We start from the raw sequence: 144,179 nt of genomic DNA, 5'->3' as shown, positions 1-144,179 counted from the left end.
ACTCTGAGGTAACTAACTTGGGTCCTTGTCGTTTGCTGCCACAGCAGTAAATAACCAAAACAATTGTGATCAGAGGGTGCCCCGATGTGATGCATTATAGGGGAGTGTTTGCTGTTGGTTTTGACATGGGACGCTGTGTTAAGAACTCCTGCCTCTGGATTTCTGTGGCAGGAAGGAGGAGTCCCCACTTCTCATTCTCCCCGCAGCCTTCCTCTGGCGTGATGTCCCAGCCTCCCTGGCTGAAGCCGTAAATGCCGCCCCGCCTCTAACAACCTCGGAGTTAATCCCCTCCTCTGTCCGCTCTCTCTCACTTGCCAAAAATGACACTGCTGAGGTTTAAGCCATCAGGTCCTGGGGGCTCTCAGAAGCATTCTTCAACCTGATCTCAACCTCGACAACTCACTAGTGTTTTGGGGATGTTTTGGCGAGGACACCGAAGGACCACAACACAGGGGACTTGCTGACGGCCAGCAAGCAGCCAAACGGGGCTCATCCTCCCAAGCAGCTAGGCAGCTCTGGCTGGACCCCTTATTTAACAATCCTCATAACACGCACGGCACGCTGCAAAGAGGCAAACTGTAAAATGACACCTGTACCTGAACTTAGTTTTCCTGTTCTCTTACCCCAAAGCCAGGGATTTTTCTCTTCCTCTCCTAAACGCTCTTGGAGCTTCAGAATTTTTTCACTTCTCCCCATGTACCAAAGCAGCTATAGAGGCAAGAAGAACTTACCATCTGAAATGAAATAACTACAAACAGACAGAGCCCTCCACCCCGGGGCATTCACCAGCTAAGACATGGACAAGATAGGAAGTGTTTAACCTAAACAGTAAATGCTGAATCATTAAGAAAAGAATGTACCCATGCAGGTCAAGGGTAAGTGCATGAAGAGCTACAACCACACTTCCAAGCCCGGGCAGGAAGAAGTGAGAAGTTAGTATCTCTGTTCCAGTGGTCAGTCCTTAGGAAAGGGCGCCATGTCATGAACGTCAATGAACCTCCTTGCATGGGGTAGTGCGTAAGGGAAGCGGTACCCCAGACACCTGCAGTGTAATGGGTCCCCAGGAGATCAGCCTTTGGGTGGGGGTGGATGCTGGCCTGAAAAGTTTCAGAGCAGAGTGAATCAGCAGACGCGATTTGCTCCTAATAAGAGCCCTGCAGACAGACCTCTCTAAGAGAAACAAAATCAAGTTGCAGCTGTATCAGCTATTATGGTTGATTTTCAGCCAATTGCACCTAGAGTGAGCTGCAAAAGGTACCAATTAGCTGTTTTGATTTAGCAGCAGTCAGGAAAACAGCCCTGAGCTCAGCCTATCTCCAATCTTCACTTGTCATTTTCCCCAGCTAGACAAGTGGAGAGACAGCGCGGCCTGAAACCCCGCTGCCCCAGGCCTGTGAATCGCGCACGCCCACCCCAAGCAAACAGCAGGACTCTGCCTGCACCCGAGCTAAGTCATCGGAAATTGCCAGACTGTTCTCCTTCCTACCTTTTAAGAGGGGAGATCCTTTTAGGAGGGGAGATGTTTCCACGCTTGGGAAGTCTTAGGAGAGGAAGGCTAATGATAAAATATTAGTGAAACAAACCTGTTTTTGAGCAGGTTTGTTTCACTAACATTAACCAGGAAGTTTCATTCTCTCTCTCACACACATGCTCTCAAGCACGTGGGCGTGCAAAAGCGCACATACATGCACACGCACGTGAGTACACACACGCAGAGTTTCTTCTTCCCTCCCTGTCAGCCCACAGGAACCCCAGCCTAGCTCCTTTTTCTGGCATCATGAACCAGGATGCAGTCTCCAGGATGCGGTGGATAGAAGCCCAAAGTCCCTTGTTAGAAATCTGTTTGCCTTACCTGCTTCTAAAAATTTTTTCTTTCTTATCAAAATAGTGCATGAATGTAAGTTAAAAAGTGAAATGATAATGGATAGGATGTGTTGATTGCCAAAATCATACCAGGTATTCTACAAGTATTATCTCATTTCATTCTCAGTAGCCCCCGCCCCGAGCCAAATTATGCCCATTATACTGATGTTAAAACTGAGGCACATGGGTCGTAAGTAACTTCTTCTAGGCCACAATGCTATTTAGTAGTGGCATTAAAATCTGACCTTTGACAGTTTTCCTCCAGAATCAGTATGTATAATATTACAGCATTCTGCTTCAAGAAAGTTTATAATAAAAGTTTAGAGTTTAGTCTTAGGAAAAAAGCAGCAGATTCCTAACACTCTCTCTCTCTCTCTCTCTCTCTCTCTCTCTCCTAAGTGTCCCATTTCTCAGAAGCACCGACTTTTAACTCTCCGAGGCTATGACTTTGGATATTTACCCTTAGAGTTCTAAATAATATTCATATACTTCTATCTCTTGGTTTTTAATTTTGGCAAATCTATTTAATTCTTACGATGGTAGATGAGCACTTTCACTCTCCTATTCCTTCAATATAAGTGTAATCATAATTTTTAGTTAAATTCATATTCAGGGTTTTCATTTTTTTTATGGCTATCTACTTTTAAGCCAATAAATGTATACTATTTACATTTCCTATACTGTATAACTTTTTGGTTTTCCTGAAGTTAATTATTACCTAATTTTTTACTTGCTCCTTTTATTTAAAATCAAGGGCAACATCTTTCCATGTGTTCCTATTGCTATGTACCATGGCTTCCAATACAGTTTTTCATATCTTCAAACCCATCAGATAACTGTAAGTGTTTCTCTCTCTCTTTGGAGGCATTGCTCCCGGAGTCTTCCGTTCTCCTGCTCCCCTTTGGATTGCTTGTCTCTATTCTTGCTACACAGCTACACAGCTGTTGTTCAGGGACTTCCCTGTGTCAGTATCCAGGGAATTCCCTTCACCTCCTTCCTGTGTGGGTCTCTTGTTTCCTAAAATCCTTGTCTTCCTCTTTCTTAGTTTATACCCTATTTGGTCAGTACATCCTTCAGCAGTTTCCCGGAAAACTGGGTTGGGTAGTTATTTGGAATCCGGGCGGGGGGGGGGGGGTGTCCTGAAAAGGAGGCAAAATGGCTTGTAGCTCCTGTGAGCTGAGAGGGCAGGAGGAAGGAACTACGTGTGGGCATGTGCGTGTGCGTGTGTGAGAGAGAGTTGAGCTTCCTGGTTAATGTAGCTATTTAAAAGCAGGTTTGTTTTGCCAATATTTTTGTTATTAGCCCCCTCATCTTTTTTCAGCATCATCCACCCAATCTTTTCCCATTTTTAAAAAAGATTTTATTTATTTATTTGAGAGAGAGACAGTGAGAGAGAGCATGAGCGAGGAGAAGGTCAGAGAGAAGCAGACTCCCATGGAGCTGGGAGCCCGATGCGGGACTCGATCCTGGGACTCCAGGATCATGACCTGAGCCGAAGGCAGTCGTCCAACCAACTGAGCCACCCAGGCGCCCCTCTTTTCCCATTTTTTATAATAACTTGGTGCCTGCAATTTTGATCCCTTTTCAGAGTAGCATAGGTGAACTGACTTGACTTAGCTCTTCCTCTGCGGAACCTGAGTTCTGACCTTGTACTGTTTTACTAAGTCGTTTACCAAGCTTCCGTCTTCTGTTTGTCCCCGTAGTTCATGTTTCTGGGCTTTATTTGGCCTCTAGTAATGTGGATGGCTGTGTTGGTGTTGCTGTTGCTTGTATTTCCTGTTATTAAGGGGATGAGTTTTGAGAGGAGATTAGGCCATTGTTACATTGCTATTGTTAAGCCCGGAGTCCCTTGATCACTGGGTGTCCTATAGAGCTGGTATCAGGCAAGGCTGGATCTTAAAATGATCAATGCTCTTTACTCAGTAAATGTCCCGCGGGGCCAGTTTGTTATTATCACTCTGGTCAATTGATGTCCTAAAGGCCTAGGAATTGGGATCATTTGTCAACTTCAAGGCTCAGGCTTGCTTTTGCCCAGCTGTATGTCTACTCTGATCCCGGTGAGATGCTGTTTCTTAATCCTTGGATGAATGGTAACCAAACTTTCAAGTGCCTAACGATCAGCTAAGATACTCGTGTAAAAGAGAGAGAAAGAGGCAGACAGAGAGAGAAGGAAGAAATTCCCATGGCTTCTGAATCAGTAGGCGTTTGCCTGTTTAAACGTAACCAGGCAAGAGACTTCACTTTGATCAGCATTTACGACAACCTTCAGCACATGCAAATCAAAGGTGCTAGGCTCTCCTTGCAATGCTGTCTGTCCTCCCTTTGGTTCTACCTTCTAATTGGTAAAGAAATTTCAGTGACAGCCCAATGTACATGTAGAATAGTTACTTGTCCACCTTGTCCTGTAACCATGTTACAACTTCTTCTTACATATAATTATTTACAATTCCTAAGTCATGATTTGGTTCTAGTGCCTGCATCCATACAATATCCCCAGTGACCACTGGAGAAGCTCAGGAAATAATAATGAACAAAGACTGACCGAACACTGACTCTGAGCCAGGCATCAGTCTGAGTGCTTTACAGCTACTCAACCACACGACACTGAGCGGGAGGTACTATCTTCGTCCTCATATTAAAGATGGAGAAACTGATGGTGGCAGAATCGCAAACCTTGTCTGGATCACACAGCGACTGAAGTGTAATGAGCTGCCAGCCTTTTCAACAAAGACCAAGGGGCCAACGAAACACACAACCCAACCAGACCCCAGATGCCTCAGCCACTTCCCCATCAGTGTCCCAACAAGCACACAGTGTCCCAACAAGAGCAGGTGACCCGGCCTGGGAGTCCTGCAGGGGATAGCTGGTGGCAGTGGCAGTTAGAAGTGCTCACACAACACCGGTAGCCCTGAATCCAGGACAGGTGTGATGGGGTGACCCCGCCAAGAGTGAATGCACGGATTTGCCTCAGCTAGAGCTTCAGGGTCCCCACAGTCGAAGCTGCCCAAACATAAGGTTATCAGTCTCAAAAGACCGGTAGAGATGGTGACAAAAATGAGGCCGTGATGGGTCAGAGTCTAATCAGCAAATCTGAAAAGTAAATCTTTTAGAGAGTGAAATAGACTCTTTCCAAGCACCCCATTCCCCATTTGCAAAATGAATACAATAATAGTAGACCTAGGGGCACCTAGGTGGTTAAGTCAGTTGAGTGTCTGACTCTTGGTTTCAGCTCGGGTCATGATATCAAGGTCGTGACATTGAGCCCTGTGTCAGACTCCGCACGCAGTGTGAAGACTGCTTGGGATTCTCTCTCTCCCTCTCCCACTCCCCCTGCCCACCACCAAATATATAAATCTTCAAAAAAAAAAAAAAATAGTGGACCTCTTCAGGAAAATTTGGGAGGATTAATGAACTGGTGTAATTGGTGTCACATGGTACCCGACACAAATCAGTGCTCAGTAAATGTTAGCTATTACCGTTAAATCTCTTTGCTAGTTCAAGTTTATGAGCTGGACGGAATTCTTCGTAAGAGTAAAAAGATGAGAGACATTGTCGAGTTTTACTTTGTTTTTCTAATTTACTCTCCACTCTACCTAAATGCAAATTTTTTTTTTTTTTTTTTTGTCTCTGAAATTAGAAGTATCTCAATTTATAACAAATCATCAAATCAGCCTTCTATAACTACCGTGGCTGTCGTAATCTCCTGGGACTTTGAGTGGCCCACTTTACTCACATTACTCCCTTGATTCTGGAACAAACAGACGCCATGAATCTGGTCTTCTTCTGAAGAAATGCCTCTCTAAATCCCTCCTCTCCCTTCCTCTACCCTGGTTATCAGATCCTTTGGGATCTTAGAGAACTGGTTTGCATATGGCTTCTGAATGTTATCTGACATTGTTTTACGATAAATGAGAATGGTTACTCTGAGGATATTCTTGTCCAACACCAAAAACAAAATACAAGGACCAGTCATTTTCTTAAGACCTCTCCTTTCTGGCAACCTGGGCTGGATTGTGACCGTAGGCCTGGCCCCCAGCACCACCAGAACCTTGGGGTCAGTCCTCACCGGGTGAAGCAGAGGCCGCTCCTGTCTAGCTGAATCCACAGGAGACTTCTTTTTTCAGCCACCTGCCCCCGTTCCAGGCCCTCACACCTGACTCTTTCCCTGCAAAAGCTTCAGGGCAGCTGATCCGCACCCGGAGGGACGTCTATCCTTCAGGCCCAGCAAGCCAGTCTCAATGGATGATACTTCCAACCTCATCAGTTCCACCAAGGCGAGACCTTGTCGGAAAGCCTTTTTGGCTAAAACCCAAGATTCTCCCAAACTAACCCAAACCACATCTGCCACTTTTCTTCTCCTGTCTCCTCTGAAGGATTCCTCAACTCCAGCCAGAATGACCTGTTTATTGCGTTTCTGCCCCCGCTGGCACAGGGGGCATGTGGTGGCTGCACCTTGGGAGGGACATGAGATGACCTCCTCCACCTGCCGCTAACATCAGGACTAGGGTAAGACCCACTTCCTCCAGGAGGAATTCACAAATTCACAAAGATCTGCCCCCTCTTAAGTCACTGTGGTTACCACTGCCTACTGGTTACATGCTGTCTTCTTTTGGCATGGGTATTTTTGTCTACAGATATTTTATTTCCCCTAAATGAAACATTTGAAAGCTTGCTCTGGGCCACTTACTTTACAAATGACGAATTATAATTTATAAATGCCTCAAACTGTTTGTTTTCACAACAAATACGCAAGGCAGGTCCTGTTATTAACCCCACATTGAATTGGAGAGCAGGGACAGAGAGAGGGAAGGCAAGTCACCAGGGCTTAGTAAGCCGTGGGGCAGGCAGAGCTAATGGTCATGTATTTAACCACCAGGCTATGCCCTGCACACAATAGTCACTCAATAAATATTTGCTCATCAGTTAATTGTTGATTTTCCCACCCCTCCTCTGCCCTGTCCTGCCTACGCTACCTTCTCAAAGAAAGCCGGCTTGGGAAAAATGATCAAACGTCTTCATTGTGTTGACCTCCTTGGGAGAAAAGGGTTCCAAAAATAGTTGAAACTGTTATTTTGATTCTGTATTTCATCACTATGGTTTGTGATTCCACTCTGAAATTCTTTGTTGCCAGAACCCTTAGATATATAGTCTGTTGCAAAGTTGTTATTTCTGATATCAGAAGGTTGGGGATGTTTCTATTTGAAACATTGTCTATTTACATTCCTTGGCCCAAAATAGTCTGAAGTGTCAGTATTATGTCTTCATGTTTCTAATGGAATTTTATGATGTTACAGCAATAATCCCCAGTCCCCAGGAGGTATTTTTGCCTTTCTCCAGCTTACTGGAAAGCGTATTATGATAATGACTAAGGTCGTATTTATGGAGGGATGCCAGTATATCCCTCCCCAGAATGGAAGGAGATAGAGCGGGTATGGAATTAAGTTGTTGGCAATGCAGGGGAATAAGCTGCTTGCATTAAGAGGAATGTTCTCACAGCTCCTGTGTTATGGTGTCAGGGATCAGCCTACTCCTCCTGGTTTTATCCTGGACCCAAAAAGAAACTCAGACTTTCAAGGCCATTCCTGTGGGACTGAAGGTCTCGGGACATTACACTAAATGAGCTCCTTCATTTTCTCCTAACGTTATTACTGAAATAAATTCTACTTACAGAAAATAACATCAAGGACCATCCATGGGGGGAGAGTCCTACAAATTCATCCTGACGGTGTGTGAAAGAGGAGGGGGGAGGCTTGCTGCCTATCACCATCACCACGCCTCACCTCTGTTTGCCTACTATCTGCACGCTCACGATTTTACCAAAAGAAGCCAAGAAAAATGTACAGGGGGTTTATTTGTTTCTGGTTTTTTTTTTTCCCCCAAAGCAAACACATCAGAACTTGTACATTTATATCAATGTGTTCTTAAAAGTAGCCATATTAGGAAGCTGAGCACTCAATCCTGAAATCTTGACACTACTTACATGTTTGTGACTTATTTTTTTTTAATTGTTTTCAGGACAGGATATCACAATTTATCGCACACACTGGAGCCCTTTGAGAATGACAGTGGGTGCTATTAATAATTTGGTTGGGATAACCAGCAAAAACCTAGCCTTGGACAACTAGGATGGGTGCTTTGCTCTAGACCCACATCAGAAAAATCAATTTTAGTCATTGTTTGACCAAAAATGTTCTTGCTCAGCTGATAATTTTTTTTTTTTTACAAGATTTGATTTTGATTATCTGCAGAAGTAAGACTTTCCCCCAAAGATAAGGATTTGCCTTCTGTGATGATAGTCAAAAGAATGTGCTTCTGGTGTTAGTGAAATTCTAGAAGTATTTTGATTAACAGCAGTAACTTCATAATGTAACAACTGTGAAGGGGAAAAGATCCCTGGAAGCAGAGGTGTTGTACATCTCATAGATACTCACACGTGCTTGAACTCTCTGGTGTAGTGCATACTGACCACATTTGGAGTAAAGAGGCTTTGGAAACTGGGTTTCCAAATATGTTCACAGAAGAGTGGAAGGGGCATGGGCTAGTAGAAGCCTGCAATCACAGTCTTTTTCCCTGTATTCCTTGTTGCATACAATCTGCTAGTTGGTGATCCACAAATCTCCATTGTAGTCTCAATCTTTGATTTGTATCACTTCCTTGAAACTTCCTCTCTATACTTGCACAGTAAATCTGTACGTAGTGGTAGGCCCTGTCTCAAAAGGAGGCTGGGTATTCTCAGTAGAACATGTACAGAAACAAACTCAGGTTGTCAGATGGGTAGATGTTGTATTTTGATATTTATGACCCTCCTTTTATAAAGAAAATAATTCATATTGAACACTACATCAAAAACTAATGATGTACTGTATGTTGGCTAATTGAATTTAAAGAAAAGAATTCAAAGTTTTTGAAAATTATTGGATTAAATAGCATTTCATTAGAATTTTTGTAACAACTGCCATTCATTTCCAGATTTATTAAAATAATGTATTTGTCTCACTGCGGTAGAATTTTTTTTGTTCGTTTTTAATGGCCTGAGAGCCTAGGACAAAGCCAGCCCCAGAGAAATGACTTACAAGTGACCTGGGAATCTCCAGTAACCTCAACTCATTTCCCCATCCCCCACACTTCTAACCAACTAAGCGGCTGTGACCTGAAGCTCTTGGCCATCATTGTCTGGAGGATGAAATTCACAGGGTGATGATCCACCTCACACTAGGGAAAAGCCCTTAAACCACAGCTGCTATTTATGCGCCCACAAACCAACATAGGGGGCAGTGCTCATGAAGCATTTACGATGAGCAGGACAATCCTTTAAGTGCTTTTACAATATTTGATTTTCAAAATCATCATAGGATATAGGTGATATTATTACCCTGATTTTACAGGTAAAAAAACCCAAGGCATAGAGGTTAAGAAACTTGCCCAGGGTCACATAGCTGGTGTCAGGCAGTATATTTCCAAAGTTCATATTCTTATCCATTACAATGCAATAGACTGCGATTTAGTTTGCTTTCCCTCCTATTTAGAGCCTGAGATAAGGGCTTGAAGGCAAGCCATTTCTTTGGGAGATGATCCCAGGTAATAAAAAAGAGAATGGATTGGAGGAGTGAGTTAGGAAAGGAAGAGGAGTCAATAGAAGAGAGCATTACCCAGAGCTCTGAGAATTGGGCAGAAACCACACCCCCCAATCATTCACCTAGAGGAGGGCAGGCAGTGAGAATGACCCAGGGCCCACCTCCATCCCCTTCTTATTGAGGGTTGCCTCCAAGGCTGAAGCACTCTTCTACTTCAGGCAGCACTAGTCCAGTAGGTAGCCTGGGAGAAGCTCATGAGCAGATGTGGAAATCTGTGGGGCACCCAACAGAGGTGAGATACCATCAGCTGAAAGAGTCTGGTCTGGGCTACTGCTAAGATCAGAGGTTGGCCAGAGTGATGTACAGGGCTCCAACAATGCTACTATAGATTGCTTCTAGAAGCAGTGGCATGCTAGGGTGAAGTGGGGAATGTTGCAGAGAAGATCTGAGCATGTAGGCTAGATAATCCCTTCACATACGAAATTCTAAATTCGCATAGCAAAAGTTCGCACTTGTCAACAAATAAATGTGTTATGTTGCTAACATTATAATTATCAAGAGAAATGAGAAGTATAACTTAACAAAATACTGTCAATAGCATCTAACTCCTTTTCATCCAATTAGGTACTATCTAGACTTGATCCCAAGATGGTAGTAGTTAAAATGGATAAGTAGATCGTTTTGAAATATGTGTTCACATATTCTGGCTTTGGTCAGCTGTGGGGGAAAGCACCTGAAGACTCTCCATCAGAGGCCATCGTGACTAAGAAAATAAGTTTCCCAATCTTCTAATGATAACATCTGGGTCTGTAATACACACATATACACAGGAATTTACAAATATGTTTCCTCGCTAAATAAAAGCTATAAGGCGGGGGTGCCTGGGTGGTTCAGTGGGTTAAAGCCTCTGCCTTGGGCTCAGGTCATGATCCCAGGATCCTGGGATCAAGCCCCCACATTGGGCTCTCTGCTCAGCAGGGAACCTGCTTCCCTTCCTCTCTCTGCCTGCCTCTCTGTCTACTTGTAACCTCTGTCTGCCAAATAAATAAGATCTTAAAAAAAAAAAAAAGCTATAGGGCAATAATGAGTATTTTTTGAAAACTTGAACCTGACTTCTTGCACTCCATAAAATGCCATCTCTCCTCTGGATCTGGCTGAATTCCCAAGTCAGTACCAGAAGAACACTTGGTGAAGACTCAGTTTTACCCCCTGACTCACAGCTGTGGCCAAGGTTGAAGCAATGCTGACTCTGTAGCCTCCAGGCCACTGGCCATTTCTAAGCCAGGAGTTTCCATTTGGTCAATTCAGGATGCTTTGTGAGGAATCATGTGTTTGGATTGTGGAGACTGGGGGTCAGCTCAGGTCACATCAAAGTGTGTTTCAGCCCAGCCTAGGCAGCTGGTCAGGATTCAACACTGTTGGTCAAAGTGTGGAGCGGAGGTCAGCTCTGTTGGTTTGACCCCTCAGTGGACCTGCTAGCTTGGTGCAATCCCATGGCCACAGAGTGTAACCTCATTCCTAACATTCACCTCCTACGTGCCTCCTTCCTGGCTCCTACAGAGAACAAAAGAGAGACTGGGGGTGGGTCTGTGCACAGTCATCATTTCTACAAGGGAAAAACCCTCAAAACCTCTAGTCACTCTCCCAAAGGCCCCAACTATCAGGAAACATGTGAAGGCAAAACAATGCCTAGAGAAAATATTACAGTAGAATAAAGGCAGCACCATTTTCTGTCCATTGTTTTTGTAAGATGAGATCAATCAATATTCACTTTCCCTTTGTTTCAATTTTGATCACTGGTGAATTCTTCCCTTTCGTGATTTGATGATGATGTTGCCTTGCTACTCCTGACTATAAACACATCCTTCTCAGGAAATGGAAAAGAGGTATGTAATTATACTTCAGTGGGGGACATCCATATAGAATACAGGAGAATCATACTCTCTAAGGGCAACAAAATGTGCTGAGAGCCGCACTCCAATATCCAGGAATCTTGTTTTCTATGGGAAGGATAATTCCATGTTGCTATGTGGGCCAGTCAAAAGAAAGGGGTTGGAAGGACTCTTGCTACTGAAAAGGACAGAAACACAATTCAAATTAGCTTAAGCAAAAATGGCAACATCTTTCTCTCATAGCTGAGAGATTCAAAGAGTCAAGAAGCCTTTGTGCCCAAATGTATCAAAGAATTCAGATGAGGTTGACAAGAATCTTTTCCTTCATCTCATGGCTCTGCTTGCTTCTGAGTGACTTCCTTTTTTGATAGGCCCTCTCTTCATGATGGCAAGACGGCAGTTGGAAGTTCAAGATTAAGACATTTCAAAATGAGCTTGCAGTGCTAGAGCAAGAGAGAGAGGCAGGGCTTTTCCTGGGAGCTCTGGGCTGGTCCATCAGTCAGCAGCATGGGCTGGTTAAGCTGTGGTAATAATCAATCTCAAATCTGAGGCTCAGCACCCATGTTTCCATTCACATTACATGTCTGATGTGCATCATTGAACCTCAGACACGCACAATATTGAATGTTCCCCCATTTTATAGCTATGCCATCTGGAACTTAAGATTTCCTTTATTGCTGCAGCAGGAGAAAACTAGAAAATTGTTGATGGGTTCTTCATTGCTTCGGCCCTGAAGTGACCAATATTACTCTTTGCTCAGAGCTAGCTCAATGACCCTGCCTAACTGCAAGGTGACTAGGAATATGAGGGAGAATTTAGAATGCTTGACGAATATCACCATCCCTGCCATGCCTGGCTTCAGTCACATGCCCATCTTTAGGTCAGGACTGAGGCCAGAGGATGACATACTTCTACTGCTGTGCCTGGGCCATATGTCAACCAGGGGCTGGTGGAAGAAAATCAACATGAACTTTTGCAGAGATCCAGCAGCCCCAGGCCAAGGTCAAGTGTTGACACTCTGCGCGGAGCAGATCTTAGCAATCAGAAAGCATAGCTTCAGCCAAGTTTTCCCAAAGTGAAATTTCCATCCAAGGTGAAGTGTGGTGAACTCCAAAGGACACGGAGCTTGTGTCAGTTGAAAGGGAGAGGATACTGGGATTCCTGATAGTTGACTCAGACCACATGCCTGGGAAGGCTGCCAAGGGAGGTTGATCACAAACATTTACCAGTGGCCAGGAACAGACAGTTCAGTGGGTGAGACCAGCCTGTTTTTAGCAATGGTCCTGTGCATCATCTACTTTGTGGAAAAAAGTGATAGTGTGTGTGGTAGGCAGAATAATGGTCCCCAATGGTGTCTACAACCTAATACCCAAGAACTGTGACTATGTTAGTTTTCATGATGAAGAGGAATGAAGGTTACTGATGGAATTGGGTTTGCTGATCATCTGATTTTGAGATGAGGAGATTAACCTGGACTATGCAGATAGGCCCAATGTAATCACAGGAGTCCTTGTAAGTGGAAGAAAGAAGCCAAAGAGAGAACCAAAGAGATGGCATCAGCCTTCAGCCTTCAGTGAGATCTTGCTGGCTTTGAAGGTGAAGGACAAAGACCATGAGCCAAACAATGAATGTGGATAGCCTCTAGAAGCTTGAAAAAGCAAGGTTCTTCTTGACACCCCCAAAAGGAAGGCCCCTCGTTCCAATACTGATTTTAGTCCAGTGAGACCTCTATGACACTTCTAATCTCCAGAACTATAAAATAATACATTTGTGTTATTTTAAGCCACTAAGTTTGTTTTAATTTGTCACAGCAGTAATGGGAAAATACCATACTATGGCCTGAGGTTTTCTCAGCCTCTGCCCAGAAAGTGCATAGGATAGAGGGGTCTTGATGTGATTAGACTCTCAGGACCAGGGCAGATTGGTGGAAACCTCCCACGTTGACCTCAGGAAAGGAAAGGGACCACAGGCTAGACAAGGAGGGTAGATACTCATAGTTCCCATGATTGGGAAGTAGACTAAAACCAAAGAAGATACCAGAGAACAAGGTCCTTCTTGGCCTGCGGTCTGCTTCCTGGGGTCAAAGCAGTCCAGAGTTTGGTTGACATTTTACTGCCATTTTCACCTGAAATATGGCCATCAAATTAGAACATACTAAAAAAGAAAACAAAACACAAAAAAATCACTGGATATTTTCCCACCAAGACAAGGCAGATGGAGAATTCCAAGAACTCTGATTGGACCAGCCAAGAAGCCAGGGCCAAACCCAAAGACCTTGACGTAGATGAGTCCAAGTTGAGAGTCACAGACCCGGCCTGACCTTTAGAAAGGTGACTTTGTTAATAAACCTCACATAAATTAACCCTTAATCTATATCATGGTCATATGGGAGACAACTGTGAAAACAATATTGATTTATGGACAGCTGATACGCTTATATACATGCCAATGCACACCTATGTACACACCCATACAGACAGACAGCTCAAACTTCAGTTGCTCCAATTACCTTGTCTGCTCAGAAGAATGAAGAATCAAATGGATTTCCCCCTCCCACCTTTGAGAATTGCCCCTGGGCCCAGGTAGACCACAAACAGGGCCAGAGGAATGAGGCTTCAATAGTTGGTAAAGGGAATCAGAACTCATCGTTGCTCTGAGAGGAATAAAAAGTGAGTGCTGTAATCATTTCACAGAGGCTGGGTAACCTTCGTGCTATGAGCTAATGGTGCCAGTCTGGTTCGTAGGCAAGCATGTATTCACATTAAGCTTGAACTTGAGTGCCTGTCTATCTATTAGTTACCAGCATCTAAGTCACCCAAGGCAGACAAACCAGTCTGACATGTGAATTGCGTTTAGCAACCTGACTGGCAGTTACCCTTACCCAGCAAAGGGATGGAATCAACCTACTCATAGAGGCCAAAGTATTTTCAGTGCCTCTCCCAGAAACCGCTCTGCTTCAGGATGGCTGAAGCTGACAACTGATGAAATGACTGACCACCCCTGCCAAATACCCACTATACCTGGTTTGTAGCCAGGAGAAGGCTTCATGACTCCAGGACTTTTGCGACCAGATTTTGCTAAGTAGACATTTGTAAACGTAATGCATAAGATAGAGGAAACCCATGTCTACTGAGCATCGGTTTGCCAGGTGCACATCTATAATCTAATTTCATCACCACAGCAACACTCTGAAGCTGATGCTGTTCTTAGAACTCAGAAAAGCAGCCTACTAAGGTTAAGTAAGTTGCACAAATTGCACAGCAAGCAAGTAGCAGAGCCCACACAGATCTCCTTGGGTCATCTTCACTAGGTACTGAAGTCTCCTTTTAAAGGAAGACCCACTCAAAGGGAGGAAAAATTGAATGGGAAGCAATCAGAGAGGGAGACAAACCAGAAGAGACTCCTAACTATGGGAAAGACACTGAGGGTTGTTGGAAGATGGGTGGCGGGGGGATGGGGTAGCTGGGTAATGGGCATTAAGGAGGGCACATGATGTGATATGCAACCAATGAATTACTGAACTCTACCTCTGAAACAAATGATGTTCTGTATGTTGGCTGGTTGAATTTAAGTTAAAAAAAAATTTTAAATAAAAAAAACCCACTCCTTTTGCTGATTTTTCTGTATGATCTGAATAAACTTTCTTTTCTTTCCATCTCTGGAATACAATTTTCCAGTAACTGAATATGAAAGAGGATAGAGTAAAAAAAAAAAAAAAAAAAAAGGGTAGAGCATGTATTTTCATTCACACTTCAAAGATAAGTTACATAAATTCTAGTGTGGTCAGGTAGCAGGAGTTCAGAATTCTGTTTCAGAAGTCTGATGTGTCGGGGTCAGCTCTTAATCAATTATGAGGGTAAACTATTCAATATTGCTAATCCTTAACACGGTCATTTGTAAAATAAAAATAACACTTACTATACATCACTGGATGGTTATGAGGACTGAATGGAATAATAGATGCAAAATTTCCATGTATTTCTAAAGTGTTTTGAGCTCACAGAAGGAGGAATATACCAGTTAAAGCTCTATATTGTTATTTTCAAAACCATAACAACCAGAAGTCTACACCTTTCGTACAATTAGGTTCATGTTCGGATACTCCATTAACTTTGGAAATGAGTTCTAGAGTAGTAATCATAATATTAGCTACATTTATTGAGAGCCTCCCCTGCATACATTATTTCTAGTCCCCAGAGCTCACTCATTCAAGCAGATATTATTGTCCATAATTATAACTTGAAAAACGAAGACCCAGAGGTTAAGTAACTTACTCAAGTGATGGAAGCAGGGCGGGAATTCAGGTATGTCTAATCCAAAATCTAGGCTCTGTGCCTTGAATTTCTTAGGAAAGCAGTAACACGATGTTATAATTTATAATATAATTTTTATTTTTAAAATACTTATTTAAATAGAACTAATATATAGCCTGGGGGGTAGGGTCTGTCGTAAAGAGTCTGCACCAGTTTCTAATTCCTGCTGTATTTTCTGCTGATCCTTCATCCCTGCTCTCTCCCTTTTTACACTTGGATACACAGACGAATGTTCTGTACGAGATAAAATGGGTCAGATCCTGCCAAAACCAACACATCCAGGTTGTGAGGTGGTCCGAGCTTGTGTTCCCACTGACCCTTGTCCTGGTTGGCCCTGGTGAGGGGCTGCCCGCGCTCCCCAAGGTCAGGTCGGTGTGTAGGGCAAAGGGGAAATTGCATGGTACACAGGCAAGGCCCATCGAGTCCTACACATAAATGCTCCCACTCCCCTTCACCGTGCTGGACTTTCTACTTAGCTTTTATTTTAGCTTTTTAAGTGAACATCCAAAGTAGAAAAAGAGTCCAGCTAGATCACAGGATGGAAATGCAGTATCAGTGTGGGATGGAATGTCTTCAGCCAGAAAGAAGCTCCACTGAGCCATCTTCCTCTCCAGTCCCAGACCTGTCTGACTTCGATGGAAAAGAGCATAGCATCATGGAAGGAAGATAGATGGGCTGTGGTCTGTGCTTGGATGCATATTCCAACAGTCTTCTTAATGTTGGTTAGACAAATGTCACAACCTCTTTGGACTTCCGTTTTATCATCTCTAGTAGAGGAATAACTCTCAGAGTCATTGTGAGGCTTAGCTGACTCATGTGAGAGACGATGTGGTAACCGACACAGAGAAAGCGCTTCTTAAATCGGTGGGGTGAAGGAGAAGGTGAGTAAATTCTCACCTCAGCTGGAGAAGGCCTGGTATGTCCCACAGACTGTGACTCTGGATGGACCAGAAACATCGTATCCCCATAGAATGGTCCTCATATGACTCAGAAATGCCTTTCTTGATTGCCTGCCAAGGTGTGACAAGACTGGGCATGACTCAGACCCTGAGGTTCTCCAAGGAATGGTACCCATTCCTCTATGGTACCCAATGCCCTCTATGTGACCTCTGTTTACTAGTGTTTTCTCTGTTTAGTAGTGTGTGGGGGCCACGTGAGTCGCCATCACATGGAGTGCCTTTCAAAACACTTACGGTTGGGCTCCACCGAGATCTGCAGACAGCACCTCTTAGGTGGATGTGAGGTGGGAATTTGCATCCTTGATCCTCTCTGTGTTCAGAGCCTCATAGAACTGACCAAGTTTAGACTGGGTGAGAGGACTGAAGAAATGAGACTCTGGGGAGGTGGTGCCGCTCAGCATTCCTCCGAGAGCCTTCTCTGCTGAATTCCCCAGGGTAAACAGTCCAGGCCCTGCAAGTTTCTTCTCCCCACCAAAGAGAAAAGACTTTTGGACAAAGAGAAGAGTTTTCCAGGCTTTTCTTTAATAACCAGGCTTTTCCCTGTTTTTTTCTACTAATTATAGTTGTATACAAAGCTCTGTTAGGAGCTAGAGCCATGAAGAAGAATACAACACAGTCCATATCAGGAATGCTTACATAAAAGTGATTCATTGGCCAGATGAGTGGCCCTTAATAAAATTATTTAGGAGAGCACAGATTATGACAAAGTTGTGGCTGGTTAAAAATGGCTCCAGTGCAAGGTTTCATGTAGTCTCTGCCTTGGATGGCTCATTCCCTACACACCGGGAACTCTGCTTCTTTATCCTTCCAGCAAGGGACGTGAGTATGGCTAAGCCAAGATGGAAGTCCTGAGGGGACCAGGGGTATGTTTGGGGGAAGGACACACTGTCAAGTGTCATGAGCTTTGCCCTAGAGGACTCTGTGCCCTTTGGAGAATGAGGGGTCATGGAAGGAAGAGGAAAAGGCACAGGGATGGCTTACATCCAAGCAGAGGCACACACTCAGGACTCTTCTAAGTGAGGGTAAACATTCTGACAAGCAGCATTCATTCTCCCTCTCCTTCCCGATTCCAGAAGGGCCGACGTGGCTCTGGCACTGTGATGAGGAGAACAAAATCCCAATGTTTCTGCCTCATCCCAAAGCCACAATCTAGACTTCTATTTAATTTTGAAAATCATCTTAGCTTCTCTGAGGTTCATTTTTTTAATCTACGAAATGCAGAAGACACATTTTTACCTCACAGGTTGCTCGTAACAGATAGTATAATTTATATGAAAGTGCTGTAGAAACTGGAATGTGCCATCCACGGTTTTTTCTTAAATCCACAACTCCTGTTTCACGTCAGATAATAAAAATTTGAGGTGTAACTTTTGTTATTTCTCACAGCTCCTGACACAGTGTCATACCCAGAGCAGATCCACAGAATATGTTAGAAGCCAACACAGATAATTCTTTCCTATGCTACTCCTCTCAACAAGGCAAAGAAACAGTTCTGCTCTGTCATATTCTAGGCTAGGAGCTTGGTGTCTTAGGAATACTTCACAGAGAAGTCAACATTTCAGAAGACCTGATGTCATTGGAATCCATACTTCATTTCCTACTCTTAGTTTCTTCAGTCATCAAGAGTATTGGAAGAAACAGGTCTGTGACTCAGAATGGTGAAGGAAAGGCAAAGAAGCATGGGCCGCTCAGGGGGGGACATTTTCCTGCTAGTGGCACTTTCAGCTAAAAAAAGCTTTCAAGGCCGTTGCTCCCCACAGAGACCTGGTGCGTGGGGCCAGCCCAGGGGTGCTTGGAGGAGCTATGGGTCCTCATTCACTTGACCAACCAGCCAAGCCTCCCAGGAAAAATACATCCTCACCACTCACAATCTTCAGTGCACGGGACTTAGACCAGAAGGGGTTGGGTGACCCCCATGGTGACCCGTCCTGGTTCTTGTGCCCTCAGGAAGTCCATCCCAGAGGCTGCAGCATAGTCGATCTGGCCTCCAGATTGACAGGCCCAAACTGCTCCTGCCTCATATCTGGAACGTCCTCAAGAAAAAGCTTGTAGGGGTGAGGGGGTGGAGGGTTGGGGGGGGTGCCCCAACCTGGCAGAAACCGGCTGCCTGTCTAGAGCTAGAGCTAACGGCTGGCAACGGTGGAGGCTGATGAGTCACCAGAGAGGTTTCTAACCCCTTCTTAACATCCTGAGAATGGCCGTGGTTACTCATTTGCATCGGCACACCTCTATTTTGGGCAGGTCTTTTTGGAGTTGGGGTTTCCTGAAGTGTGCGTTAACTATTCGGTGTCCCTGGAGGCCCCCTCCATTCGGATCTGATCTGGCACCTTGGCCTGCCGGGTTGCCTTGGCAACGCTAGCTACTCATCACATCAGAAAGGGGTGGGACTCCCAAAACAAGCCTTATTTCATCACTTTCTTTTTCAAGTTGCTCAGATTCTCTTCAACTGAGATAATATAATTGAATGTTGGCCGCTGGGCTCCATGCCTGGCGTGTGGAAGCAGCCACATCATTGACAGTTCCATTTCCTTCCCCCTTTGTGGAGGTCACAAAGGTTGGCAAACTCCAAAGGCACATGTGATTCTGTTTTCGCCTCTTCTCACGGAGGCAGGCTGTTACAAAATGCTCAGGGAAGCTTACCATCGGGGAAGCTCGTGCTACTCAAGGTGGGGTCCCTGGAGCGGCAGCATCTGGGAGATGTGCAGAGCCATCAGCCCACCCCCCACCCACTGAATCCGAACCCGCATTTTAACAAGATCCCCACTGATGCGTGTGCGCATTCACATGGGGGAAGCACCAAGCCACACCAGGCACAGAGGCTCGGCTGAGCCTGGCCACACAGCACCCGAAGGAACACCCCAGGGTTACAGGAGTAAAAGCTCTGATGAGTAAGGTGGTCAATGCTGTCCCACCAGCGTCCCACCATGCAGGAATGAAAGGCCCTCTGGGACAACCTGTGGGCAGTCATGACGGCCCTCAGACACGTCATTCGAGGCCATGCCCCTTGCCTGACAGCCTTGACATGTCTGTCCAATACATTCCTGGGTGCCCACACAGAGCCCACTGTGCATCCCAGACCTCCCGCAGGCTCCGTGCGGCAAGACAAGGTGGATCCCCTTCGCGAACTTGGCGGACAGAGCCTGAATTCAGCGAGGTGTCGGAGGCCAGAAGCCATGTCGTCCTTTTCATGACCCACCTACGGCAGCCACACCGCCCCCCAGAGCAGAATCAACTCAGCTCAGAGAATCTGAATGAGGGCCCAAGGAAAGATAGCCAGGAGCACGGACTGGGAGGAAGGCAAGAGAAAAACGGTCCAAGGGTTGGTGGGTTTGTCGGTGAGATTGCTTCTCCATTTGGAACACTGAAGATTTCATTGTCTTTGACATTTCAACTTTCTTTCATTTGCAGGATGTCTCTCCCATTTTCTCAATGGTTTTTCTAATTATCATCCAGCTCATAAGATACTCGCTCACCCGTGCACAGAAGCTGGGGGGTGACATCCTGGGGGGTGGGCGCAGACTGTGCTGCGGATGTCATCAAGCTCTCTCCAGGCGACACTACGGAAAAGGACTTGCCAGTGTTCGTGGGTGCTAAGATTTCCCAATTTCTTCCAACTGCCTACCTCGCAGGAAGCCCCAGAATAGCTCCTGCGCAGAGCGAAGCCCTTGCCACCCTTGGAAGACAAGGGCAAAACTATGAAGAAGCAGAACAATGTCATTGTCCTAAGACCAGGTTTATATCTCGGTCTTCCTGTTAATCCACCTGCAGCCCATGCAGCGGTTTAGGGGCCGGGGGGACGGTGGCGCTCAGCAGCAGGCGAACCTGGGATTGCCGGCGCACACCAGGCACTGCAGCTCACACTCACAGAGCACACAACTGTACGGGGAATAGACTGGCGTGACATCCAGGAAAAGACCAAGGGGGGAAATGTCATTTTAGAGGTGATGAATCTGGTGTAAGATTTACTGAACAACTTCCTCCTTTATCATTATTATCACCCTGACCATCACTGTTATCACAGACAACACATGATTTTGGAGGGCTGACTCTGCAGATAGAATTCGCATCCTCGAGGAGTTTACATTACGGAGATCTGAATTAAAATCTTTCCTTATTACGAGACCAGATGGGGCAAAATCCCCAAGGAAACAACTTATGGTCTTTCAAGGGGAGCAAAATCTATTCTCTGATAACACAGTTGTTGGCTGGGCGTTTTTTTTTTCCCTTTAAATAAAATTACAAACCCATCTACACTGAAAAAGACCAAAGCTCTCTTTTGAGTCTCATAGGCCCACCTGGAGTGAAGTGTTCTCTGCTAGCACAATCCACCTGCAGCCAGGGTGGCAGCTGGGGAAAGACAGAGGCTCACACCCACCAAAGAGGCCTGTGACTCAGGAAGGAAGTGGCTCCCAAGATGTGCGAACTAGGAACACAGCTGTTCCACCTCGAGATCCAAGGAAGATGCGGCCGAGGGCCAGACCTGCTTGGCCCTTTTCATTTCTTTCCCTTCCTGTTCGAACAAGAGAGCTTATCTCTTCCCTAGTCTCATCCTTCCATCTCCCAACCATTTCTTCCTTCCTTCCTCCTTCCCTCCCTTCTCTTTTCTCTTTCCTTTCCTTTCTTCCCTCCACCTGCCCTCCCTTTCCCTTGCTTCCTGGGATAAACTTTATTTTTTAGAGTTACAGAAAAATTGAGCAGAAAATACAGAGTTCCCATATACTTCTGATCCGTCCCCTCCCTGCACAGGGTTTCCGCTATTATCAACATCTTGCATTAGTGTGGTATACTTGCTATAATTGATGAACCAGTATCGATGCACCATTACCTGAAGCCCATAATTTATATTAGGGTGCACTCTTTGTGCTGTACAGTTCTATGAGCTTTGACGATTGTGCAATGTCATCCCTCTGTCATTATATACTGAAGAGTTTCATTGCCCTCAGAATCCCCATGCTCCACATATTTATCCCTCTTTGCTCTCAAGTTCTTGGTGACCACTGGTCTTGTTATTGTCTCTATAGGTTTGTGTTTTCCAGACTATCAAACAGTTGGAATCATATGGTATGTAGTCTTTTCAGACTGGCTCCTTTCACTGAGCAACATGCATTTAAGTTTTTTCCATGAGAAGACATGGAGGAAACTTAAGTGCTTGTCGCTAAGTGAAAGAAGCCATTCTTTACTTTTCATTGCTGAATAATATTCCATTGTAGCAATACAGCAAAGTTTGTTTATCCATGCATGTACCATAATTTATTTTTTGCTTCTCTGTTCTTGAATTAGTTCTCAAGAGTATTTTTTACTTCCATATCATGTCTTTAATGAGTCGCTGTGAATTTCGTATCTCTCTCTAGTAGCGTATATGACAACTGTTCCTACCTCCATGAATATGACAGTCAGGCTCCTAGTGTTTCTGGTTGGCAGTTTTAGTGCCAGTGGTGTACTTGGCAAATGGTATTTGAACACACACTTGCAGCCAGTGGAATATGTTTAAGATGGCATGTCCACAATTACACAATGCATTGGCCACTTGGGCTAAGAGGGAGTTCCTGGATGTTCCAAGCAGTGAAACCTCCACTCTAGAATTTGAAATAAAATATCTTCCAGAATGGAGTGGAAGCCTTGTCACCATCCATGAAATGGAAACAGGAAATATTATAGCAACTTAAGGGAATATTGCCCAGTAACAGCCTGATGGTATTGGCCACATTTCCTTAGCACCGAGAAAGTTTCAATGGGGTCAGAGATACCATGTTTAGGGAATATGCTAATCTAGACGCAAATACAGTCTCATTTAAACTTAAAACGTATAAAAATGCCCCTATCAAGAAAGTCTATGAATATTACTTTGGTCTATAAACATTTTTGTGATACCTGGGTGGCTTAGTCGGGTAAGCAATCTGCCTTCCGCTCAGGTCATGATCCCATGAGCTGGGAGAGAGGCAGATGGAGAGGGAGACTCCCTGCTGAGCAGGAAGCCTGATGTGGGGCTTGATCCCAGGACCCTGAGAGATCAAGGAGAGATCGGGGGCTCAAGTTGGGTCAATCAGATGCAAAGAAAAGATTCAGTCTCTTTGACTGTGGCTAGATTTGGAAGAATTAAACTTTCATGCCATATTTTATGCCCTGGAAATTAAGTTCTCCTTAGAATGAGAACAATGAAACAGATGTATATGGGGGAGAAACAGTCTTCTTATCTTCTCTGGCTCCTGTTTCCAAGAATTTTCTTGAAGTGAACATTATGATTATCTCCTCAACTTTTATTTTTTCCTTCATTTGGTAACCCCTCAGTTTTTTACTTTGATATCCACAGCTATTTCAAACCTCCCTTGGAAATGGTTTAAGTCCATAGCTAAATGATTCTGGCCTAAGTTTATCAGAATACTATTCCCTGGGCAATGGTGTTGGTTTAGAGATGGGTGGAAACACTAAGGGGATAGAGGAATGAACAGAGGAAAGTAATTATTAAGGGATTCAAGGAGCCAGGCTTCCTTGTTTTTTTGGAGCAGCTTCTGGAAGAAAGCCCTACCCCAGTTGGGGAGGATGTATTGGACTCGGTGTTTACAGTTCATCAAGGCCGGCCCCGAGACTATGGGGACAGTCACTCTTGCAGCCATTACTATCTCTAGAGATGGAGAACCCACACAGCAGTGCTACCTGGAACAGAAAGATTTCCGAGTCTGTCCCCTGGCCCCACTTTGTTCTGTGGGGGTTGCAGCTTTCCCCGGAATTGCCTGAAGAAGCCTGGGAACAGAGTAGGAAGGAAAGGGAAGTTAAGTCCCATAGAAACGACTCTGGTCAGAGGAAGAACAGGGACCAGGAAGTTGCTGATGGATAAATGCTTCTCGGTTCCACCCACATAGCTCGTCCTGAGATCCAGGAGCTTGTGCAAACTTTCTGAAGGCTCCCCTCCCCGTTGCACTTGCTCTTTGCCCCTTTCCTAGTTAATTGCCCCTCTTTCTTCTCCTGCTTCCCCAAATCTCACTCCAATAAAAACTGGCCCACTGGTTTTTCTGGGAACCCAGGCTAAGACAAGGAGGATGTAAGCTCGTAGGTTGCTGGTAGCTCTCTCATTGCCACGTGAATCAGGCCAAGGATGAAGCCAGCAGCATGAACGGCAGCAGAGAGCTGAAAGAAATGTGGTAACATCACTGACCAGCCTGGGAACCTTTCCTACCTCTGACTTTCAGTTACCCGAGTCAGGAAAAGGGCGATTATATCTAGTTTTCTGTAACTGGCAGGTGAATCCATGGTAATTGATAACCCTCTTTAGTTTCACATGTATTTGCAGATTCTGGGAGCCCCCCCCCCATCATAGCCTTTTAATAAATTCCTCTTTTGATCTTAAATTATCGCAAGTTGATTTCCTGTACCTCCCATCAATTGAATCTTCACTGATATGTCTGCTTTCCTTTTGAAAGTACTGATGAAAATCCCTTAGAATGCCTTGTTTGAATTCTGATCCTTTTCACCATTGAAAAAATTCAAAATCAGTTAAAATGTATAAAGTACATCTATAATCATGTGTAAAATGCAGATTATTTCTGTTTTAAGTAAAAACAAACACATATAATGTTTCTTAACAATTCTGGAAGTTCTCCCAAATAAAAACCAAACAATACCCCCAAGGAAGAATAGTTTAGGAATTAATCTCTGCCAAGCCAGCTTTCCCCCAGATGATAGATTTGTTAGTTAATCATTCTGAAGCCAGGATTAGAGCACAGTCAACAGTTTAATAAACCATTCATTTCCTACAGTGCTGAGTAGTTTCATGGGCTTTTACTCTTATGCCATAAACAGGACGATAAATTGTATTCGTAATTGTTTTTGAAAAGGATGTCAAGACTTCCGTTCTAAAATGGCGAGTGAAGCCTACACACGGAACTACTCCCTTTCTTAAGTTCCTATGGAAAAGGTCCAATACATATTTTAGAATATGTTACAAAAAAACCCTTTCAACATGAAAAAGTGAAAAGTGCTATCAACAGGAGAGCAATTAGGAAGAATTTTGCAAAAGGACATAAAGAGGAACAGGCAAATGGGAGAACCAACACAATGGAGGAAAAGGTAATCTCAAACCATCCTACAACAGCAGGAGCTGGGGCAAGCCCAGGCAGGGGAGTGTCGACGCCTGTCATGCAAGGTCTGTGCTAACGCAGATTTCCCATGGGGTCTCCCTGTCCCTTAGAGAAGGAGTTAGAGGCCCAGGTAGCTTCAAGTCACTACCGCAAACACAGGAAAAATAAAAGCAATAAAACAGGAAAACGAAGCAAAGAACCACGGGGGTTTGCAGAGACGCGGAGAGCCTGGCCTTCTCCAACGGCGCATGCTTTCCGAGGTCGTTGTTACAAACTGGAAAACATGTTCCCATCATTTGCCAGGAGCTGCTGAGCAATTTTCTTCAATCAGGAAGCAGTTTGAGCTTTGCTGATTATATGAAAAAGGCAAAACTATGCTAGACCTGAAGGTTAGGTTAACGTGCGCGGATCTAGGGAACCGATTGAAGTGTATCGGTTTTCAATTGATGAGACATTGACAATGGCATCAGGTGGTGAAATTACACCCCTCAGCTCAGAGAATATTGTTTCTCATCCCAGACTCATTGTTGACGTTGACAAGTAAATGGGATTGCTGGTAAACATTTATTTCATTTTCAATCTGGACACTAAATTGATGTGGAGCAATCATGTGAGGGTAATTACAGGAGTCTGAAGGACCTGAACTCTTGCAAAAGCCTAAATGTTTTAGAAAGCAGGCTGTTTCCTGACTTTTGAATTGGCAGTAGATTGTTCAAGAGGAAAATGCATACCAAAGAATTGGACTCAATTCAATTCAATTCAAAAAATATGTATGTAGGTTTTCTGTGAAGCAAAGTACAGAGCTTAAGGTCAAACTGATGGTATTCAAGTCTCATTATCTCTCTATCCTCTCATTTAAATACCTTTCCATTAATTCTATAAATTCCAAGAGAGTTCTCTGGTCCCAGGGGGCCAGCCTTTCTCACTTGAGTTGAAAACAGCTTTTCATGACAGATGATTAAGTTTTATTTCCCCCTTGCTGAAAGGGTAGAGGTAAGGAGGTAAGGAATGATTCCTCGAAGATTTCTCAGCATCCCACATTGTCTTCCTCCTTCAAGTTCACGAACTGCTCCGATCCACGTTCTACAGCAAAACTCAAATTACAATGCACCTTACAAAGAAGAGTAAGACTTCAACCTCTGAGGTTCAGTGTCTTTTTCTGTAGAATGGGGTTAATAATTCATCCCCAGTGGGGTTATGTGAGAAGTTACTATGATAGTGAATTTTTTTTTTTAAGATTTTATTTATTTATTTGACAGAGAGCACAAGTAGGCAGAGAGGCAGGCAGAGAGAGAGGAGGAAGCAGGCTCCCTGCTGAGCAGAGAGCCCAATGCGGGGCTCGATACCAGGACCCTGGGATCATGACCTGAGCCAAAGGCAGAGGCTTTAACCCACTGAACCACCCAGGCGCCCCATATGATAGTAAATTTGAAAACATGTTTTAAAGAAACAGCACCCGAGGCGGTCCAGGGGCAGAACGAACGAGGGATGAAGAGCTCAGACCAGGAACCCAGCAGCCACACTCACTAGGTGGTATGGTTTATTATTCAACCTCGACATTCCTCAGCTTACCTACCTGTAAATGGGGTTATGAGTGTCCACTTCAGATAGTTTGGTGAGAATCAATTAGTTACTCTATGTCAAGTTCTTCATGAACACAGGCTAATATGAAAACAAAGGGCATTGTTAGGAGCCTTTCAGAATTATCTTGTCATATACAAGAGGTTTTCTGTGTTCTCCATGAAGTGGTAACTTTGAATACATATTTGCTGGCCTTCTTGGGGGTGTGTGGTGTAGGGGAGGGAGCACAGAGCCAGATCCAGAGTGAAGTCTCTGCATTCAGTTGGGGTCCACATTTTACACGGAAGTACGGGGAGAGTTCTTGGGTGGATTTCACAGAATTAAAGAAAAGGTGTTTAAACTGGAGGATGGAAGTGACTAAGTTCAACTATGGACAATGGAAATTGGCATGCCCTTTACAGCCTCATTTTAGGACTTTTCCCATCCTGAGCTCCTGATGGCCCCAGGTCCTCATCTTGCTTGAAAATACTGGTGTTTACTATAATCCCCTAAACTGGGGTAACTACTGAGAGACTATTTTCATCCTAGAGGTAGTGGCAAAGAGTTCTTACTCTTACCAAGAAGGGGGCTATATTTGTGGGATTTTTGGCACAAGGAAGGTCCAGGAAGGGCTTTTGCATGAGGCGGATGGGGGATGGGAGAGAACGTGCTGCCAAACGCTCAGGGCCAGATTAGGACAATTGGAGGCATGAAGCAGAGATGAGATTTTGATACCCTCCCTATCCTATATAATTCATGCTAAACATCATATAACACCATAAACTATAGGGGTGCCTGGGTGGCTCAGTCAGTTAAGTGTCTGCCTTCGGCTCAGGTCATGATCCCACGGTCCTGGGATGGAGTCCCGCATCAGGCTCCTCGCTCACTGGGGAGTCTGCTTCTCCCTCTGCCTGCCATTGCCCCTGCTTATGCGCTCTCATCCCTTACTCTCTCTCTCTCAAATAAATAAATAAAATCTTTTTTAAAACCCCATAAGCTATAAACATAATATCCACATGTATGGTGAAATGGAAGTAAATTCATGTTCTGATTTCAAAAGTTTGGGTAAGCTCATGAAAGCTGAAGAACACATTTAATCTCTCTCCCTCCCACGCTCCCTCCCTCTCTTAGCCTCTTTGGTCAGGCTTTATGCTGCTCTGGGCACATGGCAAGGCCCTCCATGGGGCCTGTGAACACTGCCATCTCCACATCCTTCTGCCGGTGGTAAGCAGCCAGCTCCCCTTCCCAGCTCTCTGAGGAGGCTACTTGGGAGCCATCACCAGCCTCAGCCATCAGGGCCGCCGCTCTCCTTCCAGCGCTCTGTACCTTTAGTAGTGCTCGACTTCGCAGATGACAGCAGCTAACACCTCTCTCTTCAGTGGCCCACCTGGAGGGTGTTCTTCTTCAGGAAAGACAACAACGGAACAGTGTCCTGGCAATTGCCTTCCTGCCCCTTTGGGAACTGAGCTGGGGCCCCTTCCCAGTGTGTGCAATGTAACCCCTGCCCTCCAGATGCGCCAACAGGGATGGCAGACAGAACCGGGCTGTGGAAAAGAGCAGGGGCCCGAGAGGCCCAGACACCGGGGCTCACATCCAGCTTTGGGCGTGCACGGGCTGCATATGGCTTCTTCACTTTGCTGAGCCTGTCTCCCACCCTGGCCTGTCCCCTTTCCCTACCTCCCCACGCCCCTGAGAAGGTAGACGATGGGAGTATGTGTTCACGGCAGCTGCAGTGACGTCGTCTGCACAACACCGGACAAAGCCCTCAGTAAATGGTGGCATTTATGTCTAACAAGACCAGGTCAGGTGATCATCAGACAGTGGCAGTTCAACCGTTGAGCCTTCCCTTGTGATTCTCATGTCCCTGGAGGCGGAACCCCTGAGGAAGCCAGGACTGGCTTGTTAGTGCAAAAAGGGTGCCGGCAGCATCATCATATCCACCCATTCTACAATTTGTCACCAAGTCAGGCCTCCATCAGAAGACACACCTGGTTTACAGATGAGGAGGCCGCAGAGCCCTGCTCCTCCCTCAGCTCCTGGAGACCACCTAGCGGTCCACCACCCAGTAGCTGAGCCAAGGAGACGCCCATCAAGACTTTCAAGGAGGATTTTCCAACTGAATCTTTTTTTTTTTTTTTTAAAGATTTTATTTATTTATTTGACAGAGAGAGATCACAAGTAGACAGAGAGGCAGGCAGAGAGAGAGGGGGAAGTAGGCTCCCCGCCAAGCAGAGAGCCCCACAGGACCCTGGGATCATGACCCGAGCCGAAGGCAGTGGCTTAACCCACCGAGCCACCCAGGCGCCCCCAACTGAATCTATTTTATAGAAGAATTGCCTGACAGGCAAGAAAGGCGAATTTGGCTGTTTGGCTGCGAGCGGAATGAGCGCCTCTGGCGGTTTTGGGTCTGTGGCTTTTGTTAAACAGTTAAAAGGATAAAAAGGTAGAGACTCAAGTCACACCCATCATCATTTACATTCCCTCAGTTGTAAAGTGTCAGCTCCTTAGCTGAGAGGGTGCTTTAAAAATCTGCATAAATGGATTCTAGAACATTTTGCACCCCTCCTAGAGACTAGCCTGGTTCTCACTTACTTGCTTCCTTGAAGTCAGGGACATTACAACCTTACTGGCCCCAGTCAGGGGCCTGCTTCTCAGGCTCGTGACCTGTGCAGTCACGCGGGGCCCAGAGCTTAGAATTGCTCTGCACTTGGTCCAACATTGTGCTGTTAGATTACTAAATTCTTCATAATTATTACTAAATTCTCAATAATTTTCAAGGAAGAAATCCTCCATTTTTATTTTGCACTGGTCCTGGCCACCGTGCCTAGCCCATTCTGCCTCTATTATAGATGTTTATTTATTACCTGAAGAAAAGGAATTGTCAATAACAGAATACACATTGGGGCGCCTGGGTGGCTCAGTGGGTTAAAGCCTCTGCCTTTGGCTCAGGTCATGATCTCAGGGTCTTGGGATTGTTGTCAAATAAATAAATAAAATATTTTAAAAAAAATGAATAACGGAATACACTCTAACTCTTTGCTAGTGGTATATTCAAGTCGTGGTCCATAAAGCCTTTGAAACCCTCTTTTGTTAGATTACCTGCACAAAGGCAACATTAAGCCTGAAGATTATCGTTAAGACTTAGAAACTGAATTTGATACGTGAGATGCCAGCTACCAGCAGATTCCCTCGCAAACAGGAACAGTTTCCAAATTCTCCATTTGCCTGATAGTGAGAGTCTCCACTATGAAAAACCTCAAAGGAATAAGAAGTCAAGGAGCTGGGTAGCAACTCTGCCATGGCGGTGTGCTGAAGGTATCAAGGTGATGCCATTAAAACCTGAGAAGTGAATATTCAGATCTCATGCAAATGAGGTTCTCAGGGGGAATTGCCCTTTATACAACAATTGATTTTTCCAAAGTGAATTACCAGTTACAGGATATTTACTCTGCCTTGTTGTTTGGGGACTTGGGGATGTGTCTGAACTACATTTAAAGAAAGCCAAAAAGCAGGGCAGCATGCAGAATTGTAATCAGGAAGCTGATGACAAAAATCATTAAAAGAAATCAAGCAGAATCCAGCAAAAAACCCAAAACAAACCAAAACAAACAACAAGAACAACAACAACAAACAAAAACACACACAACACAATAAAAGGCCCAAAAAGGAAGTGGGATCCCAGAAGACAGAGCAGAGTAGGATTTGATGCTGAGGTGATGTCATGATTTGTATCTCATCTCCACTCTAAAGCGTTCTATTGACAAGGACACTATTGGTGACCTTCTAGTTTGAAAACCAGGTGATGGGAAAGGGAATGATTATGATATCTTACAACAATGGATAATGGAAAAAATATGTAACATGAAAGTCACAGCATTGGGAATATTGTCAATGGTTTGGCCACAATGTTGCGGGTGACAGACGGTAGCTGCACTTGAGGGAAGCACCATGGAACCTATGAACTTGTCCAATCACTAAGTTGTCCACCTGAAACCAATGTAACACTGTATATCAGCTCTACTTCAACAAATAAAATTGATTACTGGTTAATTAAAAATCATATAAATTAAACCTTTTTCCATCAAAAAAAAAAAAATTAGGTTACATGCCTCCTCTGTGTCTCTTCTTGTGTCTACCTAAAGACATTTATTGCTGCCAGGTTCCAAACTTCTTTCAGGCCCAGCAGCAGCTGGAAATTTCCAGAACAAGGGCAACAGCCCAAGGAGTGACTACCGCCTAAGTACAAGCGGCCACAGGGAAGGCCTAAGAGAAAAGGAAGCAAGGGCAGGAAGACTCTAAGATTCTTTAAGGGCTACTTCAAGAATCAGTTTGGATCACAATGTGCCCTGTGCTCAGGAGACCTACACGAAGGATTGCAGCCAGGGGAATCCATGATGGTGCTCCGCCGGAAGTATAGAATATGTAAGTCCTGAAGCAGTCTTTTTCCAGATGGATTTAACTTGGAGGCTGTTTCCAGCCTCCCAGCCAAAAGTCAGAGCACAGGATAGAGTTCCCTCTATGAACATGAACACAAGCAAGAGACAAAAACAAAACAAAACAAAACAAAGAAAAAGTAAAAGGAGATATCATACACAGGCAGGATACTCCATTTTATGGAACTTGAGTGACTGTGGATAGAAAGACAAACATCTCTGAAGTTGGTGTGAAAGCTCAGAGCCAGGAAATTGCATGTGGCCGGAAAGGATACAGATGGAAAGGCAAGACGGGGAGCACATAATGAGAAGGAGGAAAGAAAAGGATGCCGGCCAGGCAAGGGCTGAGACAACTTAACAGCCACACCTTGCTTTCCTCGGGTTCTCTCCAGGCCCACAGTGAAGAGAGAGTGTGAGGGTTACCATGAGAAGCATGTTCTTTCATTTGTCGTTTGTTGGGGAGCCTTGGGTTAACAAGTGAATAAAGGACATGTGCTTCTCATCCCACCACAGAAAGCTATGTAAGATTTAGTAAGAGCGATTTGTGTCCCAAATTTCCTTGGCCACCACTATCCCATGAGAACATTCACGCTGACCAACGTATTCCCCGGGGCCCCACCTGCTCGCGTGCGGTAGATTCTCCCCAGTCCCACTCCCCTCTTCCTGTGTTCACGGACTCCCCTCCTACGGCTGCTCAGAAGCTGCCCAAGGTCCACTCCCAAATTACTTTGCTATTTAAAGCAGTGGGATAGAACTCTTCTTTGGAGGCACCTGGGTGGCTCAGTGTGAAGTGTGAAGTGTCTGCCTTCGGCTCCGGTCATGATCCCAGGGTCCTGGGATCGAGCCCGCATTGGGCCCTTCCTTGGTGGGCAGCCTGCTTCTGCCTCTCCCACTCCCCTTGCTTGTGTTCCTTCTCTTGCTGTGTCTCTCTCTGTCAAATAAATAAATAAAAATCTTAAAAAGCAAAACAAAGCCCTTCTTTGTCTATAGGTTTTCTATCTAGATTACGTGGGAGGGTGAGGGGGTAAGGTCGGGCTGGGGGCACAACTTTCAAACTGAGGCAAACACTTTCAGGCATTTTCCTAAACCAGTAGTGAAATACCACTCTGAAAGGAATTCTACCCTTCTCCTGAACCATCGATTCAACCTCCAGGGAGCCCTTTAAAAATGATTGTCCCCCTACTTTACGAATTGCTATATCACTAAATAGTCCCCTAAAATATTTTTAAGTAGTGGCATATAATTCAGTCCCACAGATGTAACACTTTGAAAACACAATGTCCTGTTGTTGGGTATTTTATTTTGTTTTCTTTACTATTGTTGCCAATATTTTGCTATTATAAATAAGGCTAAAAAATAGAGTTCTCTCCATATATATTTATGCATCTATGATTGTTTCCTTATTATAAATACATTGAGGTAAAATCATTATACAAATCATTATATAAAAATTATAAATTTGAAACATATAATTCTGCAGTCTCTTGTATTTTAAATAACTTGCCAGAAGCTTTACAAATGCATGAAAGGCCTCTGTTGCTGTACCCTTAGCTACTCAGTGACTATTTTTAAAAGTTATGGCATTAGAATTATTAAAGATTATCATAAAAATAATTGAATTACCAGATAGGTAATGGTCATAAATAGCCTATCTATTGCTTGAGGTTAAAGAAATATGAAAAATTAAAATTTGACAAAAGGAGTTTCTTAAGGCTTTCATGAATAAATCATTCCAAGTTCACTCCTTGCTGTTGATACCTGTGGCTGACATCAGCCTCAAGGTGACTATGATTTGACATATTTTATAGAGTTGGGTAGAATGGTCCCAAACTTTTAAAAATAAAGGCGCTAAAAGGGTTTATTATCAAACAAGCTTCAGTTTAGCTAATAGTCTCACCCATTGACATTAATGCAAGATTATTTTGAAGGACAATGAGTCAACACTGCAAATATATACAGGCATATATTGTATTTTTTTTAAAGATTTTATTTATTTATTTGACAGAGATCACAAGTAGGCAGAGAGGCAGACAGAGAGAGAGAGGGAAGCAGGCTCCCCGCTGAGCAGAGAGCCCGATGTGGGGCTTGAATCCCAGGACCCTGGGACTATGACCTGAGCTGAAGGCGGAGGCTTCCTGAAGGTGCAGGCACCCCGCATATACTGTATTTAAAAACATACTTTTGTGACAACCATTGTATGGCTGGTCAAATCATGATTTTTAAAGTGTTTTTTAATCTCATAATATTGTATGAATATTTTCATTTAAAGACATTAAATGTTACAGACAGGAGAATTTCACTTCCAGAAATTACAAAGTAACATGTATCAGACCAATCTTATACTTAAGCCTGATCTTTCTTAGCAATTTTCAAGTATACAATAAAGGCTATTTAAGCCTGATATTTCTTAGCAAATTTCAAGTATACAATAAAGGCTATTTATTAAAGTTGACTACTTGTTAGGCTGTAATGCAAATCTCAACAAATCTGAAAGGACTAAAAAGACTACAGATGACATTCTCTGGCCTTAAGAGGAATTAAGCTAGAAAACAATGACAAAAATATCACTAATAAAGTCTCTAACATTTGAAAATTAAACAATAAACTTCTAACTATTTCATTGATCTTAATAAGAAATCACCATGGAAATTAGAAAATGTTTTGAACTAAATGATAGTGGGAACATACCTCATATCAATACTCTTGGGTCAAGTTATAGTGTGTTTTGGCTAGTTTTTGCTGTGTAACAAATCATTCCAAAATTTAGTGACTTAAAGACAAATATTTTATTTATGTCAAGATTCAGTGGGTTGGCTCAGTGGTTCTTCTGTTCTGGCTCAACTGACATTGTTGGGCTGCCTTATATCTATGATCAGACAGAGGCTGGGAAAGATGGAAGATCTAGAATGACCTTGCTCACATTATTTGGCCATTGGTAGGCTTTCAGCCAGGATGCCTCAGTTCTTTTCCATGGGGCCTCCAGCAAACTAGCCTGCTCTCATTCTCATGGTATTCTCAAGTTTCCAAGCACAACAAGAAAGACAAACTCAAATGTTAAAAGCTTTCCAAGTCTCTGTTTGTTTTATATTTGCTAACATCTCTTGACTAAAGCAAGTCACATGGCCAAACCTAGACTCAAGGGTGGAGATACATCTTGATGGAAAAAACTGCTAAATTATATTACAATAGGTCATGCTGACAGCAATAGGAAAAAAAAATTGTGGTAGTTTTTTCAATCTATCACATAGTTTAGGTAGTGCTCAGAAAAAGGCAAATTCTATCTTTAAATACATTAGCAAAGACAAAAATTTGGGTTTTTAACTCAAGAAGCTAGACAAACACCAGCAAATTAAACCCAAAGAAAATAGAAAGCAGGCAATTATAAAAAGTAAAAATCAATAATACAGAAAACAAACATGCAACAGGGAAATTCAACAAAGCCAAAGTTTGTTCTTTAAAAATATTGATAAAATTGATCGACTCTGTTTAGCAAGAAAAATGAGAGGAAACACATCAATAAAAAGAGTAAAATAGGGAACATCAGTACAGATTGTGCAGATGTTACAAAGATGAAAATATCTGTGAAGAAGTGTTTGCCAATACATTTGAAAACTTGGATAAGTGGAAATATTCATTGAAAAATACAACATTAAAATGGACACCACAAGAAATAGAAAGTCCTATATTTATTAAAGAAACTATGTTTATATTCAAAGACTTTTCCATAAAGAAAAGTCTAGATTCACATGGCTTCCACAGTGTATTCTTCCATATATCTAAGGAATAGTACCAATCACACATAAACATTTCCAAACAATAGCAAAATAACTGACGATTCCCACCTAGTTTTATGAGACCAGCAAATCCTCATTCCCAAAATTCAGGAGAATACTACAGGGAAAAACTAATGTGCTCTTGTAAGTTTGAAAAAATTAGAAAATTAATCAATAAAATTAGCCACATTAATGGACTAAAGGAGAAAAATCATGTGATTATATAGTTAGCTACAAAACAGAATTTGATAAAATTTAATATCCAATCATGATAAAAAAATTTTCTTGGCAAACCAAGAATAGAGGGACTTCTTAACTTTAAAGTATGTATTTTTAAAAACTACATAAAACTTCATATATAATAGTACAATTACTTTTTAAAAAGCCTTCCTGAGATCAGGAATGAGGCAAAGATGACCATTTTTACTAGGTACATTTAATGCTGTACTTGAGGTTTCAGCCAGTGCAATAATTTAAGGGGGAAAAAAAAGATGTAAAAATTGGAAAGGACAAGATAAAACTGTCATTTTTCACAATGACATAATTGTGTGTATAGAAAATTCAAAGGATAAAATATTAGAATAAATAAGTAAATCTCACAAGTTCCCTGGATACAAGATCAACATTAAGAAAACTCAAATATATTTCTGTATCTTAGGAAGATACAACTGGGAAATGAAAATTTAAAATTGTACAAGTGAAAATAGAATTAAAAACTTCAAATATCTAGGAAAAAATCAAATTTTTAAAATGTGTAAGACAATAGCAGAGAAAACTACAAAACATTACTGAAAGAAATAAAAGAATATCTAAGCAAATGGAAAGATATGGCAGTTCAGGATTAGACCACTGCATATACTAAAACTGTTGATTTCCCCTGAATTAATCTTTACTGTCAATAAAATCCCAATCAAAATCCCAGAAGACCATCTTGTAGAAACTGACACATAAATTCTAAAAATTTAGAATGGAAACACAAAGGTCCAAGAAGAGCAAAAGACAAACTTAAAAATATCAAGTTAGAGGATTTAAGCTAGTAAATATCAAGGTATTACAAAGCTAGTTATCTAAAAACCAAACAAGCAAAATATAAAAACCCGTGTGGTATTGACACAAGGATAGAAAAATGTACGATGGAACAGAGTCAAAAAATCCACTTATACACACTCGACAATCATTTTCACAATAAAGGTACACAGTACCGCGGTAAGGGGAAGGAGGGCTTTTTTCAATAAGTGATACTTGGTTAATTATGCAATTCCACACAGAAAAAAAAATCCACACAGCAAGTGATGAGCCTTGATCTCTACTGTTCACAAAATTCCACCCTAGATGGATTTTAGATCTAAATGTGAAAAGTAATAAAGCTTTTAGAAGGTAACCTGAGAAAAATCTTCATGACCTTGCCAGTAGAAAACGGAAACACCTCCTTTACTATCTGGCTTGGATGTGTCGGATATTTCTGATCTGCTCTGTATAGTCTTCTGCATTTTTCTTGCTCACTCTGTGCTCTTTTCTTAACTTGTTATTTATTTGATGTTCCCTTATTTCTCTATCTTATTTCTCACATAGTTTAGCACTCACATTGGAGAGTGTTCTCAGTTTTTCTCACGTGTGTTGGTTTTGCCAATTTTCTCACGACAGAGCTCATCATTTTTTACTCTTATTCTCAGGAGTGCCCAATGAGTGCCAAAAACATAATAGGCCCTCATGAAACAACTGAGAACTTCAGGGGGTCCCAAATCTCTCTGAACCCCTGCTTTGCTCTCTGCCCTTCCAATGACACCGGGTGAATCCCTCTCTTCATCTCAATGCTCAGAAATCTGACCTTAGTGTCACCTAAAAGCAAAGCACTATACCGGGCATCATAGGTCCTTATTGTGTACCTCTCATCTTATGTTCTAAAAGAGTTGATGATCTCATAGTTGAGAGAGGTGACAACATAATTATTTTATATTTCAGGCAAGTATGGGTTAAGCGTCATGGCTCCGGCCATGCTCTAAGTTTAGAGATGAATGGTTCTTTTGGCCAAGGCTCACTAGGAAGGGCATTTTGATTAAGCGACATCTGAGATAGGTCTTGAAGATTATAATAGGGCCTTCCAGGCAGAGCGAAAACCTAATGAGCATTTTTTGAACTGAGGCACTAGGTTTACTGCATAACTGTCTGAACAGATTTCTCCCAGATTGACTCTCCATAACCAGGGAAGAGAGCTCGCTGTTCCTGGAAGAACAGAATAGATGGAGTGGTTGCTTCTGCGCGGATGCTACAGCTTTTAAATCTGAGCTGTCAAAGGATTATGTTAGCAGGATCTCCTATCTTCTGTACACATAAGATGTCTTTTTTCTGCTTGTCCCTTCCAGCTCAGGGGAAGAAGCTCTACTGCAACACACCAGTTTGGGGGCCATTCATGAAATCTTCTACTGCCTTCGTGAAACGAAATAAAGAAGCTGTATCATGTTTTTAAAGGAGTTGAAAGAGGAGGTTAGAACAACAGGAAGTCCAGATGAGATTTAAGATTTCTGTCAGAGATTAGTGGAAATTTAAGAACAGAAGAGAGGGCCCTGATGCCTTAGTGTTCATGAAATGGAGTTCCTGAGATATAGACTCAAATGCCCCCGGGGAGCTCGGAGGTGAAAGAAGCAGGTGGGTGGGTAGGTCCATAAAAATAGCAACAGCACTGAAGGGATGAGAAATGGCAACCAGCACCTGGGTTGTAGTAAGGCGAATTCTCAGACCCTCCCCCCACCTACCGAATCAAACACTTGCGTGTGGCCCAGCCATCTCTAGATGGTTCTGATGGGTAGGAACGTCTGAGCAGTCCTGCCATAAGAAAGAGTTACAGGGTAAGCTCCCACTCCAAGTGCAGGACAGACTTTTCCCAGCTGTATTTGATTTTGCTTTGTAGGACATGGAACCTCTGTTTCCAGACCTTCCAGTTTGGTAAAGAGGAGTCCTACCTCTGAATTTTTAATGGGATGTCTCCTGATTTTTTAAGTATTGGCTATGAGTAAACAAGCAAACAAAAACTCTGCGGTGACCAAACATAACCATGGGCGACATTCTCCCATGAGCTACTAGTCTGCAATCTCTAGCACAGTGACTGAAAGCATAAGCTTTAGATTTGGACAGTTGTACTTTCAAACTCTCACCCTTATTTCCGGTTTCGTAGGTCCTTGTGAAGGTGCAGTGAGGTAATATGTACAAAGCACTTATTCAAACGCTTGGCACATAACAAGTACTAAATGAATGACACTTTTGTATTCTGTTTAAGCACGGGAGAGGCTGGGGTTGCTGGGTAAAGGAAGGCACTGAACGGGGCAAGCAGGGAACTTGTCGGCTTCCCTAGGCTGAGTATCCAGAGGATGTGGCAGTCTTGTCCAGGGACCACGCTGTACTAATGGTAGGAAGGGCATAGATGGTTTGATGGGTTTGCCCTAGTAATAGAGGATTCCCACAATTCCCTATGTCATTCTGGACCACTTGCTCACCTATGACCAGAACCTAGCCTGGGCTTGGAGTAGAAAATCTGGCAAGTCTTGAATTCCTGGGAGCCTACATAAGCAGGCTATGTTGAAAGCAAAATGTAGAACAACCCAGTAACCTGTGGCAGAAGCTCAGAACCACTCTTGGACCAGTACCTCTGAGGGTGTGGGGAAATGGGAAGTGGAAAAAAGATAAAAAATGGTGTGACCTGGAGGCTAGGTTGGCACCCAGGGCTGATGCTAGGTGGGGCAGATACCAGGTCTGTGGGCAGCCACGATTAACTCCAGGCTCCGTATCTGGAGGGACTGAGGCAGCTGATATACTTCCTGTCTTAATCTAGACCAGCTCAGCTCCCAGGCATGAATGAGCCTGTAGGTGGACGGCATTTGAGACTCTTGTGAGTGCCTGGGAAGCTTGACAGATGGCGTGGGCAATGAAATATCATTTCTTTAGGAAGTGAGAATCCATAGTACCAATGAAACGAGTCAACTTGGGGTCAAGGTGTAGGAAGCACTGAATTAAGACACAAGGGACAAAGAAGACTATCATACTCATCTTGGCCAGAGATGACAGAATCTCAGCACTTGGACCACAATTCCCCTCAACTATACTCAGTACAGAGATCTTTAATTGATTAAAATACTATATTCCCTTCTGTTGATGCAGACAAAGCATCAACATCTTCTCAGAACCCTGCTCCATCTGGACGGTGACTCCAATGGATGGAAACTGGCATATATAGTCCTTGGCTCAGGTGCCAATTGCTTCAGTGTGATGACAATGAGGGTGAAGTAGGAGAGGTGGTGGTTATCCAGAAAATGTTGTAAAACATAATCAATAGGAGTCAGTGCCTGCAGTTTTGATTGCGGGGAGGGGCCAGGCATGAAGAAAGTCAGGCCAAAGAGCCCAGGGAAGGTTTCAAGCCTTAAGAGTGGGAGAATGTTTGGTACCATGAAGAAAAGTACCTTCTCTCAAAACAATTATATATTAATTAATTAATATGATTAAATATATTAGCAACCACCCTTCAAGGAATTCAGAAAAATGAGCAGGTGCAGAAAAGATGACGAATCACCTATGGAGATCTGGGCAGAACATGGCGGTGGAGGTGTCCATCATATTAACATGTCGGGCTCTTCTCAAACACACAGGGCCCTTTAACTTGGTATCTTGGTGTGTGATGCTTTGGAAAGATGCAGACAATGTGTTGGCTACTCTGTCCCTGAGAAGTTCAGGAGGTAATGAGGTGTAGGAACACCCACACATGACTACTAAGGACATGTATAACCCAAAGAAGTTAAACAGAAACCACACACGCATATTTAGGGAGGAGGTGGATGATGGAATAATGAAGTAAGTCAGGAACCTGAAGGTGGAGCCCGAAGAGGTTCTGGGCAGGATCATAATGCTGAGGCCAGAATAGGATCCGAATTAAACTGTCTACATGGTCAGGTGTCCAAAAAGGATATCCTCGTGACCTGTATTCCGAGAATATGGAACAATCACCAATGTCATCACTATACAACATTTATTTATTAAGCATCTCCAGGACTCTAGGCATTGTGCTAGTAGTAGTCAAAAATCCTTCACTGGTATGAAACCCACAAGCTCCCTGGTGAGAGAGCACAGGAAGTGCTCAGATACCCGGATGCACACACACACAAAGCCACCTGCAGTAGGGTCGAGTGCACGTGAGTGGGGGAGCAGGGAAGGGGCCCTTGAGAGGAGGAATTTGGAGCTGCAATGAAAACAAACTAGAAAGATCTATTCACTTATACATTATTGTCCCTTCCCATGTTAAGTTTCCCAGGCCTCTGAGGTATCACCCAGCAGAAGCAGAGAAGCGTGTAGGTGTGGAGAACGACTCAGGGTGGGCTCCTGAAAGCAGTTCCTCAAGCTTAATCCTGGAAACAGGCCAGAGAGTTTTGGATCACCTTTTATTTATTTAGACATTCATTCATTTTTTTTTTTTTTTGAGGGAAGCATAACAGCATTTGTAGCTAAACTATTATAATTCTCACATGCTGGCTGGCTTCCAGACATAAGCTGACTGAATAGACTCACGACCTTTCAGGGCAGACACTGCAAGGAATCCCTATGTACTGATCTCCGCAAAAGTCCTCTGCCCCAGGAAAACGAAAGGGAAGTGCATCTCAGAGAGTTGTTAAGACTGCGGGTTTTTTGCTTGCGGATACTTATCACTGTTAAGTCTCTCATCTGTTTTAACCTAAATTTTGCCTCATTTTTAGTCATTTTTATTTTCAATTGCAGTAAAAAACACATAACATAAATTTAATGGTCTTGACAATTTTTAAAAAAAATTTTTTTTTAAAGATTATTTATTTATTTATTTGACAGAGAGAGATCACAAAGTAGGCAGAGAGGCAGGCAGAGAGAGAGAGAGGAGGAAGCAGGCTCCCTGCTGAGCAGAGAGCCCAATACGGGACTCGATCCCAGGACCCCGAGATCTTGACCTGAGCCGAAGGCAGTGGCTTAACCCACTGAGCCACCCAGGCGCCCCAACTATTTTGTTTTTTTAGAGAGAGACAGAGAGAGCATGCACACACAGTGGGGGAGAGGCAGAGGGAGAGAGGGAATCTTAAGCCAGCTCCATGCTCAGCACGGAGCCTGAGGTGGGGCTCCGTCTCACCACGCTGAGATCATGACCTGAGCTGAATTCAAGAGTTGGTTGCTTAACCAACCGAGCCACTCCTGACAAAGCTAAGGACTTCCCCTCTGGCGATCCTTTGTGGACAAGGAGCCTGCTATCTTCACACTGACAGAGAAAAGAGAAGAAACCATCGATGGTGGGGGAGCAATCCTGCCAAGTAACTGAATCAATGTGTGAGGCCCAAGCATAGGAGGAGTTTACCCACCAGGCACCATCTCCTCTGCCAAACTGCCAGTTGACCTCTGCTTCTGCCAGAGAATAGTCCATCCATGTGTCTAGGAACCCTGTACCATTTGAAAGCCTACTCAAGCTGATGTGATATCCTTAGCATCTGATGACACCCAGACACCTGATTTTTCAGTAGTATACAATTAAATTCCCTTTTTTCCCTGACTCTCCAAGTGTTGATCCCTACCTATCTCGGCCCCTACTGCCATAGTCTTTGTGATACTATCAGTGTCCTTAAAGGGAGGTTCATCTAGAAGCCTGTGAATTCTCCCCTTAAAAGGAGAAGTGACTTTTGCCACCAGGATGAATTAGACCTACCTCTGGGATGAGGAGGTGAGAGAATTAGAACCTGGAGAAATATAAAATACTCATCCTTACACGGAAGAAGTTTACATCCTTCAAAATAATGAGAATTTCGTAATGACTAACATTCTTGAATGGGACAGAAGATGAAATCAAACATAAATGCTCAGACCTGACAACACCATTTGTGTATTAGAGGCTTTAGAGAACTAGTCAAGGCTTGGGACCCTTGAAAAAACTACACATTTGTCCACATAATAATTTGTCTGATAAAGGCAAAAAAGGAGGTGTTCTTCTTGTTGTGCTAAATCACCAGAGAATTTTGGACCTGCTCAAAGAAAGATATTCTTCTTCCTACTTTGGTTTACCTTCCAGAGAAGTCTGACCTAACAGTTCTCAAGAAATCTAGTTCTTTGCTTAGGGCCCCAGAGACTGGATAAGAAATCGGTCCTATCTGCACAATGTTTGAGAACCCACAGCAGCAAATATGAAAGAGACAAACTGTTCCATTTTCCCTGACCCCAAGGGCTATGTACACTATAACTTACAGTAACTTAAATTCCTTCCAGAACGTGGCCTTCTGCTCAGGAAAGGTGGAGACCCTAACATAGGTGTGAGGTAGGGATGCACTTCTACTAGTCCTGCTTCAGGGTTCATTCCCAAGGGCCTCTGACAGAGTGGGCATCTTCCTCAGTGAAATGTACTTTTCACCTTTAAAGACACATATTTTTCGTTTCAGCTGGCTCCTGAAATGCACTGAAGAAAGGGTCTTCTCTTGCAGTACTGGATGAAAAGCTGCTTGTGCTAGATATTTCAAGAGATCACACATCAGTCTCCAGTTGGGAGCTCTCCTAAGGGGATGTTGGTCTAATTTTCATGTGACATCTGTGGCTTTTTGGACTTCGGAACCTATGTCCAATGTTTCACACCTTTCTACTGGAATCAACTGTGGACTGTGTTATTTCGTCTTCCTGCTGCTCAGTTTTCTCGTCTGTATATGGAGAGGTAGACCAGAAGGTCATAAATATCCCTGCACTATTCAGGGAGTCCAGTTGAGTAGGAAGGGCTGTAGGAAACACCTGTCAGCAGAGAACTACAAAGGAGCTTCTGGCCTTCTTTGCTTTTATTCCCTCCTTGCATGTGTCTTTTAGAGAAGCAAGTGGCAGGAGTCCTAAATGAGAAAGCACACTAAAAAGTTTAACATGGTGCTGTCTAGGGTTCCTCCAGCATCAGTTCAATAGTTCCCAGGGCAAAGAGTCTCACTGTGGGGTAGCTTATTGTTCTTCCTCTTAGCAAAAGTCTTCTTGACATTACTCTTGACTTGTCTCCCTATACCTTTCACCCAGTAATTCAAATCCTTTCCATTAGGATTATATGGAACAAGTCTACTTGCTTAAATTTGCATTTTGGTGTGGTGTAAGTGTGTACATACATTAACACCTTCATACTGGATCCCTAGAAGTGTGTGTGGTCTATTGTGGGGTGGGTCTCAATGCATCGGTGTGTTTTATGATACCAGTAAGACCAGTGTTATGACTGAGGCTGATGTAATTTGGTGAACTATGATTTATGGAAACTCTTTCCAGGTTAAATGGGGGAATAAAGGAGGTAGTTAACAAAAGCAAATTGTCCACTCACACATTCCTCTTGTTAAACTGACTTATAACCAATACTGCATTTTTTGACAAAACTCAGTTTCCTCTGTAATAGAAAAGTTTCCTCTCAACTTTCTTTCCCTCTTTCTTTGTTTCTCTTCCTGTTCCCAGTTCAGGCTTTGGGCTGCTACCAACTGGCTGTGTGACCCAACATAAGTGTCCTAACCCCTCTGATCCTCACTTTTTCTACGTGTGGAGCTCCCCAAAGATGGCTACCTCCTAACCCCTGGAGACTGTGACCATGGGAGGTTATGCAGGAAAGAGAAATTAAGGTTGCTGATGGACCTAAGTTGCCAGCCAACTGACTCCGATATGGGGAGATTATCCAAGATTATCCATACGGGCCCACAGTACTCACAAAGGAAAAGGAAGGCGGAGAAGGTCAGAGTGATGTGATGTGATTTCAAAAAAAATCTCAGTAGTCTTTGCTGGCTTTGAAGATAGAGAAAGGGCACCATGTGCTAAGGAATGTGAGTGGCCTCTAGAAGCTGAAGAATTTGAGAAAATGATTCTTCCCTATAGCCTTCAAAAAGGACTACATCCCTTTTGACACACCTCGATTTTAGCTCGGTGAAACCTGCATACGACTTCTACAGAACCATGAGATAATAAATGTGAGTTGTTTTAAGCCACTACATCTGGCGTTCTTTGTTATAGCTGCAGTAGAAAACTAATGCACTGTCTATAAAATCCAGTTAATGACCGCATCCATCTTAAAATGACTGCCGAGACCATTCAAGTAACATATACTGTCTGACACTTACCAAGGACTCAGTATGCAGAAGCTGTTATTTTTAAGATTCCTCCTAACTTTCCCCAAAGCTAAGGGTGATGGTCCATTGGAGGCTCCCCTGCAAATCCAACTATGAATGGGCCTGCCAGCAGCAACTCTCCCAGAGCCAGCTGACAGCAGGAGAAATCACAATCCTTTCAAACCCATTTGGCCAGGGCTGACTGTCTGCCAACTTTCTAAAGGGATTTTCATTTTTAAATTAAAGTGATAGATCTACCTGTCTGCATCTTTATGACTGTGGGAGCGAGCTTCACGCCCAAGAGCCAACTTTGCTTTTCCTATGTATTCATTCCTGTTTTAATTTGTACATTTTAAAAAGAAACTGTGGATATCTCAGCTTCAAAGCAGCGCCCTGTCTCTAAGCTTTTAAAACCTGACTTGGGGAGAACAGCAGCTCATATCATAGACAAGTTCAATGAAGAGAGATGCTATTTCCGGCAGGATAGAGAATAGATCCAACACTTTCTGGGAAACCTCTCTTGGCCCTTTGCCTGACCACCACACTCTCTACAGTCACCACCACTACTTCCCCCCCACCTCATTTTGCAGTTACCCCAATTTTATTCCAAGAAATTACCCAATTCTAAGGGCTTTCAAAACCTTAATTCAATGTCTGGTTCCATTTGCCTTAGGTAGAAACAACAAAAGGGCAAGGTTCTTACAGGAGGGCTTTTCCCCCTTTGGTTATACAAAACAATGTTAATGTCACATTTCTGGTGGAGATTTTACATGCTAAGTCATAAAAGTTTATTTATGGCCTACATGGCTGTTGTAAAATACCTGCCTCTCTGACTGTTGGGGGATTATCCCGTAGGCCCAACCTTCATGCTGTGCTCACCTTTATTTGGACTCTTTTAATCCTAAATCCACCCCACCATTTGCATGTGTTGTCTTTGGCATAGAAAATTTAAAAAGAAAGGGAACCATTGTTGATTGCACATTCAAATAAACATCGTGTTCACATAGACTGGGGTGTGGTGGCAGGTGCGCATCAAGAAGTCTGGTTTGGTAATGGGGTAGGGGTAGCAAGGGGAGGGCTTCTGGCTGGTCTGTGTGGGGTTTTTCTTTTTTGTTTTTGGATGGGTCAAACGTTTCAATTCCTTCCGTGCTGCTGGTACATGTATGTGCAAGTTCGTGGAAGATCAACATTTCAGAGAATGGTAAGATTTTTACACGCATTTCTATTTTTTCCAGTAAGAAGGAGCAAAGAAAAAGTCTCTCGAGGTCATTTGGTTCCCCTCCCACTCCCACCAGCAGCCTACTTAGAGGGTTCTCAGAGTCCCAAGGGACTTCTCATCTCTTCCCAGTCGGGGGAAACTTTATTTGCTTACTGCACTTCATATCTGGGCCCCACAGAGACAGTGGGCCAGAGCCAACTGGGGTGAGCCAGGGAAATAGATAGCAAAAGTGAGGAAAGATTTTGGAAGTGAGCCATACCTGGAAGGAAAATGGGAATGGGATGTAATTGTATAGCAAAGAGAAGGGCTTTTGTGAAGAGAGCCTAATTAAAGAGTGAGGGATGAAAAGTGTTCAGTGTATATTGTCTGAACGACAGAGCACAGTCCCTGCCTCCTTCAGGGGACCTGGCTCTAAGGAAAGGACCTGAGTGGCAAGAGGTACATGGAGTTGAGACATGACAAATCTTCTGACCATAAAGAGAGGGAGGGATGGTTCCATTTATTTTTTTCCCAAAATAATCCATATATGTGTGTGTGTGTGTGTGTGTGTGTGTGTGTGTGTGTGTGTATTTTTCAGATGAGTGGTTTTCTTTCTGTTATAGTGTAATTCAAACTAGATATGGGGGAATGAATCTCTCATGAACTCCTCCAAACTTCTCAGCCAGAAGCCTAAATTCCAGAAGAAATTTAAACTTAACAAATACTTATGTGAAAACATTTTTTTTTTTTTTTAACTAAAGGAAAGCAAGGCATTTTAGCAACACAACAGGCTGGGATAGTTCATTATCTTCACTTTGAGAAGAGGGAAACTCAAACCTGAATAGCACTAGTATTCTCGTTTTCCTCCACATATATGCTGAATAAAACCATGCTTTTCTGTTTTTGTTGTTGTTGTGTTTGTGTGTGTGTGTGTTGATTTGTTTTTTGTTTTTTTTTTTGCTAGTTTTCCAACACTGACTCTGGATTTGATCTCTGGTAGTGCAGCAAAACCTAAAATACATTAAACAATTGCCAACCCCTGAGTTTTCTTTGGTTATAGTCATCTCAGTGTTGAATAACTTGCTTTTCCTAAGAATGAGTAATATTCAAGGCAATCTTACAGATCACTATTTCTTCTTTACCAAGGCAAACCACACTGCCTGCATGACAAAATCATTGGTGTTCATTTCTATTACATTACTAACTCTGGGGGGATGGAGGACAGAAAGGTGTGTTCTGAAATTGTGCAAAGGCTGCGAAAAATTGCAAAAACTGGGGTGCTCAGAAGAATGCTGTACTTATTGTGAGATAATTTGAAGTGTTTGCTTTAAAAAGTGGCCACACCTCACAATCAAAATTGCAAAATCAAATCCACATTGACTTATTAAGTTCCTATCATGTGTCTTCAAAAGGAAACCAATATATCTGCTGCTATCAGAGAGCTCACTCCTGTGGAACAACTGGAGGCCAACTCAGGACAGGATTCAATCCCTTTTCTTTCCCCACACTCTAACTACAATGTTACAACATGATATAGATTTGTCTCCCTGCCATGAAATTGGAACGCAGTGGACCTTTGCTTCCAAAATAAATAAGAGTTAGGTTTCCCAGCATTTCCCGTCTTTTCCAGGTTCATTCCAGGAGCTGGGTTTTAAACAAGATTAAACATGCACACAGCTGAAATCCAACTGGGTACTCTGGAAATGCTGAAAGAGTGGACTTAAATCTTAACTCCTCAAGACAGTCTAGATTCTTCCCACAGCAAATGTTACTCACAGCTGCTGCTCTTTTGGTAAACAGAAGAGAAAAGAAGAAATAAGTTATCACCTGCTTATTAAAATTATCCCAAATTGTGTAGCCAATAGGTAGTATGGTCACCACGCAGCATGATTTATTCTTTCTTTCATTTCCTTCCTTCCTTCCTTTTTCTTTTTCTTTCCTCCTTCCTTCCTCCTCCTCCTCCTCCACCCCCTCTTCTCTTTCTCCTCCCTTCCTCCCTCCCTCCCCTCCCCCTCCTCCTCCTCCTTCTTCTAGTTGTACTTGACTAGAAAGGCTGCCTACGAATGTCTCTAAGTTCTAAATGAAGAGGAAAACAACTTACTTATTAAACACTTGGTTTTGTTCTACCCTGGACATCTCTATAGCAGAGTAAGACTGGAATCAGAGTCTGTTTCTCCAACCTAAATTCACCATCCGTTACGTTCCCTTATATTATTGGCAACTGTGATGCAGAACACTTACTGTGCTTTGCAAGACCTTTGTCATCTTTAGGGATGAAACTGGTTTAAGAAATGAGAGAACGAGGCAATGTGCATTTGGACAATTATCATTACCCTCAAAGGTCACCTTGTCTAGGCTCATGAAAGCAGGCAATGCTCTGATCTCAACTCAAAATACACACATTGGGAGGGAGACACCTCAGAGATTGGCTGACTCTAGCCTTTTAATTCCCTATGAATGAGGAAGCTGTGTACCAGAGGGGGCATTGTAACTTTCCAGCATTTTCCTGGAGGAGTTTACTTTTCTTTCCCTCCACATGACTTAAATAGCTCAAGAAGTCCTGCAAACAGACATTTCCAAGTAGGAATTTCACAAATATCATGTGCTATCAGCACTTGGCACAGAGCCAGAGAGAGGATGGTTTGGGTGGTCAATGTTGAACTCAGTTAAGAGGTCAGAATAAAGGGAATCTTGGTATAAACTGTTGTAGGAAGTTGACCAGGCCACAAAATCATAATTCACTATTCCCTCATTGCCTATTTATAAAGGTCCCACCAAGAATGGCTCCTGATGGGGCTCCTGGGTGGCTCGGTTGGTTAAGCATCCAACTCTTGATCTTGGCTCAGGTCTCGATCTGAGGGTTGTGAGTTCAAGTCCAGTACTGGGCCCCATGCAGGACATGAAACCTACTTTAAAAAACAAAAAAAAGAATGGTCCAAGATTTAGAAATGAGCGCAGATTGAGAATTGCTCCCATTTTAAGATGTCCCCAGGCATTTGGTGGTAGTTTATTCCTGACCTCTAAATCCTGGACTCTAGATGAATTTCCTAAGCAAAGACATTTGGTTTGCCTATGTATGTGAGTCACTTTCTCTGCTACTGGTCATATCTTTCTCTGCCACTGGTCATATCTTCTGTTGTTGTGGTACCTGGGAGTCAGGCCCAATTAAGATCTACTCTTAGGTGACCAAGGAGGACCAGAAGGAGTAATCAAGAGATATTATATGACTGAGTTAGGAGAAACCCAATGGGCAGTGAGGGGTGTCTAGCCTGGCCCTGCCACCCAAAGTGGTCTCTAGACCAGCAGAATTGCCTCTTTGGGATCTTGTTGGAAAAGTAGAACTTGCAGTTCCACAAGATCTTCAGGTAATTCTCCTATGCCCAGAGATTCTGATTTAATTGGTCTATGTGTGACTTGGCAAGGGGCTTTGTGATGGCTCGCCAGGTGATTCTAAAGTGCAGCCATGGCTGAGAATTACTATAGAGCTCCAGGAAGTGGCCATGAGCTCTGGCTGAAAAGATGGCTCTGGGTAAATGCTCTTGCTACACACTGTAATTGTTTATTATTAGGTGCTGTTTGTATTCCACGCAGAAACCTCCATGGACAATTAGAGAAAAGACTTTTTGGAAGAAAATGGGGAAGAGGCAAACCCAAGAAGAGCTGGGAAAAGAGGGAAAGAAAGATAACTGGAGAACACAGTAACTGAGATAAAATGAATTAATATACACAAAGCACTCAGAACAGTGGATTATATGTAATCAGGTCTTTGTAAAGGTTACTGCTTTTGTTACTACTATTGTTACTCATGAAAAATGTGGACTCAAATAGAGGGAGGATACTACAATAGTTACCTTTCATTTTGTGTCTCTTTAAAGTCCATCCCTTTATATTTGTTACTGCATGTAATCCTGATAACAACAATTTCAAGAAGATGTTATTAACCCATTTCACATGTGAGGAAACTGAGGCTTAGAGATGTCTGCCCAGGCTGTTCTCACAGAATACCAGAGACTGCGTGCCTTCAACAACACGCAGGGTTGGCTGAGACTGGGAAGTCCAAGATGAAGGGTGCTGGCCAGTTCATTTCTTGCTGAGGGCCCTCTTTCTGGTTTGTAGGTGGCTGTCTTATTTCTGTATCCTCACAGGTGGAGAGGGAACTCAGGTCCCACGTACATGACTGTATCTAACTTAATTACCTCTCATGGTCCCACCTTCCAATACCATCAGATTTGGTATCAAAGCTTCAACACATGAACTTGGAAGGACACATTTGGTTCCTAACAAGAGACAAAGTATACTACCCAAGGTTAGAATTTAAACCCAGACCTACTTGACTCTAAAGCACCACTTTGTCTCAACCAGGCTGGGGATCATTGTTGTATGACGGGGGCATAGAGAATGGAAGCAGGCAAGCAGAGGCTGAGAAAAAGGGAAAGAGAAATAGGAATGATCCCAATAGATTCTAAATGGTATTGACTGACTGGTCCTGCCTGTTCCCAGTTCCCAGACTTACACTGCCTAAAGAGCAGAGAGAGGTTATTGCTTTTGGAATAAAGTAAAATGTCATTGTAGCAAAGCTCATCTCCACATTCAAGAGAGACATCCTGCCCCTGGCCAGGTTCCCACTAAAGTACCAACCCAGCAGTCACAAAGGAGGGTGGAAAGGCTACCAGTCATAAAAGGATGAGTGCCAAGCCCAACCTGTTTTATTACCAAACTGTTAGAATCAGAAGAGAGTGTCTACCAGATCACCTAAAGAAACACTAGCAGCCACGTGGACAGTGGAGGTACAAAGGATTCGCAGTCCCAGAGCCCGCTCACACACAGCTAATGTGCATTTGTGAGGGCAGGCCTCACTTTAAAGAACTCATTGGACTTGTTTGTTTGTTTTGGTTTTTTTGGGGAGGGGTGTTTAGAGGAATTACTTGGATAGACCAAAGAAAACTGAAAGCCTAGGATTATATTTACCTAAATCCAAAAAGCATTTGATAAGGTTGCGTGGTAAAGTCAATTGCCCCAGGCAAGAAATCATGATAGGGGGTAAAAGAGCTCAAAGTGAAGATAAAATGCTTCCCAAAGAGGAAACAAAATTGGGTAACAAGAGGTAATATCTTTGGTTGAAAAGGGGTTACTTGTAGGTCTGGTTTGATCAGGAGACAAAGACTTTGGTGGCTCTTCATGACTATTTTTTTTTTCAGATGGAAAAAAAATTGAACCACACTATTCCCAGGCTACCAGAATAAAAATTTACCATTGAGCGCTCCCCTCCCTAATTCTTCCTTCAATAACTACAGTACACCACTGCTGTGTCAGGAACTGTTGTAGGCTTTTGGGCTAATTGGCAAACCAAAGATGTGAAAATCCCTGTCTTCCTAGGGTTTGCCTTACAGCACACATACAGTAACTGCACACACAGTGCTTTCACTTGGGCATAAAGACCCATGTCCTAAATGTCATCAAACCCCAGGAGAGTTGCCCTAGTTCAAAGAGTTCAAAAATGAAAGAGTTGAACAAACTCTTGGGTGATTTGTTACAAACGTCTCCTATCCTCAAGGCTCCCAAAAGTCCTTCACTTCCAGGTTAGGATAAAGGGGTACCTGTGAGCATTCTGTTCTTGAAGTGAATATATATACACACAGACCCCTTTGCCCTGTGGGACTTGAAGCTCCTTGAAGGCAGGAATCATGGCACCACTTTTGTCTCCCACATCTGTCTGGCTCATGCGAAACAGCGGGCTCTTAACTTGCAAATGTCACTGACGTAGTCACCAGTTTTCATCAACTACAGGAGACCACAGAAACAGCCACAATAACATGTCTGAGCATATGAAAGATTAGTACTAAGAAGACTGTGGCAAACAGTTCTCCAACCCTCAAAGGCCAGGGAAAAAGTGAGGAAGTGGATGGAAAGGCTGCTCAGTGCCAAAACAGGTTGATCAAGTCAGCTATAGAACTTTCTTTCTCAGAAAGTCCTTAAAATGAAAAAGATTCTTCTGAGCCTCAGGACATTTGGGGATGGAGGTTTCTGAAAACAGACAGTGGTAAAAACCTCTTACGTCAGTTGTAACTTGTGGTAGCAGCTTAAAAAACATGATGCTGACACTGGGGAGTAGAGTTCACACCAGGAAGTTTGGGGAGAGAGTCCCCCAAAAGGACCTTTGTTGATGGGGCACAAAGGCTCTCTGGAAGATGGAGCTTTGGCACCTAAGAAACCCACTGCTTGAGTTCCACTCTCAGGTGGACTCAGTGAGCTTTGATAAACTCTGGTGGCCCTGAAGCCGTAACTGGCTAATTAAGGATGGCAACAGTCACAGGGGACTAAAATCATCTTAGAGGTCAGTTCTTGAAGAAGTCTTCACTTTGTCTGAAAGAATGTGGATAGGATCTCCTCTTGCTCTAGGGATATGGGCAACAGCCACCATCTGTCAGCTTCAAGCAGTGAGATGAGCGCACCCAAGGACAGAGAAGGATTACCTCCCAGGGTTTACGAAAAAATTTTTTCAACCTCATATTGGCAAGCCACTTTCTTGCCTTCAGGTCCTGTAATCCCACGGATTTGGCTTCCAAAAGACCTTGCTCATGCTGATCTTTCAGACCAGGAACAACCATCACTTGGGACATTTCTGTGTGTAAAACCGTGGACTGCCTGGCCTGGGGAGGCTCTCGAACCTCAAACATCACCATGCCAAATGCCCCCATCTCAGGGGGGTAGAAACTGATTACAAGGGAAGCCACTGACTATATTGGGTTCATAACTCACAACTCTGACTTTTCTACTTTACCAGGCTATACTCTACAACCCCAGCCTCAGCTCAGAATTGCCCAGAGCCCATTCTCTGAGCTCCCTGCTCTCAGCTGGCCAGGACAGAGGTCAAGCAAGCACTCAGAGAAATGTTTTAATTGACCCATTTTCTGAGTAAACATTGCTACTCTGAAGTCTTTTTTTTTTTAATATATTTTTTTAATTTTATTTATTTATTTGACAGAGAGAGATCACAAGCAGGCAGAGAGGCAGGCAGAGAGAGAGAAGGAAGCAGGCTCCCCGCCGAGCAGAGAGACCGATGCGGGGCTCGATCCCAGGACCCCGAGATCACGACCCGAGCCGAAGGCAGAGGCCTTAACCCCCCGAGCCACCCAGGCGCCCCGCTACTCTGAGGTCTTAACCCAGTACAATTCACTGTTCCACAGATGAACACTGTGATACATGAACAGTAGGAATTCTGGGTATTGAGGCAGAGAAAGAGAGACCATGGGTTGAGTGGTTCTCTTAGATCCTTGAATCACACCCTTGGAACTTGAAGAGGATTGACATGTCTCTGAAACCCAAGGTTCCCACACTATTTCTTTCAGACTATAGGGAAAGCATGTTGCCCTGAGGAAGGGTGTTGACTCCCGGAACCCCAGCTTCTCTTCTGCCACAAATGTTCTGCAAACCTTAGACACATCTTTAATCTCTCTGGGATTAGCTTCCTGGACGACTTAATCCTATGGCCTCCCCCAGTTTTAAGAGGCTATGGTTTGTGACAAAAGTCCAATAACTTCCAGTCAGGATTTGCAAACTCAGGTACTTAGTGGGCCAGGGGATTAACATAAAAAAGTAGGTGCTAGCTCAATGTTGTCGGAACCTCCAGTTTTTATCAAGAAAAGCCCCAAATCCAAATATACATGTGAAAAATTTGTAATTTTTAAGGCTGATGATTCCAATAAACAACAACAACAACAACGATGACAGATTTGTGGGCTCAGAAAAGAACCCCCCACCCCCAGGTCCTGAGAAGCACTGGCTGGCTGCCAGGAGGCCACTAGGAAACTCAGGTGGTCTTGGCCTCTGTGCCCAAAGGATGCTAGCAGATGCTTGGGAGTACTGTAAAGAAAATTTGCGTGCACCTTGGAAGTACATTTCTGGGCAGAAACAAAGGATTGCTGTGTCGTGATTTTCCCTGCAGTGGAAGGTTCAGAGAACTCCCTAGCTGGGTGGTCCAAAGAGCTCAGACAGGTTGAGCTCTGCTCTGCCCCAAGGCTCCGGGTGCCCACAGTTCAGGGAGCGCCTATTGTTAGATTACAGCTCTGTTTCGAGGAATGTGAAAGTGCCTGGAGGTTATCACGTTACCATCCCAAGAAAGGAAAAGGACGCCATTCCCTCAGTGCTCTTTAGGGGAGAAGCTGGAAGTGATCCAGCAGGGAAGCCTGGGTACAGAGAGAAGGCCATTCAGAGAGGTAGACAGACAGGGAGCGGGTGGAGCCCACAGGTGATTAAGGAACCAGGGACCAAGCCTGGTAGTAACAATGACACTGATAGAACTCTTACTTTCTGACCTCTAGCTCTGAGTGAGAAGCACTTTTTATTTTTTTTTAATTAATTTTTTTTTAAGATTTTATTTATTTATTTGAGAGAGAGACAGTGAGAGAGAGCATGAACGAGAAGAAGGTCAGAGAGAGAAGCAGACTCCCCATGGAGCTGGGAGCCCGATGCGGGACTCGATCCTGGCACTCCAGGATCATGACCTGAGCCGAAGGCAGTCGTCCAACCAACTGAGCCACCCAGGCGTCCCAAGAAGCACTTTTTAAGCACAATCTCACTTCAATCCTACAGCGAGGCAACGGAGATGAAGTCACTTGCCCAAGATCACCCAGTAAATGGAAGAGCTCAGATATAAAATCAAGTGTGCCCGATTTCAAGCCCACGTCAAGAGCTGGTGGTCAGTGTAATTTTAAGGGAAAGAGATGGATCGTGTACAAGGGCCTGGTCTCTCAATGAAGGGAGCAGGCTGCAGATTCACATGAGAAAATTTGGTTTTTCTTTTTTCCAAGAGACCACTTGTGGCTTCAACTACCTTTCTGGCCAAGCTGAGGCCACTTTCTTCCCAAAGCTCCCACAGTTCTGTTGTGTCAGGGAAGTAATAATTAATGAAAGTTTTGAAAACTTAACTTTCTTGCCTGTCTTCCCAGACCTATGAGGCCCCATTTTATTATGTGTGTAGCTAGTCACGTGATTCTAATCCTAATAAAAGGGCCGTGGACCACAGAATGACCTGATTTTTCTGAAAAGCTTTTTCTGATACAGTAACTGATTTTATTTTCCCATTAACAATGAAATTGGAAGGCTCTTTTAGCAGCTTGCTGCATGGACGACCACCACTTCAGTCCCACTCAACAGTCGTATTGTTCAGAGGAAAACAGTACCAGCAATGACTGCAAACAAACCCAATGGATGGGCCCGGCACCTCGTGGCATATTAAATTATTTAACTTTGCCAAGGTCACCACTCCCTGCCACGGAATCAATTTTTCTCTTATCAGAAAACATATAAAAAGGGTCACAAGTTCCATTTGAGACCATGGCTAAGGGTGAAAAGAAGGGAAAGGGCCAGATGACTTATCTTTATGGGCATTTAGTCCATGAAAATTTCCATGTGTCTTGCCATTATCAATCCACAGGGAAGACTGAGGAAGGGGAGGCTGTGGGAAAAGTGGGAAATGAGGTGAAGAGGGACTCATCTGGTACAAACAGCTTAGCCACAGAGGGCAGCGAAATTAATACAAGGAGTCCAGAAACATCAATCGTCAACCGCACTGTTACTCTCCAGTGTTCTGGCTCTGATTGCTTAAACGAGGACCCCCCGGGACCTCAGAACTTGTCCACAATCAGAGCACCTGCATCATAGTTTGGATGGGCTTATCTTGTGGACTTGTTGGATTCCTTGAAAGGAACATGCTCACACTGGTCAATACTGCAAAAGTAGGTCTTTGCTTGGTGACCACTTTGGATGGGTCTAGGCTCTGCTTGGCAATGCACTTGGAAGGCAAGAAGTTACAAAAGCTCTATATCTCATCCCTGCTCTCAAGGAGCTTATAACTGACATGTGAAGCAGCCATAGGAGGCCTGAGGATACGGACCAAATACAGTAAACAAACAGTTAATACTGCTAATAGAGAAAGAATAGTGAGAGGGTGGAGAGCCTATTCCTGGCTCAAGAACTCAATGCTTAGAGAAAAGTTCCAAATTCCAGTTTTCTTGCCTGTTCCCCAGGCCTGCGATGAGCTTTTCTAGGACATGTGAAAGAGTTGAAAATGAAAGAGGCTATAAAAATGAACTAGATCTTATTTTTCTATTGTGAATTAAGAAGTCAACAGTTAGTTACTCATCTGTTGTTGCTTGTACTCATAGTGGTTGTTTGAGGTGAAGAATGAAAATGCAGGATCCATACAATATATGATTCTTTGGGGCTTCTACCTTCCATTATTTTTTTTTAAGGACTTTATTTTCAAAATCTTTTAAGAAAGTTCTGCCTTGGGACGCCTGGGTGGCTCAGTTGATTAAGCAGCTGCCTTCGGCTCAGGTCATGATCCCAGGGTCCTGGGATCGAGTCCCACATCGGGATCCTTGCTCGGCAGGGTGCCTGCTTCTCCCTCTGCCTCTGCCTGGCTCTTTGTCTGCCTGTGCTCGCTCGCTTTCTCTCCCTCTGTCTCTGGCAAATAAATAAATAAAATCTTTAAAAAAAAAAAAAAAAAGAAAGTTCTGCCTTAGTAGGCAAAGTTAAATATCACCCTTTATATAGATCATATAATCCAGGAGCTGCGTTTCCAAGAGCCAGACAACTAATGTGACTAAGTCACGGGGGCAGGGGCAGACAAGACATTAGGTGGGGATCCTGGGGTACTCAGGAAGAGGGCAGGCTGTGTCACAAGCAGCCCTCATTAGATAGCAATGCTGCGTAGCTGCCATGTGGGGATAAGGCCCCATGTAGCCAGCACCGCCAATTTTGGGGGAGAAGATGAAATGGTAGTTTGTATGTGAAATTTACCGAGATTTCCATCACTGTTTAGCTCACAAACACAGTCACCAAGGCAAAACCAAACAAAACCCACATCTGGATCTAATCCATGGATCCCAGGTTTGGAATGCCTGATATGGAGCCATCTGCTCAGTTTATAGATGGAGAAAGAAGGCGCCTAAAGGTGAGATTACTATAATCAGCTCAACAGCCAGGACTCTTTTGTTTTCCTGACTCTGAAATCTCAGTTACTTTTACCATACCATATCGACTTACAGGAAACAAGTCTTTGAGAGCTTATAGGAAGATACAGACTATCAAAGGCCTGAGAAGGAAACTTCTCATCCTCCCTACCCCTCATCCTCAGTTTGTGATTAACCACAAGTGATCTTTGTGGACAGCTGGGGACCTCCTTGTGGCAGGATCTCAAGCCTCTCCCAGGTGAGTCTTCCTTTAGGATCTGTTTTGACACGTGGAACACGTGAGCAATTGAAGCCGTCTACCCAGAAAGGCAGAGTACAAGGCCTGGACTTATCTCACTGGCAAGTTTCAAAAGAAAAATTCCCAGTGCTTCGGCTTAAAGGTGTCTACAGATTGGGTTTTGGTGCTATTAGTACCAGGACCAGCAAAATCTTCCCAGTTTATGCTTTGGAGTACGGATAGCAAACCCTAGTTTCATCTTCTCCCAGGAACAAAACCTCCGAAGAAAATCATCACTTGATGGCGGATAAAAATAGAACTGCAATTTATGCCTGTCTCCTCTCTCTCTCTTTAGACTCTTAAGGTATATTTTCCGTCATAATGGCTGATTTAGATGGATTCCCGGGGTGCTGCATCACTGCTGATGACATTAATGGTCTTGGGCTCCCTGAATTTTGATTGATTGCTATAATCTGCAAAACTATTTCAGGCATAGATTTATTATTATTAAGCCTATAAAATGGTGTCAGGGTCAAAGCAAGCCGATGATGTGTGTTGTGATGCAAACATGACCAAGGGGTGGATGCCACCATTTAACAGACGTGAGTGGCAGGAGCAAACAGTGTTTCATCTTCCGCTCCTGCCCAGCCTCTCGGCCTTCTCCCAAAGGGGCACCGGACTGAAGTTCCAACTGGGTGGGGAGAAAAGGGGGTGTCGGGGAAGGTGGAGAAGGAAGACAAAATGCGCACTATTAGTTACTCTCCTGTATGGTTTAATTCCATAAAGAGATTTTGAAAGCGTTTTCCTTTCAGTTATTTATTTTTTTTAAAGATTTAATTTATTTATCTGAGATGAAGAGCATGAGGGGATGGGGAGGGAGGGAGAAAAAGAGAATGAGCAACGGGAGGGGCAGAGGGAGAGGGAGAAGACAACTTCCTGCTGAGCAGGGAGCCTGCTGTGGGGCTCAATCCCAGGACCCGGAGATCATGACCTGAGCCAAAGGCAGACGCTTAATTGACTGAGCCACCCAGGCGCCCCTCATTTCAGTTCATTTAGAAGTAGCTAAACATTTGCTCTCTTTTTTTCCTCTGGCCTCCAGAGACTGCCTAGCCTTCCAAGCTCAAACCCTTTGTTTCGGGATGGAAGAACAATACTAATGCTATCCCACTCCACCTCCATCAATGAGAAAAGAAAAGCCCAAGCAGGGAATTCTTCTCCTGGGCATTTTATCCTTTCTTCCTTCCCCCCTTCAGAAAGTCTGGCTCCAGTATCAAGGGCAAGGAAATGGATCTCATATTAGGCTGGGTTCCAGAAAGATATTCTCAAGATTGCCATTTCAAATTCTTTTTGAGAAAGGATGGGGGTATTCAATAAAATAATAATCCATACTTTCCGTTGACACATGAGACATAGAAAGCGAAAAAGAGCTGCATTCTTGCTCTTCAAACAATAAAAAGGCAGACTTGCATATTCACAACCTTCTGTAAATTCATTAGAGAGCTGAGGTCATGAGACAACCAGCTAACTAACCAACTAACCAACTAAAACTAAGTAAACCAAAGGAAGACAGATGAAACAGGATGTGAGCTCCCTCCATCCCCAGGGCTGATGCAGCTAGACATGCTCTAGAGAGAAAGAGTCAGCTGAAACCACTAGAGAATTCACTGGCAGGGGGCACGTATGGGCAAGGGAGAGAGGAGAACCCTGGGAGCCATGGATAGGAGGGCAGGTCATGCAGGCCCTTCTGCACTGACCTAGAGGGCACTTGGGGAAGGACTGGCAAGAGGCACGGGAAAGTATCTCCAGGGGACCGGCTGGGTGAGGGGAAGGGCAGCCACTGCCAGAAAGGGTTGAAATTTTGCCTGGATTCTTCCCCAGCATCTCCTCCGCAAAACAAAAGCTGTGGGAGGAGGAGGAGGCAACCAACACTGACCCCACAGTGCAACTGGGGTGAGGAAAAAACCCTCTGTCTCTGGGATAAAGAGGAACACTGTATAATGACAATGGGGTTAGTTATCCAGAAAGACAATGATCCAAAATTTGGATGCACCTGACAGTAGAGCATTAAAAATATTTGAATCGGGGCGCCTGGGTGGCTCAGTCTGTTAAGCGGCTGCCTTTGGCTCAGGTCATGATCCCAGAGGCCTGGGATTGAGCCCCACATTGGGCTCTCTGCTCAGGGGAGAGCCTGCTTCTCTCTCTCCCTCTGCCTTGCTCTTTGCCTACTTGTGCTCTCAATCTCTGTCAAATAAATAAATAAAATCTTGAAAAAAAAAATACTTGGATCAAAAAGAGGCAGAAATGAAGGAGAAAAAATGAGCATTATACACACAAACCTCAGCACTCTTCTCTCAGTTAATACAAAGGATAAAGACCTGAAAAACATTATCAACCAACTTGTCCTAACTGACGTGTATAGAATACTCCAACTAACAAGCCAAGTACACATTGTTTCTAAGTGTACATGGACAACTCACCAAGATATGGCCATATTCCAGCCCATAGAATATACCTTAACAAATTAAAAAGACTAGGAAATCATGCAAAATATGTTCTCTGGCCATAGCCAGAATTAAACCAGAAGCGAGTAACGGAAAGATATCTGGAAAATCCACAAATATTTGCAAATTAAGCAATGCCCTTCTAAACTACCCAGGGCTCCAAGAGAAATTCTCAAGGGCAATTAATAATATTTTAGCTGAATGGAAATAAAAATAAAACATACCAAAATGTAGGGATACAAGTTAAAGTAGAACTTAGAAGGAAATTTATGGCACTGAACACTTTTACTAGAAAAGGAGAAAGTTTTCAAATTGGTTACCAAAGCTCCTACCTTAAGAAATCAGAGAAAGAAGAGCAAATTAAATCCAAAGTGAGAAAATGGCAAGAAATAACAAGGCATAGCAATCAATGAAATTTGAAATAGAAAAACAACAGGAGAGTATTTTCTCTATCTTCGCAATTACTGTGCTGTGGAGATCCCAGCATTCTAAAATACCATGAAGAATTCAAGGCTAACATTTCTTTGGAGTGACCAATAGGTTCCTCGAAGACTGATCTTCCCTAGGAGTCAGCCAGGAAAGAAGAATCTGGAGGTCAGTGCCTGGGATTGGCACGGCCCTCTCTGAGCCAGCAATGCAGGTCTTAGCCAGGACAGCTGAAGAGGACTCCCTCAACAACCCCCCACATCCCTGGGGAGCTGCCAGTCAACTACAGGGGACAGATAGACAATGCCGTGATGACAGGGCCATGGGTTATGATGGATATCAACACAGACTGTGAGTCCTGAGGGAGCATCTCAGTTGGACTAGAGATAGTGCAGTTAAATTCTGAGATGGAGGGTGCCTGGGTGGCTCAATGGGTGGAGGCCTCTGCCTTCGGCTCAGGTCATGGTCCCAGGGTCCTGGGATCAAGTCCTTCATCGGGCTCTCTGCTCAGCATGGAGCCTGCTTCCACCTCTCTCTGACTTCTTGTGATCTCTGTCTGTCAAATAAATAAATACAAATCTTAAAAAAAAAAAAATTCTGAGATGGACAAGGCATCGCATGAAAAAGAAGTAGAAGGATCTACACAGAACAACCGAGGTTATTTTCATGTTCAACATAGAAAGGTCAGTTTACTGGAACATAACATGCAAAACTGAAAAATCTAACTGAAAAGTCTCTTAGTTTATATCAAAGTCCTGCTCCAAATTCTGTAAGTAGCATACTGCATTATTCACTTAAGCTACTGCTAGGGTTCTATGCTTTAGAATTTTGTGAATGCTGGCTTTTTAGCAGCTGATTCAAATCTCTTTAATTGTTCTATTCTTTTTTTCTCTTTTGGTAATTGTGTAAGGAAGAGAGAGATACAAGTAAGTAACAAGAATTAACCAATTCTAAGGAAGAGGACTAGTGAGGATGAGGACTCAGAAGCCCAGTTAAGGTGATAAATCATCACATTTCAGTAGAATGATGAATGGAAACTTGCATAATTTACACATTAGTAAACAAAGAAGCTATGCACTTCCACTACAATTCAGTGCAAAAAGACACCTAAGACCCCTGGAAAGTATGTTGTTAGATAGTATATATAAATATATGTATATGTATGTGCATGTGTGTATATATATAGCAAACCAGATCCTGACACGACAAATGAGTTCAAATTTCTGTATATCCAAGCTTCTTGAGGAGATGCAGTTATATTCAGATTTCCATCAATGTTGAAAGCATTGTGCAGAAATAAAAAAGTCAGCTTTGATAATAAGCCCATATAAATGGGAGTTCTACGGGGCACTGCGTGTATGAAGTCTTCCCTTGAAAGGCTTCCTTAAGCAGATGGTCTGCCTCCAGCTAAACTGGAGGCCAGTGATGGGCGGTGAGACGTGGGGAGGCCAAACCCCTACCAGGAGCTAGAATAGGAACTTGCTCTATCTCAAGTAAAGCCAGGGACTACAAGTGTGCTCTGACAAATTATCTCAGAGCCTCATGAGAGAATCATGTGTGAACAGTAAGGAGCTCACAGGAGGAAGAGGGAAGTTGGGGCCAGGCTTGAAATTCGGAGCCCAGGCTATGGTTCAAAAAGGAAAGTTAAAATGTCTTCTGGAAATGACTAAGTGGTCTACTCCATTTCAGCACACCAACATGTTCTGGGCTTTATTCTGGTCCCTTGGAAAGCAGGGATTGTTGCTCCCTGGTGAGCCCCTAGCTTCCAAGTGGCTTTTCTCCTTGGGCCTCTTAGGGGCATAAGCGAAGCCCAGACTTGCTGGCCTTGGCAGACAAAAGAGAGAACTCAACGAAGCTGTCTAATTCCAAGTGTGGTATGCTTCCTGAAGAGTCGGGGGCATTGTCTCAAACCTCAGCTTTGTCTATAGAACACTATATCCCCATCTTTTTTTTTTTTTTTTTTTAAATTTGACAGACAGGGATCAAAATTAGGAGAGAAGCAGGCAGAGAGAGAGAGAGGAGGAAACAGACTCCCTGCTGAGCAGAGAGCCTGATGTGGGGCTCAATCCCAGGACCCTGGGATCATGACCTGAGCCGAAGGCAGAGGCTTTAACCCACTGAGCCACCCAGGCGCCTCTCTCCCCATCTTTTTACACCATTTCTAGCTGTGGGGACCAGACACCTATATCTTAAAAAACTTCCTCCCATGATTCTGCTCTGCAGTCCTATGAGGACCATTGTATTAGACAGGAAGTTCTCAAAGGACAAAGATTTTTTTTTTTCTATGTATTCAAGTAATAATTATTGAGTGTCTATAATGGGCCAGGAACTCTTAGGGGCTGGCCACATGATAGTGAGTAAAAGGGGTAACATCCTTGCCTTTATGAATTTTTTATTGGGGGAGTCAGACACTAAACAAATAATTATAGTTAATTAAATATTTACAACTGCTTTAAGAACTACAAAGGACAAACCTCTATATCCCGAGCACCTGGCCCAGCACTATATATATGTATAATAAATATTTGTCCATTGTCTGCTTATGCTACACGTTATCTGCATTGGCGGTAAATGCCCAAGTACATTCTGGTAATAGATACTGGGCAAGGAAAAGACTGTCCGATAATGTGAAGGAACCCTGGTTTAAACAAAGTCCAACAGGTCTCCTTAATGCAGGATCCCTCTGGATTTAAACATGCTCATGTATCCCGTGGCTCCCTAAGATAGGTCACTGATATATCAGACGCACATCTGCAGCAGGCCACAAGCTGAATCCGGGGACACTTTCTGAGTGTTTCTGAGTGTTTCAGGTGGAACATCAATGCTCACCTGCAGAAGGCAAACGCCCTACTTTCCCAGGGCTGGCAGCTTGGCTCTGGAGAGTCTGGGGCTGACCTGGATTTTCTCTGGTAACACAATCCTGCCCCTTGCCTGGGGAACACTCTCTGTGCCCCCCAGATACAGAGAACAAGGGGAGCAGCCCAGCCAAAGGATGACTTCGTCGGTGAAAATGAATGGGCCTGATGCATTCAAGATATGAGGGTGCAGAAAAAGGAACTGTAATTTGAGGGCCTGGTGACTTTGCGTGGCACCACATGGGGTTCAAGATCAGGGTAAGGGCACAGAGTCTGTGGGACACCTTTCTATCAGAGCTTTCGGCTGCCAGCGTGCTCGGCAGCAGCACCAGGAAGTAGCTGTGCCAAACGTCATGCAACGTGGCAGCAGAAGGCGATCCTAGGAATGATCTAAACTGAGACTGCAGACCCACACTTTCCATTTAGGGTTGTGTGAGACCTCCTTATACTAAAAGACTACTTGTTGTTTATTGGAAAGTCAAATATCCCTGGGCATCCCATGTTTTTGTCTTTATTTAAAATCTGGCAGCCCCCAGTTTTGCCCCTAGGATGCTGGGCTTCGAATATGAGGGACTGAGGGTGCCAGGCCAGAAGAAGCCCGCTCTAGCTGTGCTGGGAGGCACTCCTCCTCCTGCTGCCCTGCTTGGTCAAGGTCTGCTGTGGGGAGCAGGTCAAGACCACACTTCTCATTTCAAAAACCAGGAGAAAGAGGAGTTTTGTCAGCAATGTTCTGGGGAGTGGAATAGACCCGAAGAGTGATTCTTACCCAGGGGCAAGCTGGCAGTGTCTGGAGACAGTTCTGGTTATCACAGCTGGGGGCGAGGGCCGGCATTACTGGCATCTAGTGGGTAGAGGCCAGGATAAACATCCTACAATGCCCAGCACGGCTCTCACATCTGAGAACGACCTGGGCCAAAATGTCAGTAGTGTTCAGACACCCTGACCAGAGGAAACGTAACCACATCCCAGAAGCAAGGCCGACCCTAAGCAGATGTACAACGAGGACACAGCTGTCATCTTTCTGGTCCTAACCTTTTTCTTTTCAACAACCCCACGTCACAGAGTCCAGTGTCCCTAGACAGCCCTTGGTTCTTTCAGTGGAAGGAAAAGAGTAACAGGCTACCATACCCCAATTTTTTTTAGCTTAGTAATGGCTTAATATGCTAACGTTTCAAAACACATTTCCGTTCAAGAGGAGGTGTGGTGGTCTTTGCCAGGGCCCTATGGCAGAGGCAATCTCCCCTTTTGTCTTACTGAAGAAACTCCTGAATTTGCCCAAAGAAGCAAGTGCCCAGTGAAAACCAATAACCACTCTCCCCCACCCCAAACATCTTCTCAGACAGAGGTGAATCAGTAAGTCTAGAGGGTGGAGGTTTGGAAGGAGACCGCTTGCCTAATAAAAGTGGGCGGACTTACCTGGCACTGAGCTTTGTTCCTTTTGTTCTTCCTCCTGGTTCATTCTGACTTGGAATGCGGATAGAACAGGTAGCAGAGGCACAGCAGCCATCTTACCACTGTGAAGACAAAAGACACACACAGAAGGTACTGGAGCAGGAGGCCAAGGCACAGGGGTGGGAGCCCTAGGCAGCCCTCTGGCATGTGCCATTCTGCATTAGTGATTCCAGACTTCATACGTGAGAAGACAAATTATTTGGTGAAACAACGAAAGTTGGGTTCCCATTACATGAAGACCAACTCAGTCTTTTTTTTTTTTTCTTTCAAAGATTTTATCCATTTACTTGACAGACAGAGACTACAAGTAGGCAGAGAGGCAGTCAGAGAGAGGAGGAAGCATGCTTCCCGCCGAGCAGAGAGCCCAACGCGGGGCTCGATCCCAGGACCCCGGGATCACGACCTGAGCCGAAGGCAGAGGCTTTAACCCACTGAGCCACCCAGGCACCCCAGCCCAACTCAGTCTTGACTGGCACAAAGGCCTGAAGGCAAAAATGTCTAAGGCAAGCGTGGAAACTAATGGTGAAATATCAGAGCCTTGGCACTCCTGAGGAGTGAAGGAGTCTTTTAGGCACAGGGAATGTCCCCCCTCCCTCCCTCACATGATCTAGGTTCTTCTGCACATATGGAGCTGCCCTAGTTCCAACCCAAGGAATTGATTAGATAAGCACTTGGCTGACTAAAAATGGTGTCAGTCAATGCCACAAACAGTGGATAAAATTCCAAGGAGACAAATGATGACAGGAAGGGCACTTGGGAGTGCCCCAGGAGGCCCAGTGCAAAGAATAATTGAACAACTTTTACTGGGATCGTGTCTCTTCAAACATAGAACCAGAAGATGCTTTTGTTTATCTTGACTTGAACGAATATGGCCAACAAGGCTCGGAAAAGAGGTGTTCCTGGATCCTCCTTAAAACTGACACAGGGTGCAAACGACATATCAGATAAAGGACTAGTGTCCAGAATCTATAAAGAACTTAGCAAACTCAACACCCAAAGAACAAATAATCCAATCAAGAAATGGGCAGAGGACATGAACAGACATTTCTGCAAAGAAGACATCCAGATGGCCAACAGACACATGAAAAAGTGCTCCATACCACTCGGCATCAGGGAAATACAAATCAAAAGCACAATGAGATATCTCCTCACACCAGTCAGAATGGCTAAAATCAACAAGTCAGGAAATGACAGATGCTGGCGAGGATGCGGAGAAAGGGGAACTCTCCTACACTGTTGGTGGGAATGCAAGCTGGTGCAGCCACTCTGGAAAACAGCATGGAGGTTCCTCAAAATGTTGAAAATAGAACTGCCCTATGACCCAGCAATTGCACTATTGGGTATTTACCCTAAAGATACAAACGTAGTGATCCAAAGGGGCACGTGCACCCGAATGTTTATAGCAGCAATGTCCACAATAGCCAAACTATGGAAAGAACCTAGATGTCCATCAACAGATGAATGGATCAAGAAGATGTGGTATATATACACAATGGAATACTATGCAGCCATCAAAAGAAATGAAATCTTGCCATTTGCAACAACATGGATGGAACTAGAGCGTATCATGCTTAGCGAAATAAGTCAAGCAGAGAAAGACAACTATCATATGATCTCCCTGATATGAGGAAGTGGTGATGCAACATGGGGGCTTAAGTGGGTAGGAGAAGAATAAATGAAACAAGATGGGATTGGGAGGGAGACAAACCATAAGTGACTCTTAATCTCACAAAACAAACTGAGGGTTGCTGTGGGGAGGGGGTTTGGGAGAAGGGGGTGGGATTATGGACATTGGGGAGGGTATGTGCTTTGGTGAGTGATGTGAAGTGTGTAAACCTGGTGATTCACAGACCTGTACCCCTGGGGATAAAAACATATGTTTATAAAAATAAAAAATTTTAAAAAAAAACCTGACACAGGGTGTTTACTGTCTTTTCATTTCTACTCCAGGGGGAGACGATGATCAAGAAAAGGCCATCCTTAATATATGGCATGTTTATAAAAAGAATAGGAGCAATTACTCCTACCTTTGGTAGAACTTGCCAGGCTATTGAATGTAATGGAAATGGAGCCTGTGATGAGGTCTTATGTCATCCTTACATTATAGACAATTAAAGAAATGGCCCCTCCCCACCAGTGCACACCCACCTTCTTTGTCAGTGTGCCCCAAACAGGACTAGGCTGGGCCAGTGACAGCCCACTCTCACTGGCCCAGCCTGGTACTTGTGGTGGGGTCCTCTTCCCAGTGAGCGAAAGAGCCCTGAAGCAGCTCCTTTTCAAGACATGACCTTGGCCACTCATCTCTCTGTGCTTTAAGTTTCCCCATCTGCATAAATGGTGTCAGTCATAAAGCCCACCTCCCAGGTTTCCTGTGAAGACTGATAGGAATCATCTCGAAAGGGCTGACCATATACTGAGCACTCAGTGAGTGTTAGCAGGCATTATATTCGTATTAGCTCTATTTGAGCTCCATGCTGTGGCAGAGAGGTGAGAGGGTTTCTTCCTCTGCTGAGGAAGACAGATGGCTCGTCTCCTCCTGAGGGCAGCATGGAGAAATGGACATTGTGTGCTTGTTTAATTGTCTGATTGAGTAATCTAGGGAGAACCAACAACCATCCATCCTGACTCACAAAGAGCAAGAGAGTCACATCTAACAACATTGAAGCAGTTACTTCCTTAGAGGGCGGGAGAGGGTGCTGCTCTGTCCTGTCAGGTTTGGGATGCCTACTGGGCCCGCTTCAGGCCTCCTGAGCCTGGCTAGAACTGAGTCCCAGAGAGGGCCCTGAGGGCTTGGAGTCACATGCGAGGCTAGCAGCGGCTGGGGGTGGTGGGGGAGGGGGCAGAGGGTGCAATCATGAGGAAAGCTGGAGGAAAGGAGAGGGGAGGAGAGGAGGTCTCTTGGCACCCCGGGTGTTCAGGTCTCCCTCCAATGCAGTCAGTCTGCACAAGTGTTAGTCCTCAGGTTGCTCCTGCCAAATAGGACATACATGTTTAAACTGGAGGACCCAGTGCATGTCAGCCATTAACAGGACTCCCAACAAAGTGACAGGGACACAATATGCCCTTGTTTGGAGCCCTCCCTGAATCGTGCCTTTGTGTAACACAGTCTGTGCAAACTGTCTCTGGGCTGGAGGCCACTGGAACCGGGCAGCGCCTCACCTCAGGCTTTATCTAAAAGCCTTACTTGAGAAACACAACAGCCCAAGTTTACCTGTCGGGGTGTGTGTGCTTATGTGTGTGTGTGTGTGTGTGTGTATGTGCGTGCGTATTGAGGGGGAAGTGTTGTGGGTAGATGCACCAAAATGCAGCTCACACGTGAAATTCTCACTGCACAATCTATGGGAAATGAAGACAGGACACAAAACGCAGCATTAGAAATCACACAGAGAGGGTGATTTAACCAGATACTGCCACCCAGTTACAGACTGTGCATTGTGTGTGGGCAGGACATCTGTCCTACTGGCAAACACTTGGTTAAACAGTAAACAGCTTCCAGGACATTCGCTCTCCCCAGAGGAATAAAGGCTGCTCCCGAATGCTGGCCTGCCTGGCTGCTTGCTCGCCTCTCTCCAAGGCTCCTCAAGCAGTCTATAAACATGCGCTCATTGTGGAAGCAAGCCCACTGCGCCCTGGAAGGGCAAGGAATGCTGGGAAGGAACCAACAAGGGCCCTGTCATACTCCCTGGTCACAATGACCCCAGGTCCCTTCACAAACCTGAAATATTTCAGCAGGATTCCAGTACCTCCTTCAGTATAAAATAACCTCCAAGTTCAACAGCCGTGGGCACAGCTAATACCCTCTTTCAAGTTCCTTTGCTAAATTCTGCTCCCTGCACAATTCCACAAGACAGTCTACATCATCTTTTCTGTCTCTTAAAGTTCACACCTTTATGAAAACTTACAGGCCATTTCAAAATATTTTGACAACTAATTTAAAAGGAAAGCCATAAATAGAACAATATAATCGTCCATCATTAGGACACTTGTTTAAGCATCATCTTACCATGAAATCCCATGCAGTTGCTTCAAGAATAATGTGAGGCTACAGACAGGATGTGGACTGATCTCGGCAGGAGGGTGAAAGATGGTGTCCCAAAAGATATGCCCATGTCCTCAGGCCCAGAATCTGTGAATGGGAACTTACTTGGGAAAAGGACTTTATAGATGTCATTAAGTTAGGATCTAAAATGAGATCGTCTAGATTATCTGGGTGGGCCCTCCATCTAATGACAGTTTCTTTCTAAAAGATAGATGAAGACACGCAGAGAGAAGGCCAGGAAGCTATACGAAGGAGGAGGCAGAGACTGGGATGATGTAGCTGTCAGTTAAGGAACATCTGGCTGCATGAGAGGCTGCAAGAAGCAAAGAAGAGCTTCTACCCTGGATCCTCTGGAGGGCCTCCCACGTGGCCCACACCTTGATTTTACACCTCTGTCCTCCAGAGTTGGGAGAGAAGACATTTCTGTTGTTTTAAGTCACCTAGTCGGCGGTGATTTGTTATGGCAGTCCGAGGAAATAACTACAAACTCTAGACTAGAAAACCAAAACCCAAAAACAACGCCAAAGACAGTATACACAGTTTATAGTGTAGTGTATCCACAGCGAATGACATTAAAAAAATGTATATGTTTGCATATGCATAGACTATGACTTAGGAATATAAGAGATACTAGTAACAGGGCTGCCTCTGGGGAGAGAGTTTCTTGTGTTCTGCTGTAAATGGTATCTCCTGAAGTTTGGCACTTGGATAGGCAGAATAATGGAACCCCCACATCCTAATCCCTGGAGCTGGTAAATATGTGTGTTAAATAGCAAGAGGAAATTAAGATTGCAGAAGGGACAAAGGTTGCTGAACAATTGAATTTGGATAGAAAGATTATCCTGGACTGTCTGAGAAGACCAGGAATCAAAGGGTCTTCAAAAGTGGAAAAGGAGTGGAATGCTGTATAATCTGGCAATAAAAACAAATGAAGTGCTGATCCACTCTACAACATGGATGAATCTAGAACACATCATGCTAAGTGAAAGCAGCGTCACCAACGACCATATTTTGTATTTCTATGTGTACGAAAAGTCCAGAAGAGGCAAATCTGGAGAGACGGAAACTCTATGAGTGGTTTCCAGGAGCTTGGGAGGATGAGGGATTGGAAGGTCGTTGAAGGCTACAGGATACAGGATTTCTTCTGGGGGTGATGAAATTGTTCTAGAACTGTCATTGAGGATACACAACTCTATGAATACACTAAAAGCCACTGAGTTATACATTTAAAGGGTGAATTGTTTGCTATGTGATATATAAACTCAACAAAGTTTGACTCTCAACAAAGCTGAAAACTCTCACCAAAGCTGAAAACAGTGGAAAGGAGAAACAGAAAGGGAGCCAGAGTCAGATTAGGAGATATGACCCATGAAGTTGGCCATGAAGATGGTAAAGGACCATGAACCAAGGAATGGAGGCAACTTCTAAAAATGGGCAAAGGCAAGTCTACAAAAAGAACTTCTTGTATTTAGGTCAGCGAGACCTGGTTTAGACTTCCAAACTCCATAACTTTAAGAGAACAAATGTGTGTTGTTTTAAGCCACCAAGTTTGGGGTAATTTGTTATAGCAGCAATAGAGGAATATTATAAGCACTTCTTATACCCTTTATCCCTTTTGAATTTTGGGCTGTATACATGTATTACCTATTCAAAATTTAAATAAAAACAAAGCAAAAAACTTCTTCAGGACAATACCTGGAGCCATCTGGGAAAAAAATTTATATATCTGTAACATTCCTCTTCAGAGAAATATAATACAATCCACAAATGTGAGCCATATATGGAATTTTTTTTCATATATGGAATTTTTAAATTTTAATAAACAAACATATAATGTATTATTTGTTTCAGGGGTACAGATCTGTGAATCATCAGTCTTACACAATTCATAGAACTCACCATAGCACACACCCTCCCCAATAGTAACATTTAAAAGAGGAAAAGCAAACACATTTAATTAATTTTAGTAATATTATTTAGCAATAGATAGTATTATTTCCACGTGTAAACAATAAAAAATTATTAGAGATATTTTCATTTTTCTCTCATACTAAGTCTTTGAAATCTGGTGTATATTTTAAAATTATAGCATGTTTTGGGGTGCCTGGGTGGTTCAGTTGGTTAAACATCCAGCTCTTGAATTTGGCTCAGGTCACAATCTCAGGATTGGGAGACAGAGCCCTCCACGCTGGACGTGGAGCCTGCTTAAGATTCTCTCTCCCTGGGGTGCCTGGGTGGCTCAGTGGGTTAAAGCCTCTGCCTTCGGCTCAGGTCATGATCTCAGGACCCTGAGATCGAGCCCCGCATCGGGCTCTCTGCTCAGCAAGGACCCTGCTTCCCCCTCTCTCTCTGCCTGCCTCTCTGCCTCCTTGTGATCTCTCTCTCTCTGTTAAATGGATAAATAAAATCTTAAAAAAAAAAAAAAAGATTCTCTCTCCCTCTTCCTCTGCCCCTCCCCACCTCTCTCTCCCTCCCTCTTAAAAAAAAAAAATTATAGCTCATTTTCACTCAGATCAGCCATGTTTCTGTTTAATGGCTACTGGGTTGGATACGGATCTATAAAATCCAATAGAAGTGAGGAGTAAGGGTTTTTTTAATTATTTAATTTCTGGTTAGTTAACACAGTATCATACTAGTTTCAGGGGTACAATATAGAGATTCAGCACTTCCATACATCACCTAGTGCTCATCACAAGTGCCCTTTTAATCTCCATCACCTATTTCACCCATCTCCCACCCACCTCCCTTCTAGTAACCATCAGTTTGTTCTCTTTAGTTGAAAGTTTGTTTCTTGGTTAGCCTCTTTTCCCTGCCCCCGCCCCATTGCTCATTTGTTTATTCCTTAGATTCCACATATGAGTGAAATCATATGGTATTTGCCTTTCTCTGATTTTTTCACTTAGAATAATACTTTCTAGTCTATCCATGTTGTTGCAAATGGCAAGATTTCATTCTTTTTTGTGACTGAGTAATATTCCATGTTACACACACACACTATATCTTCTTTATCCATTCATCTATAGATAGAACTTGGGCTGTTTCCATAATTTTGTTATTGTGGATAATGTTGCTATGAACATCAAAGTGCATGTATCCCTCTAAATTAGTGTTTTTGTATTCTCTGGGTAAATACCTAGTAGTCTGACTGCTGGGTCATATGGTAGCTCTATTTTTAACTTTGTGAGGACCCTCCACACTGTTTTCCACAGTAGCTGCACCAGGTTGCATTCCTGCCAAAAGCACAAAAGGGTTCCCCTTTAGGAGTAGGTTTTTTACCCTTTAAGTATCCATGCGTAAGGATGTAGCTACAAAAACATTTACAGAAGCATTGCTCAAGTAGTTAAAAAAAAATGAGAACATGACAGCTTCAAATGTAGTATAAGTATACTGTGGATATGGATATTAAAAAGAATGAGTTGAAGCTGCATGGATTGACATAGAGTATTGACCATAATATTGTATATTGTTAAATGAGACCAACCAAGTTAAGAGTGCTTTTTTGGTAAAATTCGTTAGGAAAACTAATTAATGTACAGACATATACGGAATTACTCATACTCTATTATTAATATTTTACTTCATGCTTTGTGAAGCCGTATGGAGCTATCACAAATAGGATTGTTAGCTTTCTCCTTGCACACATCATTTTGTTGTATATTGCTTCATAACTTTAAAAAAATCAAGAGATAGATCATCCCAAGAATAAGTCGCTAATCAACAACTTTAGGACCTACCTCAGTGGTTATAGCATTGCCAAAGCATCAGCAACCACATCAAAGACCTCTCTCTCCACCAATAACCTTATTTAAGACTTACTTTCCTTTTACCAGTCACCTTTTTATAACTAGATGGAACACCTCCAAAAATCCTCTATGAAACACTATTTCTTAATATGTATATTACATTACCATGCCTATATTGTTGAACAATCTGTGGTAGAAATCAGTATCCAAAAAAAAAAAAAAAAGAAAAGAAAAAGAAAAGAAAATTGGTTTATAAAAATTAAGATTCAAGAAGAAAGAGGTAAGTGCTATGAAGTAAATAAAGTAAGGATTGGTATGGAAGTGTAAAAAAAAAAAAAGAAAAAAAAGAAAAAGAAATCAGTATCCATTTCACCATTCAGAAAAAGAGCTTTCATTTTTCTAAGCTCACACATCCTCAAACCCATCTGATATTCAGACAATAGAGGTATTTTTTAAAAGCTACAATTTGCAGGAAAAAAGTACAGGAGTGGGAGCCACCATGGAGTGCATAATAAATAGAAATCAAGAGGTGCCATGCATGGATTAAGGGAAAATGCTGGAAGGTTTCTAACATTTCAGACACTAGGGTGTTCTCCACATTTAGCATCGGTCTGTATAATTTGTTAGATGGGGCCTCCAGTTCAGTACTGGTCCATTGCCCCTACAGTAGCAGCATGTCCTGGGCAACCCTGGTCCCACAGCAGCCCACCAGGTCCAAGAAACGAGACCCTTGTCACTTGGGTAATCCAAACATAAGCTTAATCCTACAGCATACTGCCCACAGGAGCTGGGCCACCACCTGTGGCCCTGAGAGTCTGTCACTCAAAAAGCCCAGTCAGGAAGTGAAATAAATGTGTTCCTTCGTTTGGCCTGTGTGACCTAGTCCCTCAGAGTATTCTCCCAGGCAAGGGATAACCTGGCAGAGAGATTGGCCAAGCGCCAAAAGGTTGTCATAACATTTATGCTCTATATCCTCTTTTTCCTACGGGAGGTAACATTCAAAATGTTAAGATCGACCTTCTTTGGCATCCCTCCTTCTCCTGCATTTTAAATATTTGCATGAGTGAACATGGTGGGGGTAGTGGGCAGGGGATCCCTTTGGAGCAAGCACTCAGAAGTGGTTGCTGGATTCCATTCCTCTTCCTCCCCTTGGCCTTACAGACTAATTACAAAATGGCAGAGGGGAGCTAAGAGATCCATTCACTTCAAGGAACATTCACCAGGGGCCCAGTACATCCCAGGCACTGGAACGAAGAGATCATGATGTTGGTTGAAACCCAGATTTGGTTGTTCTTAATCTATTTGGAATATTTTAAATCACTTGACTAACTGAACACAGTCAAGAAGAGAAAAATAACCCTAATAAACTAAAAATGAGAATACTTCAGAAATTCATTTACTTTAATACTGTTCTAAAAATAATTTGAAAGTAAAAACTCTGCATGGAAACAGGAAGCAAATATTTATAGAACAATGGAGCTGATAGTCAGCTGTTTATGAATTTATGAATTTTTTAACAGCTTTTTCAACTATAAATTGTATAAAATAATCTTAACTTAGAAGCAGTATTTTTCCTTACTCATTTCATGGAATTATTTTACTCCAATTTTGTATCTCCACCTTTGCCATCACTGAATTTATCATCACTTAAGCCAATTCTGATGATCTTATATAGTTTCTAAAAAATACCATTTTCAATTCTGTCCAAATTGAGACAAACGTGTATAATGTTGGCACAGGAAATTTTATCCCAAGCCACAGGTGAAGAGAGTAGTCCCCCCCCAACCAACACATTTATTCTGTGGGTATATAACTACAACTTACTGTCTCACTTTTTATTTATTTTTTTTAAGATTTTATTTATTTATTTGTCAGAGAGAGAGAGAGAGAGAGATCACAAGTAGGCAGAGAGGCAGGCAGAGAGAGAGGGGGAAGCAGGCTTCCTGCGAAGCTGAGAGCCTGATGCGGGGCTCGATCATAGGACCCTGAGACCATGACATGAGCTGAAGGCAGAGGCTCAACCCACTGACCCACCCAGGCACCCTGTCTCACATTTTAAACTGATGTATAAAATACCTATTTTCAATGATCTAGAACACTCACCTGTGAAGTCCTATATCCAGAATGACTAAAACTTCTCAAAATTTCTTCCCTTCTCTCTCACAGATCTTAGCACACGACCTTTAAAACCATCTCCAAACAAGCAAGCACTGAATTTGTTTCAGGTTATCTTCCTTACACAAACAGTACTTAGTTGTGCAAAATAAATTACCCCACTATAGAAGATACTCAAATATGAGGCTAGCCCCTATTTCCGGCAGGATAATTATAGGGAAAAATGCTTTTTATGCTCAGGCACATACAGTACAGAACTTCAGACTGTATTTGGCATGCAGGATATGTAACTGATTTGCACTGTTCTTAAAGCTAAAACACCACCTTCACAGAACATATGTTAGTAGATTTTATGTTCCAGAGATGGCTCTACGAGTATATCCCATTCCACTTACTCTTAGGATGGGATACTGATACCACTCCATAGAGAAGTGGGGGGGGGGGTATATTCTCTTGAGTTGAGGTGGGCCTGTGACTGGAGGAAATGACACTAGATGATTTCTAAGGCTTAGTCATCACAGCCATGGAACCTCAACCTGGACTATGTGATGACCTTTGCCCTTAGAAGCCAGCCATTGTACTGTATATGAGGAAACCAGTCAACCAAGGAAAGGGCACATGTGGGTGTTCTGAGTGACAGCCTCACCTGGAGTCCCACCACCAACAGCCAGCATCAACACTAGCTGAGGCTAAGTAGAACACAGATGAAGGGACTGCACTGAGGCCCGCCCAAATCGCAGATCCAGATGTGTTAACAAAATAAATGACATCGCTGCTCAAAGCCTCGAGGTTTTGAAGTGGTTTGTTAGGCAGCAAAAGACGATCAGCACAATGCAGGTTTTTCACAGCCAGTAATATATACACACACACACAAAAATTATAAACTAAAATGAAAGAACTTTTATTTATTTCTGTCAATGCTCATCCTGTTTAAAGGTGAAACCATTGAGATTTTTGTAAATTTTTGCTGTTACGTAATTAACATATGACTTCTCTCAGTTTGTGTTTTCTGCAAATGGTGCACATTTAGAAAGCATGTTAGGCACTCAGACTTTGTTAGCAGAAGTACAAATTGGGACCTGCTTCCTGGAAGACAATTTGTACCAACCCAGCCCCCAAAAAAGAGGACAAGGTTTTTTAAAAAATGTGCATTTCTGTGTTCCAGAAATTCCACTACAGGAATTTATCTTGAGGAAATGATAATGGATATATGCTAAGAATAGATGCAAAGATGTTTACATTGTTTATGTTAAAATATTAAACACAATCTAAATATCAACACAGCATTGGTGGTAAGTTCTAGAATATCATTTGGCTTTAAAAGATCCAGAGGATGAAGATTTACTGACATGAAAAGAGGTTGAAATATATCATTATCTAAAAAAAAAAACTTTAAAAAAGTATATAATTCCATTTTCACTATACTAAATATACATGTGTATAAACATTCACAGACCTGGAAGTATATATACCAAGGTTCTAAGAGGGATTAACTAAAACTAGTAGGATTATGGATTTTGTCACTTTCTTCCTTCCTTCCGTTCCTTCTCTTTCCCTCCCCTCCTTCTCCAGCTCTTCTTCTTCTTCTTTTTTTTTTTTTTTTTGCATATCTTTTTCACTTAAAGCTACATTGCTTTTATAATAAAAAGAACATTGAAGTAACTTGAACATTTTTTTTACAACTATTAGGATTCTCCAGAGAAAAAGAACCAATACAAAGAACCAACAGGACATGTGTGTATGTGAAGAGATGTATTTTAAAGAACTGACTCATGGATTATGGAAGCGGACACATTCCAAGACCTACAGGGTGACTGGTTAAGCTGGAGACCAGGAGAGCCGATGTTGTAGTGCTGAAGCCATGAGAGGTGGAAGAACCAATGGCATGGATTTGGCCCAAAGGCTGGTTTGCTTGAGGCTTAAGAAAAGCAGATGTTTCAGTTCCAGTCAGAAGGCAGGAAAAATCTGATATCCCAGCTGGAAAGCAGCGGGGCAGGAGAAATTCTTCCTCACTGAGAAGAAGGCAGCTTTTTGTTCTCTTCAGGTCCTCGAATGGCTGGATATAGCCCATTCGTGTTAAGGAGGGCAATCAGATTAACTCAGTCTGCAGAGTCACATGCTAAACTCATCCAGAAACAATCACAGCCACGCCCACAATACTGCTTCACCAAATACCCAGGAACCCCCATGGCCCAGTCAAACTGACACATAAAATGGGCCATCCCAGGAAAAAAAAAAGTTCTATGGAAATCTCAGTTGAAATCAAGAAAGATTGAGAATTTAGTCTTTCCTTAGCCTCTTAATTAAATCTTTTGTGAAAAAGTTTTAAAACATTCTTGCTTTAGAACATTCTTTTACTTGATGGGCATTTTGGTCTTTATGTGTTGGAGAGAAGTAAAAGCATGTGAAATCTACTTTTCCCCAATTTCTTATTTTATCTATAATTCACATGCTGGGGGATGGTACTCAAAGATACCAAGACGGTGCCTGACTGGCCCACACTCTAGGAGTGGACTCCTTCCTGTCTGTGTGCTCCTGTATCCCTGGGTGGTGACATCCATCATGGTGCTCTGTCTTCCCATGCTGATTCATATGCATGGGTCCCATGCATGCAGAGCCCCAAAGTTGCACTCCCTGTGTTGAATGGGACCACAGGCTGTTTCATCCAAGCCACAGATGAAAACGTTCAACTGGGCAGGGCGGAGTATCAAGAGACGCAGCTCATCACCAAATACTCGCCTCCACTTTACAACCATTCCTTTCATGAACTGCCTTTGAGCATGATTCTCCAGTGGGTTCATCTACTTTACTGCAAAGCTTTCAGATGTATAATTGCGAACTGTCATCATGGCCAGACTACTACTGACTTGCACCACCAACCCCCCCAGCGTTTCTCAAACTGCAGGTCACAACTGATACCGGTTGGGAAATCCACTGAGTGGGCTGTCTGTGCTTAAAAGTTCAACAGAAGTTATCAGAGGGCCTCTCCTATTAATGTTAAGTATTACTGCAGGAAACTTCTGCCTCAGATATATATAGGTATGTGTGTAATCTGAGTCACAGTGTAAATGTCCTTCTTATGATGTTTGCGATCAAAAACATCTCAGTGCCACTGAACTAGGCCTTATTTTTCCACAGTCGACAGATGTCTTGCTAAAATTAAGATAAAACCAGGGTTGACTTCTTGGGTGTGAGACCCGTTCAGTCGATCATTTTGTTGAGCTCGGCTGTCACCATCGGAAGATTCCTAGCTGTTGACTGGTGTGAGCAGAGATGTACCAAACAGCAGGGAGCCCACATGGCTCCGGTCCAGCAGCAACGGTGCGGGCACCTCGAGCACCCAGCTGCAGACCAGGTCGCCAGGCACACAGGACCAGCCTCAGGACAGTCTGGGTCACCACAGAGTCCTGAAGGCTGGGCTGGGGCACAACCGAGATGTAGATCTGTGGCAGCAGCAGCAAAGAGGTGGTTGCGAGCCCAGGACAAAAAGGGATGCAAGGTCCGCTTGCCTATTGGTCAGAGCCTGACCTGGCTGCAGGGAACAGGCACAGTGGTGTTGGAGGCAGTAAACTGTGGCAGTTTATTATTACAGAACCAAAGCATGTACAGGGACATCGAAATAAAGCCTATCAGGGGGTTCTGAGAATTCTTCAAAGAGCCTGGAATCTCCAGCTTTGAACAATGCTGCCATATTGCAAATGAAATATCCAAAGGCTTATAAACGGATACTAATGGAAATACTGTAGCACTGAATTAAAAAATAAATGAAAACTTTTTTCATATGAAACTTGAGATGAAGTGATTAATGACAAAAACAGTTTTAAAATTCAAATTTCACTGTAACTGAATAGATGGCAATAGAAGGCATAAACATGTTTTGATTTACATGCACATCATGAAGTCACTTGTAGTTTCTTGTACACCCTCTGTAAATTTATAAGAATTGTCAGAGGAAACATTAAAGGGCCATTGCATAAATTCACATGTAAAATTAAATTCAGACAGACTCAAAACTGATTTTTATGAAAAATCACATCTTCTTAGAACAATTGTTCCACAAGAATCAGTTCTAGATGTACTAAAAACTTCTGTATAATTTTGCTAGCAGAAATTTATCCTAATGTTGTCATGGTTTATGAAATACTCATAACTCCAATAACAGCTATATCAGATTTTTCTCAAAATTACAAATTACAGAAAAATATTTTTAATCTTGAGTTTAAGAATGACCAATGGCCACTGTCACTTTCAACATTGCTGTTAAAATATACATATTTTGGGGCTCCTGGGTGGCTCAGTCATTTCTTGACTCGGGTCATGATCTCAGGGTCCTGGGATCCAGCCCCATGTGGGGCTCCCTGCTCACCAGGCAGTCTGCTTCTCCCTCTCCCTCTGCCTCCTTCTCCCTGCTCATGTTCTCTCTCACACAAATAAATAAAATCTTTAAAATATATATGTAGGGGCGCCTGGGTGGCTCAGTGGGTTAAGCCGCTGCCTTTGGTTCAGGTCATGATCCCAGGGCCCCGCATCGGGCTCTCTGCTCAGTCGGGAGCCTGCTTCCTTCTCTCTCTCTGCCTGCTTGTGATCTCTCTCTGTCAAATAAATAAATAAACCTTAAAAAAAAAGAAAAGAAAAAAATATATATATGTAAATATTTCAGTATTGCTCAAAGTTTAAGATTATTGATCTAATAAAGGAATTTGGAGAAGGGGGCCAATAAATTATTTTTGAACAATTAAGATCACATCTATTTATTTACAGTATTGTTTAAAATGACAGCATCAGAAATATTTTTTGTAATTTATAAGGTTGTGTTATTACTCCATTATTATTCATATTATGTTTTATAACAAAATATTTTTTTTAAAAAAAACTTTATGTTTTAGTACACTTAGGGTACTTTTTTTGCCCAAGATTTATTTATTTATTTTAAAGAAGGAGAGAGAGAGAGCTCCGGACAGAGCCCAACGCAGGGTTCAATCTCATCACCCTGAGATCACAGCCTGAACCAAGAGTCGGTCACCCAAAAAATTACACCATTCAGGCAACCCAGCACTTTCTCATTTTTGAACATAGACCCTGCATTTTCATTTTGCACTGACACCTGCATATTTTATGTAACTGGCCTTGAATACAACATTGCTTTCAGGTCAACAGATGTATATGGAGTTGTTGATTATATGCACTAATAAAAGGATGGATCAAGATGAAAAAAGAGATATACCTTCAATGAATTGAATTCTAGGATTCTGAGTCACATAACATTCATCTGTGGTACAATGTAAGTGTCATATAAAGAACAACAGAAGTATTATGAGAGTATAATCGAAGGAGATTGAATTAATCCTTTTATTTATGACCCTCTAGGATTGTCAGACTGACACCCTTCCACTCAAGGGCATCAGAAGTTTTCAAAGCAAGTCTCTCCCTCTAATTTAGGCATCCTCTCAGGTCTGTCTTCTTCTCTTAATTTGGGCCATAATCAACACCTGTACTAACAGAACCGGGTCACTGCTGCCTCAGCCACCACCACTGACTGAAGAGCCCGCTTCAGTGGCCACTTACTCTGACCTTTAAACCACTCACAGGCGTAGCTCAATGGCACCTTGTCACAGTCCGTACCACAGCCTTCCAACCTCGTGTCACAGGATTTTCTGTGGCTGGTGAAACAGGAGACATCATAGGACCCACCTGGCATCCCTGTATGGACAACCCAAAAAAGTACAGGTGAGTTAACATCCCTTGGGATGAATTTCTCTTTCCATCTGCAGAATGGAAGACATCCTCTGAGATCACATAATAGCTTTCCCAGGGGCTGTGGGCAGCATTCCCTTCAATGTGCTTTTCCTCTGTCCTGATTTCCCCTCTTTTCCCATCACTGCTGCTGCCTTACAATTTCACTTCGAAATGAACTGTTACTGTACATGTAAGTTTTTGACTCGGGCCTAATGTCTTAGGTGATATGGGCTGAGATATTAATGTGCGGCAGGTATATTTCTTTTTTTTTTAAATTAACGTATAATGTACTATTTGCCCAAGGGGTACAGGTCTGTGAATCATCAGGCTTACACATGCTACAGGTATATTTCTGACATGAACCTGGAAGAAGCAGTAGGAACTGGTTAAGAGAACAGACTCAAGCCAGATGCTGGAGTTCCAATCCCAGCTCCTGCATTTAGCGACTGGGTGACACTGGACAAAGCAGTCCATCTCTGTGTTTTTGCTGCATCTGTAAAAGCGGGTAATAATAGTAGCTGTCTTGTAAGTTTTTTGAGATTTCATCTATAACCGTTACCATATGCTTAATACGTAAGTATTAAATAATTAAAGGATAAAGGAGACACAGGCTATCTTTGAATTTCTTTGCTGAAGAAACTGCCTCATCAACAAACAGAACCCATAGGCAGACTTCATCCTGTGACCAAAGTGAATACCAGGGCTCAAACACAGAGGCATCTTTAGAGGTAAAACTTGGAATGAGAAAAAAATGAAGCCGAGTGCCACCTACTATTTATAGTTGTGTGCTGGAGACCTGATTGTTAAATATTCAGGAATTTGTGGGCCAGCTGTTAAAATGTTATTAGCTTAAAATTGGCCATAGTAGGAGTATTTATACCATGAAAATCGGCAAATGTTACAAATTAAGACTTTAAATTTTTTTCTGATTCTCACAAATGCTGTGAAGTCTAAGTGGAAATATTTGTTAAACCATAAAGTACTACAAAAATTAGTAATAATATTTGCCTCTCGAACTACTTGATAATGCCTTTGATCTCTGCACTATTTGCCTCCACCAAAATAACGAGTCCTTGATGCTTCTAGTCATCACTCATTTCTTCTCCAAGGGCTCAAGGAAAATAAAGTGGTGATCCCTACAAGACACCATGGGCTTGCTAAGAGTTGCGTTATTACCTCAGTTTCAATCACCTTGCACAACATACATTATAAATTTCTTCAATTTGCATCAAAGTTAAAAAAAAGTTTCAAATATAAATTTTATCTCACATTTAAAAATTAGGGGCACCTGGTTGGCTCAGTTGGTAGAGCATGTGATTCTTCATCTTAGGGTTGTATGTTTGAGATTTGTAGAGATTCCTCAAATAAAAATAGATAAATAATTTTTTTAAAAGTAGAATTACATATATAATTTTGAGAGACTTGAACTACATTCAGTTCCTTGCTCTCCGTCCCTATCCTCACCCCTGCTCACTAAATTTGCCCAGGTCTCTTCTATCTGGAGTGCTGTCTCCTCCAACATGCTGGCTTCCCCCTTCCCCAGCCTCCCACCCTGCCTATCATTTTTACCTCACAGATCTCTGTTCATGCATCAATTGGGAACTCCTTCCTAATCTCCAGAATCAGGGGGGATATCCCTTTCTACATGTTCCCGTTGTAGCCTCCTCGGACCCATAAGAAAATGATTTATTTCTGTCAGTTCACAACCATTTAAAAAGAGCTGATTGCTGAGTATTCCCACAAAAAGATGTTCAAGATGAAGACAAATAGAAAAAGACATATGTAATGTGTCTTTCATAACATTTACACAGAGAGATACATCTGCAAATATGTAGAAGAAATTCCAAAAAACAATTGCAAATGGTCATCTCTGAGGAAGGAGTTTTAGTTTTCATTATATGCGATATTTTACTGCCATTTTTTTCATAAAAAAAGAGAGAAAGGCTAGTTTACTTTCTGGTCTCAATTAATAAGCTATGTATTTCTTGTTCCTTGTTGTATCCCCAACACTTAGTGCAATGCCCATAGTAGGTGCTCATTAAAAACTGATAAATTACTTTATAGGTCCCCCCCAATAATTCCTACACGGACATATTTTTATAGAAGAGCAGTTTTTCTATAGACAAGCTTACTGGTGTGAGTAGAAAGTTAGCAAATGATTCCTGAATAATTCATATATTTACTAGCTAATGTCTAACAGATAACTGAGATATGTGCACACAATCTCACTAACATAAATCACGGATTCTTAAACTACCGAATGTTTATTTTCTAATAAATCATAGAAGGGAAAGAAGGCAGAGAACAAAGGGAACATTTCTGAAGTCTCTGATCACATCCAAGTACACATGGATCCTCAGGTTTCACCATGCATTCTGGATTCACTCCATGGCAAAGATACTCACCATGACCACTTAGGTCCTCTGGTCCTCTGTCTCAGTATATTTAAAGAATATTTTACTTAAAAGGTTTCTAGCATCTATGAGTTGCCTGCACATACTAGAAATTTAATTCAAGCAGACCTAACTTTCATGTCGTCTGTGACTTTGAACCAAGGAGTATGTTACCAATGGAAGCGACACCCAAAAAGCTACCTTTAGTTTTGAAAATATATTTATATATTTGAAAATATTAGTATTATATTATATTATATACATTTATATACATAATTTTCCCCTCAGTAAGAAAACCCAGCTTCTTACTAAGTCTATGAGGGTCTCTGTAGACTGCCATGGTCTGACTCCTGCCCGTCTCTCTGGCCTTATTTCCTTCCATTCACTACCTGTCCCAGGACTTCCAGTCATACTGCATTTGCTGCTCCTTAAATACACCAAGCTTATTCTTGCTTCAGATTCATCATACTTATTGACCCTCCAACTGGAAAGATCTACCTGGCTGACTTCTTTTGAGTTGTATCTCAGTTCACACAAGTCCTGTTTGCCACTGAGGTCTTCCATGGCACCAGATGGAAACAGTGCCCTCCTCTGTCCCCACTACTTACTCTAACACAATATCATGCTTCTTAAAAAATAACACTTATCATCATTTGAACTCATCTTGTACATTATTATCTCTTTGCCCCTTGGTTTCCATAAGACGGAAACCAAGGATAAGAGCCGGAACTTTGTCCTTCTTATTCACATTACCCTGAGCCACGAAAACACATAGGAGGAGCATAAGAAATACAAATGAATGTCTCAATCAAGTCACGGAGGTCTTTCTAATCATGCGATCCCCTCCTCTTTTCATAGAGAAAGAAGCAAGTAATGTAGCTTCAGGAGGCCACAAATTTGCTTGAGCAGAAGGCACCCCACACACTCTCAAGAGGACTGCTATACTGGAAAATGTTCCCAATGCCCTAGGGGTTTGGGAACTGGAGAACTGAGCAGGTTGGCACTTGAAGGCATGAAAAACTCCCCTCAGTATATTGGGTAGGCCATTGCTTTGGTTCCAGAAACTATTTTCAGAAATCTTATATGGGGTCAAGATTCAGAATATTCACCAGTGAACCATAGTGTTTCATGAATACTTTATATTTTTGGATGTATCTGTGAATGCGATCGAGAAAAAAAAATCTCTTTCTTAAAAAGAACTTATGCATGTTTTGGGGGAGACAACATAAAATAAATAATCAGAGGAAAGTGACATGTTTTATATCTACATCTTTTTTTATAGGAGTTAACAGTTTTGTCCCATAAGCATCATTAGCCCCAATTTGAGAAAGCTATTAAGAAAGTTAAGAAAGGCCATATGGAACTGAATTAAACCCCCAGTTTGTCGATCAGGACAGTCTTCAAGACTCCGAAGCCCTCTTTTCTGCCTCGCAAAGTCTCTCATGAGGTCCTTGAATAGCAACAATCAAGAGTTTAAGAGAAGAACACAATTATACCACAGATCCCTTGGCTCTTGAATCAGCTCCAATACACATTATACAGTTTCAAGGGTTCCATTACTATTAACTTATGTCACCATTTTATTTAATAGGTTTTCAACCAAAACCTGTTGCCCCAATGGTTTGAATATTCTACGAAGACAACCTCACTGTTCACAATCGCATGTTCTATTAATGTAAAAATCTTGGATCTGGCATCCTGTTTTCATGTATAGTAAGACTAGCTTTTAAATTTTTATGTACATGTTACTATATCACTATATTGATTTTTAAAATAAGCCATGTCAAAGTCATTAAGATAAGTATAAAGAATAAATTATACAGTATATACTTACTGTGGCAGACTATAAAAATGTCCATACATTTTCAGCTTCCTTTTATTCCTGGCCTTTGTCATATGCCTTCCACTCTTCCCAGGAGGAGGTGGAATCTGTTTTCCCATCCCTTAAATCTGAGCTACTTTTGTTACTTGCTTTAGCCAAGAGAATATGGCAAAAATGATAGTATGCCAGTTCTGAAAACTCTTCTTCGTCTTGAATCCCTGAGATCACCACATGAATAAGCCCAGGCTATCTTTCTGGATGAAAAAAACATATGGACCATTGGTTCCACTATCCCAAGTGACAGCCAGCCACATCCCAGAAGCAGAAACACCTAGATGATCTGTCACTCACATATAAGTGTAAGTGACATAAGGCTCATAAGGGTGCCCAGCTAACACTAGAAGAACTATCCAGCTGAGCCCAGCCTAACTAAGCTAAATGGTTGTTTTCTTAAATGGCTAAAGAAGCCATATTACTTGATAAACTTGTATTTGTAATAGCCATTAGCACATACTTGCTATTACTATAATAAGTCATTTGGTTACATAATGCCTTGTTTTTTGAGGTTGATATAGTCTTCATTTTACAGCTGATCCTTACAGAGGTTTAGTGAGTCACCTTTCTTCTTCTCCTATGGTAAAGTAGATCAACTTACTGAATTGCAACTACAGGAAAAGTTAGTTAAAGCTCCTTAGGTTTTGATTTTCTAGTATCTCACTTATCTACCTTCCCATTTGGCCTCCAAAGAAAAAAATACATGAAGACTGAAAAACTTTTACAAATCATGCATCTTATTTTTGCTTCAAAGGTTACCTTACAACATTGAAAGTGAGAAGCAAACTCAAGTTACAAAGAAAAGCTAACTGAACAGGGGAGGTTTTGCCCATCTCCTGACAGACTTTGATTAAGTACTGAGGAAGCCATGTGCCCTCTGAAGAATCCAGCCTGGTCTTGGTTGCCTGAACATCCCTGAAGGTTACTCTGTAGATCACTCCTCAGAGGGCCTTTGAGAATACAAATTACTCACTCAGAAATTTATGGGATGATATGTCTTGAGAATGTCTTTGAAGGTACACAAATGAGCATTCTGTTTTCCTGACTACAAAACTCAGACAGTACCAAATCACAGGCCAAATTCCGTTTATTCTCCTTGTCTTTGTCCACTAAGCATCCCTCCCCAATATACAGACATAAATCAGCCTCCCAGGGTCAGAGTCTAACAACTTCATGAGAGGTTAGGGGGAAAAAAAAACAGTGTCCTTTCATGTTGGCTCTGCAGTATATAACCTGTAAGACTCAAGATCTCCTCCAGTAAAAGAGAGAGTTTAGGCATTCTAGCTGTTGGCTGAAGGTTATATTATGGGAGGATGAAATAAGGTGCAAGAGAACAAAATATCGCTCAATAATCACATCTGTGCTCAGAAGGGTAAATACAAATTCATAAACTAAAATCAGCAATATTCAAATATTTCTACTTGATGCATTCCATTTTTCTTACACTCATTCTCCTCCAGTTCTTACTTTGTTTCTTGCCATTGTTTCTGGTATTTTATCTACTTTATCAATCCTTTCCTTCCCCCAAGGACACCATGCGTGTGTGTGTATGTGTGTCTGAGTGCACACAATTAGGGGTGATGGGATTTGTGCACAGTAGAGGTGGGAATGGATGGACCCGGAAAATGAGAATGAGGGGGATGAACTCATGTAAGTCTAAGAAAGGTAAAAGCCATCTGATATAAAAATATATCCAACTAAATAACAAATTCAATTTACGAGCCTTAGGAAGGACTTGGTTATAATCGCCCATGTTCAATTTCATTCTCACAGATTTTCAGGACTCTCCTTCTGCCTCACTTCCTGCAATGACAGTTCTAAGTCAATTTATTAATCAAATAGCTCTATGGGGTTGGCCCTCTGCCAACTAATGCTCCCTATCAACCTTGCTTTTTAGTATAGAATATAAATTCATATTCTTCACTTGGTATACCTTGTTTATTAGACTAACCTTCTGACATTTTACTAATGCTCATTAGGGTAAAAGTGTGTCAGCCTCCTAGGCAGACAAGGTATCTGAGTGCTTCAACGGATGGTCCGCCTGTGGTGCTCCTGACCAATGCGGAAAGGGCAAGTGAGCTAGAAATTCAGGCAAGAGATGGTGCTAAAATGTGGACAAGGACAGACACTACAAACTAGCTTCCTAGTTTTGTATTCTGCAAACTTGTTATATGGCCTCTTGTTAAAGGAAAAAAAATTCTCAAAATCTTTAGTGCTAAGAAATAGTTTATTATTTTACTTAATTATAAAAAGAAATACTGAACAGATGTATCACGCCATAATAATATCCTAAAATCCAAAGAAAGTCATTGAATTTTATTGTTACACATTTAAGTTTATTTATTTTTACAATTTAATGAAATGGAAGATTTTGGTTTTGGTCAAACAAAATCATCCCTATTGGAGCTAATAATACAAAGATGCATGTGCATGCTTAATGAGTCATTTTTTTTTTTAACTTGGATCTTTTACTTTTGAAAGCTGTTGAGTCATTATTTTTATTTTTTGTTAACCAATTTAATTTCTAGTCATCAATTTATTAGGCTGATGAGCCATTTAAAACTGTGTATCCATAGTGTGCCTGGGTGGCTCAGTTGGTTAAGCATCTGCCTTCAGCTCAGGTCATGATCCCAGGGTTCTGAGATCGACCCCACATTGGGCTCCCTGCTCAGCAGGGAGTCTGCTTCTCCTTCTCCCTCTGCTGCTCTACATGCTCATTCTCTCTTTCTTTGCCACTCTCTCTCAAATAAATAAATAAATAAATAAAATCTTTCTAAAAAATAAAACAAAACTACCTAAATGCAATACTGAGAAAAAACATTAAATTCCATTTAATAAGGGGCACCTGGGTGGCTCAGTCAGTTAAGAGTCTGCCTTCAGTTCAGATCATGAATTCATGGTCCTGGGATCAAGCCCCATGTTGGGCTCCCTGCACATCGGGGAGTCTGCTTCTGTCTCTCCCTCTGCTGCTCTCCCGGGCTCATGCTCTCTGCTTCTCTCTCTCTCTCTCTTTTTCTCTGTCAAATAAATAAAATCTTAAAAAATGTTTCATTTAATAAAAGTTTTGCCTGCATTTTTGTGACTCCCCATTCTGCCACCTATGAACTGCCCCACCTGCATGACTAAAGAAGGGCACCCACCACCATGCTTGCTAGGAACATCATCATGGCGGTGACTGCTATGGCAGAGGCCTTGTGGAACTCGGCCTGTCTTGGGTGTCATTGGCTGAGAGTCTTCAATTTGGGCAGACACAAAAGCCAACTCAGACATGGAAACTGGAGTAGCAAGCAATTACAAGGTGATTGTTCAATGTCCAGGATGGTTTATAGTAACATGTGTCAACACACAGAACAAAAATGATCACAGAAATCCTATACCTCAGAAGACAGACAATGAGTGCAGAAAACTCACTCATGTAGTGGGACTGGGGAGGGAGGAGTTATACAAAGGCAGCTGCTAATTGAAGGTAAAAAGATCTTTTTGTTCAAAAGTCCTCCTGATTTTGATTTACTCTTCTCTCTTAGATAGCACAAATGACAAAATTAAAAATGTCATTCCCTTAAGAAACAGTAGCTTAAAATCTTTGTATGTGCAGACCACCATTCAAAGACTATTTTCAAGTTCATCAAGGTAAATCCTGCTCCCTCATGGAATTTTACTCTCTTGGGGAGAGGGGAATCCTTTGTTTCAATTTAAAAACTAACAATAAAATTAAGCAAAAATATATTCTGTCCTCTTTAAAAAGTTCACCTAAAAACCCAAAAGATTATTTTAAGTTCTCTTAGATGGCCACTGTCATGTAAGGGATATGTTTGTCCCCCAGGACACTCAAAATTCTTGATTAAGCACCTTATTTCATCTGGCATTCCATGCATTTTCCCACAAATGTCCAGCCTATATACGTCCCCCATGCATAAACATATATACACCTTCCCCACACCTTGCTTTAACTCAAGTGTCATTGTCTCCCCCAGTATCCTGCTTCTCTATAATGAAATATGCAGACGTGATAGCCATGGGATATTGTTTCCTGGCACTAAGTTGAAATAATTCTGGCAACTGGGACCCCAGAGAGATTTCAGAGATTTCACCATCTGAGTGGCTGGCTGAGTTGCTTAAGATCACAGACCAACATAATAGCTCCAAGGATTATTGCAATATTGGGGGAAACATTCCAGAACAAGTCATCTCTATTTACAGTAATAGCTTAAAAACGTTCCCAGTATATAACTTTGTCTACTTGACTTAAACTCTAACTCTATTATGTATGTAAGTACTGACCTACATAAATTGGTGTGTTTGTACATGTATCAGGGTAGGTAATGATGTGCACTCCAAAACAAATCATTTGGTTTACTTTGTAGAAAGACATATTTTTCTTTTTACCAAGAACACCCCCAATCTATTTTTAGAATAGAGTTTTGCAGCGGAGGCTGCTAGTTATTCTCTACTATCCGTTTTCATCTTCTTTTCTAGTAATGCAATTTTTAACACACACGGCTGCTCTAAATAGATGCCATGTTACCCAGCATCCTTTGCAGCAGAGCATGGTCCTGGGAGGAAGGTCTGGTCAACGAGAAGTATTCCAAAATGTCAGAGAGCTGCTCCTGGGAACCTTGTGGGAGCGTTGGCTGACACATGCCCTTTGCCTTTCTTTTTCATCACCTCACCCCTCCTGCCGTCTGGGAACAGATGCCACCTTGCACTATGAACATGAGGTTGCACTACACAGGAAAAAGCCCAGTGGACTGTTTTCTAAGGATTTCCTGGAGCAGAGCCACACTACCCGCCCTACACAATTTTATTCTACCCTTTCACATGAGAGAAATCTGCGTATGTTTCTTGAGCTCTTTTGAGTTTCGGTAATTTGGGATTTTTCTGTTGCTTGTACACAAACCTCAAGTTACAGGATGTGATTTGGTATGAAGCAGATTGCTAAGTCCCCATCTGACAGCCCTGAGAGAGCACAAAGATAAAGGAAAATGCAAGAAAAGGCATTAAGTCTACCAGAAACAATAAAGAATTTTGAACTGATACCTATTAAGGTGAGGGTGACCCTTTAGAGAGAAAACAGAGGCTCTGTGCCAAGTCCACACAGGATAGGATGAGGGTGAGTCCCCAATCAAGAGCTATTTGAACAGCTTGGTGGATGAAAATGAGGTAATTAAAGCTCCTGGTCTGTCGGCCGGAAGCTCAGAGGTTGGAAAGGAAGACTAGATGGAAGGGACTTTATGAAGGTATGTGGGCTAGGCTGACACCAGCTCAGCTCCCGATCCTTGAAGCTGACGCAGCACAGTCTAACCTGTGACCCCCTGCACAGTCTCATATGGAGGACAGCCTTGGGCAACTGCGCTCTTGTTCCTCTAACGCCCCCACTGCAAAAATAACCCCCAGCTGTTCCAGTCGTGCTGGAGGCCATGGGGACCAGCCCGGCCCTACGCTCCACACACGGAGTTCTGAGAGGGAAGGGCTGCCCACTCAAGCAAGCATCAGATGCCTGAAGATTCCCCTTCCTTCTCCAAGCGCGGCAGCTGCAGCAAGAAAGGAGACCCAGATAACGCTCGCCATCCCACATGCTCCATAAGCGCACAGGAATTGCAGCAGAGGAGGTAGCCATTCCTGGGTGCCCAGGCGCCCCTCGAGAGGGAGTGAAAAGTACAGGGGTGCAGAGTTTTCAAGAGTCCACAGAAAGCCTCCACACAGCTTAAGTCAGGGCAAACGGAACAGGCTCTCATTTTCTCCAGCATCAACACCAGGCAGGGACGGCTGGAGGGACCTGGGCGGGATAACAAGAAAACAAGTGGGAAGTGGAGCTGCAGGAACTGGAGCCCAGCAATGTCCATAGACATGGAAAGGCACGTGGCCCCCCTGGAGAAGGGAGCAGGGCCAGGAGAGAGGAAGAAATCGCCCGGATCATCCAGGAAAGATGCAGGTGTTTCAGTTCCACGCTCTTTCAAGGCAACGGAGTTTATTTTTAAATACTTCCTCATTTTCTCAATGGGGCTCAGACATATTCCTCTCTGAAGGGATGACACACTTGGGTGCTCCGGTGACTCCTTTTGATGTGGAGACTTCCCCTGTTGCAGTTCTGGAGACACTCAGGCTAGGAAGATAAATACCTCCTACATAGGCAGCCCTCGCCATTCCTCAGCCTGACAGTCTCCCACTCAGCCATTTGTACAGCCAGCGCTTCGGTGAAAGTGACCAGAGATTCTCTGCCTGGCAGGCAGCATCCTAACTAGAACAAGTAGACGGAAGCACAAGGGCACCCACAGAAGGACTGGCGAGGTGCCCGACTCAGGCTGCCTGTGTCAGCTTGATAAGTCCTCCAAAGCCCCCTACTATCGCTGCAGCCTGAGGACTGGTCGGGGGAGAGGTAGGCATGATGCTGATGAGGCAAAATGCTATTACCCTTGACTCACCCAGTTTTTAGATTAATTAGTTTGAGTATCAAGAGACTTGCTTTTCTTGTGTCTCTCTCCCCACTCTTTCCCTCTGGTCAGCTCCTGGCTTTTATGGAGGAGCTTTTTTTTAAGCAGTATGCCACACGAAAGCATGCTCGTAGATTCTCACCAACCAAGGTACCGAGCTGATCCTTCATTCGAGGATACATTAGATCATTTCCCATGACCGAGATAATCTCTGCTCACTCCCCATCCCAAACTAAACACTCTTAAATTTTCTAAGGTGAAATCACCAAGTATTGATTGAGTACCTATCCTAGATGTCCTGAGTGTAATAATGACATAATCAACAAGACACAATGACTGTTGTGGAAGAGCTCATGCTCTTTTTCGGAAGGATGGATACACAGACACACACAAAGTTAAGTTTTCGAAGACAACTGAGAAGGCAAATTCAAGGTTTAGTTTGTTATTTTTTCCAAATGCATGGACAAAAACTATTCTATTACTTAGATGGAGGAGGGACCTTTCACCTAAGACAAAGGAGGCTAAAGACATCAGAAACCAAAAAGGACTGTTGAAAGCCTATGTTATAGGCTGAATTGTGACCCCTTCTAAAAATTCCTTTGTTGAGATCCTAACCCCCAATGCCTCAGGATGTACTCTTATTTGGGGAGAGGGTATTTATAGAGGTAATTAAGTTAAAATGACGTCATTAGTATGGGTCCGAATTTACCAGGACTAGCATTTTTTTAAGGAGAAATTTGCAGAGACATACCCAGAGAGAGAAGACAATACAGATAGACACAAAAAGATGCCCCTCTGCAAGTCACAGAGAGAGGCCGCAAACAGACTACCTCTCTCACAGCCTTCAGGACACAACCCTGCTCACACCTTGACTTTGGACTTCTAATCTCCAGAAATGTGAGACAATGCACTTCTAGGTCACTTTTTAAGCCACCCAGGCTATAGTCCTCTCTTATGGAAGACTGTGGAAAAGAACACATCTTGCCACATGGTTTAAGATCTGAGTAAGCACAGGATGGGGAAGAAAGCCTTACATGTGAATGAAACAGCAAAAACAAAATAACTAAGCCAATCAGAATGCCAGGGGCTGTCTGAGAAAAGCAGTTTACCTAAAGCAAAACATTCATGTACAGGAATAGTAGAATACTCCTGCTTCGGTGAGGAATCTTTGGTCTGCATGTACTGGTTTGTGTTCTCCACTAAGGAATTTGGGATGTATTCTAAGAGAGCAGAGGAGGAGTTTGGTGGCATATCACCAGGGCCATGTGATAATAGGGATGGTGTATTAGGAGAATGGTGAATAAGATAGATTAGAAAAAGAAGCCTAGAAGAAGGTTGGTCAGTTTTAAAAATGGTTCTTAAGTTTGACTGCAAATTATAATTACCTAGTGTGATTGACGGACTGACCAACAGACGGACGGATGGACCCCAAGGATATCCATAGCTTCATCCTGGAAACCTGTGATGTTACTTCACAAGGCAAAAATAAATAAATAAATAAATAAATAAATAAATAAATAAATAAATTTAAATTTAAATTTGCTGACTTACTCCAGCGTCGTGACTGGGGAGATTATCCTGGCCTACCTAGGTGGCCCTAACTGTAATCACCAGTATCCCTGTGGGAGAGAGGGGAGGGAATAGGACTTACAGAAGAAGAATAAAGCAATGTAACACCTGAGGCAGGGTAAGAAAAGACACATAATGTGACCACTTATGAAGGAATGGGATGCCTTCTAGAAGATGGGAAACCAAGGAAACAGATTCTCCCCTAGTGCTTCCAGAGAGTGAGAGAACTTAAATTTGGCCCTGTGAAACTCATTTTAGACTTCTGGCGTCCAGAACTGTAGGAGCATAAACTTGTGTTCTTTCAAACCACTCAGTTTGTGGTAGTTTGTTATAGCAGCCATAGAAAACGAATATACCTGGGTAAGATTTACCCAAGTTTGTTATCTGGGCCTTGTCCCAGAACCACTAAATCTGGAGGGGGTGGGGGGGTGGTTCCCAGACATCAGTAAAACCTCCCTGGCAGGCTGCTAAGTTGAGGGCCTCTGAGGCAACAGTAGGCAGTATCAAGACCTGGGGCACAAACTGTCCCACATGCTACAGAGAAGAAGAAAGGAATGCTGAAGTTACCGTGAAGAACAAAGCACTTGCGATACATGGACTATTCAGCGACCTCATTGAGGGAAAGAGGCAAGACTCAAAAATACATCAGCCCAGAACCTGTGTGTGCAGAGCACCCATGCCTTTCACAGACTGGGGAAGAAGGGCAGGTGGACCATGGGGGCGGTGAGCTTGGGCAGCAGGTACTTGTATAAATGTGCAGTGAGAACTGGAGACAGGATTTGGGAATGGTCATTAGAGGTGGAAGTTGAAGCCAGGATAGTGAGATATCCAAGGGAGCTCTGAATAGAAGAAAAAAATGGGAGTGTGGGAGAACAGAACCAAGCCTCTTTCATACCATCATAAAAGATGAGAAGAGTAAGAAGACAGAAGTGTATTCATCAGGTTCTCTACAGAAAGCAAACCAATAGGATACATACAAGTTATAGATTTACTATGTAGGACTGGCTCACACAATTAATAGAGGCTGAAAAGTCACCAAAGGCTGGTGGTATAGTTCCAGTCCAAGCCCAAAGGCCTGAGCACCAGATGAGCCAATGTCTAAGAGCAGAAGATGACAGACATCCTGGCCCAACAGAAAGCAAATTTACCCTTCCTCTATCTTTTTGTTCTATTCAGGGAACCAACAGTTTGGACAATGTCCACCTGCATCACTGAGGGCTATCTACCTGCTTTCCTCCATCTACAGATTCAAATGCTCCTCTCTTCCACAAATATCCTCCCAGATACACCTAGAAATCATGGGTTGACCAGATATCTGGGCATCCTCTAGTCTAGTCAAGCTGACACATAACAGTAGCCATCACTAGCAAGTAAATCAGAGTGGCAGAAGGTTCTTCAATATTATAACATAAAAGCTTGGTCGGGGGCATGGAGGTAGAGGAGGCCTGCTTGGGAGACAGAGGGGAACACAGCATGGTTACATGGTGCACAGATAGCAAAAAGGAGGACTAAGAAGTGTGGCTGATTAAAGGTTATCAGTGACCTTTGAGAAGGCAGTTTCAATGGTACAGAGGAGGTGGCAGCAGAAGTTGGATTCCTGGGCTGCAGGAAGGAGTGGGTGGGAGGATGTGGAGGAGATAGTAGAGGCTGTCTTTGGGGGCTCTAGAGATGACAGCAAGATGAAAAAATGGTGTCACGGCCTAGCAAAGCAGATGGAGAGAGCTTAGGCTAAAGGGTTCTGGGGTCACATAGACCTGCCAAACCCCACCCCAGCTCCTTCATGGTCTACGACTTGCATTAAGCAAATTGCTTAATATTCTATGTATACTCAGTTACCTCATTTAAAAATAGCCACAGTAATACCTACACCAAAGTCTTGCAACGATCATACAAAAACAGAATAGGTAACTCACTTATTTTAAGTGTCTGGCACATAGTAAGTGCCAAAATTTGACATATGTGCCAAAGATTGATATTGTGAAGGAGCTCTGGAACCCCGCCTTCTTATAAATATGGTTGCCAGGTAAGACAAAGACTCACAGTTAAATTTTAATTTAAAAAAAACCACCCCTTTTTAATATAAGCACGTCTTAATTATTTCAAGGCTATACTTACACTAAAACACGACCTGTTTTTGGTTATCAATTTTCTATTGCTGCTGCAGCAAATCATCACAGTGAGTGGATTAAGACAACCAATTTATTATCTTACAGGTACAGAGGGCAGCACTCTGACACGGTCCTCACTGGGATAAAATCTATATCAGCAGGACTGCATTCCTACCAGAAGCTCCAGGGAACAATCCACTTTCTTACCTTTTCCAGCTCCTGAGGCCCACCCACATTCCTTGGCACAGTGCCTTCTTTCTCCATCTTGAAAGGCAGAAACATTGCACCTCTCCAGGCTTCCTTAGTCATACCGCCCGCCCTCTGACTATAATTGGCAGAGGTTCTCCACTTTTAAGGACTCTGATTAATTGGGCCCAGCTACATGACGGAGACGACCCGTCTTTTCAGGCTCCAACGCTTAATCACACCTGAATGTCTTTTGACATGTAACACATTCATGGGTCACAAGGATTAGGAGATGAATTGATCTGGGGGTGGACATTATCCTGCCTACCACACTGTTTATCTAAAATTCTAATTTAAGGAGCTGTTTTGTCATTTGCTAAATCTGATGATCATGACCCTACCTCTGAAACCTTAACTGGGGAAACAAATTGCTTACTTCCCCCATCCTTAGAACCCCAACTATACCTTCTAGTACTTCTTGCCATTTTACAATCTTCCACATGCATTTCACTTCACGCTATTATTATGTACACAGGTTTGCGTTCAAAATTTCATGAAAGAAATCTGTAGCTATTTAGGGAAAAAATATAAAACTATATAATAAAGAGAAATTCTACTTTATTTTGGTTTTCATTATGAAATGAGATTTTGATTTACAGAATAGGATTTAGTAAAGAAAAACACTCTAGATATTTTAAGCAGGAAAAAAAATTAATACAGGGAACTGGATGCATACAAAATGCCCAGGAGGGCTGAAGGAGCTAGGGAAAGCCACAAGCTTTCAAATATGCTGCTGGTTTTAAGAGACCGGAAGTTTCAGGGACTAAAGGAAACTGCTAGTAGTGATGTCATCTACTTCCAGCTCTGAGGTGGATGATTCACAGGAGAATGTCTGGGATTCTGTGCAAACTCTGATATCTGCTGACACCCACACATCTGCCCACTTCTGACAGAAGGGCCATAATGTGGCTTCTGTTTCTCTTCTGCCTTCAAAATCTCATGCTGGTACCTCTGGTCATCAGCGGAAGTCTTGAAACTACTGGCTGGGGATTCTGGGAAATGTAGTTCCCAGGCTTCCAGCCATAACAATAAGAAGGAAGTGCACAACAGATGAGCTGGCCTATATAGCAAAAGAAACAAAGAACCCCAAAGAATGGAAAGCAGAGAGCTTTTGCCAAAGGAAAAGGCAAATAATAATTTATTTTATTATTGTAAAATACCAGAATCCTTAAGTACCCAGCTGCAATTTTTTCTTTTAAAACAATGCTTCGTTGGGGTGCCCGGGTGGCTCAGTTGGTTAAGCCTCTGCCTTCGGGTCAGGCCATGATCTTTGGGTCTGGGACCGAGCCCCGAATTGGGGGTCCCTGCTAAACTGGGGATCCACTTCTCCCTCTCCCTCTGCTCCTCACCCTCCCCGCCCCTACTCATGCTTGCTCTCTTTCTCTCAAACAAATAAATAAAATCTTTGTTCATTTACTGTGGCCCTCCCCTTGTCTTCTGGGTTGTTCTACCCCTAGGATTTCACTGACTGTATATTCTTGGCCATCAGAATTTTGCTTCTCCCATCTAAGGTGGCAACAGATAAAAAGAGGAATATTGGTAAATATGTTTGTTCCCACCCAGGACTAACTCATGACATCTCATCCTTCCATTTTGGTCTCATGATGGCTTTCTTGAGTTTTCTCATTAGTTCCTTATCCAAGCTCCATCTACCTACCCATCTACCTACCTACCTACCTATCCACCTACCTACCTAACTGATGAAGTTCTAGAACCTAGGTGAGGTTCGGTGGGCTGAGGTCCGGAGCTGATGACCAAGAAAGAATTCTTGAGACATCTTTGGTGCAAAATGGTGGTTTATTAAAGCACAAAATGGTGGTTTATTAAAGCACGGGGACAGGACCCGTGGGCAGGAAGAGCTGCTGCCCCGGGTTGTGAGGGATGGCAGGTTATGTACCCTGCGGTTGGGGGAAGGTGAGGGGAAGGAAGGTTTCAATGGAGTTTTCATATGCTAAAGAGGGCCTACAAGGTGCCGGGATGTCCGATGTCAGGATGTCTGGATGTCCGAGGCCTAACAGAGGCCTTGCCCTTGGGGCTTGATCAATGTTGTCTTTAGACCAGCCATTAACATTAAGATAGTTGGGAGACTTTTAGGTGGGATGTCACAATCCTGCTATCAATCGTCTTTGTTAGTGAGATTTAGGACATTTGTAAGCCAAGGGAGACTTCTGTCTAGCAGGATTGTGAGCTCTGCAAGTTAACTATTTGCTTATTGTTCAGGGCAGTCAGGGCTGCCTGAGGGATGCTACACATATGACTGAGGGGGAGTGGATGGAGAAGGGGGTGTAAGGCGGCAGCTTTTGCTTTGTCTTCAGCCAGCCTCGTGCTCCCTCATCATACCACCTCCATCTACCTACCCAAGATGACTTGGAGATCTGGTTTCTCTTTTTTATCCCCTTCCTTTGCCAGGATATATCAAACACCTAATAGAGCTTGGTCCCACATTTCACAGTAGGTATCTAAGATATAGATAGATGGCTATGGCTCTAGATATACAGACATGTAGATATCTATATATGTATATATATCAAGTTCTCAAACCTGAGCATTGCCAAAACTTAAGGCTTATAGTTGGGTAAAGTAGATTTGCTCTTCTTTTCTCCATGTTCAGATCCTTAATACTTGTATAGATTTATACAGGTACTCAGGTTCTCAAATCCCTCCTTTAAAAAAAAAAAAAGCCATTTGGGAATTAAACACTGATTAGAACTCTTTGTGTTCGCTCACAGAGAGCAGAAGACAGAATAATCTAAGCCTATCAGCAGCAGGTGCGTGCTTTTCAGCTCCACGGCCTCAGAGTTCTATCACAGATGTCAGTAAATAGTAGGTGCCGAATAAATGTTTGTTATCCTAAATGCTGGCCCCTTACCTTTTTTTTTTTTAAATATTTATTATTTATTTGACAGATCACAAGTAGGCAGAGAGGCAGGCAGAGAGAGAGAGGAGGAAGCAGACTCCCCACCCAGCAGAGAGCCCGATGCGGGGCTCGATCCCAGGACCCTGGGATCACGACCTGAGCCGAAGGCAGAGGCTTTAACCCACTGAGCCACCCAGGCGCCCCTGGCCCCTTACTTTTAACTCTGCAAGCGGAAATGTACAATTTGCTTCACAAGTACTTATCAAGAGATTCTGAGACACACAAATACATGCTCTTTATGATACAAAAACAAAACTAAAATCATCCCATAAAGTATCAGATAGAAGGTGATGCAGAAAAAAATAGACTGGACAACACCCTTGTAAGGGCTTTCTCTTCTTAGTTACGACCACATATGAATTTCCTTCCAGTCTTTCCAAACTAGCGTGTGGGGTGTGGAAAGAGAAAGGGGTGAGTCTTCAGGCAATGAGCAAGGATTCAAAGTGATGTGTTGTGTTTAGTAGTGCAATTCTGGCCAGGATCACCTCCAAGCAGGCCTCTGTAGAAAAGGAAAGAAGGAGGCCAGTTTCCTTTTCAATCACACAGGAAGCAGCACGTGCATGGCCCCCACGTCTAAGCTGCAGTAGACTCTGATAGCTTCGGTAGGAACAAGGGAGACACTGTGAAGGGGGCAGGAGTCCCCAGCCAGCAGGAAAGCCTGTGGGCTGCCCAGGGCCTCCCTCGGGGCAGTTCCTGTGCTCTGGCTGCCAGATGTGAGGCATACCTCAGGGGCCTGAGCGAAGGCCCAGGGGGCCTCTTCCTCTCTTGTCTGGTCTAATTTAACATGGTTTCTTTCTGGCTCCCCTCAGTTTCAAAAGGGGGACTAGAGTGCTTGCCTACATGACAGAGTCCTATGGAACTTTCTCAGTTGGTATTTTGAAATAAATACTGCAGGCAGCCTGTCAGGCAAGAGCAGAGAAGCAAGAAATGTGTGCTAGGGTGTGTGTGGGTTGGGGGCTGGAAGGGAACCTCGCAACTGACTGGATCCCGTTTGTCCCTTTCATTTTCAAGCCGCTATTCTTACTCTTTTTACCAAGACATTTTTTCTTGCCCAAATGCAAAAGCTAGAGCCACAGGCCCGTCAGTCTCTGGCCCTTTATACAAACTGTAGACTCACTACAGCCCAGCCCCCTCCAAAGGTGCTGGCAGTTCCCAACCAGGCTTCCTTCCAGCCTGTAGGCAGAGAAAGGGGAGTGTCTGCTCCAGGCAGCAGTTTCTGGGGGTTCTGCCATAAGGCACAGAATGGTTCCCCTTATTGAGACTTGAGGGAAAAAATGAAACCAGGACAGTGACAAGCAAGTTTCAAGCCTGCCTGTCATCATTTTATAGGGAAGGCGTTCCTTTTAGATTTTCTAAAGTCTATGTTCCCTAAGCTGGGCCTTGCTCTCCAGCCTCTGGGTCTCAGCCCATCATATGTGAAATGAAAAGGTTGGGCTGAGGGGTGTCCAACGCCCCCTGAGGCTCTGACTTTCGCCTGATCCCATGACCTCCTAATTATCAAGGATGCTGGAGACCAGCAGAGACCTGGAAAACCCAGAAGAATGGAAAAACCCCGTGATCTAAATGTTTCCACCTTAGAATAGCATTTCTAGAATTGGAATGTGCATGCACAAAATCACGGAGCCACACACAAAAAGACTGGACTCTGGTAGTGTCCTGATTTTTCCATCCTGCCCCCTGAAATCCTAAAATCTGCTCACCTTTCCAAAGGAATATAACCGAGTTTGTAAACTTCAGCCGCTCTCCCTCCCCATCCCACCTGGTCTTTCTCATTTAGGTAGCAGGAGAGGAGGTGATGCTTGGTTTAAAAGCCTCTCTGGCCTTCATCTCCGCCCCGGTTATTTTAATGATTGCACACAAGTATTTAACAATAGAGTTTTACACAGAACACTAAGAGCACTTTTCTTCATATTTTACAGAGAGACTGAAAACATATGGACTTTCTATTAATATTCATACCCCATGGCACAGCCAAACTGAGCTCCCAAATAGATGCATTACGATTTAAGACTTAATGACAATAATGAAGGCAGGAAAAGACAAATTTATTTTACATAGCTGAATGAGAAACTGATTCACGAAAGAGTAAATAAAATTTAATACAGTCTCCAGCTCCCCAAAACCAGTGGTGCAGGATTTGAAGGGCTGACCGTGGTGTGCCAATAACCACGCTCTTCCATTGTGCAGTCTCTCATTTTGTTCCTCTGTATAGCTCTGTAAGGATAGGCCGTTAGCCCCCATTTTACAGATGGGAATACTGACTGAGTGAGATCAAGATGCCCAAATGGTCAAGACTACTTAAAGGGTGAATGAAAACTTTCAAGTCTTCTGATTTTTCATCTCCCATCCACAGCACTGTTTCAAATATGAATAATCTTTCGGGAGGAAACAGCTTTACCTTCTCGCCTCACCTGTTCCTGGACGAAGAGGGTGATAGTCAGCGGAGGGGGAAAAGAGGTCAGCTCAGTGTTAAAACTCTTCTCAAAACCATCTGATCCTTGCTCTGCTACCCTCAAATCCTCCTTCTTCTTCCAGAATTTTCCCAGAGACCCATAATCACAAAAACTATAGCTCCTTTACTCATGTGTGACTACACAGAAGTGTGTGGGCAGAGGACAGTGCAAGGAACTTCCTGTTGTCTGAAATGATAGAGCGACAGCCTCCATGGGATATAATGTTGGGTGCGACAACCCTCCACAGTTTCATCATCACCTTCCTTGCTTTGTGTCCTTTAAGAGACATGGAAATGCTAAAACTCTTGTTACCAACTAATGGAAACTTTCCATGTATAATGTGAAATGGAGAGAAACCTAGACATTTGCGGTAATCAGAATATGAACTTAGAGAATACACTGATGTACTCATCTATTCTAATTCAACACTTAAAAAAAAAAAGCTTCAGCTCTGACTGTGCACAGTTTATTGGTAGTGTTATAAGGGGAGACCCCTTATAAAACTTCAAAATTCAGTTAAAAATATTGCTACCCGGCTTTATTTGTGGTTCATGTCAAGGACTTTTTTTCATGGTTCTTTTTTATTGAGGCCCTGGAAGGTCCGTCAATATTCAGAGTATAAAAGAAGTCTTAAAAGAAAAAAGAAGAAAAAACCCTCAAGAATGCTAGACTTTTTTTTATGAAAAATACTAAACAATAGGTTTCTCATATTCATTATTTAAACAATATGAACTGAAATGTTTATCAGTCCACTTTGGATTGAAAAATTGCAGGTCTTTCATTTTTTGTTTTCCAAATCATTTCCTTTACAATGGTTTTTCATGACCAAAGGATAGCATTTCATTCTCTGAAGACCTCTGACCTCATGTAAACTTCGATCTGACACAGCAGAAGCAGTTTTCAGTTCTGTGTTTTGGAGGGATTGGTAAGGGAGTACTTCAGGGAGGTCACACTGAAAAGTCTGAACTACCCAACCATGTGTGAGCAGAACTTCTTTTATAACTTGGAGACACAGAACCTGAAGGGCAGATGTGTAAATAGGAGATTCTGTTGCCGGGGGTCCCTACTTTTAACCAAATGGTCCATTTTTAGTACAGTTATCTGGTGATGTGCCTTTGGCAAAAACAGCGTGGTGGTTTTGAGTTCTTTTAGTGTTCCTGGTGGTTTTAAATGCCTTTTCCCCTCCCCCCAGCTCAGTATTTCTAATGCAACATTTCTTAGCCACAAAAGATTTCAACCTCATGTCTTAGAAAATGAATACTTCTCTTTTGCTCTTCCCTTTCTTCAGTTTACACACACACACACACACACACACACACACACACACTCTCTCCTAGTGGATAACTTCTCATTCTTTTTAGTCTTCACCCTCCCAGAGCAGGTAGTTTGGATATTATCACAGACTGAATTGCTCCATTTTTGTTAAACATCATTTCCTGTAATCACTGAAGGTGGCTCTATAGTAGAAGCCTGTTAAAGTAGCAGCTCTTAAATTGAATGGATTTCAAAAGCTTTTCTATGCCTCAGTTTCCTCATCTGAAAAAAATGGGGCTAGTAATAAGAACTCTCTCAAAGGAGGCTGAGAGAATTATAAAGAGGAGATTCCAGAGAAGCCCTCATTAGGTGTTCAATAACGATCCGATGTGACTATTCTAAACTCAGGCACCTTTTGTTCTCCGGTCTAAGAGAACAAATCTTTTGGTCTTCTGGACTAAGGTTGAGGGTACAATGGAGATGCTGAGATGTGCATCCTTGGACAACTCTGAGAGGAGGTGGGCAGAGAACTCAGTAACCCAGTTTATGGTTAGTCATCCTTCAGGGAATCCCAGTTTATGGTTAGTCATCCTTCAGGGGATCTTCCCATCTCCCTGAGATTGTCCTGACGGCAAGAGTGTAAGTTCTCCCTTTCAGATCACGGAATAAAAAGGTGTTCTACTTCTTCTCTGCCAAGCTCAAGCTCCATACTGGCCCAAACTGTGAGGGGACAACTTAAGCCTCCTCCTGAATGTGAATTCAGATAGCTACATTACAGCAGCACACAAAAAGCAGGCTTTTTGCTTTTATTAGGTGGCCACTCTTGGGGAAGGTCAGAGACTCAGGATAATATTTGTGCCTAGCAATAGAGTAAGATCAATCAGCCTTTATTTATGGAAGTGTCCTATACAAGCATCATCTTGCCAGGTAAAGTGAGTCACAGGACCCCTTCCTCGTATGTCCCTTGTCATCGGGGGCAGGAAGTGACAGAGGGATCTCTCAGGCATTCTGGGAGGCTGTGTGTGTTTGCAACTTGAAGAGAGACTTCTTTTCTCTCTCTTGTTCTCTTTTTGTATGCCTACAGTCAAGGCACCTCTGTCACAGCCCACCCGCAGCTTCTTCCAGGGTCCTCTGCCATGTTGTCCGAGAAGCTGCTTTCTTCCTCTTTGGTTTTATTTCTTAGAATGTGAAAAATCTCTAGCCAAAAGTTTTTTTTTTCTGTTTTGGAATGCTCAAGTTCTCATGCTTTTGTCAAATAAGGAAAATCAGGAAGTTAACGGCTCTCCTCTCTCTCTCAGCAACTCAGCCAGTGCCACACTAACATGGAATTAGAACTTCTGAACTCAAGACCCATTCGAGATTACCTCATCTGCATCCAGCACCAGAACTTGCTGAGATCCTTGCCACTTGGGCATAAGTCAAGATCTAGCATAGGAGAAGAGAGACCCACATCAGGACGTCACAGGAGGATCAGTGACCTAAACTCGTCTCCCCTTCCTTCTAATATCCTTCTGGAAAAAGAATTTCTTCTTACCCTGAGCCACAGAAGTTAATGTCACAAGGCAGATGGCTTGGGTATGTGCTTCACTGCCTGAGACCCTGAGGTCAGGACCTCACCTTCTTCCAGGTGGTGTCCTCATCTGTAAAGAGGGCACAGGGACTTTACCTCTCTCAGTCTGTTGCCTCTTTCCTCCCAGGTTTAACACCCCAGGTACATCTGCCCAAAGACATCTGTGCTGCCTCATCTCTTGTTTGTAACACTCATTCTGGCTTCTCGTTCTACTGCAGCCTCTAAAGATAATGCAGAACTCCAGAGCAATGTCTTTTGAGTCACCATAAAGGACACACCTTGCTAGGCACAGGCTGGGAGTGCCCATGTGCAGTCGATGTCGTGCGGAGGCCTAACAGTGTCTGGCCTATAGAGAACTTCCTCAGAAACTTCCTGACTGCCGGCAACCACCTTGAGATCCCCCAAGTGGAACCTCTGGCTGAGGAGTGTGATTTGCGGCTCCCTGAGCGGAGGACTGTGCAATCCAGGAAGCAGGCGTGCACTGCGTGCAGAGGCATTCCAAGAATACTTTCAGCCAGAGAGGACAGGACGAGGCTGTGACTCATGTCCCCAGAGCACATCTCTGAGGTGGCGCCGTGTGGGCGGGGACATTCACTCTGGGCAGCGGGGGATTACCTGGGGGAGGTGGGGGACCGGGGCCAGGAGGACACACTCTTGCACCCAGGCAGCCACACTGACTCACAAAAGAAAGCCGGAGAGCAATGACCAAATTTGAAAGAAGCACGTTGCCTGTGTCGAGGAAGCTCTTAGAGAAACCGGAAGCATGATCAGCTGGCACCCAGCTCAGAAGAGGAAGATTCAGAGTGTCTTTGGGGCCTTTGTTCTCACTGAAGTTTATCAAGATGCGCGGCTGCTGAGCACAGCACTGACGATTCTGAGAAGTGAGATGCAGGCACCGCCCCCTGCACTTGGGCCCCCACCGTCATCTATCTCGAGGCCCCTGGAGGAGGAGGGAGAATCCAGGGTCGAGGTAGCTCCCACCGCCAACCCACCGCAGTCCCACCAGCCCTTCAGCGTGCTCACTCTGGCTGACATCTGATAACAGCTTTCCCCCATCAGTTTCATGGGCTGCCAGCAGCCAAAGCGTGGCCGGCGGAGGGACAGACTCTGCTCTCCCAGATAAGAACTCAGGCACCAGACTCAGCCAGGCCAGAGGAAGCATGTGCTCTAATGTGTCTACCTAGAAGAAGACAGCTGTTGTTGTTGTTGTTGTTGTTGTTAACACAGGGCCATCCTCCAGGCTAGCTGTGGTCTGTTCCCTGAGCACTCACTCTATGGCAAACTCTGTGTTAGGAATTGGGTTCACACAGTCACATTTCATTCTTAAAACAATCCTGAGAGGCAGATTCTTTCAGTAGCTCCGTGTTCTGCTTGACGACGTGGAAGCACCGAAAGGAAGACCATCTGCTTACCACATAGAGCTATTCGGATCACATTAGGAATCGGAACACAGGCCAAGCCCCCTCCCAGTATGTTTTGGTTAGTCCTGATAAGGAGGAGGAGGAAGAGGAGGGGGAAGTAGTGGGGGAGGAGGACCAAGTCTTGGGTGGCTGGGATGACTTTTTCAAGGCTGTGTTCTTAGGGGTGTCTCAGGGAGCCTACTGTACCTGTAGGGTGAACAGGGAATGGTGGACTGTTGATAAATTCTTGGTGACAATGGCTCTGTCATTCTAGAGCCAGCTGTCCCAAGGCCCATCTACAGGTAGGATGAGGCTTCAGTGTCCCTGACTGAGTAGCAGTTGTGGGCAGAAGTCCCCGCAGCACAGGACAAGGGGCCTTCTTGATGAACATTGACTTGCTCCTGCCCTGTTCCCTCCAAGCCCTTGAATGTGTTGGACCTTCCTGCTAGGCAGGGCATTTATGCAGAACTCTCCATGAAATGACGGCTGGGATAACCTGCCACTCAGGTGGAGCTGTCACTCTCAAGAGAGACAGCAACCTTTAGTCCAAGAGTTCTCAAGCATCAGTGCCCTTAAAATCAAATTCCCAGCCCAGGAACTGGCACGCTGACAGTGTCCTAGGATGTAGGTCTTCTTCCCCCTTCAATAAAACAAGGGAAGTGGACACTGAAAGTTTCCTCATCAAAGGAGAGCCAACAACTTGGGTGTCTGGCCTAACCACTGTATCTTTCCAGGATGTGTTATTTTTTGAAAAAGAACTAAAAACCATTTGCTCACAACCAGCACAGGTGAATGTTTTAGAGGGGAGAAAGGGAGGGGGCCACCCCCTCGTGATACCCTCAGTTGCCTTGATGAAAAATCACAGGAAAAGATGCAAGTATGAATGGCCTGGGCTGCATTTGGGGGATTCTTGTATGCCAGTGGTGCTATAAAATGAAAGAATTTCACATATAAAACCAAATCTCTGGAAAATGAGGGCAGGTAAGCATTTGTGTGTCAGAGGGAGGCTTCTCCCTCCAAGTCCAGACACAGAAGTTTTTTCAGAATAGAGGGTGAGGTACCTCCCCTCATTTCCCAACTAGCCTCTCTCCTGCTTACCAAAGTAACAGGCTTGACTGGGTTGTGATATGAAAAGCATCATGAAGGCCTGTGGCCCAGAAATTTCTCTTCAACCCGTCTGACACTGTAACCATATATGGTTTTGCCTCTGGAGGCACTGGGAGCTGTAGGATTACCCACGTGAAAGTGCCTGAGAGGGAACTTTCTCCCTTGTCATCTGCCATCTTGGTGTGGATTGCTCCCAGACTGGCAGCTAGCTGACAGAATGAAGGCAGCTAAGGAGGCATGACATGGATAATGGGATGGGAGAGGGCTGATGACATCAGGCAGGGCACCTAATGGGGGTGTGTGTGCTCTCCCATGACAAAGGCCAGTTCAGCTCACTCCTTGCCCCATAGGATTAGAGCTGGAACTATCCCTGTTCTCCCCACCCCCACCAAAAGATCATGAGTGCCCTGCCATAGCTTGCCCCATTCCTCAGATTCAGTACACTAATTAAGAGTCCAAACAGCTGACCACATCACATAGTCTGGCTTCTTCTTTTCAAAGGATTGGAGCAAGTGTGCGGTGTGCGTGCGCGCGCGTGTGTGTGTGTGTGTGTGTGTGTGTGCATAGGAGGTACTGAGTTCCAAAGCTACAGATTTCCTTCCCTTTATACACACCTTGGACCCTTCCATGGGTCCGTCAGTTTGGACCAACCTAGGAACTGTGCAGACGAGAGGCAGAGGCTGGGAACCTATCTCCTGTGGGGAGACAATTCCCAGGTGGAGCTGAAGCTGTAGCCAGTGGCGTGTGACAGCAACTGCCTCCCGGTAAGAGGCAAAGACCAGAGGTCAGCCAACTCACACCACCTGCCCATTCCCTGGGCTTTATTCATCAAGTCAGCAGGGCCGTGATGGGCAGAAGAAAGGTAGGTAGCCGCTACTCTCCTCCTGGCTGACACTCAGGAGCAGACACCCAGGGTTGCAAAGCATGTTGGAAGCAAAGAGAGACAGTGAGGTTGGTCAAATGATAGCTTCTTGGGGTCTCAGTTCTCTCAAATGTAAAACAAACTCGTTGATCACTGATTTCTTTTGGGCGCTAAACTTGTATGATTCCTTAAGATGTCACCACCTTTAGTGGGGCACACATTTCAACGCGCATACATAGAGAGGCATCATAGGGGTGTTTAATTTACATTAATTCAATTATACAAATTTTCTCTTTTATATACTTAAAAATAAAAGTGTTGCAAAATTGTATTTTGCATACACATGAGCATCATATATTTATATCAACACAATACTGGACGGGGTTATACGCCCAGAACGTTTTATGACTATACTTTATGGGAAACTTAAATATTTTCTCATTTACCTTTGATTGTGCCTGACTTTAGAACCTAACCCCACAGAAGGTGAGGTTCCCCTGAAAGTATTATTATGTGGCTAGGGATACAGAAAAGTATAAAGAAAAGAATGCCGGTTGGAAGTCTGACTGATTTGGGTTTGAATCCTGGATTTGAATACATCATCTAGTGAGGGTGTAACCTTGAACAAGTTACCTAAGTTCTCCTGACCATAGTCTCTTCATCGTCAAATAAAAATGAATAAGAATACCCACCTCACAGGATTATGGGCAGATTAAGTAAAATAGTACATGCAACTCTATGATAATAGATGTGACCGTTGCACCCAGGACTGTGTATTTTGTGGTGTAGCCCACATACACTGACATGTCCAGCATTATTTCAGAAAGCCAAATGAGCCCCCGAGTAGCCATTCACACAGAGAAGAAAACTGTCCTGATAATCACTAAAGACCCTTCCATCCTATCTTCTCAATATGTGCTCCAAGTTCAGCAGAGGACCCTACAGTCAGAAATTTGGAACACTGTGTTTGTTATCTGCTCCTCCTCGAGATTCACCATATATTGACTTGTTAAAGGATTAAAGTCCTGCAGTAAAAATCCTTGTTTAACTTGGTTTAACCCTGTTTTCTGACATGTTCTATCCCTTAATACTTACTAATGTCCCTGAGACCTGGTCCCCCAGAGCCATTTACCTCGGTATTTCCAACAGGCACAATTAGGAGAGCCTAGGTCACTGTGGGCATGTGTTACCCTACCTTTGAGGAGCCCCTGGCTGGGCACATGGGCTCATGCTGGGCAAACAGGCTCATGCATATTTGCTAGGTAGGAGCACAATGAAAATCAGTGTTTCTCAGTACGACGAGCACCAAATTCACCTAGGGTGCTTTTTAAAAATGTAGCTTCCTTGGATCCATCCCAAAGCTGAATTAGATAAATGTATCAGAAGTGTGCACTTTATTTGAGAGACAGCATGAGTGGGGCAGAGAGGCAGAGGAAGAAGGAGAAGCAGTCTCCCCACTGAGCAGGGAGGCCCAGGAACTGGGGATCTGGATCCTAGGACCCTGGGATCAGGACCTGAGCTGAAGGCAGACGCTGAACTGACTGAGCCACCCAGGCGTCCCAGAAGTGTGCACTTTAAATAGGCATTGTAAGCATCAACTCAAGTTGGAGATGCACTAAGTAGGTGTTGGGAGCTAAATATAAGCTGGCAGTAACAAAGAGGCCTCACATACTCCTTGCTCTCACCTCCAAGCTTGTGGAACTGATTTAACAGTTGGTCGAAAGGACAAAAGGGAATCTTTCCCTACCTCTTCACGTTGGAAGCTCTAGTGAGCAGGTTCAAGGGGTGCCATCCATCACAGCTGAGTGTGGGGGCCTTTAATCCGATTGCTTTTCTGCCCTGGCCCTCAGGGAAAGGGCATCTTTTCCTCCACAGGACCTGTCTCTGCCACAGGGGGTTGTCACATGGGAAAACCATCCCCTGGGACCTGACTCCTCAGCACAGACATGGCTACACAGGAGCACCCAGGGAAAGGGTGGTGGTGAAGGAGACAAGCCATGAAAGGCAGCGTGCAGCCTCAGGGATAGGAGTATGAAAAGAACAGGATGCTCTTTAATTCTGAGAGGTTGATTCCTTGCAGAAGAGCCCTTTTGCTAGGACTGTTAGGAGTAAGGGTCTCCTTGAAAAGCGAATGGGCCTGAACCCTTGCTCTGGCCTTTTGAGAAGATAAAGGCGTCTCCCAAGGGACTAGATAAGCCCAGGCTCCAGCTTTACCATGCAGAGATGTCTTCAAGGTCATGGACCTCATGGCCCCTCACGTGTAACCACATGTCCCTGGAATCAACCTGGGAACCTATCTCAAGATGTACATATTTGCTTCTAGAGATGAGAGAGATTCTATTGCTACTTCTGCTTTGCTGTGTAGATTGTGTGAAATTTCATCCTGCCTTCCATGGTATCTTGTAGGCTACCTATCTGCATGTGCTCTACTGGGCATACTCAAATAATAAATCAGTTGCCTTTCTTTCCACAGTGATGTGAAGACAGCTCTGTTTGTTGGCTAGACTTTTAATTTCCCAACAGTAGGAAGGGCAGGTTGAACTTGAGCTGTCTCATTCTAAGCAGGAATTCAGGCTCCTTAAAGGACAGAACAGGGTGAATTCTAACAGTTGGCTACTGCCAACGGGAGCTCTCTGAGGGAAACGAGAAAGGAATGAAGAAGGAGCTTTGGAGACCAGAGCAGACGGGGCAAGAGCATTAGGGGTCATGGGGGAAGAGGGTCAGGAAGACCCTCCTGAGGTAGACCCTGCGCCTCTCTCTTCCTTCTGAGGTCATTCACTGACTGACCTTCTGTGAGCCTCCCTACACTTAAAGCTTACTTCTCCTTCTTGCCCAAATTTTATCTCCTTTTTCTTCTTTCTGGAGAGAGGGATATACGTCAGCACAGGAAAGCCATGATACTGAGACACAGGAGGGAAAGCATGCTCCCCAGGGATGGCTCAGCATGGTACTTGGCAAGCAGGGCAGGAAGTTGTCTGGCTTCCTGTGACTGCACCATGCAGCCCGGTGGGTGCTCCCCAAGCTCCCCCGCCAATGCTCCACTACTTCCCCTCTCTGCAAATGCCACCTGCTGTGGCCCGGCACGAGAACAAGAGCAGTATGGGTAACAGATTCAGGAAAGCTATTTGGTGATTTATGGGAGTCTGACTTCCCTCCCAGGAGTATCTGCTTTGTAAAGTGCAGAAGGGAAGGGGTTGGAGTAGAGCTGGGGCCCTCAGACCCTTCCCCTGCCATTCACCTCTGGCCTCTTCAAATGCTTGTGGAGCAGAATTTCTGGTTGAATCATATGGTTTGGGGTGAGAAAAAGGAGGCTGATAAGTGGGGGAAAACAGAGAAATGCTTTGGAAAATGGCATGATTACAATCTGATCAAATAAACCAAGTAACCTTTCTTTTCTAGAGTAACTGTCTGATAAAACGAGTCTCAGTTCCTCTCTGCCTCACTCTGCACCAGACGTGCTGGCTGCTGCCCTTTGGTATTCGACTAGACACTGACAACCAGTCAGCTCTCCAGATAAAAGAAGGACAGTTTTTTTTCCCCCTTTTAGCTAACATTCCCCTTTAAGAAAGGAGACTCCATCTCTGTGGCAGGTTTCTGTCTGTCCTACTGCGCGTGCCATGACTCACATCCATTTTCCATTAGACACCCCGTGCACCTGCTGAGTGGAGCACAGGTGAGTTTCTGACCATCACTGGGTTTCAGCTGCCCTCTGTCTGGACAGCTCTGCCGGAGTTCTTTTCTATTCCTAGGCTATCTGTGACATAGTGACCCATTTTACCTCTTTCCGTTCAGAAGAGGCTCTTGTGGCGGGGAGGGGAGGATGAATCACTGCCCATAACAATGCAAGCCATCCCCAAACATCAGACACTTTTTACTGCTGAAGTCAGGTTCTTGAACAGGCTTTGAAGGAAACCTAACACAACAGTTACCTCTGGCTCCACACCTGGTATGAGGCTGCACAGACCTTCACAAACTACTTCAAAGCCCGTGGAGATACAAGTTTCGAACAGAAAGACCATGTCCCTCCATGGCCACTGTGGCATATTTCCTTCCAGCCAGGGAATAAGCCCAGTGTACCAGGAGAGTTCCAGAGTCTTCCCGACTTAGCACAAAGCTGCCATCATGTCGCGTGTCCATTTGAGTCCTCCCATTAGGTGGCCTAATGGTGCCATAACTATAAATCAGAGTCTGGCTGCCTCCAAAAAGATGCGTTTGCCTTGATTCTCTGTACCACATGCAAGCAAGCAGTAATTTATATATTGCCTGGAAACCAGTAGCACAAACACTGATAAGTAAATGTTCAGTTGAAGCCAAATTCTCCCTACTATTCATGAAACAAACTTGGATGCTCACTCTGAAGTGTCAATCATCTTGAATCATGCTGCTGTTGAATTTAGCTAATTTTTTTTTTTCAAAGTAGCATCTCCCATTAAGCCAAATGATGCCTTCAGGCACGGTAGTCCTTTAAAATGTTGTACGGTATTGGAGTGGAAAATAACTGAAATGTGAAAAAATGTTAAGTTTATTTGGACAATTGGTTATATAGCCAGGGTTAAATGTTTGCATTTCAAGTTACTATTTTTAATCAAGAGTTTTCAAGTAATTACAGCCTAAAGGAAATCACACTAAAAATTTTTACCAAAAATTTACTCACTGTAATGGATAATTACCAAAGAATAAATAGCATTTATGAACGGGAAAGAAAGAAGAGTTGACAATGTTCAAAGTAGCCGACTTCAAAGAGTAGAATCTCTTCCCCACAGGTCCTTCCTCCTCCACACACCTCTCAGCTCCCCTTTCCACCTTAATCAGGAGCTCAATGACCTTCTGCACTTCCCCTCCATTTCTCTCTATCGAAACTTGCCCAATGGAAAAGATCTGAAAGTCGTTTTCATTAAGGTATAAATGACTGATAACCTGAGTGTTACATGTTTTCAGATTATTCATTTATTTTAACATACTACATAACGTTTTAGTCTAAAGAAAGAAGCTCTAATGGGAAATTTAGCAGCCAGACCATGGGTGAAAAGTGATTTTTGCCAGTAAGCATGGTGGCAATGGGGGAATGACTTCTCAACCAAGTGAGATCTTAACAGCAAAGACATTTCATTTTTTAAAGACTTTATTTATTTGAAAGAGAGGGAGACAGTGAGTGGGGGGAGGGGCAGAGCGAGAGGGAGAAGCAGACTCCCTACTGAGCAGGGAGTATGATAAAGGCTTGATTCCAGGACCCTGAGATCAAAGGCAGACGCTTAACCGAATAAGCCATCCGGGTGCCCCAGCTTAGACACTTTAGAGCTATTAATGAACATGGGATAAAACATAATATTGGACAAGTATACTGTTTCAAAAATAGTTGTTCCAAAAATACAAGTGGCCTCACTAAATGTAGTCAATGCAGTACATGAGATTTGAGTATTTGGAAAAATTAGCAAGAATAAACATTGAGAACCATCCCCTGCACCCACCCAATACACACATTTTTAAGGAGTCTACTATACAGTCTTACACTGAGGGGACAGAAGAGGAGTAGAGCAGAGGAAGGGCCCTGAGGTTCTTGGAAGACCCAATGCTAGAGGACCATGGGACCCAAGGCCACTGCCTCAGGTGTTCCACACATTTGGGGAGGATGGAACCTGGGGAAAGGCTGTAAAATGAGGTAATTACCAAGTTACTGGTGACCTTTATTGAGGATAATTCCAGAATCCACCGTTCTCATGAAGAAGACCAAACATCTCAGGGCCCTGGATAATCTGGCTCCCGCCAAGCATTCACCTCTCTGCACTCCTCTCACCCTCAACACAGCTCTTTGTGATTCAGCCAAGGGTCTTTGCACTTGAGTTTCCCAAGTCTGAAACACTCTCCTGTTCCCCTGACTGTTCACCCTTCATATTGTAGCTCAGTTGTTCTAGCCCCTGAGAAGCCATTCTGACTCCCCAAACTAGACAAAGTCTTCTGCTTTCACAACTCCTACTCTTTCCCTTCAAAACCACTTTTCCTAGTTTGTAATTATGTGTTCATGTGATAATTAAGCCCTGTCTGTGTCCCCCATTGCTCTGTATATACCACAAAGATGGAAACGTATATCATTATTTTACTTTTCTGTTCCCAGTGCCACGTACAGCGCTTGACACATAAAGTATGCTTAATGAATATTAATAATCAGTAATTCTTAACACATGCCATGGACTGCATGTTTGTACCCCCCACAAAATTTGCATGTTAAAGCCTAACCCCCAGTGTGATGGTATTTGGAGGTGAGGCATTTGGGAGATACTTAGGTCATGAAAATGGAGTTCAGGGACGGAATCAGCACCCTCATAAGGAAAGACCTCTCTTCACCATGTGAGGATATAGCAAGAAGGCATCTATCTGCAAGCCAAGAAGAGGACACTCACTGGATACTAAATTGACCAGCACCTTGATACCAGATTTCCCAGCCTCCAGAACTGTGAGCAATAAATTCCTGTTGGTGAAGCCATCAGGCTCTGGTATTCTGTTATAGCAGCAGGAACTGACAAAGAATTAACAGCTGTGTAATCTTGAGCACAAGGCTTAATTTCTTCAAACCTCAGTTTCCTTATCTCTACTACGGCATTAATATCAGCACCTATTTCTGAGGGTTGTCTTGAACATTGAATGAAATAATACATGCAAATCATTTAGTATATATCTAGGATGTAAAACACACTAGGATTCCTATTACTACTGTAACAAGTTACCTCTGTGCCCCAGATTTCTCCACTATAAACTAATGGTTTTGAAGCTTCCTTCTGGCTTCAAACATGCTATGACTCCTAACTCATTTTAAAAGAGAGGTTTCTTTGTTACCTGGATTTGTCAACTTCACAACTTTAACAATCAATACACTCACTTTTTTCCAGTTAAAAAAATTCTGCAGGAACCAGCAATGAGTCATCTACGTGTAATGTGCATGAATTTAGGGCAGGACAATTAACTGTATGAACTTGCATCTCATGTACCCTAACTCTTCATTCTTCTCATGAGATTCTAAGAAGTGCAAAGAGATGATACAGAATGATGAAACTAAAACTCCTTTCCATCTGCTGTCCTGAAGAGGTGCGTGTTTTTAACTTTTGATGATCTAACAAGAGGGTAGATACATATGCACTTATTTGAAAGAGAAAAAAAAACCCAGAAAACCAAAAGTAAGGTATTCATATTACACAGGTCGAAATGTTAAATAGAAGCCTGTGTGTTGTGCTGCAATTTGCTATCTCTATTGTATATCTTTCTTGATTTTTAACCGGCATGTATGACATAATGTTCATTACGGTAATGATAAACTATACACAGTGTCTCACTTCAAGTGAAAAACATGGCCCGTGCTCTTATAATGGGTAATAGAAAGTTTTATACCCATTTTATGCATGAGAAAGTTGAGAGTTTACGAGGGAAGACAATTACTGAAAAATCACACAGCTAATCAGGCATGAAACCAATGCCAAATAAGCCCAAAGGTTTAAGCCTCCTGATCAGACATCCCACTTCCCTGTACTTACCTGCCAAGTCCTCTAAGTGTGAGCTAGACTTCATGTTTGTTTTCCACAAATACATCCTTATTGATAATGTCAATAAAGTAAATTTCATCACCCACTTGGAAGGGCTCTGTCTTCATCCCGGCAGTGTTTTGCCTTCCAGAAGAACAGAACAATGCACCATAGTTTCCAAACGCCTTTCATTTGTCATGGGGACCTTTGCTATTTGGATCATACTTCTTCCTTCTCAGACCTGAGCAAAAATAATGCTTTGGTCCAAATAATTGTCTCTGTAATAAAGACAATTTCAATGGTAAACACCTCTTCCCCAAACTCCTGTCTTTCTAGTGCTTTATTCTAAGCTGACCCATACTTTCTAAAAATGTTTCAATGACATCTGAAGCTAGAGGGGGACAAAGTGACAAGAAAAAAACTATTAAAAAACAATAATCACTGTTGGTATAAATCTTTATAGTGTACCAAGTGAGGTAGCTAAAGCAGATCTCATTATTCCCATTTTATAGATGAAGAGAAGGAGAATCACTCAGATTTTCTGACTTCAAATTCTATGCTAGAGCTACAATTACACAAGACTCTTGAGTACTTCATTATCATTGTGTTTTTCATTTCTTTTACGATTCAAAACCAGAAAGGCATTTGCCTGAACGTTGACCCACACGAGCCATCAGAAAAATCAGAATTGGAATCATCAGCCAAAACTTACTTGAAATAAATTTACTTATTATTTTCCAGCTACGCTTTGGACAAGTTATTTTTAAAACAATTGTACATCAGTAAAAGTCCATAGGAACAATGAACACTCCATAGACTTCTGATGGAGAAAGTGAATTCAGAACAGACCTTGATATGGTGTCAAAATGAAACAATGCCTGGGCAAGTTCCATTACAGTTGCACAAACAAAACCAAGGAAATGGGAGAAGAAAAGAGAGAAGTAAAGTATATTTATGTCCTGCAGGGCTGGAGCTGTGGCAGGAAATTCCAAGCGAGAATTCTCGTCAGTGCCCCGCCACCTGACCCTGGGACGGTGGGGCCTTTGCAGAGCCAACTCCAACCAGGCATTTTGGGCCATCCATGGCTGCAAAGGCTGAAGGGGCCTGGTCCTCACTTAGATCTTCCAGGTTCCCCAAAACCTGGCCACTCCATTTGTAGGGCAGCTTCCCTTCTTGCTCCTACAAGCCCTGCAGACTTCCAATTTAAAGCAGGAAGAGCTGCCTGTCTCCCTTCACCCTTTGCGTTACTGCTACATACGTCATTCACTGATCCCTGCCTCAGTAGATCTATGACGAAGTATTTGAGACCTATTAACTGGGAACAGACATGTGCCTGACACATAGTAGATAGTCTTAAATTGTACTACGTAACAATCACTTGGGATGCTCATTTAAAAGGCAGATTTCTGGGACCTATCCCTGGGGATTCTGATGTAGTAGGTTTGGGATGGGGCCCAATGTCTGGATCTTAATCAAACACTCCAGATGATTTTGATGTAGGGGACCCAGGATCCCACTTTGAGAAACAACAGAGTGAGTACTAAATAACTGAATAAAAGAAGGAGTGTATCATGAATGAGTATCACTGCCTGAATAGTGTTTCCCACATCTGCCTTACCTTAAGAATTATCAGGATGCTTATTAGAAATACTGATTCCTATGTCTACCTGAAACCCAGTATTCACAACACTCAGGGAAGTCATCTGGGAATCCAGATTCTTAAATAATTGCCCCAAATTAATCTTCTGATGAGGTATCTTTGAAAAATAATAACACGGGCTATAGTTTCTGTAGTTTCCCCAACCCTTACTTCCTGGTCTTTGAAGCAGTGACTTTGGATGACAGGTACCCAAAGCTCCCACTGTCTTTACTAAAACTGGTCCTTCACCAGAATACCATTTTATAGCAAATTAGATGCCTCAGCCCTATCCCAGATGATACTTCCAGTAAATAGTCTGTATCTGGTAGATCCAAATAGGTTTTAATAACTCAGATGAGATTTTAAGATATTTAATATCAGTACTGTGTGGGTACCAACTAATAAAAGTAGACAACAAATACAATATAAATATTTTGTGGGGCGCCTGGGTGGCTCAGTGGGTTGAGCCTCTGCCTTCGGCTCGGGTCATGATCCCAGGGTCCTGGGATTGAGCCCCACATCGGGCTCTCTGCTTGGCAGAGAGCCTGCTTCTCCCTCTCTCTCTGCCTGCCTCTCTGTCTACTTGTGATATCTCTCTCTCTCTCTGTCAAATAAATAAATAAATCTTAAAAAAAAAAAGTTTAAACATTTTGTTTATTGTGTAACTATCAGTCCCTAGTATTTTAAATGATAGCTTTTCAGTTGAGTAAGCCTAATAGAGCTTGGGAATACTGGCGGATTTTCAAGATTCCCTTCTACTTTATCTCTTGAACCCCTTTATATGAGGCTTGAGAACGAATGCTAAATATCTTCAAGGTAATGCCTGGCAGTTGTGTGCAGGGTTGGTTAACATATCTTTCCCTGTTTAATTTGGGCATGCTCGGTGCCCTGACATCTATTCCTCCCCAGACCAGAAGTTTTTAAATGTGCAAGCCTATTATGCCTGGGGAAAAAATGTTGAACTTTTGCCTTTGTAATAAGATATGCTCCAATTACCAACTTTAGCAATTTAATATAGTTGAATAATAACTGAATGGGACACTTTGTCACTCAGTCATTATTCAAGCTCCAGCGGGGGTGGGGGGTGGAGTGAGGAGTTGCTGGAGGTCAGTCTATTCCCCGGGGGAGCTCAGCCACACAAATCAACTGAAATTTTTTTTAACAGTATTACAAAAATGAAAAATTCCAGGAAATACAATTCAAACTATAGATTTGCAAAACACTGTAAAAGCTCAAGTCCAATTTTTTCAAAATAGCATCATGTTTAGTGTTAACTTGTTATTTTTATACATGGAAAGTATGTTGGAGGGATAGAGCAATCACCTGGATAATTCAATCTAAGAAGTGCTTTGTAGATGGACAGGATCCAGATGGATGAGGTCATTTTTGCACAGGCTAGAGATACGTGAAAATTTCCCCTCACCCTACATTGCGTGTTACCTCGGATTCTGAAGACATTCCAGGATCTATTACAAGCTTGAAGCACTCGTATCTTGCTTTGATGTGTACAAAGACATTTCTGCTGAAAATTGCAAGGTCTCTATTTATATGTGAACCTTGAAGAAGCCAAGGATTTTTGTTTGTTTATTTTAGTCTTAGTTTTTTTTTTCTTTCAGATGTACTGTAAAGCCAATTTATTTCCTATGCCTAGGACTGAAGCTTCTTTTGCCAATGAAGAAACTGTCACATGCAGACTTTTAATTTATGTAGTTAGTGTATATAATATGTTCTAGAGTCTCATGAAAGTTAATGAGGGAAAATCCAGGTGGCCTGGCAGCCTTAGAGAACTAGGGTGTGGTCACTGGGGAAGGTTGCCTCTCCCTCTGGAAGGACACCTTGTGGGGATGGGGCTGGGCCACAGAATGTTGGGTCAGTAATGGCCACAGCCATGTTAGGACAGAATGAAGCTCTCAGGACAGATAGGGAGCTCTTCCAGGACATAGGAGTCCTGATTCTGCAATTCCACAATGCCCATTTTACTTTGTTATTTTGTTTTTCATTTTTTGTGTTCTTTGAAGATTTTATTTATTTATTTAAGAGAGAGGGAGATAGCAAGAGAGAGCATGAGCAGAGGGGAGAGGGAGAAGCAGGCTCCCCACTGAGCAGGGAGCCTGATGTATGACTCGATCCCAGTACCCTGGGATTCATCACCTGAGCCAAAGGCAGATGCTTAACCAACTGAGTCACCCAGGTAGCCCTATTTCCTGTGTGAACTACCAAAGTGGTCACAGAAGTTTCTTAAGCAAGGAAGGCCCTCACCTGCTGCCCAGTCCAAGGGTCTTTTCATTTCCAGAGATGCTTAGAAGACTCAGGAGAGTTGCACGAGTTCTGGAAAGAATTCTATATAGTATAGGAAGCCCTGAGAGACATGTGCCCCACCAAAAGAGGCCAGAGATCTCATGGGAATGGCTCCTCTCCATTCCCCTCCTCCCTTATCCCTACTCCACTTTATGCCAATCCTTAAGGCTTTGTAAGCCATAGCCCAGGCTGAGGGACCAAGCACAGTTCAATAACAACCCCAGGTCTGGGACTGATAAATTATTTAAGGGACCTCAAAGGGTTTTACAATTATTCATCACCAGTGACAGTGACACCTACTTTTTTTTTTTTTTTTAAGATTTTAGTTATTTATTTGACAGACAGAGATCACAAGTAGGCAGAGAGGCAACCAGTGTGGAGTGTGGGCAGACCCCCTGCTGACCAGAGAACCCAATGCGGGGCTTGATCCCAGGACCCTGAGATCATGACCTGAGACAAAGGCAGAGGCTTTAACCCACAGAGCCACCCAGGCACTCCAACACCTACTTATTACAGAGAAAAACTTTTATCCTTTCTGGGGTATCATGGATAAGAAATGCTTATAGACAGGTAAGCACTCAGTGCAATGGATGGGTCTCTGTGATGTACATCTAGCCCTGTGATATATTCCCTGAAACTCACCAAAGTCATCACTTTCACATGAAGACAGATAGAAGCTGGAAAACACTTTGCCCAAAGCACCAGTTTTCTCTGGATGGATGCTCCATGGTAGGTACCTTTCTCCATGGCCTGTGAATGGACAGTAAAAATCCTAGTCTTTGCTTCAGATTTCAGTTCAGGGAACAGAAATGCTTATCTACAAAGATGCAGTGGCCATTGCCCAGAGAATATTGAGCTTTTGCTGCAGTGGAATCAAAATCCCCCTTTCACAGTCCTGGTTCACCTTAACTGGTTTCTTAGAGAAGAACAGATTGACTGCCCCATAGTGGGGCTGTCAACAGAAATTCTAAGTCACACTTTGGTAAATGGAAGCCTCCATCAGCATCACATACCCTTTTGGAAGCATCCGAAATGATCTTGGTTATTGTCTTCGGTAGTGTCCAAGCAATGGCCTTACCTGACTTACTCCTACCCTTCATTTGAGTCCAATCTGATGACCACACCCCATCTCTACATCAGCACTAGCTCAAGTTCCTCATTTGGACCCACCACTTCTTGGGCTATCCACAGGGTCACTCTCAGCCTCTGTTTCTGAGTTTATCTACCCAACCAAGTGTTAGCCTAACCTGACATAGCAGATTATTCAAGCTAAACACATACATATCTGCTAGCCCAACCCAGGCCCATGCCTATCAGGAAGGCCTAACTTCATCCTAGGCCCTTGCTCTGGCTCAGTGCCTCTCAGATTTCGTTGCACAACTGGGCACCATGGGGAGCGCGGCTGCCATCCACAAAGACCAAGATGGAAAATATGAGCCATCCATTTGGCAACAATGTTGGCATCCTGTTTAATTCATGCTGCCAAGCCCTGACCAGAAAGATCTTGGCCTGTGTATTGCCCAATGCAGTCAGTCCAGACTCAGGGTGGCTCATCATGGCAAGTAGAGCCAGGTCATGGTGGGTAGAGCCAGTTATAATGAGATTTATACAGGCAAGGAAAGGACAAGAGAAGGGGATCCAGACTCCCTATCAGCTTTTGCCCCCCCAGACCTAAACTAGAGGCAAATCTAGCAAACTTCATGAAAATGAAGTTTTAATTTAATTTAGTTTTCATGAAATTAAATAGTTCAAGTTTTAAAAATTATTATTATTTAGAAAATGACCAAAGATATTCTCCTCTCTAAAAATTTTGATTTAATTTTCATAGGAAAAACTGAGTATGTTTTCTGCCCATATAAAGCAGGTGTGATCTTTTTCCAGGAATAATGGAAACAGGAAAATAGATGTGGAAAATTAAGTAAGTGAAGTAGGGTACATGTTATAATATAGAGAAGAGCTGTGTCATTGCTGCCTACAGAGCACTAATCTTGTGTCCCAAGTGATTCTGAACGCACCTTAAAGAAGCCAGGAAGAAAATCTATATGCACTTGCATATACATTTCTTTCATTTTAATCTCTCCCCAAATCTTTCAAGTTAAGTGTTATTTCACCCACTTTGCAAATAAGGAAACTGAGGTAGCCTCAGAGAAGTTAAAGCATTGCTCAAGGTTGCAAAACTAACAATTTGTTGAGTTGGGAGTTGAGCCCAGTCTACCAGACACCAAAGCTCATAACTACCTCCAATTAAAGGTTGTCATTAACTTAGACAACTGTCTTCTCCCTGGAGCATATGCCAAAAGAAGTTTACCAACATTCCAAGACGATGTCATCAGGGAGAGCATGGTCAAGTTACCATTGTAGGAGTCCTTCCAGTACATTTCCCAAAACTAATGTTGGAAGTGTCAGAAGGTGAGTTTGGTAATTGGTTGACTTTTAATAGATGATTTATTTTAAGCTGCCTGGCCTGATGATGCAACAAGCAGGGGAATGAGCTTGGTTTGAAGATAGATTTCTGATCTTCTGGGAAGTGTTTCTGCTTTAATAAGCTTTGCCTCTCAAAGGAGATTCCTAAGAACATTCAGTCACAGCCTACTGAGCTGCCTGCTCTGTAAATACACACCTGACCATAAGCACACATGTGTACAGGAATAGAAAATTCTGTAGCCATGGCGGTGCTGCTTTCATCAGGGAGCAGCCTGCTATAATCAGCAGGGAGGAGGCTGTTGGGTGGAAATCCTTTTTCTTTCAACTTGGGTCCAGTGACTGGGAACTGCAAATTAATGACAATGGATAGATAAACAGGAAAAAAGACAAGGTTTACTTATGTTGACACATGGACCTACTCAGTGATGGGTAACTCACTCAACAGCCAAGGATAAAAATAGGCTTTCTGTGGGGTTTTTTGGTGGCAATGGGAATGGGCAGTCTGTCGCTAAGGCAGCTGCATTCACAGGAAACTCCCATCAAGTTGGGGTTAATGGTAGGCTGTACACTCTAGAAAATAGATGTAGAAGAGGCTCTGCTCTGGTTAGATAAGAGGAGTTAAAATAAGATTTCTTTACATTTGTTTTTAGCTCAAATGTTTTCACTTTAAAATCAACTCTGGATGTCTGAATGGTTCCTCCCATTCTCCCCATTTGAAACTCCCCAGGAAGTTCCACCTCCCCTCCCAAAAAAAAAGCTTGATTGCTGTGGAGAAAGATTCCAGTTACAAGATTTGGGGAAAGATATAGAAAGGGAAAGAAGGGGCACGTGGGTGGCTCAGTGGGTTAAGCCTCTGCCTTCGGCTCAGGTTATGATCTCAGGGTCCTGAGATCGAGCCCCACATTGGGCTCTCCGCTCAGTGGGGAGCCTGCTTCTCCCTCTCTCTGCCTGCCTCTCTGCCTATTTGTGATCTCTCTCTCTGTCAAATAAATAAATAAATAATATCTTTTAAAAAATGAAAGGGAAAGAAAAAGAATAATGGTTAGAGTACACTATGAATACAGTTTCTGAGTCAAGAGGGAAGCTAGTCAAGATTTCTACATTTTGGGTGATCTGGATGGCTCCGTCAGTTAAGCGTCCAACTCTCAATTTCAGCTCAAGTCAGGATCTCAGGGTCATGAGATGGAGCCCTGTGTCAGACTCCACACTGGCTATAGAGCCTGCTTAATATTCCCTCTCTCCCTCTTCCTTTGTCCCTCTCCCTTCTATATCCCCTTTCAAATAAAAAATGGTTTCTAGATGTTGGGTTTAAAGCATCTTTAGTGAGGATGGTAGTGGTAATGTCACAGTCATGCTTACTTTCTGGAGCAGAACATGGAAGATGCAGGTAGGTGTTCTAGTGTTTATGAGTAGCCCACACTGTTGTGGTGATACATTCTGTCAGGTTACAGCAAGTTGGCCAGCTTCAGTTCACTGAGCTTCAAGAAAAAAGGCAGTTTTGATTCCCAGTGATACCAAGTCAGAATGGGAGAAAAACTGGAAACATTAATCACCAACAAAATATGTAAGACAGCAGGGTACAGTTTACAAAGACAGATAAAACAGCTCAAAAACAGTGAACAAGCCTCAATGCTGATAACATGGAAGGGTAGATTATTATTTTTTATGGAAACATAAAACTTTTCTCTACAGTCACCCCCATCTTAATCAAAGATAATCAAAGTAATAGAGCTATCCTATGACCCAGCAATTGTACTACTGGGTATTTACTCCAAAGATACAAATGTTGTGATCTAAAGGGACATATGTACCCCCAATGTTTATAACAGCAATGTCCACAGTAGCTAAACTATGGAAAGAGCCTAGATGTCCATCTACAGATGAATGGATAAAGCAGATGTGGTATAAACACACACACACACACACACACACACACACACACACACACACACACACAGGAATAGTATGCAACCATCAAAAAATGAAATCTTGCCACTTGCAACGATGTGGCTGGAACTAGAGAGTATTATGTTAAGTGAAATAAGTCAATCAGAAAAAGACAATTATCATATGATCTCACTAACCCATGGAATTTGAGAAACAAAGCAGAAGATCATAGGGGAAGAGAGGGAAAAATGAAACAAGATGAAACCAGAGAGGGAGACAAACCATAAGACCCTCTTATTCTCAGGAAACAAACTAAGGGCTGCTGATGTGGAAAGTGGGGGGTAGGAGGGATAGGGTGGCTGGGTGATGGACATTGGGGAAGGTATGTGCTATGGTAACTGATGTGAATTGCAGAAGACTGATGATTCACATACCTGTACCCGAGACAAATAATACATTATATGTTAAAAAAAAAAAAAAAGATTACTCTTCTTTACAAAATAAGCCTACTCTCACTAAATTTGGCCTGATCATTTACATTAATGCAGCAAGAGTGGTAACTAGCCAATAGACCTTTTTATGTTAGCTCTACTCTAACTATTACAAAGAATCTCAGATTAGACTTTTAAATTCCTTTTATAAGCCAAGCCAAGAACTCATCAGACTTCATCTGAAGTTCCTACAGATTTGGGTGATCTCCTCTTTTCTTGAAATCCCCCAAATATTCTAAAGTTCCTGGAGCCTGCCAGAAAGTGACCTTTTGTACTCATCCATAAGGTTGGGAAACCTGTAAGCCAGTTGGCAGGCCAGTTTTTTTGAGAGGGCTTTGTGAATATTGACTGCATGGAGTCAATCTTAATTCCTTAAAACTATCTAGTTATATCTGATTCCAAGCATACTATTCTCAAATAGGACATTTTAATAAAAGCCTTGGTGATAAAAACAAAATTTCCTCAATTATGTCCTGTTATAAGGAGAATGAACAGATTCTTATTGAACTTTCAAACAATTACATTGCAAATAAAATAAGAATATGCAATAAGAGTTTCTAAAGTCTAGAAGGATCAGATATGGAGAAAAAGATAAATGTTTCACTTTAATTTACAAAGATATAACCTACTAAATTGTTGTGAATTATAGATAGCTTAAGAGAAAAGAAAAAAATATCCAAAGAAGAGAAAAGAGAAATTATATCTAGAAAATAAAACAGTAAAGAACCAGAAACGATGAAGATGATGAAGAAGAACCATAACTGATGAAGAAATTTGGTTGTTTATGTGACACGTAACATTTTAAGATAATAATTGGAATTATGGCTGATAACATTATATCAAGACATATCATTGATAGGGAGGGCATTAACAACTTTCTAGGAAGTTAGTTTATATCTCTCTTTTTACAAGGTAAGAGGAGTAATCCTTTGAGACTTTCCAGAGACTCTCCCAAGAGTCTCAAAGTCACTTTGGGATCAAGGAGACATCATTTAGAATTTGATTTTAGGAAGCTGTTCAAAATGTCACAGGTTTGAACATCCCATTAAACAAGATCACAGATCAGTTTTTTGAGGGGGAGAAAAAGAGACTTGGTTTTCTAAAATAATCAAAGGCATGATAAAGCACTGGAAATTATTTCAATAAAACATAGAATCTATGTTTACTAAAAGGTAAAGAAAATAGTTCACAATTTCTTACTAAGAACAGACTAATAGTCCAACAAACTTTGTCTTTTTGAGAGAGAGAGAAAATCAAATTCTGGCTTTGCACTGGTACATACTGATATTAAAACTCATTTTAAACAGTATAATAAATCCATTCAATCTTAGCCAGCTTGACCACATGAGATACGATTCTCTCTCCGTGCACTGCACAAATCCTGAATCCCCAAACCTTTGCAACTTTCTAAATCCATTCATGTTTTTGTCCCTCACTTTTCTCTTTCTCATTCTGAAACAATCTTTAAACAATTACTTTAGGACAAAATTACTCTTTTTTCCCCTTTCACGAATATGATCCAATATTCCTTGAATACTGTGTTTTTATTTCTTCACTCTTGTTATTTTCTGTAGCTTCATTTACATATATTGATTATAATTTTCAATCCTTAATAACCTTTATTTTGCAGATAAAACTAAGTAGACAATTGTGAACAGACTGTCATATACCAGTATTCTGTAGTTAAATCAGCAAATATATGAACATATTATCTCACAATTTCTAGATGCATATGCTTCTTCATTGTACAATTTCTCAATGTTACAAAAGACCATGCTTATGAATAGATCCAAATATCTTTAGTCTCTCTGTATATGTAAGAAACCCAAAGTAGATAAAGTTATGTTCAGTAATTAATGGTTCAGTGTGGTAGCTTATCTAAAAGTGATCTAGATATTCAATGAATATCTGTCATTTAACTTAACTCAGTATAACTTCAAGGTTTCAAATTACAAAAAAGATTTTGGAAACTACATCTAAGCAGATATATAATGAAGCACAATTATTACTGAGCTAAAGCTTATAAGAGCAAAGGTTAAATTTGCTTAAAATCAAATCTATAAAGTTTTATACTCTTAAACACCTAACAAATATATCATTAGCTTACTTGATTAATAAACTTAAGTAGTCTAAAAGTATATGCTTGAATCATGATGCCATTAACTCAGAAGACATAGTCGTTTTTATTAAGCCAACAATATGAAACTGGTCTTATTTACCATAGACTTACCCAAATGATGTAAATTTGAAAAATATCTGTTTTAGTTTCTATGTTTCTCAGTTTTAGGAATATCTCATTTATTTAAGCATTTCTTTTTCTTTGCCAACTAAAAGAAAGCTCCTTTAAGGAATTTTATCAATTAATTTGACAATACCGTCCCAAGGTAAGAAAATACATTCTATAACATGCATACCTAGACATACATACATGTACACACAGATTTAGAGATCATACAGCTTTCACAGTAATCCAAAACTCACTAGTTTATGTAAGAGTTAGTTTTCACCTTTGCCCCACTTTTTATTCAAACTACGTTTCTGGGTGGAATGCTACTTGTTCAGTAGAAAGGCTAAAGTTTTCTCTTGGCATTTGTGGGGGACACCTTCATGTTCTTTCTCTCCACCCAGATGTGTAATCACATAGAGGCTGCCGTTCAGCCCCAGCTGACTATGTCAGTGGACCGAGACGTTACTTTTTAGAGGCTGGGTGTGCTAAGGAAACAGGCATAGTGGGTTTGTTAAGGGGGAACATAGGTGCTTATCAGGAGGAGAAATAAATTTCTCACATTTTATGACAGGAAGCAGCAGTACAAGTAGAAGCAAGGCAGCCCTTGGCTGAGAGCCAGAGTTATTTCCTTGGATGTTTGCATTTGAGAGAGATGGCTTTCAGGTCTTTGAGAAGACAGCTCTGGCGGGGGGGGGGGGGGGGGGGGGGGGGGGGGGGGGGGTAGAAGATTTACATCTTGAAGAGGGACAGGAAAGATGTAACCTTTAAAAGTAACTGCTCCAAGAGGGTTTTCAGGGGTTTGGGCTAGAACAAACAGTAAACGTTCCTCGTAGCACTGAGCTTTCCCAAGTAGGCATTTTAAAGGGGAAGAGGTGTGGCAGATGGACACGATCATCTGTGTTGAAAGACTGTAGTTTTTAATAGGTCCAGGTTGAGGCCTACTTAAGAAGATGGTTCAGGGGAGCCTGTTTGAGGAGGCTGAGAGGCCTAGCCAATTACCATTTAAATTTTTCTTCTTGAGTGCAATGTCCTGACTTTTTAAAGTATCTGCAAGCATCTGTGAGACAAACAGGGGAGGACTGGGCACTGGTAAGGAGGATGGGTGAGCTTTGGGTAACTCTTAGAGCCACGTTCTATTTTGTAAAGACAAGATGAGGATGGTTATTTTTAATTCTTCAAAAAATGGAGTGGCAGCCTCAGTAATAATATTAGGGGAAAGTCTGCACATCCAACTACATTACTTTGAAATTCTTATTTATATCAGGTGGAAACCAAAAGATTTCCATGTTCTAGGACTTCTAGGTTTAGAGCTCTTCATCTTTGGGATTTTTAAAATAAATCATTCAATAAAGTCTTAGGATATATTTCTTCCCTCAGAGTACATCATTCTACTTGAGTCCAATTAAACTACAGAAAGAAGGCTTCTATAAGAGCTTCTATCAGGCCCTGATTATCTGTCCCCAAGTGGGTCATTTGCAGGGGGAAGGTGGTGGAGGGGTTTGTGATGGGTGTAGGTTTTAGTTTCTGCTCTAATCTGATTTCTGTTCTTTAATTTATTAAAAAAGCCTCTTAAGCTAGCTGATCATTTTTGTGTGCGTCCTCCTTTCCAGATGATCTTGCCATACTGGTAACTGGATTTTTGTTTAAGGTGAGAGCTCTTTAAAAAAAAATATTTTCAAATACAAAATCTTTTCTAAACCAAAGGATCTGTTGTTTGGCCATTGATGATGTAAGATCTCCAAGGGGATACCTGTTTTGAAGTGTGACTCAAAACCAAAAAGCCTTTCTATGTTAGCCACAGACATAAGAGGCATCCCACAAAAAGGGCACAGGATGAAGCCCCATGATCCAAAGTCACTCCCAATGATAGCCAAAGAGAAAGAAAGATAAGTATCTCACTCCATCAGGTAACGAGAATGGTGTCTGTGAAAACTTGTGTCTCTCGATTCTCATTAAAGTGAGACCCCTTCATCACAGAACTTCCCCTGTCACATCAGGCAGAGGATGCTAGAATGGTACTTCCCAGCACTAGCAAGTCAACTGAGACCCTTTATTTGGATTTAGACAAACCCCCTAAGGGCTGGCAATGGTTTGCAGGAAACCGGGAGCAAATGCAGTGCCCACACTTATTTTTGCCTGCAGACTACAGAGTGCCATGCCTCCAACCTAAGAGCCTTTTCTGAGCACAGATCCAAAAACATGCACTTCCAGGCAGACAGAAAACCAGAGAGTGAGTGCTCTCCCTAGTTCCAGATCAAGCTCTCAGGACACAAAATGAGACAATCAGACAGGCCACAATAGCTATCCCTGGGAAGGAAGGGTCTATAGTAAGAGCACTCCAACCAAGAGTCACAAAGTACAAAGAGCTGGTTTGTGTAACTGTTTTCTCCTACTGATTTGAATCTTGGCAAGAAACAAAACGAGAGGTGCTTTTTGCCTTGCTCCACCAGACCCTGAGCATTGGTAAGGAGACTGACCGAGGTCAGCTGGGTCAGAGATCCTGGGATCGGAGCAGTAGGCTGCAATCATCACCAAAACTGTTAGGAGATAAACTTTGCTTCTTCTAACTTGTGTCTAGTTATTGGGGGCCTGCAAATTAATTGACAATAGATAGATTATCAAGAGAAAAGACAAGAATAATCTATGCATACCAGGTGGAAGTACTCAGTGATAAGGCACCCACTCAATGCCAGAGATCAAAAGATTCCTGTACCAACCCTCACATAAAGGGGTGGCAGTGCTGCTGTTAGTTAGGGCTTTTAATAGGAAGGTATGGAAGGTTCTGCTGTGCTTTTTGATGCTACTGCAATGGGCAGACTGTCCCCATGGCAGCTGAATTTGCAGGAAATTCCCTGGGGGATTAATGGTAGTTGTATTTTCTGGATCCTCTGCTGTAGTCAGATAACAGCAATTTAGGTAAGATTTCTTTTTGCCTCTGCTTTAGCTAACCCATTTTGTCTTTGACATGATCTTCATGCAAACCCTGGTTTGAGTGGGTCCCCACAAGATTTAAGATCTGTATCATTACAAGAACCTTAAGAAAGGAAAACTGCCTGGGTCCTTCCTGGGGCAAGTTTTGAGACAGGCAGTATTTCTGTGATGGTTTGAGATCTTTGGGAAGGTTCACCGAGGCTCCCAGTTGGAGAGACTTGGCTGCCTAATACAAAGGCACTGTGGGGTCATCGATACAGCCTCCACACAGGCTGAGATCATCCTGGGCCTCATTCCAACAACGCGAGCCCTGGCTTCTGTGCCCACAGTGAGGGCTGGCATTTCACTTCAGTAAGCTCCCAAGATCCAAGACGATTACTTGCATTCAGAAAATTATTGCATAATATTTCAAGACTTAAGTAATAGCAGTTTTTGAACTGTTTATATATAAATTTTGCTTTTGACTTTTACCCACCACAAGCAGGAGAAGTAGACTGTATTTTGGGGTCACAAACTGATCGCATAAGCTCAAAAGCAGGTTTCCGAGTAAACATTGCTATCAGAGGAGATATCTAGAAGAAAAGGTGAAGTTCAAAGTGCTAATTTCAAAAGGTGGTATTCCGTATTCTCTGCTACTTTGAATTAGTGCTGTTTGGCTACAAGGAGACTGTACTTCCTGTTTGTAAAAGCCATGCTCACAACGTCAGGAACTCTGCAGTTATTAAGATAGCTAAGGAGGACATCTCCTGAAAAAACTCATGGTCTCAAATACATTGATTCAAACTGCTTGTACAGAACACAAAGCATAGAAATTAAAGAAAAATGAGCCACCAGGTGATCTTTTTTTGGAAGATGGACAACCTCATAAAAAGGAAGGCAGATATAGGTCTATAATATAGACGCTCAGGATGAAATTTCTTCAGGCTGGGCATGATGGATTTAGGGCTCACTAACCTGACGGGACATAAGAAATCAGGAGTGATGGAAAACAAGAACGCAGACTGAATGGTTCAGAGTTTGAGAAACTTCTTTATAGAACTAATATAGATATTGCTAATTTGTGGTTCAAATACTGCTCCCCCAAATATTACCAGAATAACCTATTGGCCAAATAATGCTTTTTTGGGGGAGGGGGACTGTCCTGTACACTGTAGGAGGTTTCACAGCAATCCTGATCTAGACCCCAGTAGCACCCCCAGTCATGACAATCAAAGATGTCTTATGACATTGACCAGGGTTTCCTGGGAGGGAAAGTCAGATCCAGTTGAGAACCACTGCTCTGAGAACACAAGAACTGAGAACACGACGTTGACAGTGTTAGTAGAGGCTTAGAGTGGGGAGGTCAAGGTTGAGAACATTTTGAGACTGTGAAGTCTGGTTTTTCAATGTGGGTCTTTCAGTGAGGGGGTGGGGGAGATCTGGTTAGGGTTGGGTGAGGGTGGTCAATCTTTAGAATTCGTGAACTCAGCAGGGAAGATGTTCAGGTGAGGGCTTTGAAAATGCTCAAATTGATATATAATTGTCCCGTGATGTTTTCTATCAATGAGTTGATGGGTCTCTGGGGAAGTTCCTGAAATGAGCAATAAAGTTATTTGTAACTATTATCTTCCTGGGCAGTAGCTTTCTGGAACAGTAAACTTAGGCGGATGAAGACCCTAGAATAGTAAAGCCATGTCAGTATAAACTGTGTGGATGTAAACGGTGTTGGTTCTTGGTGTATTTTTAAGTTCCTTGTTTTTTTCCCCCTTCTGGCTGCTACCTGCCATTTTGCTGATGATTAGCATATTTAGAGAGAGCTAGGACATAAGAGACTCCAGAGGCAGAGGTGAAGAGCATGGACTGGAATCACTGTCAGGGCTTCACCCTAGTTTCACTACACTACTAGCTGCAGGACCTGGGTTAACAATCCACTCTTGTTAAACCTCAATTTCTCCATCAGTATATTGAAGTTAAGAATAGTATCTCTCCATCCAGTTGTGGTGGAGTTTGAATGAAATCATATCTGTCTAGTGCTCTAAACATAATATACAATTGGTGGGTGTCAACCCACCATGCAGAACTGTGAAAAAATGCCACTGCCACTGCAACCGGGCATCTGAGCATGAACTATCATACTTTGGGGAGTTCCATCACTGTCTTTCCTATAAGCTCTAAGAAAAGACTGAGTTTAAAAAAGAAGCTGAAATGCTCTCTCTGCACACTGGAAATATGATGGAGTGAGATTGGCTAAGTGTTCTAAGTTCCTCTACCCATACTCTTAACTGAGCATGCTCTTTGAACTCCATGAACATTGGTGGGGTGCCTTAGGCAGTCATTTAGTAATGTCACTGCTGTGAAAGTTGACAGACAATAAGAGCACCATGGCGCTAGCTTGGTCTAGGTTCACAGCTACTTCTCTGAAACTCGTCCACTAGAATATTCATCTCATCTATTCTCCATAGTGTGTTAAAAGAAAACACCTTGCTTTAGTAGCAATGACCTTGAGTCCATTACACTGTAGAATTCTACTCTTTGTTCTCTCCTAGTTCCACAAACAAGTCATATTCTACAAGTGGGAGATTCACTTGTACTGTGCCAGGGGCTGATAAAAGCATTTTGTAGAATTTTCTCATTTAATCCTCACTCTATAAGATAAATACTGTGATGAGAAATCTGATACTCATAGAGTCAACATAACTTGCTGAGGAGAACCCACTGAATAATGAATGGAGGCAGGATTTAAGCCTATGTTTCCTGAGCTCCAAAGTTGATGATTCCTCTACGGCAACATGATGTCTCCATACATCTATTTCTCAAAACAACAACAAACAGAAAAGCCCAAACATATCAAACACATCCTAACCATGGTTTTATAGAGTGGGGTCCAGGTATAGTATTTGACCAGAAGAACGGTTTTCTGGAACGTTGGCAAGGAATACAGACAATCTGGCAAAGTGTTCAATCTAGTCTGACCACAGGATAACTGAAATAACTGACCAACAACCTGAGGGAACCACAACGTCAGTGCAGCTGTAAGTCCAATTCTAACAAATGAATGATGCACCCCACTGGTTGAAAATTCATCACTACTGATGGGACTGGAGGAGAAAAAAATCCCTACACACCATTCTGTCCCTCCCAGTGCAGTCTGAGGGCTGTATACATTTGACAAGGTAGTATTAAAATAGCAAATGTTATCAACAAAATGGTAGTAGGCTAGGGGAATTTTACTGAATAACAATGTTACTGAGGAGTGACATTGGAATGAAAACCTTCAAAAAAAGTATCTTCAAGAGTTCTCTTTCTGGAATAGTGTCCTTTTTTTTACAGTGATGATGATGTTATTATTTTCAAGGAAAGTGATTCAGTAAATGGGCAACTAATACAATTCAATTTTTAGATCTTTGTAGGTTGTAGGGGGTTTTGTTTTGGTTTAGCATGGATCAGAATTTATTCTACCTCAGCTCTGGCCAGTGCGAGCTGTCTAAGTCTATGCAAATCACCTGATAACTCTGGGCCTCAATTTCCTCCTCTGTAAGACAGAAGGACTGGACATATATACGGAGGAGGTCCCTTTCTGTTCCTGAGTCAAACTGATTTAAAAAGATGTTATTAACAGACTAGTGCCCTCTACAGGCAACTTGTGGCACGCTGTGAGAATTCATTAAAGGGAATGTTAGCAAAATTCTCTTGGTATATTTAATGTGGTGACTTAGTATCCAACAATTATGTTTTGTTATCCAATAAACCATGGTTGTGAAGCTGTTAAAATTTTAGGTTTTGTCTAGATCTTACTTCACAGATAAGAAATGTGAGGACTACCATGTGGTAGATGTTTCCACCCCCTTTGGAGTAAGGCTGGGGCTGGAATACATGCCTCTGGATACTCAGTTCCCTGGTGTCCGTCCAGTAGTGACCTTTCCAGTCCTTCACAGTTGTCTCCAAAATGCCTCCCCTTATCAGACAGCATTGGAACTGCGCATTTTCTAAACTTTCTATGTACTTACTACTCTGAAGAATTGATGAACTGTGGATTTTTCCATTAGAGCAGGAAATGGCTGCTTCAACATTGCCTGGTGATTATATGAGCACCTCACTGTAAGGCTGCTTTCTTGCAACCTTTCCTGCTACCGATGGGGAGGTCACTTACTGACATTGCCAGCAGAAAATGTATGCATGCTCAATATCAGATTGATTCCCTTTCAGTTCAAGGACAGCTAAAAATTTTAATCCTTCATGCTGAGGCCTACTCAGAAGTTGGGATATATTCTCATTGCTAAGGTGGAGGACACAGAAAAAATGTCCTGGACAGCTTTCAGTAAAAATCTGAGTCTGTTTAGGCCTACTTTATAAATTTCTTAAATTAATTCACATTTAAATTTTTATTTCACAGGCAGCATTTGTGCATTATAGAAAGTTGTGAATTCAGATACAGAAAAATAAGAAAATGATAAAACCCTATTCCTACCACCCATTGGTCACCACTGTTAACACACCTGTGCGTATATCCTGAAAGCTATTTCTATGAGGTGCTGGGGCTCAGGGAGGTTGAACCAGAATGTACCACTATGGCATACATTTATCTCAACCGAAGGCAATCAAGGCTTAACACACTCAAGAACAACTTTTTACCTCCCCCTTAACTGCCTAAAAAGTTTAGATCGGGAGCCTCTACCAGGAAGAGAGCTACTGCTCAGAGATAACTCTTTTTTACATCATTAACACTTCTTTGCATGGCATGACAAAACATTTGTTTACCAAACATATGTTCTTCCCATTTTCCTGTGAATCATTTTCCTTCCTTCTGAAGCCCCAGATCCCTACACCCTTTTCCTTAGATCGCAATGACATAAAAACCTTGACTGCCTGACTGCTTTTGACCATCTCATGTCTATGTGAGGCTCCCGTACATATGAGATTAAATGTGTGTTTTACTATGAATCTGTCTTATGTCATTATTATATAATTATAATTATGTTAATTAATTAAAGAATCTAGAATCTATACACATACAAATACACATATATGCATTTTTACAGAAAGGAGACCAATTTGTAACCTGCTTTCTTTAAAGATACCCATCTCCCCTTCTCAGTTCATCTTCCTCTTATCTAAAGCTCAGCCTGTATTCAGATTTCCTCTGCTTGTCCACAAAATGCCCTTTACAGTTGGTTTATCCAAACCAAACTCAAACCTGGGATCCTGCACTGTACCTAGTTATTATGTCCCTTAAAAATTTTAGCATGATTTCTCCCCTCCCTTTATTATCATTATTTTTTCACTAAACTCCTTGTTGAAAAGAACAGGGCAGGATGAGCTTTTGTGTGCTTTTCCTTCCTTTTGTGTCCCAGATTCTATTCTTCACATAAACCAGGGTTTTTAGGAAATTGCCCCCACTCTCTGTCTTATCTTCCCCTGCAAAAGATACTGCTTTCATGGTGTAACAGATGGGGCACCTGGCTGGCTCAGTCAGTGGAGCATGGGACTCTTGATTTCAGAGTCGAGAGGTCAAGCCCCACGTTGGGTATAGAAATTACCTAAATAAATAAATACTTTAAAAAAGAAAGAAAGAATAACGGTATAACAGATGGTCAACTTCTTCAATCTGAAGTTTTTTACCTCAAATGAAATCTGTAAGCCCGATCAAACATCTCTATTTTTCTTTAATTTCTCTCTCTTCTCTCATCCCATCTCCCCACTCCCAGAACAAAGGAAATCAATCAAAAGGATGTCAGGCCCTGTGATAAGCTATAGTTGTAAACAAAATAGGCTGGCCCTTATCCTCAAGAAGCTTATTATAGTATAGTGGGGGAAGGAGACTACATGTGGATCATTAACATTAAATGCTGAATTAAATGAGGACACATACAATCGTTGTGAAGGCAAAGATAGAATACAAGGGTTTGGGGAATGAGAGGTGGCTCAGGGAAGAAAGGAGCCTGGTGTAATATATTAGGAAAGTCTTCTCCCAAAGAATGACATTCAGATTGCAGTTAGTTAAGCAGAGTGGTGGGGGAAGACTGTTCCAGGTGCTGGGAACAGCACTAGGGACCATGCCCAGCCTCACTGGCATGAGGGAAATGAGGAGGAAAATGGATTGAGCTTCAGCTGGAAAGTTATGCAGGGGCTAGCCCATTCAGAGGCCAAAGACCACATGAATGATTTTTGCACTTAATCACACGGGCAAGAGGGAGCAATGAAGAGCTCTAAGTAAAGAAGACATATAATCAGACCTGGATTTTACTGAGATCACACTGACCACTGTGACGGCAGTATACTGAAGAGACAACTGGTGATTTCCTACAGCAGCTCCCATCAACCTGGACACAAAGAACCGGTTAGAATGCCGTTGTGATTGTCCAACTGAGAGATAATGTTTGGCCTAGACTGATGGGTGGAACTGATTGCAGAAGAGTGATTTCACAGATATTTAGCTAATTAGAAAATGGATCAAAACCACAATGAGATATCACCTCACACCAGTCAGAATGGCTAAAAGTAACAAGTCAGGACATGACAGATGCTGGCGAGGATGCGGAGAAAGGGGAATCCTCCTACACTGCTGGTGGGAATGCAAGCTGGTGCAACCACTCTGGAAAACAGCATGGAGATTCCTCAAAATGTTGAAAATAGAGCTACCCTATGACCCAGCAATTGCACTACTGGGTATTTACTCTAAAGATACAAACGCAGTGATCCGAAGGGGCAGGTGCACCCTGATGCTTATAGCAGCCACGTCCACAATAGCCAAACTATGGAAAGAACCTAGATGTCCATCAACAGATGAATGGATAAAGAAGATGTGGTATATATACACAATGGAATACTATGCAGCCATCAAAAGAAATGAAATCTTGCCATTTGCAACAACGTGGATGGAACTAGAGGGTATCATGCTTAGTGAAATAAGTCAAGCGGAGAAAGATAACTATCACATGATCTCCCTGATAGGGGGAAGTGGAGATGCAACATGAGGGGTTAAGGGGTAGGAGAAGAATAAATGAAACAAAATGGGATTGGGAGGGAGACAAACCCTAAGTGACTCTTAATCTCACAAAACAAACTGAGGGTGGTTGGGGGGAGGGGGTTTTGGAGAGGGGGGGTGGGGCTATGGACATTGGGGAGGGTATGTGCTATGGTGAGTGCTGTGAAGTGTGTAAACCTGGCAATTCACAGACCTGTACCCCTGGGGATAAAAATATAGTATATGTTTATAAAAAATAAAAAATTTAAAAAAAATACAACCACCCCCCCAAAAAAGAAAGAAATGGAATAAAAAACACCTGAAGACTGATTGGATGGTAAGGAAGGGGTGTAGGAAGGGGAGGCACTAAAGTTAGTAGGTCTGTTTCTATGCAGTGACTGCAGCCCAGTTCAAAGTAGCTTAAGCCTGAAAGGAAATGGATTGATTCAAGTACAGGGAAAGCCCAGGAGTAGATGACATGCTTCAGACATGGCTGGATTCAGGAGTTCAGATGATGTCTTTAGGAACAGGTCTCTTTCTGATTGCTTTATCTGCCGCTTTGGTTTCACTTTTGTCCTCAGGGTGGCAAGATAGCACCCCGCAATTTCAGGTCCACATCCTCATAGGGCAGTAACTCCAGCAGAAGAGAACATCTCAGTATTATCAGGAAATATCATTCTTCCTGAAGCAAACAGACCTAGGGTGGGAGAGGAAATCTGACGAATTATTACAAACACAGTGGGGAATGGATGCTAGGCAAAAAGAGAATGACAGTATTTATTATAGGTAATAACTAGACTTTCACAGGCACAACTGAGTGGATAGTGTGGTGATGTGGCAGAGGAAGAATCAAGTGTTGAGAGGAAAGATCACAAGTTCAAGTTTGCACATGTTCCTTTTGAGGTTTATTAAACTTATACATGCAGATGTCAAGTAGGCAGATGGATACATCTGTCTGAAGCTCAGCAGAAAGTTGTTGGCAACAGTAAAGCTTTGGAAGTTATCAGTACACGGGATAAGATCATCTAAGAAGTGTGTCAAATAAGAAAAAAGTTAAAAGACAAGTAGAAAAAGAAAAAGAAGCTTCAGAACAGAATGCAAAAGGTGTGATCAGCCAGCTAAAAGGAAACCTAGTGGGAATGGTGCTGTACAAGTGCAAGATGTGTCCTGAAGGTGAGTATGGAATGTCTATGTGTTATACCTTTGAGAGATCAGATAAAATGTGCAAGTGTCCACTGAACCTAATAACCTAGAGATAATTGGTGAGCTCAGTCAGTGGACCAGATTTGGATAGAACAGATGGGGAAGGAACCCAAATTTGATAAGAGGTTGAAGAGTGAAAAAGAATTTCAAAAGATGGCAAAGAGGACAAGTCTACTATGAATGGGTGGATACTGACAAAATAATAGCTAGAGTATGAAACGAGGGTCTAAGGAAGGTTCTGTGTTTCACTTTTCTTTTTTCTTGACAGACTTGAACTTTTAAGGGAGGAAATACACATGGAAATACACATGCTGAAAGATAGAAGAAAATGGGATCCAGAGCACAATAGATGGAAAGAGCTTAGAATAGAGAGGGACCGCCTTCTTCACTAAAAATGGAAGGGAAAGGATGAATACTGATTCAGGAATGTGTGTAGACCTCACGGCCAGAAGATGATATCATTTCCACATGATGGCTTCTACTGTCTCTGTGAAGTAGGAAGTCACCTCCTTCTAATGAGGAAGGGATCTGAGGTTGGGAGAGAGTAGGCCTGAAACAGGGCACAGAAAAACAAACTACAGATGGAGCAGGATCTCAGAGCAGTGCCTCTGGCCCAGCAAAAGCTGACTTTGGCATTAATCTGACCAAGTGGTGATTTCCTACAGCAGCAGCTCCCATAAGCCTGACTGCCAAACCCGAAGAGATGGACAGCTAGTTGGCAAATGTGATGGAAGAATACAGTAAAAAGGAGTTGATGGCTGAGCAGAACCCTACCCAAACACTCTCCATGGGGTCTCAAAATTCAACTATATGCAATGAGAGCCTTGCTATGCCTAGGTTAGTGAAACTACAGTGGGGAATGGATGCCTGGTGTCTACTGAATTTGCATCTACAGGATGTGTTCTCATAGGCTTTTATCAAGTGTACAAGACTATGATTGAAATGTTGGACCATGGAATCCATTTGGGTAGAGAGGGAGGTGAGATGAGGAGGGCAGCAAACACAGGAGTATAATAGGAGGACCCCAAAGTGGAAGAACAGCTGTGGAAAGCAGAGATGGCTGGCCATCCACAACAGAGTCAGGCTTAGAAAAGAGAGTAAGCCTTGCACCCGGGCAATGGAAGGGGTCCTACCCACCACTTGTTAACCCATGTGGTCTTGTCTCTGGTTCAGATTCCTGATTTAAAAATTGGGGAAAATGGCATCTTTTCTGCTCACCTCACCAAGCTGTTGTCAGCGATCATGTAAAGTGCTCTAAAAGTGTGGGCTGTACTAGAAAACAAACTCATATGTCTCTTTTTTCCATTGTGGTGGAGAGAGGGTGGGTGGAAAGAGAGGTGGTTACCCAAGAACTCACCACTGAGTAGCACTGGCCTCGCGTGTGCACCAGGCTTGGGTTTGGGAGGAAAAACAAACTGTTCATACTCTGCCTCCAGCTGTTGCTACTTACTAACAAACTGCTCTTCAGCATCACTGTGGTTCTATTTTAATTTTTCAACTGTTTGTTTTTATTCCATAACAATCTAACCTTCCTGGATCATTGAGATACACTAAGACATGAGATCAGGGCACAGGCTAGAGTATTCATGCTTCAGAGTGTTAGTGAAGAGGCAATGTTTGTACCACTTCTCTCCTCAATGTAGCCGCTCTTGTTTTAACCCTTCATTCCTTTTTCCTATGAATCCCCTACTCTGGGAAAAACCAAACAAAAACCTTTACTTCCTGTGATTGTCTCTAATGCAGTAAATGGCACCACTACTCACCCAGTTGTTCAAGCCAAAAACTTGGGATTCATTCTTGATTCTTGCCTTTCCCTGCTATCCAATCCCCAGGTGGGTCTGGTTGACATGACTTCCAAGAACAATCCACTTTTCACAGTCTTGACCACAATCGCCAAAGCCCAGCAATCATCATCTCTCATAGGGGCAGCTACAATATTTCCTTGTTTGCCCACCTATCATCTATTCTCCCATAATCCACCCTCCAGAGTTCTCTTTTCCAAAGCATGTATCATGTGTCATCTAGAATAAGATCTGTCCCCCACCCCCACTTCACTCAAGCTACCCTAGCCTTCCTCTGAGTCCTATAACTTGCCCAGCTTGTTTTGGCCTTGAGTCCTTAGCCACAGCCATTCTCTTGCCTCTGAAGGTCGTTTTTCCTGATCCTCATGTGGCCGGTTCTTTCCTGTTGTTCAAATCTCAGATTGCTACCTCCTCAGAGAGTTCTTCCCCAACCACAGCGCCAAAAGTGGGATGAATGATTTCATCTGTCTCACAAAAACATATACGTCCTTTGCTCTGTGCTTTCTTGACTATACTTCCTTTCCTTTCCACCCTCAGAATTTGCCAAGGACCGCTTGTGTGGCTACATTCGTGGTACAAACATTGCCTTGGGGAGGGTCAGACATATTCCTCCCATTCCGCTTCCTTCTATTCATTCCTCCTCTCTTCTTTCTTTCCCTTTCTCCTTCCTTCTCTCTATTCCTCCATTCCATTACATAATTAACCCATCAGCTACCACGATCTAGCAGAGTCACATTTCTAAACGTAAAGGCAGCAATGGTATAAAGAAAGGAGTCCTTGATCTGAAGTCCAAACACTTGGGAGAAACTCTACTTGACCCCTATATCTCAGCCTCAGTTTTCTTATATTTGAAGCGGCAATAAAAATTACTATTTCACAAATTGTTGTTGGGTGAGATGGTAAGTGTATCTGTTATCTACTGCCACAATAAAGCCATATAACAAACCACCTCAAAACTCATTGGCTTAAAGAAGCCATTTGTTATTCTCATTCTTTTTTGGGTCAGCTGGCCAGCTTTGCCGATCTGGCCAAGACTCATGTATGTATTTGCAATCAGCTGTCCATTCAGCTGGGGTAACTCATCTCTGTTTCCTATGGTCTCTTATCTTCTGGGCTAGACTAGGCTTGTGTTTCTGGTGGTGGCAGGGCTCCAAGAGAGAAATCAGAAGCAACATTTCAAGTATCTGCTTGCATAAAGTATGCTGGTATCCCATTGTCTAAACAAGTCACATGGCCAAGACCACTGCCAAAAAGCATGAATATAATAGAAGTACGAAAAACCCACTGCTAATAATGCAATCAATTCACCACAATGGGAATGAGTCATAATGACATGTAGTTTCCTCCTCTGGGAAGCCTTTCCTGATTTCCCTCAGCACTCTTTAATAGCCTTCCATCATAAATATTATTCATGAATATTACTGAATCCCTAAGCTTTTCTAGATTCTAGGCACCAGAGTGCTGCACACGCAAAGGTAACTGTGACCAAGTCCACTGCACTGCAGTGGGAGAGACAGAGTGAATAAGTAAATGTATAAAAATATACATAATTCCATATACTGATATTTGCTTTTTTTAAAAGATTTTATTTATTTATTTGACACAGAGAGACTGTAAGAGAGGAAATAAAAGCAGGGGGAGAAGGAGAGGGAGATGCAGACCTCTTGCTGAGCAGGGACCCTGATGTGGGGCTCAATCCTTGGATCCTGGGACAATGACCTGAGCCGAAGGCAGAACACCTAACAACTGAGCCACCCAGGTGCCCTTTAATATGTGCTTTAAGAATACTGCTTTGTAGCTATTTAAAGCATATCAGTCTCTTCCTCAATGCTGGGATTGCCCTAGCCTCAATGCCCTAGCCTCAGTGCTAGGGCAGGGGCCAAGTATTTTCATGACATCTCTACTCCTTAGCACAGTTGTCTGGCCCATAGGTGCTCAATAAATAAGAAACTTCTAGTAGGTAAAACAGGATTGCAAAAGACATGGTAATGAAGGGTGTGAAGCCAAGAACTTTGCCATGGCAGTAGCTTTTCATTCTTGGGCTCTAATTCCTTTCAACGCCATGGAAAGACACAGGAACTGCCTTTTCTCCCTGACCCTCCTGACACACATGTCTATCACCCAGTAGTGACTCCGAACAACAGCTCTGGCAACATTTGTCCAGCTCTGCTTCTCTCCTAATCCAAAGAAGCATTTGCTCTCCCCATCTCAGTACTTGCCTATCTCAACACAGTCAACGGTGGTGGCAAAGTCAGAAAGGACAAGGGATATGTGGGCCTGGGTACTTGCTGCTTCCACTGGGGACTGGGAAAATGGAAAGGAATGATTTTGAGCAGAAAGGTTACACATTATTTCACCTCTCTCAACGTGAATCAGAAGTAGACATGGACTACAATTTGCATGTTTTGCCAGTAATCTTTAGAGTTCCTTCTTTGTCTGGCTTGGTTCTAAACCCTGTATTTCAATGTTATTCAGAGCTTTTTTCCAAAGACTCATGTGCCTACTTGAAGACACTGGTTGGTTTAAAAAGCACTGTTGTGGCTACCTGTCGGGTTTTGAAATGCTCAGCCACTGAGTCTCCTTCTTACATAGGGGATATCCTCACAGCATGAGTCTTGGTAAAAAGCAGAACCTGCCTCACAATTAGGAACTGAAAAGGCCATATTCTCGCTTTCCTTCTACTCAATGGCAGGAGTCGGATGTGTATGTAACTAAGACCGGCAAGTAAGATGCTCCTGCCTGGGCAGTGCCGCATTCTTCCCTTATTACCAACATGGTAGAGGTAACAACACCAATAGGAAACAGTGTCCTATAACTAGTATCCAGTGGAGATATCTGTTATGGGCTGAATTGGGTTCCTCCAAATTCTTATGTTGAATACTTAACCCCAAGTATCTCAGAACATGACCGTGTTTGGATACAGTACTTAAAGCTGGATAAAGTACTCAAAGTACTCAAGGTACAGTGAGGTCATTCTGAGCTTCATGGTTCAACCAAAGTTTTATAGGATTGGCATATCTGCTCTTCCTCTGTGATTGGTGGGCTTCTAACTAATCTAGTCCTACTTCTCCCTTCCTTCATATAATATAAATGCAGTTTTCTTATATGTGTCCCCTCAAAGTTGGCTGATCTGTTGAACTTCTTCACAGAAAACAACTAGGATCAGATGGTTGAAGTAATATTACAGAGGGAGATGTGCCATCTGACACAAGGTATATTCTGCTAATATCAACAGGCTATCCTCCAGCCCTAGCACCTCACAGGTGTTGACATTAAAGGGGACATTGCAATTTTATTCCTGCTCTAGCATATGTTGTAAGTAAGCTACTCTATTGTCCTTATTTTGGGTTGAGTCACATCAATATCATAAATTGAACTCTTGGCTTGCTAATACATTTTGATACAATATCCAGGTTAAATCTACAACAAAAGTGTTCCATTCCTCATAAATATATGACACTGAGGCTATGTAACCAGTGGTTGGGTAAAGCTATCTTATCCGAACATAGGTTTGCATAGGCTCAAAATGCTGATGAATTAAAACTTTTATTTTGTTAGTTTCACTGACATTTCACACTTCAGGGGATAAGGGGTGGGGGAATATCAGAGGAGTAGAAACTACTAAGCCCGAGTCCTCTACTTCCAGTTAAATAGGCTGACAGAGTATGATGCCAGCTGGTTTTTGCCCCTATTTCTACTTCTACAAAAAGAATAGGGAATTCACCTTTGTTAGGTAAGAAACATGTGCTAGACACAATGCTGAGTGCTTCACAAATATTATTCCATTTAGTTCTCACAATAGCTCTCCAAAATCACTACTACCATTGTCATTCCCGTTTTATAGATGAGCAAATATGTTTTCAGAGTTAGTTGGCCAAGTCAGTATCATATATTACTCCAATGGATGTCTTTCTACTACACAGGGAAAAGAAGAACATGTTGTCAGCATCAAGAAACCCAAGAAAGAACAGAGTTCCGTTTGCTAAAACAGAGTAGCTATAATTAAATAGGACAGGAAAGTCAAGTTGCTCCTCAGAGAAGTCAACAAAGCTGGATTGCATTATCACCTCTCATTACTCTCTTCTATCAACTCATCTCTGACAACCCAGTAGAACAGCCATCTTCTGGGGGCTATGGCCGTTCAACATCTAGGATTTGATTTGTTCCATTTATTTTGAGTACTTTTGTTTGCATTTTGTTTGTTTTCTACTCTCTCTCTCTCTCTGGCTGCCTCTTTTACAGTTTATAGTTTGAATATTTGGTGTATATTCTATAGCCATTGACAGCTGTGGCCCCTTCCTTCTGGAGAAAAAGACAGTATGGATGGGATATAAGGCAATAAGTTCTTTTCTTCCTTTCTCCTTTGTTCCCTCCCATGAATAATAATCTGGGTGAATGATCTTGAGCAAACCACTTAGCCTCTTAAAACCTGATCATTTCATTTATAGAGATGATGGTACCTCATATATCTGATGGCAGGGGCATGACCCAAAGCATTTCTTGAACCTCTACTCCCTCCAACAAACACAATCTCTTTCTTCTTGTATGAATAATTAAGTGTTATTCCAATGACATGCCTTAAAGAGAGACATGTTCTAGTGGGCATTCTTCTGAATGGCAGTTAAGACTGGTAAACACACCAATCTTGGGGTGGTGGGGATTAGATATCCCTGAGGAGGCCCATTCTGCATGTCTCACTGGTTACAACCTCCCCCCACAATGCTGCACTTAAAATTTAGTTTCTGAAATATTTTTATTTTCCAAATTACCCAGGGAAAATGTTTTGCTTCTGGCACCACTAACACCAGGGCTCATAGCACACTTTGACCCAGAAGGGAAGGGCAGAGTAATTTGGGGAAGTAGAGTTTGAACCTGCTCTCATTCATTTTTTTAATCAAACACCTCCACGTTGGACATTCCAAAAATATCATGGGAAATTCTTTAGGAAATTTTCATGGTTGAGATATTTGAACTTCCTGTTGAATACAGAAAGCAAGGAATTATATTTGGCCTCTCTCTTGCCAGAGCACAGTAATGGCTTTTCCACTGGGGGCACTTATTTGGAGCATGAATTTGAGGCTGTGAACCCACGAGGGTCTCTGGTGGGGGTGAGATGGAGCTGCACCTTTGTGAACGCTGTAAGTTACCCTAGTGTGTACTTCCTTTCTTTGCATGGAAAAAAGGGGGTGGAGCCAAATGATAAATGAAGACTTCTTTATGTAGCAAGGGAAATAACCTACTGTTATGATTGGAACTCTCTATTAGACTTTTATATTTTTTTGAAATTAGAGGAGATCTAGGACTTGCATGGAGATACTAACCAGAATTTTTAATGCTCTGATGATTCCAGGTTTCCTAGTGAGAAGCTGTTATTCTCTTTTTAAAGGAAGATTATCATGGTAGTAGTAGTGGTATTCCTAATAACCACAACAATAATAGTAATACTTAACATGATTAGGTATTTATGAAGTTTTAGGAATCTTTAAATGTTTTATGTGTATTGACTCATATATTCCCACAATAACCATAGGAGTTAAATGCAATTATTATCCACACTTAACAGATGAGAAAACTAATTCACAGAGACTTTCCACAATTGGAGTCAGGATTTGAATACAAAAGGTCTGGTTCTAAAACCCACACATTTTAACCACTACACACACACACAAAACAAACAAACAAACAAAAAAACCCAAAACCAAAAAACAACAACAAAAAACAAATGGTGGTTTCCACCTCCATGGGATCTCCCCAGGGCCATCTCTGACTTGTGATTTTTTAAAGGCACCTCTGTGGGTAATTTCTGCTCACTGAAGTTATCCCTAGTGATACTTCTCCTTGGACACAGTTCCATCCCAAAGACTCTCAGCATGTGCTCCACTGGGGAAGTTTCCATAACTGGAAGTGGCTTCCATCACCACCTCTTGTCATGAGGGCTGCCAGTGAATGGTGGTTTCAGGCATCCATTCCAGCCAACACATTTTTTAGAGTCCTCATGGTATCTTCTACTCCTATAGCAACACCCAAGTATCTCAGTCCTTGTTAGCACAACTTCTATATTGTAGTTTACTGAACCTGTAATGTCACACAGCTCTTTCAAGGAACCTGTATGAGTAATATAGTATCTTAAAGATGGCATCTAAGTCTACTTGGGGCACCTGGGTGGCTCAATGGGGTAAGCCTCTGCCTTTTATTCTTGGAGGTATAGCACAGATCCACTTGGCTTATAGGACCCAGTAATCATAATTGTATATACCTGTGTATATACTACTTTTGAATTTGCAAAGTTCTTTTAAAATTCATTATCTCGTCTTATCTTCACCCTAACCTTATGAGATTCTTATATGTTCCATTTTATAGATGAGAACATTGAAGCTCAGAAAGCTTAAATGTCTATCTTAAGGTTTTATACGAAAGTCAGAGCCAGGAATAAATCTAATCTTAGAGTGCTAATTTCACCACACTACCACAAAGGGTATTATCAGCCTTTTAACTCTTTGACTTTACAGGCAAAATAGTATCTTGTTGTTTTAATTTATACTACTTTGATTATACCTGAGGCTCTTTTGTAGTTCTTTCCTACTGCCCAAGCCAATTTCTGTTTTTGAGTGTTTATCCTTCCTGAAGTGCCTAATAAGAAATCTTGCTGTAAGGGAAATGTTGAATCTTTATCCATCACATATTTTGCAAATATGCTTTCCAGTTTGTCCTCTGCCTTTGATGTTTTTTAGCATATACAGAAATATAAAATATATTGTCAAACTTATCTGCGTATTTCTTCATAGCTTCTGCCTCGGAAAAGGCTTCTTGACTAAAATCATGCATTTTTTTTTTCCTACCTAGATGGTAGTTTTACTTTTATATTCCAGTTTTTAGTCCACTTGGAATGTATTTAAGTGTATAATGTGAGCTAAGATTTCCACTTGGAGTTTCTGAACTGAACAAAGGTATTCCAGGATAATTTATTAAATAATGCCCCCCCTCCACTGATTTGATGTTCATCATATTTTAAAAACAATTTATATCTGGGTCTTATCTGAGGCTTTTTATTGACTTTCTGTGATATGTTACTCCTGATTCCAGTCCCGCCCTCTCTACTCCTTGACCCCCCCCACCCCCCCACCCCCCCGCCCAGGAGCATAGATCTTAGAGTGTGCACTCCTATCTCAGCATCTCTCCCCTGGTCATCAGCACCTCAGGCCTTGTCAATTGTGTGTGTGTGTGTGTGTGTGTGTGTGTGTGTGTGTGTGTTCTGTATCTTGTGGTTCTCAAAATCAGACAGCCATTTTCCACCTATGACTTTGTTACCAAATACAGAATCTAGAATCTGAAGCTGTTTCCTTAAGTGACTGTTCCCATTCAGAGAACTCTTTCTTATTCAAGAAAAGTTTTGCTCCATTTAATGTGGGCTTTTGTGGAGAAGATTTTGCAGGCCTCATTTTCTCTTAAGGTACGCAGGTCATGAGGAAATGTGGGAAAACATGAGAATTCAAGACCCAAGCAACTGATGTATAGAAATTTAACATTAATCTGGGGAGTTAGACACCAAATTTATGTTGTTGTTGCTTTTTAAATCTCTGTGAAATACTCATTTCTGTGCAATTCATGGTCTGGTTCAAGTCATTTAACCATACAAAAAGAAATATAAAAATTTCTTTTATCATAAAATGTTACATCTGAAATGGACATCTTCTAGTTCAACCTCCTTGTTTTTACAGATGTGGAAACTGAGGCCCAGAGAGCATGACCCATTGAATAGGTCAGAGCCAGGATTAAAAAGAGGGTATCTCAATGGAGCACACTCTGCCCCTCCCCTCTGGCTCAATATATGGGAGTTAATTA

This window comes from Mustela erminea, chromosome 3, assembly GCF_009829155.1.
Source record: "Mustela erminea isolate mMusErm1 chromosome 3, mMusErm1.Pri, whole genome shotgun sequence".
NCBI classification, from domain to species: Eukaryota; Metazoa; Chordata; class Mammalia; order Carnivora; family Mustelidae; genus Mustela; species Mustela erminea.
The sequence above is the reverse complement of the archived record's forward strand: the minus strand, read 5'-3'. Positions refer to the sequence as shown.